At 54.4% G+C, this 141438-nt stretch overlaps 1 protein-coding gene and 2 long non-coding RNA genes across 22 annotated transcripts; 1 reads left to right on the top strand and 2 right to left on the bottom strand.

Annotated features, from left to right (window-relative positions):
* Positions 1 to 22143: 22143 nt before the first annotated feature.
* ST3GAL1 (ST3 beta-galactoside alpha-2,3-sialyltransferase 1) lies at positions 22144 to 117955 on the bottom strand. 5 transcript variants are annotated; one of them, XM_086695092.1, is made up of 9 exons: positions 117626 to 117955; positions 100555 to 100689; positions 63855 to 63910; positions 40955 to 41873; positions 32164 to 32360; positions 30932 to 31111; positions 29960 to 30005; positions 28447 to 28566; positions 22144 to 26673 (listed from the first exon to the last, which is right to left on the bottom strand). In XM_086695092.1, exons 4-9 carry the CDS (start codon positions 41264 to 41266, stop codon positions 26500 to 26502), a joined length of 1029 nt encoding a protein of 342 aa, XP_086551218.1. In that variant the 5' UTR covers positions 41267 to 41873; positions 63855 to 63910; positions 100555 to 100689; positions 117626 to 117955; the 3' UTR covers positions 22144 to 26499. The 5 variants fall into 5 exon arrangements, with proteins under 5 accessions (XP_086551218.1, XP_086551219.1, XP_086551221.1 ...); XM_086695093.1 differs by lacking the exon at positions 63855 to 63910; XM_086695095.1 differs by lacking the exon at positions 100555 to 100689.
* Positions 117956 to 117976: 21 nt separating this feature from the next.
* On the top strand, positions 117977 to 126090 carry LOC147571816 (uncharacterized). 16 transcript variants are annotated; one of them, XR_015246573.1, is made up of 6 exons: positions 118496 to 118761; positions 119558 to 119588; positions 120233 to 120305; positions 120686 to 120785; positions 121085 to 123581; positions 124154 to 126090. It is a non-coding gene; the product is annotated as an uncharacterized LOC147571816 (long non-coding RNA). The 16 variants fall into 16 exon arrangements; XR_015246562.1 differs by lacking the exon at positions 118496 to 118761 and adding an exon at positions 117977 to 118489 and having other exon boundaries at positions 120650 to 123581; XR_015246570.1 differs by lacking the exon at positions 120233 to 120305.
* LOC147571815 (uncharacterized) lies at positions 121107 to 131536 on the bottom strand. Its single transcript, XR_015246576.1, has 4 exons — positions 131270 to 131536; positions 124795 to 124930; positions 123653 to 124018; positions 121107 to 122876 (listed from the first exon to the last, which is right to left on the bottom strand). It is a non-coding gene; the product is annotated as an uncharacterized LOC147571815 (long non-coding RNA).
* Positions 131537 to 141438: the final 9902 nt, after the last annotated feature.

Below are 141438 nucleotides of genomic sequence, written 5' to 3'. Positions count from 1 at the left end.
CTGTCCCACTTCCCCCACGGCCCCGATCTTTGTGCGAACACCTACCTGTGCTTTCTTCGCTGGTTTTGGAAACTAGGCGGCCATCATACCTGGCTTTCCTTCTCCAGCCATTTCCCTGATTCCTCGGGCATTCTCCCTGTGGGTAAGCGGCCCTCCGATGCTGCCCTCATTCAAGACAGCCAACAATCGCCTTGGAGTGCTCCACAGCACAGCGGCCATCTTGCTAACAGTGACCACAAAGGCAACAATAACAACGATGGTTAGGGTTATTTCCTGAGCTTCTAACGGTTTCCCATCTCACTCAAAGGAAAACCCAAAACCCAGTGGCTACAGAGTCATGTGTGATGGGCTTTCTTCTCCTTCTGATCCTATCTAGTCTTCTCTTTCCTGGCCTCAGCAGTGAAACATGAGGTGAAACAGGGGGCAGAGAAATAAGGAAGGCACACAGAAGACAGCTAACATATCATACTTAGCGTTTCTGAGACAGAAAATGTAAAAATGGGAGAAAGATTATTCACACGTGTGTTAGAAAAATTTTCCTAAAATAAATGTGCAGGCTGAATGGGCAAAGTGTCCCATCCCACACCCCGATGCCCACAAAGCCTGCGAGATAATCCACACCAAGATATAGTTCCCGAACTTTCATGCTAAGGAAAGGAGCTTGGAGACGTTCAGGTAGAAAAAGCAATTAAGTGTAAGAGCGGACAAAGCCAGGCAAACTCTTGATTTTTCTCCAGCCGTTTTCATTGCTAGAAACAATGGCAATGACATTTTGAAGGAAGGAAGTAGGGCCCAAACATGTCAATTCCAGCCAAGTTGACTTTCAGATATGAAGGCAATAGGCAGACATTTGCAGCCAAACAAGAAATTAGGAACCAGAGTGTCCATGAGCTTTCCGTGGGGAAAGAAAATGAGAACAAGAGAAAATCCGGCTGATAGGAGTTCCTGTCATCCGAGTGATAAATCCAGACACAGGACACTGAGCGGGAACAGCATCTAGGAACAGACTGATGATGAACATGGACTCCATTTAAATGTCAAAGTGATTCAAAACACAGGCACGAATGATGGTTCTGAAACAGAATGCAAGTTGTATTAAACTTACTATTGAAAACGTCAGTACTAACAAGTGTAATCGTCGGATGGTGGAAATGGAGGAACATGAAGGACATATGTAAGGACACAGACTCCCTTTTCATCATTATTCATTTATTCGACAAACACTAGTTGAGCACTTACTATGTGTCAGACCCTGGTCTAGTTTCTAGAGAAAACGCGGAAAAAGTCAAAATTCCTGTCCTTGTGCCCCTGACATTATGTTGACCACTGGAATACTAATTCTGACTCCTTGCTGAGTTTGGGATCTTGGGTCTTGTTCCAGATCCCATGAGGAGTTTCAGAACCCACAAGGCTTGTTCATGCTTTTAACTGTCCTCTCTGCCTGGGAGGCTTCTTCTCTTTTGCTTTGTTGACACCTACTCAACTTTAAATACTCAGTTTAAGCATTGCCTCTTGCAGGAAGTCTTCCTTGATCTCTCACTCCGGCTGGATTAGGCATCCTTCTAATGTGCCTCCTTCAGTCACAACTCCTTCCATTTGAGAACTTCTCAAAGCTGAGCTATTCAAGGCAGAGACTATGTGTTTTAGGTCTTTGCATTTTGAGCATGGTGCCAGGGCAAGAAAATAGGTACTAAGTAAGTTACATAGATAGATGGATGGATAAATAATTGGATGGATGAAAGAATGGATGGATGGATGGATGGATGGATGGATGGATGGTTGGATGGATGGACAGATGGATGGATAGATGGATGGATGGGCAGATGGATGGATGGATGGACGGACAGATGGATGGACAGATGGATGGACAGATGAATGGACAGATGGATGGATGGGCAGATGGATGGATGGATGGATGGATGGACAGATGGATGGATAGATGGATGGATGGGCAGATGGATGGATGGATGGATGGATGGATGGATGGATGGACAGATGGATGGATGGACAAATGGATGGATGGATGGACTGAAGAGTGAATAGTTAGTTGAATGTATGGATAAGTGAATGGATGGAAGGATGGTGGTGTGTAAGCTGGTCCCCTTGTGTGCTATCACCCACTCCCAGTCCACACCCCATCTTATTATTGCAAACTAGAAGCCTAACCATATCCCATGCTCTTAATCTGTCATCTTCTCTCCATGGCCTACTCAATAAAATCCAAGCTCTTCACTGTGACGTGTATGTCCTCTGTGATCGAGGGTCTTTCTTCTTCTCTAGGCTCCTGTCTCAGAGATGCTTCAGCCTCTGACCCAACCGAGATTGGATCTAAGTGTCTACGTGCTCTAAGCTGGAATTAGAGCAAACCCCTTGACGTGGCCTCTTCTTCGCTTTATGCCTTTGCTTGTCCTGCTTCTTCTACGTGAGATTTCTTTCTCCCCCAGATATATTCCTCCTCATCGGGTCCTCCATTCTCTGTGTAACGTTAGATCTTTACCCCTTAAACTCTTTGGTTTGGTTATTGGTTTACTTACTTGCTACTGGCACCAGCCCGTGAGTGCCTTGAGAAAATAGTCCTAAATCTTATTCAGAGCAGAAGAAGATTCGACACCTGACAAAGAACAGGTACTCAGGAAATATGTGGGAAAATAAAATCGTGTGATGGGCAGAATGATGACCCCTAAAGATGTCCATATCTTAATCCCCGCAGCCTATGAGTATGTGACTTTACTTGGCAAAAGGGACTTTGCAGATGCAATTAAGGACGTTAAGATAAAGAGATTATCCTGGATTATCTGGGCGGGACCAAGGTAATTACAAGGGTCCTTAAAACATGGAAGAGGGAGGCCCCGGAGTCAGAAACGTGATGATGGTAGCAGAGGTCAGAGGGCTGTGGTTCCTGGCTCTGAAGGAGGAGAAGCCACCAGCAGCTTCTGGAAGGAATGTAGCTTTGCCAACACCTTGGTTTTAGTCCATCGAGTCCCATTTAGGACTTTTGACCCCCAGGACTGTAAAATCCTACGCGTTAAGGCGCTAACCTCCTGGTGGTTTGTTACAGTGGGAAAAGGGCACCAATGTAAGAGTAACGGCTGCTGCTTTGCTCCCCCTCTGTCTCCGCTGTGCCTGACACACCGTGTCTGTTGTCTCATTTAGCACCAAAGGTCTGAGAGGAGTGTGAAGTGACTGTCACGTGGGTAGTAAGTGGCAGGTGGGGATTGCAACCCCGGCAGTCTGGCTCCAGAGCCCCAGCCTGTAGCTGCTCCCCTGGATGAAAGGGCACAAGGGACCTTCATCTCTGTGACCCAGAGATGCCCTGATCGACCGTTCCAGGGTTAGTTCTCAGGGAGAATCTAAAATAATCCTAGTTCCTTCCTAAATAATGCTAAATAATGACGATCTTCATAGGATTTTAATAAGCATGAGAATTTCTTCTGATAGAGGATTATGTGGAGATAAAATACAATGAGGGTACACATGCCTGCACATTTAAAAAATTTTTTAATGTTTATTCTTGAGAGAGAGAGAGAGAGAGAGAGCATGAGCATTGGAGGGGCAGACAGAGAGGAAGACGCAGAATCGGAAGCAGGCTCCAGGCTCCGAGCTGTCAGCACAGAGCCCGACGCGGGGCTCGAACCCACAAACCTCGAGGTCGTGACCTGAGCCGAAGTCGGACGCCCGACCGACTGAGCCACCCAGGTGCCTCCCCCCCACACATATTTTTAAAAGACTGCACCAGACTGACAAGCATGGTTATGTCTACGGCTGGGTTATGGTTTTTCTTTTCTTTCTTCAAAATAAGTGTGTTTCCCAAGTTATGCTACTTTTAAATCAGAGAAAACGGGCGTTATTTACTTAACCCACATCAGAGACGCACTGTCTCGTTCCTTCACGACACCCACCAAATGCTGACTACGCGGTGAGCACGGTCAAGTCAGGAGCCAGCCAGATGGGAAGTCTTGGTGCAAACCCCTTCGGGGAGCCCTTGGGGTTTTGGAACAGGCACAGCGGCAGGCCCGAGGACACAGAACCTTCCGTGAATATCTTCTCTGATAAAAAGAAACAGGTCTGCCCACGAGCTCTGCCAACAGCGGCCCATTAAGCAGCCGTCCCTGGAGTGCCTCAGCTGACCTCCCCTTGGAATGGGCCTCAGACGTGCCTTCCCGGGAAGGACTCCGGGCCTCCCAGGTGGGCGTTTATATTTTTGGAAACGAGACCAATCAACAACAGGCCAAGAGCATCTTCTGCCTCCACTTTTCAGGGGCCTGGGCCCGACGTTCCGAAACCCAGATCCGATCTCACAGCGTGCTGTCACAGACCCCTCCCTCGCCTTCCCCGGGCAGCCCTGGGCTTCCCAGCACCGGCCTCTCTTTCCCTCCTCCTTGCTGCAGTGTAGACAGATCCCTTTGCCTGAAAGGCCTGGCCCTGCCGACCGGAGGTTGAGAGCAGAGTGTACGAGCCAGAGATCTAAGCCGGATTCTGGCTTCACCACTTGCTGTACGACCTTGAGCAAATGACTAACCCTCTGAAAGCTCGGTTTCCTCATCTGAAAAATGGGCACAATACAGTACTTGTTTCAAAGAAAGGAATTTGTGAGAGTTCATCCATCAGGGTGTTTCCCGAGTTCTTACCGGGTGGGGGGCCCTGACCCAGAGGGGTATGCCGGGAAACCACAAAATGAAGCGCCCTGATTCATGGTCCTTGCCACTTTCCGTGGGGCGAATACTCCCACAATTATGGATGCCAAGCTACCAACAGTTTAACCGGTTGGCAAGACGCCCTCCTGTTTCACAGGCGACTTTCCGGATCTTGTGAGCGCCCTCACACCGTCTGTCCCAAGAGGACAGACTTGGTCCCCGGTCTTCATGGGCTCACGGTGCCATGGGAAGAAACCAAGAGCTATTTGTGTACTTATTGAATAGACACCTGTCCTATCTCTAGACTCATGGCTTTGTCGTGACAGGAGCAACTATTTAGAGAAAATTTTTCCTTGCCGTGTTATGCCCGGTCCTGGCGGGATACGTACTAATAACTAAATACCCTACTAACGTGTGTTAGGCCAATGAATAAACGTCTTCGATAAAGAACAACACGTTTGAAAAGGAGCTAAATGAAGAGCTGGAGGGCAATAGGGAACCAGTCTTCCCAGAGGCGGACTCTCTGGGGAGGGATGTTCTGTGAACATCTGGGAGGAAGGCTAACACGTTAGAATTGGCTTGTGTGAGGTCACAGGTCTGTTTTAGGCAGAGCCCTGGTTACAAAGACCTGGCTGGGTCCATGGCTGTCGCCTTGGGGAAACCTCCACCCCTTCGGTGATTCGGTGTCCCAGTCTGTAGCTGAAAGGCCCGATAGTGTCTGTGCCTCCTTCCAGCCCTAACGTGTTGTGATGATTATATCAACTGACGCTCGAAATGTCTTCGATGTCTCCAAACCCTCTGGGCGTCAAGAACAAGCCGTACCTTGCACATGGCCACAAAGGAGCCTCTGCCGAGAAGACAGGGCCTAGACCCCCGTGTCCTAGCAGAAGACAGGCTTGAGGAATAAGGGTGTCCTCTTGACCCCATCGCCTCCCTTACTTTTTCCCCATCGCTCCCCAGCTCCCCCGTGGCCGGCCTTCCTGGAGCACACTGCCTGCTCCGGTGGCTCATGAGGGTCTCAAGCCACCTAGCATGCCCACGTGTGCCAATCTTTTCTTACGACCCCGTGGGCAGGAGTCCAGTCTCTGCTGGAAAACATCTAGCCATGGGGACCTCCCTACCTTGCAGGTTGAGGCTTTCCGTTGGCAGGGGGCTGGAAGGCAGAGAAGGGAGCCAACCTCTACTGAGCGCTTTCCGTGCGCTTAGCCACATGGACGCAGCTCTCTAGAAACCATTGCCTTGTAATCCTCCCAACTTGGGGAGGCCTGGCTGAGGAGTCTCCTTTTAGGCATGAGGACGCTGATGCTCTGGGACACTGAGCCACTTGCTGGAGGCTCAAGCTGGGACGCCCAAGCTACGCCTCACACTGCTTGGTGCCCCTGACATGCACACAGCCCCTGTGCCGTGAGCACTCTAACTGTGCCCCCTCCCATCCCCGCATGCACACACCTCCTAGAACCCCCAGGAACGTCTCTGGGCAGCCCGAAGACAAACTCACACTTTTGTTGTCCGGGGACCAAGAAGACGGGAATCTCCCGTCTCCTGGGTACTCGTGAGGCCCCCCCCCCCCGATTCTCTCAGCTCTTTCCACTGCATCACATTCCCCTCGGCACAGGCTGTAGAGTTAATGGTTAATAAACATTTGTTGAACAGACAAAGCAGGTCCCTTGCAGACGCAGATACGGAGGCTCCGAGAGGCCGGGTGACCCACAGCCGGTAAGGGGAGCTGGACCCTGAACCCAAGGCCAGCCCGCTCAGGGCTCAGGCCCATCCCCAGGGTTGGCGGGGGGGCACATGTTCTCAACCGTGTTGGATTTGTCCCCAGCCCAAAGTCCCTGGGGAGGTGGGGGCCAATCAGCTGTGTTTGGAGAAGGCAGGTGTGGAGACCTCAGGACCCTGGTTACTCATTACATTTTATTAAATGCTGATAGTGCAAACTATCATAACTAGGCCAAGGAGTGCTAAGTCACCAGAAGGCCAGGCCGGACAAACACGAGCCTTACTGATTAACCAGGCCCGCCAGCTGCTCAGCAGCCCTGGGGAGGCCACGAGTGCCACCTCTGCCAAGGTGGCCAAGGGTCAAGGCTGGGCTTGCTCTCGGGCCCAGCCGTCAGGGATCTTGAGAACCGGCAGTGGCCGGGACCCCTCGGCTTTGGTGCCAGCTCCTGGAGCCTCTAGAAGTCCCTGTCGCGGGTGTTTCCCTGTCTTAGCTGTACACGTGTCCTGTGATGAGGCTGTAACAAATTGCTACACACTCAGGGGCTCAACACAACATGAATTTGTTGCCTTAGAGCTCTGGGGGTCACGAGTCTGAAATGGGTCTCTGTGGGCTCAAGTCAAGGACCACCTTCCTGGTGGGGGCTCCAGGGGAGAATCGTTTGCTTGTTCTCTCGGATTTCCAGAGGCTGCCCACTACGGCGTGGCTCAGGGCCCCAGGCCATGATGTTGTCACGTCTCTGTCTGGGACTCTGCCTCTCCTCCTGCCCTCTTAGAAGTGCCCTTGCGACTACAGTGGGCCCAGCCACGTAATAGAAGAATACCTCCAGACCCTTAACTTAGCCGTACCTGCAGAATCCCCTTCCCAAGTAAGGTCACATGTTCCCACCGTCTGCGGATGGGGCACAGACATCTCTGGGGAGAGGCCATTCCTCAGCCGAGCGTGGTGAGTTGGCCGTCTTTGCAATGATCACTGACAGCCACTGCGTCCTAAGGTCACCGGGCTTCCTTCCCACTGGCCGAGAGAAACGGGTATTATGATCTGCTACTTCCGTGGGGCCGTCCCTCAGGGTGAAGAGGTCCACCTCCTGGCAGAGGGGCACTTCCCCACCCTTGGGCCCTGACTGAGCCTTGGCCCCTATCCTCAACCATGACTCCTCTCTTAGCCTTGGGTCCGGAACTAGAGTTGGCTATGCCAAGGTCACGAGTGACCTTGGGAAAATTATTGCTGCTTTTGACCCTCCGTTTCCCCTCACACAAAAGGGTCAACGCTGTCTCCTCCCCAAAGCTATCATGAGGATGGGTTGACACGGTAAACTGTAACTCAGATAACTCAAATACCCATAAAGGCCTCCTTGCCCTTTGGAAGGAGGATAAGATCTCTGAAAAATGCAGCCCAGATTCAGGCACTTCCCTGCTGGAAATCCCCCGGGGGCTCCTGGCGCCACTTAGAGCTGAGATCAAGCTCCCTCGAGGGCCCTGCAGGGAATGTGGGGTCTGCCGTCTCGCCACCCTCACCCCGGGTTGTCCACACTGGCCGCCCCAGCTCCTTGAACGCACCGACCTGGCCACCCTTTCGGGGACTTGTCCTTGATTTCCTTTCTGTGCGGGGCACGTGTCCCCAGCGGCGTGGACCGCCGGGCACCTGTCGCGCTTTAGATCCTAGCTCAGGTGCCATCTCTTCAGACAGGCCTGACTTGCCCGCACGGTGTGAACGGTTCCCCGCTTACCCCGGCCGCTGTCACCATACCTTGTTTTTTTCCTTCGTCCCCTTTGTCACGCTCCTCCTCCTCCTGGACACCCAGGCCACCACACCTCCCCACTTCCTTGCCGCGAGGTGTGGCCACGGGACCGTGCCCTTGGCAATGGCACCTGGGCAGGAGTGCTGTGCTCTGTTTCCAGCGCTGGTGTATGAAACTCCTCCGCACGGGCCTCCGTGCTCCCCACCCCCACCCCCGTCCCTGGCTGTGGGGCCGGTAAGTCCCAGCAGATGGGAGGCATGTCACACGATAGTGAAGCCTGCACCCCATACCAGGGAAGACCGGATAACCCCCCCACACTAATCCCTCTGCGCGCGAGACACGAGTTTCTATCGCGGGAGGTGCTGAGGTTTGGGGGTCGTTGGCCGACGCGGACATTCTTATTTTGTGTTTTATTTACTCGCTTTTTAATTTTACTTGTATTTACCTGTTCACTGCCCATCTCGCTAAAAGGTCCCCTCCGTGCGGCAGAGCCGGGCTGTCTTGTCCCTGCTGCTGCCTCAGCTCCAACCACGGTCTCTGACACACCGCAGGTGCACGACCCAAGCTTGTTGGGCAAAAGAACAGACGAGCGAATGAGTGAGTACAATCGGCCTGACTCCCCGTTCTGTACTCTAGACAAACCCAAAGCCCACCCCAAGTTTTTTGCAAATTCCCGGTGACTCGGGCTCAAGGGCTCAGAGTTACTGGCATGTCACTGTCCTTGCTGCCGGGTCATGAAGTCTGAGAGCCTTCATTCCATCCTCTTAGCATCGCGACACGTCACCCGTGGAGCCCCATCCCTTTCTGTGTGCACACGAACCAGCGTGCACAAGCACACGCCAGCCCAGGCCCTGGGTGGGCCCGGGGTACTTGACTGAGGCGCGTGGGAGGCAGAGGACGGGGACGTGACCCCGCAGCAATGCCTCCAGCTTCCAAAGGAAGTCAGCGACCCGGCTGAAATTTCTAGGGCCTCCCCGTCGACTCCTCCGCCCAAGTCTCCCCGCTCCTGTCTTTCACTTCCATTTCCGGCCACATGTTGTTCTAAACGCATGTTTCTTTCCCGGTTTCTTTTCCCCCCCTTCCTCCTCTTCTCTCCCTCCTTGTGGCAGATGGCGCTTTTTTCCATGGTTGACGAGCTCTCCCATTGTGCCTGCTCTCCTGTTATGTGACCTGACCACCCTCCCTTCCACCGGAGCCGTCCGTCTCCGCCTCCCGACTGTGGGCAGTCCCGTCCCCCAGACAGGGCAAGGAGGGAGTGGTCCTTATATCCGAGACTAGGTCAGTCTGGTCCGAGACCAGCTTCTGCCAGGCCCACCGGGACACTGGCTTTTGGACCCCTACGCTTCGTGCAAGAAGTCCTGTTCCCTTCGTGGAGAAGCCCAGACCGCACGGAATGGCCGTGATGGATGACGCTCTGGTCAGCAGTCCCAGCTGAGGGAGGCCACATCGGCCACCAAACTGGCAGGCACAGATGGCTCTCGACGTTTCCAGCTACCTCACGGGGAGACAGACGTGCCACTGAGTCGTCCCAGACACCGTGGAGCAGACACAAGCCAGCCTTCCCTGTGCTCCGTGCCAATCCCCGACAGAATTTCTGGGCGTCATAAAATTGGGGTTTTCCTTTACCAGAGAGCTCTGCCCTCCAGTCCTACGGCAACCGGGACAGCTCTGCCCTCCGCTCCCTCTGCGGCAAAAAAAGATTCCCCTGCTTTTCCGAAGCCTGGCACAGGCCGTTTCTTTGGTTGGTTTTCTTTGCCCTCAGGGTCCCCGATTCCACCCCGAGTGGCTCGTTAAGGTATTTTCCTAAACAGAACCTCTCTTTGAGAGGTGTTCTGATGCCATCGATTAAGAGAGCAAAGTGTTTCATCTCTGCCAAGGGCTCCGGTGCCTGGCACTTACGTCTGCTCAATTAACGTCCGTTTGAAATTCTGTGTTCCTTTTTGAACTCCCGGGGAGCTGGAAGGTGAATAAAAGGCTGGGGTAAGGGGGTCGCTTTCGGATTCCAGGAACACGCATTTGGCTCACGCTGGCCTCGGCATCTGATCCGGCGACAAAAGAGCCCTTATTGGGAAGTTTAACAGAGACAATTAATACGGAGAGTCAGGTGTGATGGTGTCTGAGGCATCGAGAGGACTCACGTGTGGGGCCACCAGATGCAACGCAGGAAGGCTAGTTCGATGTGCGTTTCAGATGCACAAGGATTTTCTTTTTTTTTCCACGTAAGTATGTTCCCTGCATATCTGGGGATACTTCCCCTTAAAATATGACATGTCGTCTGGCTGAAATGAAACTTCAACGGGACTTCCTGGTTTTTTTTAATTGACTAGTCCTGGCAAACTCTACTCCTGAGGCTCTTGGAGGCATCGTGGAGCTTTGCAACACAGACAGCATCTCTCCCTGGGCTGGGGGATGAGGGAGGAGGGGCTGACACTGGGGTTGGGGGTGGGGGCGCGAGAGGCTGAGGCTGCCCCCTGGGGCTCGCACCCTGTCAGGGACTGTCTCGCTGGGGCTGGGACCAGGGAAGGGATGAGGCCACCTCAAAGACGCTGCCCGAAGCAGAGGGAGAAACCCCATAGCTCCCTCTCTCCTCCTGCTCTCTCTCCCCACCCAGCCAGGGCCTCCCACCCGTGGGCCAGTGGGCCTGGAAAATGTAGTTTGCGAGAGCCAGTCCTCTGGGACAGAGTAGACGAGGGTAAAGTGTCCGCACTATGCATTTCACCAAAAATATATTCAAGGGACGCCTGGGTGGCTCAGCCGGTTAAGTGTCTGACTCTTGATTTCGGCTCAGGTCATGATCTCACTGTTTTGTGGGTTCGAGCCCCACCTCAGGCTCTGCACTGACAGCGTGGAACCCAATTGGGATCTCTCTCTCACTCCCTCTCTCTCTCTCTCTCTCTCTCTCTCTGTCTCTCAAAAATAAATAAATAAACCTATATATATTCGACCTCTTCAACCGTTTCTTGATCCCTTGCAATGTTTGTGGAACTATGTTAAGCAATTCAGAGGCATTATGTCATTCAATCCTTAACCAAACTATGGGGAAGGCGCGATTCTTGTCCACATTTTGCAGATGAGGACATTGAACCTCCGAGAGATTAAGAAATGTGCCCAAATGCCGCACAGGAAGTATGTGTCAGGGTCAGGTCTTTGCTACATCAGCAGGAGGTGCTCCGGCCCTCTGGGCAGGTAGGGAGAAGGGTGGAGGTCAGAGAACCAGGGGCGACATCAATTCACCCAGACCACTGGGTCCGGAAGGGGGGCCATCTTGATCTACACCCACAGGCTTTTGCTGATGCCTGTACCTGAAACGCCTTCTCATTCTTGCTCTTCCTAAAGGCATCACATCTTTCCTTCCGATACCCACCACACACACGTTGGCAGCCAAGCATGATAGAAAGCAGCAGAACGTAAGAGCTCAGAGCTGGAACCCTGCAACCAGATGGCCGATTCAAATCCTGGCTCTGGCATTTATTAGCTCTGTGACTTAGGGCGAGTTCCTGAAACTCTCTTATCCATCTTACCCTTCATTTATAAAACAGGGCGGAGGGGGGCGCCTGGGTGGCGCAGTCGGTTGAGCGTCCGACTTCAGCCAGGTCACGATCTCGCAGTCCGTGAGTTCGAGCCCCGCGTCAGGCTCTGGGCTGATGGCTCGGAGCCTGGAGCCTGTTTCCGATTCTGTGTCTCCCTCTCTCTCTGCCCCTCCCCCGTTCATGCTCTGTCTCGCTCTGTCCCCAAAATAAATAAAAAACGTTGAAAAAAAAATTTAAAAAAAAAAAAAAAACAGGGCGGAGGATGGTGAAGGTGGTGGTGGTGCTGCTGCTGCTGATGGTGACGTCTACAGTACAGTTGTGTGGACTGTTCACTGCTCCAGACCGCTTCTATATGTAATGGGCCAGGAGCCGCCCTGCCTGCCCATGGATGTGAAGGGCCAGTGAGTTCGTCCACATGAAGCCCTGGTTCAGTGCCTGGCCCACACTCGGCACCCGAGAAGTGCAGGCTGTTATTATATACATCACAGAACCAGCCCAAAGCAGGGCAGTGTGCTAAGCGCTCAGGGTACAAAGTTACAAGTCTCTGTGTACCGAGCGACGGGGAGGTGAGAGGGGCAGGGAACCACACCATTTCACCAAGTTGTCCTGAGCGCTGCTCAGGGTACTGTCATTAGCCCAGCGGGGACAGGAGACAGCAGGGACCGGGACTGAAGAGGAGTGGGTCTTACGGAGAACACAGGAAAGGCGTGTGAGGGGAAAAAGCAAGTGGGGATGACGGTGAGATGAGGGGGGGACAGGAGGGCATGGGGCAGAGGGAAAGAGAGAAGGGGCAATTCGAGACACAAAAGGCTGGAGAGGTTGGCAAGAGGCCAATACCCTGGGTCTCACTGGCAACTCGGGCTGCCTTCCCTGGCAGGAAAGATCTTAAGGAGGTCGCTAGTATAGAACTGATGTCAGAGCTATCACAGTAGCAGGGGCGGGGGGTGGAGGGAACGCACTGCAGAGGACCGACCTCCTTAAAGGGAACCCTGTCTTAGTCCAGAGATGAGATCCCCTTTGTTACCCCCAGGTAACAAAGACTTCCTGAGCACCCAGACCTATGGGGCTCCTTCTCCGGGGTCATTGGAACAGAGACCTTCCAAGCCTAGACAGCAATGCCATCGGTGGTGGAGCCTTGGATAAGTCACTGCGCCTTCCTAAGCACGGAGCTGGTGGCCTCAGCTCCCAGCTCTAGGCGAGAGCTGTAAACAGCAGAGAGGACCGTGGGCACTGACGCTGGAGGAGGAAGGCAGAATCGGGCAAATACCACAGTACTTCTGGGCACACCTGAACCTTAGCACGAAGTGGCCTCTCTTCTAGGCTGATCCTTCTCCGCTCCAGGCTGATCCCTCCACCTGACCTCTCCAACACTCTGTGGACCTGAGTCTTTGGCCTTGGGAGCGTCCATCCCTCCATCCCACCTGAGGCCACAGGCTCGGAGTCTCGGAGAGGATCGCTGCGGGAAAAGCCTTTGGGGATCAGGTCATCCAAGCTTCTTCTTTTATAGATGAGAAAAATGGGGTCGGAGAAGGGCCAGAGGGTCCTGTGGTTCTCCACCGAGTCGGGAATGGTGGGGAGCCTGCTCTCTGACCTTCAGACCGAGGCCCCTTTCCTTCCCATTCTGTCTCAACGCTTCTGTTCACCCGGCTGTCCGTCCATCCAGCATTTTTTTTTTTTTTTTTTGAGAGACTGTGCATGAGCCAGGCAGGGGCAGAGAGAAAGGGGGACAGAGGATCCGAAGCGGGCTCTGTGCCGACAGCAGTAAGCCCGACGTGGGGCTCGAACTCGGGAAACGCAAGATCATGACCCGAGCCGAAGTCCGACGCTCCACGGACTGAGCCACCCAGGTGCACCCCATGCCGCATTTTTTAAAGCGATGCCTTTTCCTCACTCGGCCCGCACGATCGAGCACCGGCTCACCGCCAGGCACCGCACTGGGCACGAGAGCTCACACGTGTCTGATCGAGAGCTCCCCGTGAAGCGAGGTAGACAGAAAGGCAAAGAAAGAATTCTGGTAAGATAAGCGTGGTGGCTGTCCCGGGGCTCTAGAAGCCTGATGAGGCATAGGATGGGGAGTGAGAGGAGGGAAGGGCCGATTCATCCTCCAGCCAAGGCCGAGAGGGCAGCAGCTGCCTTTCCAGGGGCCCAGAAGCCTGCTCCCTACCAGTCTGGCCAGCAGCACAAAAGCAGGAGAGGAGGCAATCCGTGTGGCCGGGCCAAGGAGCCCAGAAAAGCCAGAGGTTGGTGGGAGGGGCGGGGGGGCTGGGACCAGGTTTCCCAGGGGGTCCAGCCTGTGGAAGAATGTGACCAGAGGTATCACCCGACCAGCCCCCTGACCTCTGGCCATGGGCCCAGCAATGCAGACCTAGGGTTCTCTCTGAAGCAGGACGGTCAAGGAATCAGCTTCTGATCTTTCCATTGCTGCTAAGACCCCAGAGACTTGGGGCAAACCTTTTATTCACTCTGACCCCTAGTTTCCACATCCATAAAAAGGGGTTCTTCTTCACATGTATTTACCCTCTTATAGGTAGAGAGACGCCTAGGTCGTTTCTACCTATTGGCTCTTGTGAATAGTGCCGCTAAGAACATTCACGTCCATGTGTTGGCATGCCTATTTTCGGTTATTGGGGGCACATCCCTATGAGTAGGATTACTGGGTCATACGGTGATTCCGTGTAACGTTTTGGGGGAGCCACCAAGCCGTGTGGCACAGCGGGCGTACCATTTTGCATTCACACCAGCGGGGGCACCCGGAGTCTGATTTCTCCACGTCCTTGCCAGCGCGTGTCGCATTCTGACTTTTTGGTTCACGGCCATCCTGCCGGGTGTGCAGTCAGAATCTCATCAGAGTGACGCCTAACGATGTTGAGCATGTTTTCACGAGGGCCTTGTCCGTTTGTGTATCTTCTTTGGAGAAATATCCGTTCAAATCCTTTGACCGTTTTTAAACGGGTAATTGGGTTGCTTGCCTTTTTGTTGTTGAGTTGTGGGAATTCTTTATATATTCTGGAAATTATCAGGTATGCGATTTGGAAATAATTTCTCCCAATCTGTAGGTTTTTAAAAAGAATTTATTTTTAATACTAGTTAGAAATAATTTTTTTAAAAAGTGTCATGTGGGGCGCCTGGGGAGCTCAGTCGGTTAAGCGTCCGACTTCAGCTCAGGTCATGATCTCACGGTCCGTGAGTTCGAGCCCCGCGTCGGGCTCTGTGCTGACAGCTCGGAGCCTGGAGCCTGCTTCGGATTCTGTGTCTCCCTCTCTCTCTCTGCCCCTCCCCTGCTCATGCTCTGTCTCTCTCTGTCTCAAAAATAAATAAACATTAAAAAAAATAAAAAACAAAAAAAATAAAAAAGTGTCATGTATAGATAGATTTAGTATCACCCCATCTGCCCTTCTCCTTCCCCCCTCCTTTTTTCCTCCTTCTGTTTCTTCCTTCCTCCTCCTCCTCCTCCTCTTTCTTTCTTTCTTTTCTTTTGGACATTAACTATATTCTAGAAACTCTGCTAAGAAGTTTTCGCACATTTCAATGTGGAAATTAATGGTTGCAAAATAACAAGCCAGTAAAATGTAAAAATAGATCATCCTCTGTGATGGCAACTCTGTTAAAATACACCTGCAAGGAAGAGGGAGGGGGAGGAAGAACAAATTACTGGGTTCTTCTTTCTTTCTTGTTCCCTTCCTGCCTTCATTTCTTTCTTTCTTCCCCCTCCCCCTCCCTCCTCCTCCTCCTCCTCCTCCTCCTTCTCTTCCCCTTCCTCTTCTTCTTCTTCTTCTTCTTCTTCTTCTTCTTCTTCTTCTCTTTCTCCCTCCCCCCTACCCCGACCTCCACAGAGAAAGAGAAATGACTTTATATTTCAGTAAGAGATTCCATTCATAACTTTCAGGAGTTTTCAACTCCTTGCGGAATGCCTGGGTGGTTCACAGAAGAGCATTGCAAACTGTCCCTTTGTGGAATAACGGAGCCGGTCATCCTCAGGGTGATCCGTGTCTCCCACCCACTCGGGGGACCCTGAGGCCTGGGAGTGCCTAGAAGCCTGACCGAGTCTTGGCCGTGACAAAGCCTGAGCAATGGAAACTCGGGCCTTACCATTACCCATCCGTTCCATTCAAACCTCTCCGATCCCCTCACACGTGCATCGTGCTCCTGGACCAGGCTTTCCGCTCACTTCTGGGAATGCAGGATGGTCTCGGTCACGAGGGGCTCAGTGTCCAACTGGGGAGACGCCCCCCCCCCAGCCCTTCCCCCAGCCCTGCCAGCAGCGGGACGGTGTGCAGAGCTGGGGAGTGCAGAGCCCCCCGTCCTGAGTCCCAGCCTTGTCTGTCTCTGACTCACTGCTGTCCTGTCTCAGCCATCAGCTCGGGTCTGCTCCCCTGTTCCTGGCCGGGTGCTGCTGAATGAGAGCAAGGGCGTGGGGCACTTTGTAAAGTGCGCATGTGACGTAAATATGCGTCCAACCGCCACGCCAAGTGTTCTTCTGGAGGGGGCACTTTGGGCTTCCCCGCTTGCTCTGGGCTGCACCCTTCAGTGCCCTCTGTTTTCCTGAGAATAAAGCCCAATCCCCCCCCCCCCCAAATTCGCAAGAGACCTGGACCCCGCTGCTCCGACCCCCGTCTCTTGTTCCTGCCTCCCTGCCTCGGTGTCACGGGGCATCTGCCGCTTCGTGATTGTGCCACACCCTGTCTCGCCTCTGGGCCTTTGCACGTGCTCGTCCTTCTGCCTGGCATGCTCTCCCACCGTTGCTTGGGTGACCATCCTTACCCCTCACGGCTCAGCCTCTTCCTCCAGGAAGTCTCCCTTGATCTCCCTAGACACGCTCAGGCCCTGTGCTCCACGGAACCCTGACTTCCTGTAGCCACGTGTCACGGTGTCTTCCCATGGCTGGTTTGACCACCTCCACTGGAAACACAAGACGGTTACATCAGGACAGCACAGGAATGACTGCCCGCCCACGGCTGTCACGGAGCTCTGCACTCAACGAACGTGGACGAATGAATCGATATGGTCCGTACCCCCAGGCTGTCCTGGGGCCTCTGTATCCGCGGCCCAGATCCACGGTCATCAGCCCCAGGAGGCTGCAGCCTACACATGGGTGTGTGTGTGTTTTCTCATGTGCTTTTCAACTGCTTGCTGTCTGGCTCCCAACCAAACGCAGTGTTGAAAGGAATCCTGCCGAAGGCGGGTCCGTTGCGCCCTCTGGTGGCCACCATTGCTAGGTGGCCGGGCCAGTGCTCCTGGCGGGTCAGAAGGGGAGCCTTTGGACAGCTTGGGCTTTCCCAGGGCAGGACCCGCTCTACCACCTGGGACCAGCCCCTGGGGGCTCATCTCCAAAGTGCTTCAGTCTAGAACAAAGCTGACAGTCCCCTGGTCCCACACTCTTGTGGGGAACGGAGGTGTTTAATTCTCAGCTAGGACTCGTGAGCTCAGTACCTTGCTTTTAAAGTCCTGGGTGCACCCCTTCCTTGCTGGCAAGTTTCTTCACCTCCCGGAGACTGTCTCCTCATTAAGTTCTCCTCTCCTGGGGGGATTGTGCTTCTTGGCAGAATTGACGCAGGATTCAAGGAAATTCACGTGGGCAAAGCACTTAGCCCATGTTGACAGGGTGCAGAAGGGAACCATGGTCATTATTAAGAATCTCCCACCTCTCCTGGTGTTGCCGCTGTCTGGCTACCTGCCTGTCCCCCCACTGGACTGAGGTCTTTGGATGGCAGAGACCTCATCTTGCCCCAGCCCCAGCCCCCAGTGGCCCTAGGTGAGTACTTATCAAACGAAATGCATGTAAACCTAAAGTGTGTTAGTTTCCCCCACAATCCCCCGAGGCAGACAAGTCTGGAATCCTCATTCCCACATCACAGAGAAGCTCCACGTCTGGATCCGGGTCTTGGACCCTTGGGGCCTGTGGGGGTCTATGATCCAACCAAGCCCTCTTCTTGGGGGACCTCTGGCGGGGGGGGGGGAGACCTTCCAGCAATCTACAGATCTACACCACACAGAGCTCCCTGTTCCAGTTAAAGTTTCAGGAAAGCCAGTTCAAATGTTATAAAACACGGAGGGGAAGGAGTTCTCGGAAGTCACGGGTACCCACAGGAAGGCACCCTGGACATCTGCGGCTCTGCAGACACCCTCGGGGCGTCCAGGCCTCCGAGGCGATAGTTTTCCCAATAGGTACACACCCCTTCTGGAAGCCTTGAGAAAAGATGTTCTCGGCTGATAGCCATCGCAACCCCTGGCTTCGGTCTTCCGCGCTCCAGGAAGTGTGCCAGCCACACGCGGGGAGCGCCCTGGCCCTGCAAAGAGGCAGGCTCGCTGCCCTGACCTGTGAAGCATGCCTGAGGGTCCTGAGGACCCTGCTACCCTCCCAGGCTATGGTCACTTTCCTCTCGCTCCCAGCAGCAGCGTCTGGGGTGAGCGCTGCGTCCCTATGGGTCCACGTGGATGTTTCTGGACTTCACCCTCCCACCCGTTGTCCCCAAACTTTTTTTTTTCTGCACCTGCCCTGCGGTTACCAGCACTGTCCCTCTTCCTGACAACTGCCACCTTGCTGCCTCCTTTCCTTCATTCCTGGCAGACTTTACAGTAAGTGTGTTTCTGCCCAGTTTGTGCCCTTATCCTGCTGACCCTAGTGTCCCTGTTTACACACAGCACCTGCCCTCCTGGGCCCTGGACGTCTGCTCTCTCCCGACTTCCCCTTTCCACCTTCCGGCTCGCCATCACCTAGACCTGCTCCATCTCAAAGGCCGTTCCGACAGCTCCTGCCACATTTCTCCCTGAAGTCATCTTGTTCCTGGCCTTGGGGACACCTCACAGCCCCGTGGAGCCGTGGCCTCTCTGTCTTTCTAGCTCCCTTGTCCTGTTCCTCCTGAGACTGTCCCCACTCACCTCCTGTGGTTTCTCATCCAGACCCACAGCCTCCCTGGTCTATAACCTGGCAAGGTCCAAGTCTCCGTGTCCAAGCGGCAGGGGTCTCGGGGCCGCAGTCCCACCGTGGCACGGTGAGGCCTGAGCTAACAGAGAGACTGATCTGGGAACCTGTTGCTACTTGTACTCTGCGGTCAGGCTGAATCGGAGGACGTGGCTTAGAACCACAGCAAAAACTCCAGCTGTCTTTTGCCCATCCCCTCCCCAGATGCGGCCACCTGCCGGTTGCCAGTCTGGAGTGAGCCCCGTGGAGGCCCGGAGATGGGGAGACATCGGGGGAGGGCGCACTTCCCAGAGCCGAGCAGGACGGTGGCTTCCTGAGCTGCCTTGCGGTTTTTACCTCATCATGCCCCCCCCCGCCCCGCCCATGACCTGCTCTAAACCTGATCACCTCCCAAAGGCCCCCCCTCCAAGCAGTATCACCCTGGGGGTCAGGACTTCAACAAAGGAATGTAGGGGACATCACCCAGTCCATAGCAGTGGGTTGGGGTTGCGTACGGCCAGTGTCTGAATTATTCCATGTGCTCACGGGACGTCAGGTGGGGCGGGCGGCCAGCATCTCTGAGAAGCAGGTTACCTGGGGTTCAGCCATCCTGTGAGGACCCAGTGTTTCAGCTGAGGACGATCAGAAGGGCTTCCCCTTATTCTATGGGGCTCCAGGGCTTGGGCAGGTCTGGGAGGGGGAGCGCTTAGAGGGAGGGGAGCGACAGGGGCAGGTGAATCTATCAGCATCATCCCACAGATGGAGATCGTGAATTGGGGTGACAGAACCCGGGCCCTGGGGATGCCTCTACTTGGCAGGTGTTATTGCATCAGTGAACGAAGCAGAAGCAGAAACAGAGGCAGGTCCTTCCCCAGCAGGTGCAGAGGGACCCTGGAATCATTGGAGGACATTTCCTCACCGGGCCCCTACAGCAAAGGTGCCCTGGACCTCCCATGACCTGGACCTCACTTGGCTCTGAATACACAGAACATTTCCTTTTGTGACACGACCTGTAGTGAATCCTGGTGTAGGTAAACCAGCTTCCTAAGGTGTGGTGAGGACAGCTGAGGGGGTCCCCCGTGGGCCGGGCACCAGAGGAAGCGGGGACACCCTCCACCTTGCTGGGTGACGCTGTGTCTCACAGGACAGGCACACTTCCTAGGCACTTCCTCACGGACACGGGGGCAAAATGACTTTTGAGGCAGATTTGTCCCCCTAAACACTGCGGGACATCAACAGTAACGAAAAAGGAAGAATTTTATTTTTATTTTGTTATTATTATTTTTTAAATGTTTTTATTTATTTTTGAGACAGAGAGAGACAGAGCATGAGCAGGGGAGGGGCAGAGAGAGAGAGGGAGACACAGAATCCGAAGCAGGCTCCAGGCTCTGAGCTGTCAGCACAAAGCCCGATGTGGGGCTCAAACTCACGGACTGTGAGATCATGACCTGAGCCGAAGCCGGACGCTCAACTGACTGAGCCACCCAGGCGTCCCAAAAGGAAGAATTTTAAAAAGGGAGTGGCACGTGTGGAAAACATGATTGTTGAGGTGGGGTTCATCTCTTCTCAATCAGTGCATGTATTTAAAAGTCCTCACGTTTTAAAATCAGAAGCAGGTAGAACGCTTCTTCCCAGGAACTTCTTTTTGGTTCCAGGAGCTCTTTGCTGAGCAGCCAAGCGTGTGTTTGGGGCCGCGTGAGGGGTGTGTCTGGGGGACCTTCCCAGGGTCCCCAACACCCAATCCTGGAAGACCTACGTTTGTGGGAGGCGTGGGGGGTGCACAGCACTGGGCCTGGAGGGCTCTGGCTCTTGTCCTCTGTGTCTGGGCAGGTGCCCGAGGGTCCTGAAGAAACGTTTTCAGGTCCTCAGGGCTCCCCGTGGAGGGTCCTAGCTAATTCCTACCCCTTCCTAGGCTTTGCCCATGGGCCTGGGACTGGGTGGATGAGCGCCCACCCGGCTGAGCGTGTCGCCACCTGCTGGCCCCTTTCCCACATTGCAGCTATAATGGGAGCTCGCCCAGGTGGGAACTTGGGGGAGGCCGGGTCTCAGTGGAGGGAGCCGGCCGCATGTTAACAATACCTGAGAGAGGGGCCCTGATGGGGTGAGGTTAGCCAAGTGATGGGAACAAGGAAAGGGAATGTTAAGAGGTGAAGAAACCACTTGGAAAGAAAGCAGCACAAAAGCCCCCGGCAGGGGAAGGGCAGGAGAGGGGGCAGAAGAAATCGGACTGGGTGCCCCAGGGGGCCTCACGGTTTTGCTGGCATCTCCTTCTCTCCTCACGACTTTAATTTTTTTTTTTTTTAACGTGTATTTATTTTTGAGACAGAGAGAGACAGAGCATGAACGGGGGAGGGGCAGAGAGAGAGGGAGACACAGAATCGGAAACAGGCTCCAGGCTCTGAGCGGTCGGCACAGAGCCTGACGCGGGGCTCGAACTCACGGACCGCGAGATCATGACCTGAGCCGAAGTTGGACGCTTAACCGACCCAGCCACCCAGGAGCCCCGTCTCCTCACGACTTTAATAACAGCTGACATCTACAGGAGGCTCCCTGGGCACTAGGTTCTCTTCTTAGCCTGTGGTGTGCATTCACTCATTTAATTCTCAAGCATGTTTCTAGGGTAGGTACCCCCTCACCCAGACTTTATCCACAAGCAGCTCAGGCACAGAGAGGTTCAGGGACATGCTCAAACTCGCACAGCTAAGTAGGAACGCAGGCAGCCCGACTCCAGGACACCTGTGTTCCTCTCTGTCCCCTCCTGCCTCTGAGGGCTGCTTTCCGAAGTTCACCACAAACTTCCCAAACAACTTTGGGAAGACGTCCCTAAGGTCCCAGCCTGGGAGACGTCCCCTGGGGAGGCAGCAGAGTGACAGGGAGCCCCGGACCTTCAGAGGGAACGCTTGCTTTGAACCCCACCCCTGCCCTCGTCTGGCTTTAACTCTGCACCTGTCTGCAAACATGGAAACCCGGGAACCACGCACCAGCTCCACAGGACCGCTTTGAGAAGTCAAGTTCACGCCCAGCAGGCCGTTGTGAGAGCCGACACGAATTGGGGACTATCACCATTTACACTAATTTTACAGTATAGAACCCCAAGACTGGATTTCTGGACTATTTACAAAGTCAGAGACTTGTGCCGACTTTGGATCAAACTTGGGATTCATCCACGGATGTACCTGTTTATTGGGAGGAGATGAACCCTACCTCGCCCACCCTGGGCCCCGGCCAAGGCTATCTCATTCAGCGACTGTCTGAAGCGGCCGACTCAAATCTCCTCGGGTGGGCCTCCTGAGTGATTTTTATTCTTGACCTCACACCCCTTCTGACGGCTGGCATGGTCAAGTCCATTTGGCAGATGGGGCAGCAGAGGGTAAGAGAGGTGAGGTGGATCGCCATAGTCACACAGCAGTGAGAGTCACGGTGGCATTTGAGAGGCTAACGCTCTGCTTCCCGAACCTCTGGGCACTTGGTAGGGACGGACGCAGAACCAGGAGACCCTCAGCCAGGGAGCCACTGGGGCGTTTTTAGGCCGGAGCAGAACCCCTGACCGGAAGCTGTGGGGCGGGGGGCAACATGAAGGCATGCCCCGCCCCCGCCCAGAAACACCACAAACACACCCAAACGATAAAATAGCTTTTTTTTAAATTCACTTTGATTTGGATCATTGGAAATGTCCAACAATAAATAAAACAGAGCAAAGGCTGAGGAAGGCGGACTCTGGCTAACTTCATTCCAAATGCATCCAGATTAGCGCTCGGCTACAAAACAAACACGAGGCGAGAGGGAAAAGAAAGCAAATTTGACAACGACGACGAGGAACCAAACGAGACCGCAAGGAGTGGAAAGCGCTCGGGAAACTTTGGCTTGGACGTGAGTTCAGCGACGTGCTGACGCGGCTGGGGAGGGCGCTCGCCTCCGGGGGGGGGGGCAGGGGGCGAGGTGGCAGGTTAGAGCTGGCGTCGGGGTCACGGCCATCCGCAGGTGGACACAAATGGGAGTTCTGCCCAATGAGGGCTGCTGAGCCAGGGGGTCAAGTTCAACACCAGTGCAGGTCTCTGACGGGCTGAGAGGGAAAGTGGGGGGGGGGGGTGGGCTGGACGCTTGTGGGAAGCACATTGCCACTCGTCTAATGAGCAAGGAAGCTGCTAATGCCCGGATGCCAGCTGTGAACGCCACTTTGGGGGGGGGGTCTCCGCCCCTCCTGCCACAGCACCTTCTCCTCTCTGTGCCCCAGAGGCGGAGGTTCTTCAGGACGAGAAAGCGGAAAGCTGACTCCTTCTCCCAGACCACATGGCCTGTGGGCATGTCTGCTTCCAACCAGATGTCCGTGATGGACACGGTGATAACCCCGAGCTCTGGGGGGCGGCGGGGGGGGTGGCAGAGGGGCAGCTGCTGGCTCCCGATGGCACGTGGCCAGCGGCCGGCCATCTGTCGCTGGACAGCGGCCACTCGGGGCTTGTCCTTCCCTGGAGGAAGCATTTCTGGTGCTCCCCACGTGGGGGACGGTGAGCTCTTTTCCGTTTCCCGTTTTTGCGTTCGGGTCTGCCTTGACGAGAACACTTAAAGCAGAGGTCACGGCTCGAAATACCCTCTGGGACTCCACTCCGCCCTTGACCCAGAGGCCCCGCCCTTCTTGCCCCCAGCACTTACAAGAATCGCCCTCCCCACCTTCTTGTCTGGCTTCCCTATTTTAAGTCCTGTTTTCTTGTATCTGGCTTCTCCCACTGAGCACAGCCCGTGGGCTTTGCCCGACAACACCCGCTGAAGCCAGAGTCTCAAAAGGCATGGGTTCAAGAACTTTCTTTTCTGCTCGATGGCTCTGGGGGCCAGACGCTACAAACCTGCCCTGCTTTGTGCCCTGACGGGGGGAGGGGGTAAGGGCAGGGGCTCCAGGGGGGCCTGTGGAAGCAGGTGCTGCTTTTGCAGGAGGTGGCTCCTGGCTCACTGGGGGTTGGAGAGAGCGCCGAGATCTCTCTTCCTCCTCAGCCCCCATCTTTCTGGCTTTAGGCTCAGCACTGATGACTGCGGGCGGGGACACCTCTGCTCCATGCCTGGGGCCCGGGGCTGGCCTCCCAGGAGCCCTGTGCCTGGGGACCTGGCAGAGCCCTGGGCTGGGAGTCCAACAGCGAGCGGGGTGGACACTCGACAGCCTCCTCTGGCTGGGGGTTTCTCGTTATCCCGCCCCCAGCACGCTCAATGCTCTGTGGGAAACAGTCTTGCCCAATTCTCAGCCATCCTTACCCCGGGTAGAGACGCTAACTGGCTTAAGCCAATCAGCGCAGTCGATCCCAGTCCCAATGATTGGAGCGTGTCGGGTTTAGACCCCTTCGCCAAGCCAATGAACACAAACGTGGGCTGGGACACTGGGAGGAGCAAGCGGCAAAAGGCAGACACCAGGGCTTGCCAGGGCCACCACGGGCAGCCTGGGGACGAGCCTGGGGGAGAAGGCAGAGGCCCACCCCCCATCACAGTTCTCTGAGATGCTGGATGGAACCCAGCTGGGAAAGCCCACCTCAGGATGTTTCGAACAGGGAGCCGACGATTTCCTGGTTTTGCTCAAAATGGTTGACTCGGGCCGTCACGGTTGTTGGTTCACTTTTGCAAGTCGCTTCCCTTCCCTGGCTCCTGCTCTTCTGATCTGTTAAGTGGGAAGGCAGGCGGGCTTGAACGGGCCTAGCGGGAGGGCGAGACGGCCAGGACCGGGCAGCCGGGCCGGACAGCCTGCGCCTCCTCCCCACGGGGACCTGTTCTGACTCAGCAACGCCCAGGAGCCGACTGCGCGCCCTGAACCTGTCACCCCTGTATGGACCCAGGAAGAGCTCGGGAGTCCACCCTGCTCCCTGTCTCCGTGGCCACGGTTCTCAAGGGCTGTCCCTGGGCTCAATCAGCCAATCGACAGATGCCTGCTCTAGTCTCTGAGGGTGGATGATCAAGATGACGACCTCACAGTGACTGATGAGCCTTCACCGGTCACGAGAGTCTCATGCTTTGCAGGACTTTAAAACGGGCACACGTCATTTGTGTGTTGTTGTTTTTTTTTTATACATCACATTCTGGATTCTGAATCTCTGAGAATCTAATAAAGGCTAAGGAATCTCTCCCAGTGACGATGCTCATATGCACAGGCTTGGGGGGGGAGACAAACGCAGCATGCCATTTCTGGGGACCCCTGGGAACTGCCCAACACCACCTGTGGCCCCGCAGCTGACAACATGCCTCCCTCCTTGTTTGTAGAGGGAGAGGCTGCAGCCGGGAGAACGGGGCTTGCCAGAGAGCCGCGAGAGCGCAGGAGACAGGCCCCGTGGCTTCCGAGACTGGCATGCCTCACGCTCCCCCAGGAAGCTGTCACGCCTCCTCAAGGTGGCATGGCCTGTTAGCAAATGCTCTCAACAGGAAAAACGGTTTTTCTGATTAAGGGTCAGTAACTAGAGCCAACAATCACTGTCCTCCTATACGTGTGACCCCACTCCCCACCCGGCCCCAAGGGAGTCCCGCTCTGTTTTGGAGATTCTTAGCCCGAGACTGAATCCAACCCACAATGACGAGGAAGGAAGGTGGGGCCGAAGGGAAGGCGGTACGGAGCACCCCGCAAAGCTGCCAACCTGAAACCCTGGGATCGGCCCACCGGCAAGCCCCCAAGCCCTAGATGCCCCCCACCCCGAGTCTGAAGCTCCCCAAGAACCTAGATTCAAGCTCCCCCACTCCCCGGCTGCCAGGCAAAGCAAGAACAAGCTCAATTAAGCCGTCAGGACCAGCCACAGAGCCACAAAGTGCACACGACGTCAGCGGAGTTAAAAGAATAAATCAATAAATAATCAGGAAGGCTGAAGAGGAAAGATCAGAGCAGCCCGGGAGGGAGAGAATGAGGTATGTCTTCTCCCGCTCTGAAACTCATGTTCGTGGGATGGCCCTGCAGCCCTCAGGACACCGTGCAGGTGGCCAGCAGGGACGTGGCCCAGAGCGTGGGTTTCCTGGGGAAAGTGCCGGCTGGTGGAGGTTATACGCGTGGCCTTGGAAGGTCATGGGCGCCACATCCAACGGTCTGTGAACGTAAGCAAGAATGATGTTCCCCGGCTGATGCGCCTCTGGACAGCACTGCCCGTCATCCTAGCTCTGCTCCAACTCAGGCGCTGCCTCAGGAAACTAGAAAAGATGCCCCCGAGCTACGGGGCAAGGGGGAGGCATTGCTGGGGGTCCCCTCTCCCGAGTCAAGGCTTTTGCCTTGTTTTGGCCAATGCGCGTGTTTCTCCCCAGACACAAAGGCACGCGGAAGTGGTCAGATCTGCTCTCAGCCACGGTTACAGCCACAAAGATCCATCGCTCCAGGGACATCGGCTGGGGAAGAAGACATCTGCCGGGGCCTGAAACGCTCTGCCACGAGTCTGTGAAGACCTTCGGGGCGGGGAGCCTCTCCGGCCACCGTAAATGAGCTTTGGGACGACAGCGGGGCGGCGGGGGGCGGGGGGTTGTCGAGCCAAGTGAGGGAGGGGCCGGGCATCGTGCAAAGAAAGGCGCCATCTTGCCCCCAGTGTCCACATGGTCCAACACGGCTCTGTCCTGAGGTCTTCCCTGGGTCCCCGGGCAGAGGAAAAGTCTCCGCCCATCCGTCCCGGAAAACTGTCCTTTCCTTTAGAACACAGAGTCCCAAGTATCTGCCCCCTCCCCAGAAGCCAAAGGGACCTCGGTGTTTGGAGACTGGACCCTCCCCCGCATCTCCCCACCTCCCTCCAGCTCCGGGACAGCAGTGAGGGGCCCTCTCCATCTAAGACCAGTTCTGAGACTTCCTTCGCAGACCCGGCGGGGCTCGGGGACCTTGCTGAGCAGACGCTGCCAAATGTTGGCTCGCGGGAGGCCGCGAGGGGCACCTGAACGCCCCCACCCCCGAGGCTGGCCCTCAAAGCTCCCAGGACAGAACGGCCCCAGCGAGAGGCTGGGGCTGGACACAGAGAGGCGTGCCTCAGTTCTCCTTTGCAGCGTCATCTCCCCTTGAATATCCGGATTTTATTGATGGACGCCAAGGTGGCCGTCACGTTGGACTCAAAGTCTCCATCGTGCACCCCGGTCTTGCGAAAAGCCCCCGCCGATGGGTTGTTCTCCCAGTAGTGATGCCAATTCCCCTTGCTGTCTGCCCCGAAGCCGTACAAGTCTACCTGCGGGGGCAAAGCAAAGGTCAGAACCAGACGGCAGGGCCACAGGTAAAACCTCTAAGAAGGGGAGCCTGCAGGCATCTCCCGAGTCTGTAAGCAATGCTTCCCAAGACTCCTAGAAACCCTTCTCCGTAGAACCCGTCCGGTTCCTTACTGGAACTCCCAGGGGCTCAGGGAAGCAAAAGCAAGTTCCATAAAAGTCAAGTGTAATGCCAGAAGGCACGACGGGAGGCCAGCGCGTGGGTGGCCCCGAGGGTGCGGGGGCAGGACAGCCTCTTCTCAGAGGGAGGCTCCTGGGACTGGGGAGGGGGAGTGGAGTTGCCTGCAGGGCTCCCAGCTCTGCCTGGTGGAGCCAGCGAGCGCCAAACCGCTATTCTGAGCCTCGCGTCCCTCATCCGGAAAACGGGCCAAGAAGAATGACCGCATTGAGGCAGGTGGCAGGTGCTGAACTCTTTCTTCCCTGAGGCTAATATCCATGCGGTTCGGGAGCCCTCACTGGCCAGTGGCCAGGGGGGCCTTTCCCACACGTGACCAGCATTTACTGAGCACTTACTCTGTGCCAAGCACTGCGATAAATACGTCAGAGTTCATCACCGGGGCCACCTGGGTGGGTGCTGGGGAAATCAGGGACTCAGGAGTCAGGTCTCAGACCTTGGAGCCTGTGACTTACCACAAGCACCAGTGAGGACGGGGGCTAACGTCAGGGCTCCCGCAGCACAGAGGACAGCAGGGCCAAGGACGCAAGGGATCTGAGATAGCAGGTGACACTTGAATTGGGTCTCGGGGGAGGCGTTGAAGATGTCCAGGAAGGAACATGCCCCCCAGGGAGAGGAAATGCTGTCCGGGCTGCGGCAGCGGGGAGGGCAGATTTGGGGGGTGGGGCCCCACCGGGGGCAGGAGACACCTCGGTGGCCAGCTGGCCAGCACAGCTTTCTTGTGAAGGCCAGCAGGGCCACAGCGGCCCCGGGGCAGGAGGGGAGAGAAGGGCGTAGCCGGGTGGAGGTGAGGACGAGAGGTGGCTCCTGGGAGAGACAGCCCAGGCTTCTGGCGACGGTGCGGGTTCACGGGAAGGGTGGTGACAGAACAACCTCTCCCCCCTCCATGGATGTCCCCCAGGATCCAGGTGGGGCAGGGGCGGGGATGGCTGCACGTGACATCTGATTGCCCCGCCTGACACAGGGCCAGGGAGGAAGAAGGGTGTAGGTGTCGTGGCCCCCCTGCTCCTCTGCCCAGGGTGGCAGTGAGCACCCCAAACCAACATGGCTTGGCGGACGGTCAGGCAGACCCACGAAGGGAAACACAACACGCACTTGGCAAGATCACTGGTTCTCAGTGTCGGTGAAGAGTGGAAGCCCTGGGTGCCTGGTTTGCACCTTCAGAAATTCTGGCGAACACGGGCCTGGGCGTGGTCCGGGTGCTGGGATTTAGCTCTTGGGGACGATTCTAAGAGCGGCCGGGATCGAGACCCCAGCTCTCCCCCGTTACGACCTGCTCCGTTATTCTGCCCCCAGATCCGAGCCTCCACACGCCAGCTGCGACTCGGCCTCTGGAGCCTGCACAGAGCGAGCCAGAACCCTTGCCCCTGCCAACGTTCTCGGGAATGCCCAGAGCGTAGAGATAAGGAACCGGAGCTTCTGGGAGAAGAGCTACGTCGGGGCCCGGGTGAGGCCGGGGGTCAGCCTGACTGCAGACGCACTCCCGGACGCTCAGAGAAACGCGGAATGAGGGGCTCCCCCCGGGGCGGAGCGGCCTGGCAGGCACAGGGGGCGGGTGTACCTCATCGCAGATGTGCAGCGAGAAGATGACGGACAGAATGCCGGTGGATGGGTATCGCCCGTGGCCCTGCAGCCAGTTGTCAAAGACGTATTTGATGAAGGCCGGATGATAGATCAGGATCTGCGGGGAGAGGACAGGGCCCCTCGTGAGCACCTGCTGGGTGCCCCACACGGCCGTGGCCGTGGGGGACAGAGCAGCGAACAGAGCCAGCAGCCCTGCCCTCGTGGGCCTTCCCTCCTAGTGGGAAGGACCGGCGGTGGCCTAACCACGGAGGCAGAGAGTGCTAGATAGAACACAACTATGGAGCCGTGGAGGGAAATGAAGCAGAAAGGCAATAAAGTACGGGGGTGGGGGTGGGGAGAAGGCTGGCTGAGAAAAGGGCTTCCGGTAACATTCACATCAGGCCAGGGAGGTTCCAGGGAACAGCATGCGGCGGGGTCAGGGACGCCTCTGTCACGAGGCAGGAAAACGCAGGGGCTGAGCCGCCCACCCGTCGAATGATCTCTGTGCCACGACATGACCCCACGCGCTAGCTTTCCCTCTCCTCGTGTTATAGATGAGGAAACCGCGCTCAGAGAGCCTAGGTGTTGTGCCCGGTGTCACACAGCCAGGGTGGCCAAGCTGGGAGGTGCCTGGAATCAGACCTGCCCTTGACTCCACCTCCACGGCTGCTTCGAGGACAGCGAAGGGGACGAGACGGTAGAGGGAATGCATGTCCAGGAAGCCTAAGGCCAACCCCCAGGAATGGACTGGAACAGAGGACCATGCAGGTCTCCGGTCATCACTCAGCCAGGCCTCAAGGGACTGCCATCTCTGGGAGGCTTTCCCATGTACCCACTGGGCCCACATAGGGCTCCCCCCGTTCCCTGGGCGGTGCACCCGTGCAAATGGCAGGGGCTGGAGGCCCGGGTCCAGCCATACCACAAACTGGCTGTGTGTTCCTGAGCAAGTTACTCGACCTCTCTGATCTTGACCTCACCATCTGAAGAGGACAGCATATGCAAAGGACCAGTGGGGTGGACACTTCACTTTTTCCATCCTTCCGCCCTTTGCCCACGTCTTGGCCAACCCCCCTACCAGGGGCCCCCTGGGGACAATGAAGCTATGGAGGCAGGAGGGGAGGTCTGGCTTTGAGAAGCTCACGCCACACAGCGCTGGGTCTCAAAGAGCAGCCGGCATCAGCATCCCTGGAGGGCTGGTAAAAGCCCGGATCGCTGCCCCCTCCCCTCCTCTTAGAGTGTCTGATTCAGCAGGTCTGGGGTGGGTCTGAGTCTCTGCATCTGTGACAGGACCCCAGTGATGCTGCTGGTCCGGGACCCCCACTCGGGGACACTTTGCCGGTGTTTGTGGAGCAGGGAAGCTGAGTGGGGGCTATGGCCTCCGCGGGCACGGGGGGCCCAAGGGCTCTCTGCAGCCAGGCGCCAGCAGAGGGGGGAGGTGGTGCTCTCCAGCCTCGTACAGCTCCTTCCAAACGAGCCTGAGCTCAGAGGAGAAGGGGCCGAGTTCGACTCACCTTATTCTTTTTCACTTTGATCTTCGCGGGGACAGGGACGTAGGTGCTGCAAGGGGAGAAAGAGCGGATAATGCGGGGGCGGGGGGGTGGGCAGGCTGCCTGCACGCAGATCTGGCTGGGGGACACTGGAGAGGGAGGGAGGGATGCGGCCTCCCCGCCACAGCCCCGTCCCCCTGCAGCAGTGGCCCACTGTAGACACCAGAGGGCGCTCGTGGCTAATTCAGGAACTTTCAAACCGCCTTTCCCCCAGAAAGGTGGGGGGCGGGGGGCGACTTTTTCCAAGTCCCCACACCACAGAGCGCAGCAGAGGCCAGAGCGCACATTGCCACGGCTAGGGCGCTGGCCGATGAGCCCCACGAACGCCCCCTTTCCATCTGCAAGGTTACGTGTGCCCCAAGGTGAAGGTGTAAACGCCCGACCACCGGCTTCACGTTCCATCTAATGGGGACAAGGTGGGAAGGCAGCCGAGCCCAGGCCTGGCCCCCTCGCTCCTGCCCTGCTTGAGTCCGCTTCCCTCGGGGCCCTCCTGGGAGGGCGGCCCCTGGCTTCCTGCACCCCAATCCGTCAGGCTTGCTGGCTGGTCCTCAGACAAGGAGGCTTCTGGCCTTGAGGACAGTGAAGCCACTTCCTTTCAGGAAGAGGGAGGGAGCTAGGAACCCGAGACTGGCTCTCAAGCTAGGAGGGCATGCTCAGGGCGGGCCTCTGATCCCTCTTTGGGGGAGGGGAGGGGAGGGGAGGGGAGGGGAAGGGAGAGGAGGGAGGGGAGGGGAGGGGAGAGGAGGGAGGGGAGGGGAGGGGGGTGGAGGGGAGGGGAGGGGGTTGGGGGGGAGGGGAGGGGAGGGGAGGGGAGGGGACCGGAGGGGAGGGGAGGGGAGGGGAGGGAGGGGAGGGGAGGGGAGGGGACAGGAGGGGAGGGGAGGGGAGGGAGGGGAGGGGAGGGGCCTCTCCATCCCAGCCCCCCAGGGGACTCACTGAGAGATGGTGCCCGTGGTGGTGGCACTGACCACCCACTCCAGGTCGGTGGTCTTGAAGGGGACGAGGACCATGCTGACGTTCTCCCCCAGCTCCCTGAAGCTCTCGGGGTACACCAGATGGTGCGTGGTCTTGCTCCCAACGTCGGCCTCAAAGCCCGCTGTGGGGGCCTTGTTCATCCTGGGGGACAAGGGACAGAAGGTCGCGCGTCGCATCCCACGGGCATGGGTCAGCCTTAGCTCCACAAGCCTGTGATGTCACCTCTGGTGCCTCACCCTCCGTGGCTGGGCCCCAGCTTCCCGAGCTGGAAAAGGGACTCAAGTCGTTAAGACGCAGCGCAAAAGCTTGCGTTGTTTGTTTTTTCTCGGTTTCTCTTTTACAACCTCACGCGAGCCTGACTATCGTCTCTGCTGATGACCTAGGAAGCACAAGGCACCACCCTGGCTCCTCAAGGCACCTCGTTAACACCTTAATGGTAATGACAACCACACCTGGGAGGCATCCTGTGGCCCTATTTTCCGGTGGAAGAAACCCGAAGGCAAAGAATTTGTCTCAGGACACACAGCTTCCGGGTGGCAGGCTCCAAGTCAGGTTTGTCTGACCCGCTCCCCCTCACCACGAATATTCCTGCTGCACACCGGGCACACTGAGGCTCCCAGAAGCCAGGCGAGGGGTCTAAGGGCATAAACGCAGAGACCTCGGAAACGGGAGACTGTTCTAGAAGGCCCCTGGGGAGCAGCAGCCCCCTGCTGCCTGTCCTCGCGCTGAGGCGCTCGTGACCCCGGGGGCCGAGCGCACAGTGTGGTGGAGATTATGACAAGAAACCCAGGATACACGTCTTCCTGGAGGATCTGTTTTTACTCGGTGACGGGGAAACGAATTTACATTAAAGACATGCGGTTTTATTACGGCCTCGACTGCAAAACGGGACTGAGTTTTCAAGATTAAACGGGAGTCTTCAAATAAACCTTGCCCTCTCGCCAGGCGTCTCCGTGCCAAGCTCCCGGCCCCGCTGGCTTCCTCCCGCGAGTCGTTTCCCATCTGGGTCCAGAGAGGTGCTGCTCGGCCGCTTCCCTCCCACGATGCACGGCTGGGGAAACTGAGGTCCTCGGGGGGCGGGGGGGGGGGGGGCTGGGGTCCGCAGGGGAGCCCGGCCTTGCCAGGACTGGGGTGTCTCGACCTCCTGACCCTGGGCCGAGGCGCCTCTTGTAGCTAAGGGGACAGGCGCTCACCTCAGCACGAAGTCGTGGCCGTCTATCTGAGCCCCGTACCAGGACTCCCTCAGGTTCCCGGAGTTGCCCACCACGGCACAGCGCCGGCAGCCCCCCGACTTCTTCTCCAGCAGGGGGTCCACGTTCCCAGGCACCACCTGGAACAGCTCCTTGATGGTATCGTTCAGGTTATTGGGTTGCTTCTCCCGCTGGAGCCTCTGCGGGCCGAGGACGGAAGGAGACAGGTCAGCCCAGCTGTGCTGCCTCTGGCCGCTGCTCAGCCAGCCGGCTGCTGGGCCCCCAGCGCCCCACATGTGCTCGCTGGGCCCCGAGCCCCTCCCCGCTGTGCTCACTGGGCCCCAAGCTGCCCCCTGTGCTCACTGGGCCCCTAGCTCCCCCCCTGTGCTCACTGGGCCCAGAGCTCCTCCCTGTGCTTACTGGGCCCAGAGCTCCCCCACTGTGCTCACTGGGCCTCAAGCCCCTCCCCGCTGTGCTCACTGGGCCCCAAGCCCCTCCCCGCTGTGCTCACTGGGCCCGGAGCTCCCCCACTGTGCTCACTGGGTCCCTCCCTGGCACCTTCCTTTTTGCTGGGCACCTGGAGACTGAGGAGGCTCAGACAGCTCTCTCTGGAAGCCCAGGAACCCCTCAGGGAGGTGGGAAAGATCACTCACTCATATTCCACAAATGTTTATTGAGCACCCACTGTGTGCGAGCTACTCTGCCAGCCACTGAGGCATCGAGACCCGGTAATATGAGAAAGCCACACGAGAGAAAGGTCAGGTGACCCTCCGTGCCCACCACCCCCGCCTCTGCTCCCTTCCTCCTCCTGACCACCCCCCACCCCCCACCCCCCAGGGACCAGTGGGCTCCAGCAAGACTGAGAAACTAGCCTTTTGCTGGATGCGTCAAGGCCTCCGATGTCTGCCTGGCAAATCGCTTTCACCCTTTAAGACCAAGCTCGAGACTTCTGACTTCCTCACCCCTGGTAGAACCTGGAGACATTTCCTAAGGAGCATCCCATCGGACTCTGTCACCATGTCGCTGTGTATATATCACACCACACTGGAACGTAGGTGAGAAGGATGTTCTGGGGCCCAGCCTGGTGGAACCACATGTCCCAAATCCAAACCAGGATTTGAACCCAGGCTTTTAGAAACCGAACGTAAAGTCTCTCCCACAACACGGCCCCTGTCTCAGACCCTTGGAACCCAGACCTCGGGAAAGCCCAGCCCCTGGGCTTGGGGGAGGTGGCTGTGGGGTGAGTCCCACCAGCCTCTCCCGGCTCCAGGCCCAGGGCAGTGACTGGGAAAGAAAGGAGAGGTTAGAGATTGCTTTGGCCGTTGTCCAGGACATTAGTGATGGGGCACATAGGGAGATCCAGAGGCACACAGGCCCCCACCGCCCTGTGACGGAAGGAATCAGATCTCCAAAGGAGAGGCCCATCGGTAAGCCCAGATGACTCCTTTAGTTAAAACCCCCAGCCCGTCCTCCGCACCTGCCATGGGCGATAAGACCGGGGCCGCTCAGCACACACACCCCCTAGGAGGGTTATAATACATAAAACACAGAGAAAGAAAATAACAACTGTTGGTGAGGATATGGAGAAACTGGAACCCACATACGCCGTTGGCGGGGAATGCAAAATGGGGTGGCCACCGCGCATAACAAACACAGAACTACCACGTAAGTCGGCAATCCCATCCCAAAGCACGTCCTCAAAAGAACAGAGAGCAGGGTCACGAGCAGACACCCTGCTGTTCACAGCAGCACGATTCACAGCAGCTGTAAAGCGGACGCAAGCCGAATGTCCACTGACAGGTGAATGGATAGGGCAGGTGTGGAACATCACTCGGGTCACAAAAAAGAAGGAAATTTTGGTAGACGCTACAGCATGGGGGGGCCTTGGAAACCCATGCTTGGTGAAGTAAGCCGGACACAAGAAGACAAATACTGAGGGGTCAGATCCATAGCGACAGAAGGCAGAATGGTGGTTGCCCGGGGCCGGGGGAGGAGGAAGAGGAGTTAGGGTTTAACAGGTGCAGGGTTCGGGGGACACGGTGAAAAAATGCTGGCTGTAGGTGGTGGTGAGGGTTACACAACAGTGGGAATGTGCTTAAAGCCACTGAATTGTATGCTTACCTTATGGTTAAGGTAGTAAATACTGTTAGGCACATTTTAACACAGTAAAACAGAATAATCTCCAGGTTAACACCTGCTTCTGATAAGATCTCCTGGGAAGCTCCCGAATCAAGGAGCCCGACACAGTAGGGCTGGGCTGGGCCCAAGAACCTGCATTTCCAACCGCTCCTGGGCAATGCTGGGACAGACAGAGGGCCCCAGCCAAGCTCTCCTTCAGGAGCCTCCATAAACGGCCCCACCCAGGAAGGGCCCCTTTGTGCCCAGCACTGCGAAGACACGCTCAGGACCAGCGTCCTCACATTGTGTCATTACCTCGGGGGAGTCTGGCACAGTCTGTGGGATTCAGGGGTGACGTGGCATTCTTCAATCCAGCGCTCAGCAGTATTTACTGAGCACCTAGTATATCACATGTGTGCGTGCTTTGCCTCGGAGGCCCCGGGGCTTGAAGCCGGCAGGGGACATGACTCGGGAGCACAGCACAGCATCCTCTTGAGCCCGGCTATTACTGACTTACTCATCATTCATGACTCATTGCAGAAAAAAAAAAAAAAAGTTCATTTTAAAAGGAACTCTCACATCCCCACCACAAAGGGACAGCAAGGATTACTTGGCCGGAGAAGAAGGAGAAGAAGGAGGAGGAGGAGGGGGAGGAGGAGAAGGAGAAGGAGAAGGAGAAGAAGGAGGAGGAGAAGAAGAAGAAGAAGAAGAAGAAGAAGAAGAAGAAGAAGAAAGTAATTGCAGAAAACAATGAAAACAAAATAACGTTATTTCATTTGGGCTCATTCAGTTGCTTGCCCCGGGCAAGATGCCCACCCTCCGTTAGAAGGAAAGCCGGCAGGGGTTGAAGTGCAAAAGGAAACATCGGGTCAGGTTCAAGTCCTCGCGACTGCAGACCCAGCGAGAGAATGACAGCGGACTCCCTTCCTCGCTCTGAGATGCGCGATTCTGGAACCCTCGCGTCTGACGCCCTCGCATCACCTAGAATCACGCCGCTGGCCACGCACAGGCGGCACATGGCCCCACGTCAGCAATTCGGGGTCCGCTGCAGGGCTTTCCTGGCAGCGCTGGAGACCCCGAGGCCCCGAGAGGGGAAGGGGCCAGGCCCTTGGGCGCGTCAGCCGCACAGCCGGGAAGAACTTGGGGGAGGAAAGCCGGGCTGTGTTTCTGCAGATTAGAATCCGAAATCACCCACCCGCCAGCTGGGTCAGTCGGGGCAGGGCACTCAATGCTGCGTCCCTGCTCCTGTCCTCCTTGGGAAGGAACAGTCTGTCGCGTCTCCCTGCCTTTTGTAAGTAACAGGAAGGGTGCTACCAGGTGCTGACTTGCGCATCGGAGAGAATGTTGCATTCAAAGTTCACCCTCCCCTTCTCGCTCGTCCTGAGGAGTTTCCCAGTATCCTTGTCTGCATCCAGTCCGTGCTCCGGAGGCACCTGCCAAGTGTGGACGGGGAACCTCGAGAACGCCTGCGACTCAGGGCGGGGCCGGGAAGCAGAGGCCAAGTCCGGGATGCGTCCGCGAGGGGCGGGCGCTGTCCGCAGCGAGGGAGGGCCGGGCACGCCGGCTCCACTGCGGGACCCACCTCGGCGGGCTGGGACAGGGAGGCGCACATCCTGGGCACACTCACGCTCGGAGCACAGTCTGGGAGAGCCTCCCTCACTGCACGTGCCCTTGCACGTGATCCCACGGGGATCCTGGGGGCGTGAACCACAGCACAGATAGCCCAGCCTGGAGGCGTGATGTCTGGCCTTCTGTGCCCCCTGTCGCAAGCCCCCGTGTGTGCTGCAAAGACGTACCCTCTCCTCCCATCCCTCCTTCCTTCTCCGTCCAGTGAACACTGCTCCTCCTTCCTGGTCCAGCCTGCCCTGCGGCACCTGGGAGGCCTCCCACAACCCCCCACGATATTGGTCCTGGCCCTTATGCGTGTGCTGGGAACCTCGGGTCCCTCAGCACAGGCGTCGTGTGACCCGCAGCTGTTGTGGGCTTGTCTGTCCGGCCCCCTCGGCATCCGAGCCACAAGCACAGGCGTGACATTCGGTAGCCTGCTCCGTGTGCCTTTGCTGTGCTTGCTGAGTACGTGAATGTCCTCGACCAGGGTCGACACACATTCACACACCCATGGGACCCATCGCTGCTGAGCCCCCATCACGCGCTCGATGCCGTGTGGCGTGGGCAGGTTAGAGCAGGGACTTTTGCCGGACTTTGAAAGCCCATCATAGGTGGGGGCGTGCATTGTTTTTTTGTTTTTTTCTTAAGTTTGTGTATTTATTTATTTATTTAGAGGGAGAGGCAGAGAGAGAGCAAGCGAGACAAAGAATCCCAAGCAGATTCTGCACCTGACACAGGGCCTGAACTCTCGAACTGCAAGATCGCGACCTGAACCGCGAAACCAAGAGTCAGAAAGCTTAACCGACTGAGCCACCCAGCCGCCCCCCACACATTCTGTGGCTCCTCTTACACGCCGGGCCCTGCGCTGAGATCTTCATAGGCGTTTCCTCATTTATTTCCCATAACCATCCTACGAGAAAGGTGATACGAGGCACCCATTTTACAGATGAGAAAACTGAGGTGCAGTGAGGTGGAGTGGGTTCCCCAGGGCCTCCCAAGAGATGAGTACCTGGGCCTGGCTCCAGGGCTTAGGCACTAGAATGTGATCCCACTGTGCCCCTCACCAGTGAGAAACAGAGGTTAAGATGACCTCCCAGGCTGTGGTGAAGTCGGGGGGCTGGAGGGCAGTGCCTGGAAAGCTTGGCCAGAGTGGCTCTTGGCATTGGATGGGGGCTGCGATTATCAAGTGCACTGAGCACAATGATCGGGGCAGAAAAGACGTGTCCTGTGGTTGGGGCAGGACCCCGGGCCCCACGGAGTGGGAGGGCCCAACACCGTGTGGCCTGTCTCAGGAGTGGAAATGTGGCCGGGACACAGGGTGCCTGGGACAGAGGCCGGAGGAGAAGGTCACCGGGCAGGCAGATGGGGGGCGGGCACCAAGCCCGAGGGGGACCCTGTGCGATCGCCCCGGTCTTCCTGCTCCTGTCAGAGCTACACCTGCCTTGTGTTTTTCACCTGCCGGGAGGCCCCTGAGACCCACGGGGACCTTGAAGCTCAGTTCTGGCCTCAGAGTCCCCCCGGCTCGGCTGGTCGGCCCCAGGCCCCGACATCACATCCTCCGCACTTTCCCAAAACCCCAGGGAAGGAGGGACGAAGGGTCTGTGGGCCCGGCTCCCCCACTGGTGGCTGAGTGGCCTCGCCTGGCTGGGTGCTCCCTGGGTACGGACTGAGCTGGAAGTGTCGACTCCAGCCGTCGGCTCCATGCCGGGCTCCGAGGGGTCTGGGACGCGGCGAGTGTGGGAGTCACACGGTGTGAGCCACCTTCCGCTGGCTCCCTGCCAGCCGAGCGCCCCGCAGCTGGGCTCTGACCGGGCTCACGACATTTTAAAGGCACGGGCTCTGTGGTTGGAGCCCTGGGTCTGGATCCATCAGGGACATTTATGCCCCGGCTGTCTGGGGGCCCACAAGCCCAGCCCTGACGCATCTTGGAATCCCTAAGCTGCTTTTGATTGCAAATATTCGGGGCCTCCACCCACAGAACAGGGGTGCCTGTCAGACGTGGTGTCCTGCTTCTTCACTCCAGACATGTGGCCCGCATCCCGTCAAGGAACCCGGAAGCTCTAACGCCCGGCTCATTGCTATCGATTTCTGTTCACCCGGGGCTCCCTCTTCCCAGCGCCCATCTCTTCCAAGTGGCCACCAGGGGCTGAGCTGCAGAAAAAGAAGGGCTGTAGATAAGAGCTGGGGGTGGGGACGTGGGAGGACAATTTGATAAAATGCCAACAGTCACTTGGAAAAATGTTCAGCCTTGATAAGCGCAGGGGTGGGGGCGGAAAGCAAATTCATTAGTACTTGCCCATTCAGCCAGCAAAAAATAAATAAATAAATAAATAAATAAATAAATAAATAAATAAATAGAAATGTTAGCAGCTAGGGGCACCTGGGCGGCTCAGTCGGTTGGGCGTCCGACTTCGGCTCAGGTCACGATCTCACGGTCCGTGAGTTCGAGCCCCGCGTCGGGCTCTGTGCTGACGGCTCAGAGCCTGGAGCCTGCTTCCGATTCTGTGTCTCCCTCTCTCTCTGCCCCTCTCCCGTTCATGCTCTGTCTCTCTCTGTCTCAAAAATCAATAAACATTAAAAAAAATTTTTTTAAAAGAAACGTTAGCAGCTAATGTTTGCCGTGTCGTAGAGAACGTGGGCAAGGCGGCCGGTATGACCTCAGTCTGAGACTCGGCAAGATGAAGAGGTTCACTCAAAAGCGCTCTTGGTAAGACCTAGAACGTCGGGAGCAAAACCCAGCGACCATGACGCTAACGCCCTGATTTCTAAGTCTAGAAGGCACAGAGCATGTTCTGTGAAGATACCTAGGGTATAGCGAGAAACCGATGTGCTTTTCTTACACCTGTTTGTACATTCTGGGCTCGGCCCAGCCTGCGAATTTTAGAAACTGCCCTCCCTGAGGGCCTTAGGGAAGGAGGTCGATGAAGACCGTCCTGGCTGTCCACTCTAGAAGTTCCCTGCCAGGGTCATCTGGTAACATCTGGAGACGTTTTGGTTCTCACAGCTGGGGGACGGGTGAGGCCGGCATTTAGTGGGTAGAGGCCAGGGATACTTGTGCCAAACGTCTTACGATGCGCATGACAGTCCCAGAAACAAAGAGGTATCCAGGCCCAAGTGTCAAGAGTGTGAGGGCGAAACCCTGCCTGGCCAAGCTTTGGTCCACTGCCCCCTTTAGCAGACTCTGGAATCTTCGAGGGGGTGTAGACCCCGCCAGCTCTGTTCTGTCACCTCCCCGGAACGCACCCCAGGACCTGCACACTGACGTGATCAACACAGCTCAGTGAGTGAACCAAGGCTTGGCCCAGGCATTCCGATTCACTTCTTCTGAGTCATTTCAGCCTCTTCTCAGCTGTCCAAATGGACCACAAGCTCCCGGAGTGCAAGAGGTGCTTAAAGAGGGGCGCCTGGGTGGCTCAGTCGGTTAAGCATCTGATTTTGGCTCAGGTCATGATCTCACAGCTTGTGAGCTCGAGCCCCATGTCGGGCTTTATGCTGTCAGCACAGACCCTGCTTCGGATCCTCTGTCTCCCTCTCTCTCTGCCTCTCCCCTGCCCCATGCGCTCTCTCCCAAAAATAGACAAAAAACAAAAAACAAAAAACAAAAAAGAAAGAAGAAAGAAAAAAAAAAAAGAGTTGCTGAAAGGGAAAGTCGGCTTCTTACAGGAAGCCCCCCCTGGTTTTCTCAGCCTTCACTCAACTCCACTTCATAACAGGATACATGAAGGCCTTCATGAGCTAACGTCAATGGCCTCATGGCTCACACCCCACACCCCCCATTCGCATTCGGATTTTAGCCAGGAAGCCCTACACCTCCAGCAACCCCACCGGTCTTTCTCACGCCTCTAGGCCGATGCACCAAGCGGTCCCTCTGCCTGGAGAGCCCTTCCTCCGGTCCCCACCCGGACAACCTCTCTGAATCTTTTATGATGAGCGTGGCCACGGGCTCCTCCGACAGCCCCAGACCCAGGGTGGGGTTTGACGCCCCTCCTCTGCACTTGCGCATCTCCTGTGCTCCCTCCCAAGTACCGCTCTATCGCCCTGGCGTGCGGCTGTCCGTCTCCTCCCTCGCCACCCCTGCAACCCAAGAAAGGGAAGACTTTTCCATCTCCGTATGCTGGCGCTTGGCATACAGGAAGTGCCCAAGGAATCTCCAAGGGAGGAATTATTTCTTACTCCCCTTCAATCCACTTTGGGGCTCAACACCCGGAATAACCTTTCAGACCACTAGACCGGATCGCGGACGCCCCTGGCTAAGATCCACGGAGGCTCCCTGGTGTACACAGAACAAACCCGACGCCTCACCGTGGTGCCACCCACCTCCAGGCCAGCACACCCAGCGGGCCCCACCCCAGGGCCCCTATGCTCGCTGCTGCCGTGACTCCGGTACGTTCTCCAGACCCTTCCGTGGCCGGCGCCTCCTCTACCTCTGGGGCTTAGCTCAAGTCCTGCCTCCTCAGAGACCTTCCCCGACAGCCCCATGACGGAGCCCCCTGGCCCCTGGCTTCTCTCACAAACCTCCTCTGGTCTTCCTCAGGGCACTTCCCCCTGAGCTTGGCTTCTCCGTCTCGGATCTGTCTCTCTCGGCCAGAACAGAGTTCCAGGAGAGTAGGGACCGTGTCTCTTTTTTGCATCTCGATGTCTAGCGGGCGGAGCGGTGGCCCTGCACAAACGTTATGACCACGTCCCAGCTCCCGAACTTGTGAAGGGGCCCTTGTGGAAAAGGGTCATGAGTGAGCATCCTGGATTTAGAGGCCCCTGAACCAAGTAACAGGTGGCCTTAGAGAGAAAGGCAGAGAGAGAGAGACCAGAGACCCAGAGAGACCCAGAGGGGAGGGTCGCGTGAAGATGGCAGCTGAGCCTGGCGTGACGTGTCTGCTGTTTCAAACCACCCAGTTTGGGGCAGCCGTCTACGCAGACACAGGAAGCGAACGCAGAACGCTCTGCTCTGATCTACGCGTCGTGGGTCCCCGACCAATAGTTGTTGGGTGAATGAATGGGAGCCTGGCGGGGCCCCCCGGGGGCCCAGCCCCCACCCAGTCCGGACCCACAGCCAGTCCCCGGCTCTCACCAGCCACCAGCCGTAGGTGTCCTCCTCCAGGAGCGCGTTCTGGGCCGTGAGCAGCGGCTGCATGGACCGGTTGAACCTCTCGTCGAACCAGGGCGAGACCTTCTGCTGCCCGATGCAGCGGGCGCACGTGCAGGGCCTGTGCGCGTACTTCATGAACTTCTTGAAGTTCTCGGACAGCTCGACGACCATCTGCTTGGGGAACCAGGTGGTGGCCACCGTGGTGTGGGAGTAGTTCAGGAAGAAGGAGGTGAGGAAGATGAAGAGGACGAGGAGGGTAAGCACTTTGAGAGTCCTTTTCCTCACGGTCACCATTTCTGCTCTGTCCGGAAGGACGCCTCCCAGGGACGGGCTGGAGGAAATCACGCCCGGGAGCGGGGGGGGGGGGGGGGGGCGGGGGACGTGGAAGAAAAATCCCAGAGACGGAGGCTCGGTCACAAGGCAAGGCGGGGACTCCCAGGGGGACTGCGGCCGACTTCGCTCCCGCGGGCCAGCGGCCACCCCAGTGTGCCGGACATCACCCTGTGATGGCCGGCGGCTAAGTGACCACTCAGGGTGAGGTTGATTCCCCTTGCATATAATCTGTCTTTCCAGGAGATAAGCAGGCGGCTTGGTCAGCAGTCCTTAAACAGCCAATAGTGTCTCTCGAAGCTTTAATCAAACTTAATAATATGATTTCCGTTCCCATCCAAAGGGGTTGAGGGGCAATTAATCTTTGTGACAGATGCAGGGACTCTCGGGGGTGGGGGGGGGTGGTGAGGACCTCAAAGGAAGGGTCACGGTGCAGGAGAGAGGGAAGCTGTCTTTGCCACCGTCCTCCGGAAGGGATGATGTGTGCTGATACTTAATTACAACCCGGTCTTTCCCACGCTGTCACCATTAAGCAGCCTGCTTGACGAAGGCACTGAGGGCCGTCTGTCACCTGCACGGAAAAGGAGGAAGAAAACAGGGTGAAATCGCATTAGCTTGTTATAAAAACCCATCTCTCTCTCCTCACCTCCTCCAGGATGAGCTCCGTGATCTCCCACTCTGTTGTCAAGCCAACGAGATGGGAGGCTATGGACGATTTACTCCCCGTCTTGAGCCTCGGGGTGTGCCTGTGGCTAATGGGATGTTGGCGCCTATTCCGCCAAGTTGCTAAGGGACACAGAAGTTGCCCCCCCCCCCATCTCTCCGCAGCCAGAGCCTTGTACATGTAAGCGTTCAGCCGAAGTTTGTGAAATGAGTCAACGATGCACGAACAGCGCCAGGCACCCAGAGACTGCTACGTACATCCTCCTTTCTCGCTCCTTCACTCTCCTTTGGATTCTGAATTCAACAACAGTTCTACGCTTCTGCGCACCCCGGCATGCACCCTCTGCCGGTCAGCCTCAGCCCTATGAAGCAGGCTTTCGATGGCCCAGGTTCAAGTTCTGGTTTACCAGCCCCGTGGTCTTGGGAAGTCCGTCAGTCTTCCCGGCCCCCAGTTTCCTCTTCTGTGAAATGGGAAAACAACACCTCCACTCAGAAGTGGTTAGAAAGGTAAGGTAAAATGCGACAGGCTGAGCTTCTGGGATCTGTTAGGTGATTGTTCAGCTTTCCTTTTCCTCTTTCCACGCATGATTGAATGAGGATTCTTGGATGATCCACTAAAAGCCGGACACGATGGTCGATCATTCTTGTGTACCTATCTCGTCCAAGAGTCCTCAAAGTGTACTGCCAGACAAACAGGGGTTCCCCATTTTGTCCTCAGAATAAACGGGCTCAAGGAGACCACATGGCCCTCCCCAGGTCATGGGGAAAAGAGGAAGCAGGTCCTGAATCCAAATCCACACCCCTCTGCTTCCACACGTGGGGAGGGGAGTTCCAGGATCAAGGACTCTGCTCGGGAAGCGATACGTTATCTGGCAACTGGTCTTCGGCTGGAAGGGTGTAACCGAAAGGGGGAGCAGATCTCATCAAAGGAAGCCAACAGGCACTCCTCGGATATGCATAGCACAAGTCCCCAGATGTCCCTGACCTTATGGCGGTCACACCTCTTCACTTGAGCTTGCTGACTCTGGTCTTTGCTTAGCATGTGTCCCCTGCCCCAGCCCCAATCTCCGTCGGGTCAATTCCTCCCCATCCTCAATGTGTAGATGCCACAGGTACATTTTTTTTCTAGGAAAGTAACGGTTGGAGGGCTATTGATTACTATAGAAAAAAAGGGGGGGGGCAAAAATCAGATTAAATCCATAGCGCATTCCTGGAGACATCCAGGGCTCCAATGTGCTACCGCCCTCTACGACCTTCCCGATCTTCAGCCCAGCGGGCAAGGGGACATCTTGATTTGCCCAGTGCACCACTTGTCACTGTTCAAAACAACCCCACTTGTCCTGGTGACCTACGGGTGTCCAGAGTTGTCCCTTCCGGCCCCCCCCTCCCCACCCCGGCCGGCTCTTCCAGGAAGAAGCAGCTCTGTCGCTTGAGTTAGATTAACCTGCTTACCGTCAAGGGCGGGCTCGGATTTGACTTGGCTGGCAGGGGATTCCCGGCCCTCTCGGTCCAGGGATGGATGGGTATGTGTGCTAAGTCCTCCAGTCAGACTGAAACCCCCTGACTTGCAGGAGGTGAAGAAACTTGATTTTGCTCTGGCTGTTTGATTTTTGGACATAAAAGTCAAGGTCGTGCTGGCCGGTTTAATGGCTCAAGTGGACGAAGCGAGGGCTGAGCAGGACCGGGGCAGGTGGTGCTGAACCTGGTCCTTACCTGCAGTCCACCCTCCGCCTTAACATCTGCGTGACATGAGACAGGTAACAAAGCCCCTTTATTTTGTAAAGCAGATTGCTTCTAGCTTGAAGCAGTGCGACTGATCCACAGGTCAGAGCTGTCCCTGCCTTTGGGCTCCTGCCCACACTGACCCCACTGTGTGCAAAGACCATCCCGCCCTGTTTGACTCCCACTCGTTCTTCAGGGATCAGCTGGTGCTGACTCCTAGAAGAAGGCCCGCCTCCTCCTGGCAGGAGCAGCCTCCTCTCTGGCTTCCACAGCATCTGGCTCCACGCCGGGGGTCCTGTTTACTCATCTGTCTCCTCCCTGGGCCGGGAGCCCCACAAGGACGGGAACTCAGTCTCACTCACTGTTGGGTCCCCGTCACCTGGCACACACACACGGCACAAAAGGAATGCCAAAGCGGATGCCGGGAAAGACAAGGGCCAACCATCCAGAGGGGAGAGCTGGGCAGAAAAGCACAGACGGAGAATCAGAAGATGCTGATTCTCAACGACGCTGTACCGCCCGTTTGCTGTGTGGCCGTGAACGAGTCACTTGCCCTCCCTGAACCGTTTCTTCAACTGGAAAATGGGGCTGGTATCACAGATTCTTTCCACTTTGCTGGGCTGTCACCCAGGCAAGGCTGGTCCAGTCATCTGATCCACGCACTGCATATTTTCTAGGGCTCTGCGATGCTCCAGGCTCTGGGATAGGTGGTTGGGACACATCGAGAAAGAGTCTAAGGTGGGAGGTTCCCAGGCAGATGCAAGGCCCTGGTGCCTTTGGGAGAAAGGAGGGCTGGTCCACCCGGATCGATGTGGAGGAGAGGAACAGGCATGTGTGAGGGTGGGGTGGAGAGCACGGGGCTGTGGAAGCCACTAGAAAGGCTAAGTTTGCTCAGAGTGACATGGGGACCCGCCGACACCAAGGGCAGAGACAAGGTCACTCAAACAGAGGACTGTTGGACCGCACAGATCAAATAAAGTTCTGAATGAGCTGTCAGGGTCCCTACAAGGTCCTGGCTCCATGGGACAGATATTCATGCTCTGAGCTGATGCTGGGCTGGAGTGAGGGGGGGAACAGAGGGCAAGGCTGGGCTGCAGAAGCAGGGGAACCACAACACCCTCCTCCCGTCCACTCAGCACGTCCCGGTAGCCACATCTCCAAGGCCAGAGCGCTCGCCCGGATCCCATCCCAGCAGAGACCTTCTGTGCCAGCATCAGTGAGTGCTTTCCAAAGCCCTCGCGTGCACAGCAATGGAAAAGCGAGAACACCCTTCCACCCCTTCCCCGGCCCCGGGGAAGAAACAAGGAAAGCGTGACTGCCCTGTACCCCAGTAAGTGACGCAGCCTGTGACACACGGGCGAAAGCCAGCCCTGCTCCTGGGAGCGGAACCCGGACCAAGATGCCACGGGCCTGAGACCTCCGCGCGCACCAAGCGTGTGGCGAGGGAGGCCGGCCACACCTCCCCCGGGGACACGGCCCCCTGGCCCGCCTGCAGAGTGACGGGCACCTCTCAGCCACGTGCTGGAGGACAAGCCAGCTCCCTTTAGTCGCACTTTGCAGATACTGCGTCTCTTACAAATTGGACAGCGGCATCCCTATGCCTCGCCAGCCTATCGGTGCCGTTTCCCAACAGTGTTCGCTCACGTCGCATCTCTGCGTGACATTTTGGCCATCCTCACGATATTTCAACCTTTTTCACTATTAGATTTGTTAAGATGGCCCGTGATCAGTGATTACGGCGGGCTGAAAGTTCAAATGAGGGTTAGCACTTTTTAACAGAAAAGGATTTCTACGTTAAGGTATGCACCTTGTTTTTTTAAGGCATAATGCTACTGCACACATAACAGACTCCCCCCGTGGAAGTATAACTTCTGTATGCTCCAGAAAACTCATTTGACTCACTTTGTTTACAATATCCGCTGGATCGCGCTGAACTGAACTCTCAAGATCCCCACGGTATGCCTGTACTGGAGGAGGCACGGAGAACGTGTATGTGACAGTCTAAAGGGGTCACTGGCACAATGGTGACACACGTTAGCACCTTTTCAAGGATCCAGAAAGTCACGATTTCCCTCAAGAGGGTGCTGAGCAAGGATAAACCTCTCTGGCAACAGGGAGAGGCTGGCAATGACCAGCCACTGACAGATGAGCTGTTTTAAATGCTTGGAAAGCCTGGGGAACGAACCGCACGGGTTTCTGTTCCGTTCACGCCTGCCGCGGTGCACAGATCCCCCAAGGCTGGGATGCCCCCTAGCTCTCCGCAACGCCCCTGCAGGAGAGTTGCCAGTGAAATGACCAAGGGGGCGAGTCGATGGGTGGGTACATCAGCACGTCGCGTGAAGAAGTGCAGTGCTGCCCTCCGTGTGGACCCCCCTCCGTGTGGACCCCCCTCCGTGTGGACCCCCACACAACCGGGCCAAATGGATAATCATGCTTATTTTCCTGACATGGGAAACTGAGGCTCAGAGAAGGCAAGCGACTCGTCTAAGGTCACACAGAGAGATGGTGGCAGAGCCAGCACTCCGCCCCCGCCTTCTGCTGCTCCTTCTAGATCTTTCTCTACAGCCACAGCTACTCCTCTATTTCATCAACACCTGCTCTCATCTTCGTTACTTCCTTTCTTGTCATTTCTTTGGGCCTGAAATCTGTTGTCTTTCCAATTTCTTAAGACGCATACTACCTTGCCATGCCCTCTCCCTCTGCATCTAATGTCTTTGAATTAGGTATTGCATTCATTTCGGTTATTGTATTTTTCAGTTCTAGAATTTCCATCTGAGCCAAACTTTTATGGGTTCTTGTTTTCTTCAGGTGAGATTCCCCCTCTTGTCTACCGTCCTGCAATTATTCACCACAGTTATTTTAAAGACCATCATGTCTGTCCCTTGTGACATTTGGAGAACATGTGGGTCTACTTCTATTGTCTGTTTTCTCTCTTTATTTCTCTTCCATCATTTGGTTCTGTCTCCCGGCATGCCTGGTAACTGTGCATACTGTATGTGCCAAAAGCACAGAGGCCCTGGAACAGGCCGTCCTCATTCGGAGAGGAACGTGAGCAGGGACTTTGTTCCAGTTGGTGACTGGGATGAGTGGGGCCACACTCTAGTTTTCAGAGTGACTGGTCATTTCTGGTTTGCCCTCACTCAGAGGCCCTTCTCAAAGGATAGCGGGGATGTCTACCGAGGCCCCTCCTCCTTGCCTGCCTCACCTCCGATTTCTGTCTCCCCTGCACTGTGAGGTTATCAAAAGCGGGGTCCAGTCTTTTAACCTCTCGGCTGCTGTTTTCGGCTTGGTTTCTCGGGGTCTGGTCCCGTGCAACTGAAATACTGGTAAATGCCTTGGAAGGAAGAAAAGGTGCAGGACAATCCCTCTTTTCTCTCTGGTTCCTTTTGCTCTAGGTTCTTGGTCACTTAGGGTTGGGCTGACCTGGTGGTCCCGAGTTCCATTTTTAATTTAATTAGTTTTACTCCCAGCCTTGTGAGACGGCCCAACACAGAGCTGTTGTTCTCTGCTTGTCTCTGGAGCCTCCTACGAGCCAGCACGTCCCTCAGGCAGGAAGGCCGCAGGATGTAAGACTCAAGCCCTTCTTCTCCCTTCTCTCTCGATCTTCCTCTCTCAAGTCCCGGCTGCCTTGGCTGCTCTCTTAACACCTTCAAAGAGCTGGATTTCTTTTTTTTTTTTTTTTTAATGTTCATTTATATTTGGCAGGGGGAGCACAGAATCTGAAGCAGGCTCCAGGCTCCGAGCTGTCAGCACAGAACCCGATGCGGGGCTCAAACTCACGAGCTGTGAGATCACGACCTGAGCCGAAGTCAGACGCTTAACCGACCGAGCCACCCAGGTGCCCCTCAAAGAGCTGGATTTCTGTCTCATCCGGCTTTGATAGTCCTCGGTGGGAGAAATGGTCTACAAGCTTCCTCCACAGCTGCAAGTGGAGGCCACAGTCTTTCCTCTGCTTCTCTGATGCCTGGTGCCTGGCACAGCTTCCTGGGTGCATCAGGTGCTTGGCAAACCTGGAGGAGGGGGTGGGGCCCAAAGAAGCCCCAGGGGTGCCACACAGATTGCATCGCCTCATACCAGTGGGGTGGGCAGATGGACAGGTGGAGGGCCACGGCTGCCTCTCTCATCTGCCACCCCCTTCCCCGGCTCCGTCTGCTTTCACTTGGCCTCCGCACACACCAGCTTCAGGAGGCACGGCGAGGAGGACTTCCCAGCTCAACCCATCCCGAAAGCATGACGAGCGGTTACGGGGACTTAGCGTCCACGAGGCTTTGGGTCATTGGAAACTGGCTTCCACTAACGTCCTGGCCTTTGGGGGTCCCGGCGGCTTCGCCTGGGGGCCCAGGGTGGCATGAAACAGGAACTAGCTGGTGAAGGGTCCCATCACTTCTAGCAAAGAAGATCCCTTCTCCCCTGAACTGCTACCCAGCCCCGGCCTGTTCACTGGACACTTGGAATCCACCTCGTCTGGTTCTGTGAGGCACCTGCTAGTGACTCATGGTCAACAGCTGTCAGAGGAACGACACAGACAGACCTGGGTTCGAATCCCGATTCCTTCCATTCCTGCTCGTGTGCTCTTGAGAATTCCTCCTATTCCTGGTCGTGTGCTCATGGGAAAGGCACTTCGTTGCTCTGATACTGGTTTCTGCATCCAAGAAGCAGGACTAATAGTGCCCACACAGGAGGGCTGTGGTAGATTTAAAAGGACGCGCACAGAAGCGACCAGCCGGTCTCGCACAGAGGCGGTGCATTATAAACATCAATTCTCTGCCCTCCCTAAGGTTCAGGTCTTCGTTTATTAAAAAAAAAAAAATCCGACAGAACCCCTGGTTTGCCCTCCTGGCAGGCTTATTTAAAAGAACAAATGAGGGGCGCCTGGGTGGCGCAGTCGGTTAAGCATCCGACTTCAGCCAGGTCACGATCTCGCAGTCCGGGAGTTCGAGCCCCGCGTCAGGCTCTGGGCTGATGGCTCAGAGCCTGGAGCCTGTTTCCGATTCTGTGTCTCCCTCTCTCTCTGCCCCTCCCCCGTTCATGCTCTGTCTATCTCTGTCCCAAAAATAAATAAAAAACGTTGAAAAAAAATTAAAAAAAAATAAAATAAAATAAAAGAACAAATGAAATCGGGCATGAACAACCCCAGGGGCATCATGAAAATGATGCTTCCAGCTTGCTGCATTCGTGATGCCCATTCCTTAAAGGGCTGCTCCCTATTCTAGTGGCCACGACCCCCGAGGACCTGCAGGGAAGGGGTCCCAAAGCCACAAAGGGGCTAGCAGCCGGCAAAGTATATGGAGTCCACACAGCCCCAACTCTCTGTGCAAAGGTTAATCTGTAGAGCATCAACCTTGTCCACACGTGAGGGCATCCTGCTGTTTGCACGGCCCTCTAGGCTGGGTCCAGTCCACTGGAGTGAGGACTCTTTCCTCCCTCCTCAGTGGCCCCCCAGGGCCTGAAAGTTTGGGAACCACATTTCCCAGCTTCCCCTGCCTGTAGGGCTCCGGATGCGGTTGAGATTCGGGCCAGTAGTAGTTGGACGGGCAAAAGGGAGGCAGGACCATCCTCCTTCCCACAGGGATGGGTGCTGCTTCGCGGTCTGAACCTTGGGCCCAGAACCACCTGCCTCCCTCACTTCTGGGCTGCAGATTTTGCCTGACTTCCTGTAGTTTCCTGGCCTCTGGACCTCGGCCTGGAGGAGAAGGGCCAAAATACCCAAGGACTGCGCTCCTGTCACCTTTCCAACAACTTTGCAAGCACCAGATCCCGCGAATCCAACCCGCCTGCTTAAAACTTCTGTCTGTCTTCCCCTATAGTGTGGGGATAAGCATGGAACCTACCTCTCAGGGCTGGACCGAGAAAAACAGGAGTCAATGCAGGTCAATGGCTTAGAGCGGCGCCCAAGCACATCCCGAGTGCTCTCTGGGCTTTAGGGTTTATTATTTCAGTGGGTTCTGTTTTCTTGCACGGACTACACCCCACCTTACATCTCTGCCCCACTTCTTCTGACAGATGTAGAGGCTGAGCTCGCAGAGGGGAAATGACTCGTCCAATGACACAGGGCAATGGCACCAGAGCTCAGAGGAGAGCCAGGCCCCAGATTCCCAGACGTGCCTGGTTCCGGAGACAGAAGTGCTCTGTTCATGCAGCTGCGCTGGCGAAAGGAGCTCGGAAGGCGTTGTTGCGGGTTGAGCCCAAGCAGGGAAAGAGCCAGCAGAGGCCCAGGTGGTCCAGCTGCTGCAACCAGGGGCGAGGCCCTGCAGGAAAATCCGAACCTGAGCCCCTGGGACGGTGACCCCAGGGACATCACGTGGGCTGCCTGAGCTTCCAGTCTGCCGTCTGTAAATGGGGGGTAAAATCCAGCCCTGCCTCTGAGGTGGTTTAACAGGAAGGAGGCAGAGTTCTCTCTGCCGGACCCTATTCTAAGCAGGACGGCAGGTCAAACTGCCCGAGCCCACGACACTCCTGCTGCCGGGACGGAGTATCATCTCCATCTTTCCGAGGCGGGAACAGGCTCGCAGCAGACAGGTCACCTGCCCCAGACCGTCCACTGGCGGGTGGTGAAGGGGCAGGCAGAGCCCGGCGGGTGGCGCCCAGGGGTCTGCCCTGCCCTGAGCCTGGTGTGGGGGGTGCAGGGGAGGGTGAGAGGCCCCGCCGGGCAGGGGAGAGAGCGAGACCTCCCTGCTTGTTTGGTTCTCTCCCTGGGGGGCTCGCTCCAGCTCCTCTCCACCCACTCTGAGTCACCAACAAAGCTGGCAGCTGTATCCCCACAGTCCAGCCGGGCCTGGACTGGCCCCAAGCCTCTCCCCTCCCCTGGGGCAGGAAGGACCGACCAGCCAAGCTACAACCGTTCCCTGCACAAACTATCAGCCGGGAGGAACCGGGCCACGACGAGCGGAGGCCTGAGTGGTGGCCCCGGGCACGCAGAGGCAAATGGGGGTCATGACAGGCTCCCTGACACGCAGGGTAGGGTGTGGCTATTTCTCTCTTTACGGAGTAAAAACCAGGCCCGACGAACCCGGCCAGCAACTGTGCTCACCTTGAGGCCTCTCTCCCCGCTCTGGGCTTCCCAGAGGACAGAGGACAACAGAGACGCCCCCCCCACCGCCCCACACTCTGGGGCAGGAGCCCTGCAGTCCGACAGTGACACTGAGTCACCTCAGGACTTCAGGCGAGTCCACATCCCTGGGCCTCAGTGCCCCGTCTGTACGATGGGACAATGATGCAGCCCCTGCACACCCCAGACTCAGTGAAGAGAGAAAAAAAATAACGCACACGAGGTTAGCGTGGACAGCCACTTCCCAAAGGGACGGGTCGCCCCCACGTTACGAAAATGTTACCCAGAACGCTGAATATGTACCAGGGATCAGAATCGGTGCTAAGGGTTTAAGGATATAGAAAGCGTCCAGAATGATCCTGACCCTCAGTAAATGCCAGTCGTTACCAACATTAACATCAGGGAGATTTCACCCCGCCCTGGTGTCATCACACGTTTGAGAAACCAAACAAGCATGCGTTGTGGGGGGCGGGGTGGGGTTCAGATGGAGGGAGCGCCTTGTGCGAAGCGGACGCCTCACTCCGATTTGCACCCTGCCACCTGCCGTGCAGATCCTGTCTCCCCCTCGGATTCTCTTATGCAACAATAACTGGGCACAGGCCATGTGGCCGCAGCTCTGTTACGTGCCGGTCAAACCAACGGTTCGGGAAAGCCAATGACCTTCATCCTCGCCCTCCTGGAACTTAACATCACAGAGTGGGGTGGAGGCTGCCCGGAGAAGGAATTTTGTCTCAAAGCTGTGCCAGGGAGAGGCGCCTGGGTGGCTCAGTCAGTTGAGCGTGCAGCTCTTGAGTTTCGGCTCAGGTCACGATCCCAGGGTCGTGGGACTGAGCCCTGCATAGGGGCTCAGTGCAGAGCGTGCTTGAGATTCTCTCTCTCTCTCCCTCTGCCCTTCTCCCCCACTCTTGCTCTAGACAAACAGACACACAAATAAAGGAAGCCTGAGGCTTCCATGACAGATGGGTAACTAGGCAGAGAAGACAAGAGCCTCTGGACTGGGGAAGCTGCAGGTGCGAAAGGTGTCTCGGGGAGAGCAGGTGAGTCTGAAGGAACTGAAAGAGAGAAGGCCACGCAGAACAGAAACCCAGAGCGCAAGATGCAAAACGGAGCTGGAGGGCGGGCGTGGGCCGGGCCCAAGGGCTGGGGCGACATCCCGGGAGTCGCAGGAAGCCCCTGCAGGGTTTGACACAGTGAGGCTTCCAGACCAGGCTCAGGGAAGTCCAGGCTTGCCTAAGTCCCGCTGCAAGGAGGCCAAATCGGGGCTGACGGAACGGCCATCCCCTCTTGGCCCTGCAGGCCAGGGAGCACAGAACGCGTGCCCCCAGGCCTTCTGGGGGTTCAGGCACAGAGCTGGGCATCTGGGCTTTCCCTCCAGATGTTTCTTCCACCTTCCCCACGTGCTTTGCGCCGGGGGGGGGGCGGGCCTTAGGGTCCGCATCTATGGGCTCCCACTCCGGCTGGCTTCCTGTGGGTTTGGCCCAGGGGAACGAACACAGGCAGGAGACTGGAGGGACAGGGGGCAGAGATTCGGGGCTCTGGCCCCTCGATGCGTCCACCAGCTCTGTCTTGGGATCTCGGCAACACCTCCGTCCTTAACCTCTCACCCCCTCAGCCCTAGAGCTGGAAACCCCCCACTGTTTCCATCCCTGGGGACAGCACCGCCCTGCGGTCCCTCTACCCCAGACCACATCCTGGTAAATAACCCTTCCCTCAAGCCGCCCTCAGTGGCCCACGTGGAGTGCAATGCGTCCTGCTGGCAGGTGCAGCCCCCCCCACCCCGGCCGGTCCTGTACCAACAGCCCCAGGAGGTGCCCCACGGGCGGCCCTGCCCCCCACTTCTAGGAACAGCCCTGGCAACCTCAGAGGATTCGCGTGAAGGGCTGGTTGGGGCCAGCTGGATGCCCAGAGCCTTGGCAACCCTCCTACCTTGGGTAGCTGATCTTTCTGGAACCTTCCCAACCCCGTTCCCACTGCTGCCCAGGAAACTCACCCATTGGGAGGTCTTCTGCGGAGATGGCCTATGGCCAGGACAGAGCCAGAGCCCCCCCGGGCTCCCCTCAGGCTCCAGGCTCCCCACATTCCAGGTCCCATTAGGGGGCACTCTAACACACCCAGGGCCCCAGCGGGCTCCCCAGCACTGCCTCCTCTAGGAAAATGCGGCTGCTGCAGGCCAGCCACAGGGCCAGGCCCCTCCAGCCCCAGGCTGTTCTAGGTGGTGACTGCAGCTTGCCCCCCGCCCATTCCGGAGCCCTTCTCTGCCAACGGTTCACCTGCCTCTCCCATCCGCCGGCCCCCCGACTTCTGTCACACCCCAACATCAAACTTTCGGAGAGAATCCTCATTGTTTTGCCGCGGCCCCCGGGGGTGTCTCCTCCGTATCTCGGGATTGGCTTGGCTGCCTCAGCTGCCTCCCCATCTTATCCACACACAGTCGGCCCAGCCCGCAGCGTCAGTATCTGACACGTTTTCCTGCTGGACCCCTGGCAAGGTGCCCAGCGGCTCTCTGGGGGCAGGTACCCTCCACTCCGCTTTGCAGGGGTGGGGGTAGTTAGGCTCTGAGATGGTAAGCTTTCCCAAGGCTGCACGGCTTCTTAGGGAAGCCAGGGTGTGAGAGAGTCAGTTCCAGGCCCTTTGGGGAAGGTACGACTATCAATACCATTTTGCAGACGGGACAGCTGAGGCCCTCGGCCTTAGGATACTGTCTCAAGGTCACAGGGCTAGGAAGGGCGGGGCTGACGCCCGAGGCCGCTCTTCTCTTCAGTGCTGCTCTGCCCAGCCTCTCACGGGGCCTCTTGCCTGTGGGGACACCTGTACTTTACTGCCCACACCAGAGGGCCTGTCTCTCTTCACCTCCAGACGGCGAGGCCAGACTGGGATCCCGCACGTGGCAGTTCATACGTGTAACTCTCTGCTCCGCACGCCCAAGGGCCCCGGTGACTCGGAAGTGCTGGGCTGATGACAACCGGAGAAAGAAGGGAGGCTCCATGGAGGAGGTGTCCGTGGAGACCGAGGAGGGTGGAGAGGGTGGGGTCCCAAAAAGTGCACGGCGGCTGGAGCGGCGGCGGTGGTGATGATGGGGGCATCTCGCGCAGTTACGGAAATCAGGGTGGCCTCCTGAGTGGCTGCGGTGGGCGGGCGGGGTGGGGAGGTGAGTCTTTTGGAATGTAGACTTGAGATAAAGGCATTGGGAGCCACCGATGGTTGGTGAGCAGCACACAGCAGTGATGCGACTGGCATATGGAAACGAGACTGGATGGGGTGCACACGGCGTCCCCTGGAGACTGAAGACGAGCCCTGTCTCTATCTTGGTGGCTTCGGAAGCTCATCTCCTTTGGGGCCTGAGTCTCCCCGCTCCTTCCCGCGCTGACTCGACGGTTCCCCCGGGTCCCCCACACCCAGGCGGTGCTGACAGGTCGAGAGAGCCCCCTTCTTGCGGTTGGAAATCCTCCTCTCCTTACCCTGGTACCTCTTGCCTGCTCCTTCGCTGGGGGGTGGCTGGAGGGGAAAACACAGATTCCTTGGAGCACAAACAGTGGTTCAGAATGGGACGTTTGGAGACGTGCCCGTGAGAAACACGATTAAGCGGGATTAGGGTCAGACGAGAAGGAGTGGATATATTTTCATATTTTCAGCCGCACAAAAGGAATGCAAATCCGCAAATCTTCTTATGCGTGTAGACTGAGCCGTGCTCAATTCAGAGTCTGAAGACAGCCACGCAACGTGCAGAGCATGTAACACGGTTGGGGCTGCATGTCGAGGCTCACCCCTGCCCCCAGAAAGAAAGAGATCTCCCGATCTAGGTGGTGCAGAAGTCCCGACAAAGGAAAGACTATTCAGGACTCTGAGACCCCCGCCCCAGCCCCGCCTTGGGGGTCTGTCGCTGGTTCTAAAGGGCTCCTGGGTACCTGACAGGTGGAGTCCTGGCGGGTTTGGCGGGAAGGTTTAGACAGCTGACAGGTAGGTACCTTGAAGAGATAACGTTCCTCCTGGGCTCCGACTTCCAAGGAGAGATTTTTTTAACTCTTAATGTGCAGGGGCATCACGAAGGCTCCTGAAAGAGTTAAGGTGACGATCTCCAGTGACATCCAGAATGGGGATTCAGACTACAGGATAAACCCAGCGGCCAGTATGGTGAGAGGAGCCCAGCATCCACCGGGGTTCGGAGACGGGCAGGAGCCCTAGGCAAGCACGAGGCTGGCACAAACCACCCCCAGAAAACAAGGGTTGAGGGGTTTCAGGGTGGCCAGTGGGGTCACTGGGATACAGCTGTCCTGTCTTAACCCCCCAGAGCCCCACCGGGGAGGAGAGGAAGGGCAGCTGTCATCAGGAAGGGCCACCCATTCAATTCCACAGCACGCTGGGCCCAAGTCATCTGTACGGGTCCCCCTACCCCGAGCCCGCACTGGGGGTTGGGGGGACATCTTGCCCCGTTGACAAAGGACTTCGGAGCAGCTCACGGGGAGGACTGGGAACACGGGTGCCTGGAGCAGGTGGGCGAGGATCACATCGTGGGCTGGAGGGCCTTTGGCGCAGCTGAAACCAGGCAGCACCGGTGAGGCTCAACGCAAGAATCCAACGGCACTGGGCAGCCGGGGGCAGCAGAGGTCCAGAGAGTAGGGCACAGAGGCCGGGGGTGACCCGGCACACAGTGGGAAGGTGGGGGAGGCGTCCCCAGAGCCGGGAGCAGCCAGGGCAGGGGATGAGATACTAGCCTTGGCGTCCCGGAGCTGGTGAGTCATGGAGAAATCCACGCGAATGCAGGTTGGGAAGGAGGCCCGGACACCTGCTGCTGACGTCCGCGACGTGTGCCGATAGCCGGTTGCATGTCTCTGCTGGGGCTCATTCAATCTTCGCAACAGCCCGGCAGAGCGATGGTGTTTCACCTTGAAGGCTGAGGGCACGTGCTCAAGGGCAGCCAGCAAAGGCTGGGCTCCAGACTCAAAGCCTGTGCTGTGTGTCCTGTGCCTGCCGCGATGCCACACCCTGTGGTGTTCGTATTTGAAACCGCGTAGGGAGATGCTGGGGACAGGGAACACCCAGCCGGCTCTCTCCTCTTGTCATCGCTTCCCGCCTCGCGTCATCGGCCATCATGAAGACGCCTCATCCTGCGGCACCTGTGGGCCACACGGGCGCACACAGGTCAGGGGACCTACTCGGGGCCACTCGCGTGGCCAACAGTGGGTGGAGCCAGAGACCTCAGGTCTAGATGCCACGTGGGAAGCAGCTCCAAAGCCTGCTCAGCCGTGCGACCTCAGACAAGCCACTTGGCCGCGCTCAGCCAGGCCCTGCCCTTGTGTGCAGAACCAAAACAGCAACAGCACATGCCTCACAGCTTCTCAGGGAGCGACACGGGACGGTGAGGGGACGGCGGCCCCCACGGGGGCCGTTAGCCCATGTGGTCGCTGCTCTGTATTGACCCTCTAGAGAGCAGGCACCAACTTGGTGCCAAGGACAGCTCGACAAGCTGGTCTGAGAGTTCTTTTCCTGTTAACTCAGTGAATCCGTTCAGATGTCCATTTTGCGGATGAGAAAACAGAGGACCAGGGAGGTTAAGCCACTTGGCCCAGAGTCATACATTTCAGAAACGTGAAGCCCAAAGGTGACCCAAGCAAGCGTAGCCACAAACCCGGAGCTTTTCGAGCTAAGTATCTGCCCTTCAGGTGACAGAGCTCATCACCTCCCCTGAGGGTGCGTCCACACAAGCGGGGGGACTGTCTCCACTCCGCCCTACTCCCCCTGACCCCCCACAAGGTGCACACAGCTGCCACTCACCCTCTATCCGTGGAGGAGGCAGGCAGTGCAGGAGAGAGGGGACGAGGGAGCCTCACTGACCCACAGGACAGAGAACGCCCTTGCGGCCGGGGCGCCAGGTGGGCATTCAACACTGGGAGTCCCCCACCCACCCCCCATCTATGTCTCTGCTGAGTCCTGGGGGCGGGAGACTGCACGGCTCGTCCCCGGCTGCCCGTCAAAGGGCTTCCCACTCAGGGAACACAGCACCTTTCACAGCACTTTCTTGTTCTGCCCAATTTGCTTTCAAACAGGTGTCCTTTCATCTCCTCCAGGGCAGCGGTGACAGACGGACTTTGAAAAGGCTGGCGGCCATCCCGGGGTCTCAGGAAGACCAAGGCTGGACGGGGGGGGTGGGGGGGGGGGTGGGGGGGGGCCTGGCACGATTCTGGGCGTAGCGGAACATACACAGCACAGGGCAGGAATGGCGACCCAAAGTGCCAGCCCGCAAATTCTGCCAGCTGGGGGACCTCGGGAAGCCTTCCTTGCCTTGGTGTGTCTGGAGAGGGGCTGTCCCACAGGCTTCCGTTCATACTTGTCTTTGGCCTTCTGGGGTCCTGACCCTTTACACCTTCTCCTTCCCCGTCCCAGTGAGTGACCAACACTGTCCTTTACTGGGGAAGACACTACCGGGTGGATTTTGCATCTGTGTGTGTGTGTGTGTGTGTGTGTGTATGTTGTGGACCACAGCTTCATAGCAAACATTTCTATGATCCGCAGAGAAAAGGAATAATCATCAAAAACCTGGAAAGAGGAGCTACCAGGATGGGTTTGCTTCCTCTTTGCTGTGTATCGGCATGTTATGGTTTCAAACCGACCTCCTTATGATTTCAGCAAAGCTCTTTTGACCTCAGGGTGGGTTGCCTTCCACCGAGAAAGCCGTGTCAGGACGCTGTCATTCACATCTGCTGGCCATAAGCACGCGGGAGCTCACGCAGTGCCCAAGTTGCTGGGGGCTTGGCGATAAAAGCATAACGGAGCGGCGGCTATGACATGATGGGCATTTAAACTTCAAATACCTAAGGGACGTCTGGGTGGCTCAGTCGGTGAAGCGTCCGACTTCGGCTCAGGTCATGATCTCGCGGTTCATGAGTTCGAGCCCCGCGTCAGGCTCTGTGCTGACAGCTCGGAGCCTGGAGCCTGATTCGGATTCCGTGTCTCCCTCTCTCTCTGCCCCTCCCCGGCTCGCGCTCTCTCTGTCTCTTAAAAATAAACATTAAGGGGCGCCTGGGTGGCGCAGTCGGTTAAGCGTCCGACTTCAGCCAGGTCACGATCTCGCGGTCCGTGAGTTCGAGCCCCGCGTCAGTCTCTGGGCTGATGGCTCAGAGCCTGGAGCCTGTTTCCGATTCTGTGTCTCCTTCTCTCTCTGCCCCTCCCCCGTTCATGCTCTGTCTCTCTCTGTCCCAAAAATAAATAAACGTTGAAAAAAAAAATTAAAAAAAAAATAAACATTAAAAAAAAGAAGTATTAAACGTTAAATATCAAGAATTGTGAGGACTCACTGAGTGTTTGGTCCGGGCAAGGCTCCTCTTTGCTGACCTAAGGAACTCTCCGGAAATCTTGAGACACTTGCTCCTGCCTTGGCCGGGCCATTCCCAGTTGGCAGTGGCATTAACCCGGCAGCCGTCTCAGGAGGAGAAGGGACATCTGTTTCTGCCTTGGCGAGGCTTCTCCTCGTGGGCAGGGGTGCGAGCCACAGAGTTGTCCCTGGGCCACTACGGAGCAGCCCCTGGACCAGCTGTCCCTGGACCTTTGGAGGAGCCCACCTCGCCTGTCAACACCGGTGCCCTCACCGCGAGCTACGTGCCCCGGCATCGAGGGACCCAAGCCGGCAGCTGGTGCTTGGAAGGCCTGACTCCACAGACAACCAGCTCCTAGCAAGGTGCACCTCAACTGAATTTGGACTCTGTTCCTCCCATCGCCTCTGTGCCTGGAACAACAGTGTAATCCATCACTGGTTTGGAGTATGTTATTTCTTTAATGGCTTATTAAGAGACATCATCCTCTATCCTACTGGCTTGTGAAATATTACTATTATAAATTAGAACTCCCTCAGTGAAGCCGTGTTAAATTATTGGCAGAGACAGTCTCAGTCTCTGAGCAGAACTTGCCTCGAATACAATATTCTTGCTAATGCAGATAATAAGCACATGGCCTTTAGGTTCAACTTCTATTTACGAGGCTCTCACAATGTGCCCGGCTGCTAATCTTCTCCCTCTTTTCCAGATAGGTAGCCAGGCCTGGCGAGATAAGGGACTTCTGGTAAGCTTTGGCCTGGACCCGGCCCCAAGAACCTTCACTCCCTCCTGTTTTGGGAGCTCAGCATCTGTGAGCATTGACCGAGCTATCATCCTGCCCCCAAATTCAGAAGGGGAAACTCTGGGCCCGGGCTCTGGGCAGAAGAGGTGTGAGATCTCTCCCATTCATAACAGGCCCTCGTCCACACCCAGGAGCCTCGCGGCACCTGCCGCGATCCAAGCAACGGTAACAGGCTAGCTGCTCAGTTAACAGGCGGGGATAAAAAGCAAACCCCGGACCGAACATGCTCTCCTGCTCCCCCAAGCCCCTCGATGCCTGCGAGATCCTCCTAGAACTGGTCCTTGCCTACTTTCCGACCCCACTCTCCACGCCTTCCCTTTGCCCACTGTGCTCCCCAGCCCCGTGCCCCCTTGCAAGATGACAAGCCCAGGACCCGTGCACAGCCTGTGCGCCCTGCCCGGATGCTCCTCCCACAGACAGGACGACACCCACCACTTAACTCAGGATGCTGGGTCCCGTGTCAGCTCGTCAGAGAGACTCTCTCTGAACCTTCTGCACCCCTGAATCACGCCGTCTACCACCCTCTGCACCTCGCCCACCTCTGTTTTCCAACGTTACATGCTTATGGATAGCTGAAAAGGTTCTCCATGCAATTAGGGTCCTTGAGCTCAGACTCCATTTTGTTCCCCGTCATGTTCCTACAACAGCGATCTTACATCATCGTGAACGATCACCTGAAAGGTAGGTATTATCCCATTTTACAGATAATAAACCTGGGGCTAAAAGACACTGAACAGTTGCAATTTGCACAATCTCACAGTTAGTAGGTGTTAGACCTCGGGATCAAATCCAGACTTTTTCTGTGCCAACCTATTGTCAAGAGACACTCCTCCAAGGGTCTCGTGCATTCCCACACGTCTTACTGGGTGGGCTCAGAATGCAAAGCCCTGACCAGTCCTTTATCTGGATTGCTTTTCAGGGTTATGTTTGCAGCAACCAATTGCACGACCTGAGGTAGTCTGGGACCAAAAGAGGGCTTGCTTACCGTTTGCTACAAAATCCTGAACTTTATAACCAGTAAAATGCCCTTGTTAAGTGCCTCGTTGCCCATGAGCAACTTTCTGGCCACTTCCCTTCCCTCCAAATTCACGTGAGACAAGGATGTGTTGGAAGGAAGGAACCAAAAGAAAATTGATTTGACTGAAGAAGGCTAAGCCAATGAATTTGGCGCAGGCATTGTGGAAAACAGATAACACTGACAGGTGAAAGTTGCTCAAATGTTTACATCTTTGTGACCTTCAGAGTCAGCTCAGCCATGAAGTGTCTGGAGTTCGACCGAACGAGGAAAGTGGTCAGGCTGAGCCCGAACGGTCACTGAGAGCACAGACCGTGTCTCATTTACTTCTGTATCTCTGGCACTGTACCCGTACGGGGGCCTGTTTCATGGGCAGATGGGCCTGTTTCATGGGCCGAACGATAACAGCCTTGCTGGTCGACTCCCACACTGACTGCTCGTCGGGGAGGAAGCAGGAAGGGCTGGGTTCTCTTACATACGGGAGTTTTTACTTTTATTTTTAAGTTTATTCATTCATCTAGAGGGGGAGAGAGAGAGCGAGCGTGGGGGAGGCGCAGAGAGGGAAAGGGAGAGGGAAAATCCCAAGCAGGCTCCGGACTGTCAACACACAGCACAAGGTGGGACTCGATCCCACAAACTGTGAGACCATGATCTGAGCTGAAATCGAGAGTCAGATGCTTCACCGACTGAGCCACCCAGGCGCCCCCATACGGGGGCTTGTTGAGCGTTCCTTCTGGGAAACTTTCAAGGAGTTCACAGGCCAGTAACCAGGCAGAACTGCTGTCTGATTATTCTTTTTCCAGCTGAATGAGCTTCAGTTAATGGAACACTTTAATAAGTCCTTCTGGGTCCCAGGGAAAGAGAGACGTTCCTCTGCTCCTAGAAATGAATTTCTGGTTCCACAGCCACAGGCCCCACACCAGAGAGAGGCGAGGACTGCTTGAGGCTCTTATCTGAATGCCCGAGGCAGGATCACCGAGGTCGTGCCCCCTGCACTGGGCATCCCTCTGCTGAGAGTTCCAGGCTCACAAAATCAAAAGGGAGCTGCTGGAAGGCTCTGTCCCGATGCCTGACTGCCGCCTGCCTCGGAGGCAAAGGCTTGTGGCATTTCAGGATCACAGAGGAACGGAGGGAGGGCCCTACCTCTCTGCTTCCTTTTCCAGGTAGGGAAAGCAAGGCTCAGGGACGTGACTTGTCCGAGGCTGTATAGGCGTCTGTGGTGGCAGCAAGACTTGAACTCGTGGTCCCTAACTTTCCAAACACGTCCCTTCCAGCACACCCCGCCCGTGAGCTGCTTCAGCAGGTGCCAGACAGGTGTCATTACCAACCAAGATGGCGGAGGAAGGGACCTCCGGGCGGGACTGGAAGGTGCCCAAGATTACAGCCTGCTGATGGCCGTGCCGGGCCACAGGTGGGTCTGCTTCTGCCCCCCCCCCCCCATACCGAATATGAAGCTACTTCAAATGTCAACCAAGAATGAACTGTACAAAATGGGTTAAGGAATCAGATGAGTCATTTCCTATTAGATATACACTTTTCTTCTGCTCCACTCAATCCTGTTTGATTTCTTCTTCTTGTCTTTTTTCTTCTCTCTTTTTTTTTTTTTTTTTTTTTTTTGCTACATAGCCATGACCCCCTACCTCACCCCTGCAGACACTTGGAGGTGACAGATGGAGGAGACAACAGAGACTAGTAGCTGTGTTGGTGGGAGAGTGGGGAGGCAAACATACAGAGGGTCGAAGAGTGTTCTGGTACAATAGTCACATTCCCTGCCCCAGGGCCTTTGCACCTGCCACCCTTCCTGCCCCGCCTAGAAGATTCTTAGCCTAGAATCCACACAGCTTTCTCTATGGCTGCATTCATGGTTCTGCCCACATGCCCTCCCTGGAGGGGCCTTCCCTGATCCCCCTAAAATCGCATCGCTGTCAGTGTTCCCTTGCTCAGCTACATTTCCCTTTGCAGACCCAGTCACAAAATGACACTTCACTGTACACGGTATTCCTTCTCTATTTGTCTCTCTTCCCCCACTAGGGGAGGGCAGGGACCTCACCTGGGTCCTTTACTGCTGTGTCCCCCATACTGAGAACAGCGGTGGGCTCTCAATATGTGTGGGCTGCACACAGGATGCAAAGTGCTCAGAGCTCAGCGAGCAGAGGTCCCTTTGGGTTTGTGTAGAGTGGGAGGTGGTGGGGGAGGGGGAGTTCTGGGTCATTTCTGGGCCTCAGTGTCCTCATATGGAAAATGGGATGGTGACAGTGACATCCTCAAGGCAGGGTGGCCCACGGATGGCCCAGGGCAAGTGTCTGGCTCAGGGCGGGTGCCTCTCCCCTCGGGAGGTTTCCCCCTCTGACCTGAGCTCTGTTGGCCCCGGACCAAGCAGATCAGTCACCTTCGGGGACGGGAGGCAGAGCTCCACCCACAGACTTCCTCTGGTTTTTGCAAAAACAATAAAGCCAAAAATATTACAAAACCGCACTCTACATCTGTGCAGGCAGCGAGAGCTGTGGCGAGCAAGTGTGCATCCTGCCTCCTGGGGTCCTCTGTGGCGAGGCAGGATGTGGGGCTCACGGCATGGGAGGGGCACCCGGCCCTACCAGGGGGCCCACGGGTCTGGTTCCCAGAGAGCCCGCGGCCTCAGAGTGACTTCCATGGAATACTGGGATGTCAGATGGAGGGGGGTTCGTTCCCCCCGGGAGTGCGTGTGACTCTGGATTTGTCCCAACCAGGGTACCCGTGGAGGGTGGGGCTGTTTTCATCAAGTATCACCCCTTTCTCAGTCAGTCCCCTGCCCTGATGGGCTTTTCCTTGTCAACTCAGGAGCATAAGCGGCTACATGAGCATCATCAAAGACTCATTGCCGCTCTGGCCAGAAACCACAAGGATCCCACTGTACGGATGGACAAACTGAGGCCCAGTGAAGGTAAAGGACTTGGTGAAATTCACCCAGTGCAACGTGGCGGAACCGGACCTAGAACCAGCTTTCCGGACTTCTGGACGAGGACGTTAGTGAGGTCGCGGTACCCGGGCAGAAACTAACTACTGAAGCAGATTTTCCAGTTGAGGGGGGCGGGGCCCAGCCCGGACGCTGGGGCCTCCCCACCACCCCGAAGATGGCTTGAAAACCAACATCACGCCCACCTCTACCCCTACTCTAGAGTTTTCTCTGAGGACTTAGGAGACCAAATCAGGCGGTTCATCTGCGGTCACGTTACTAAGTGGGGCTTGTTCATTCTCAAAGATTTTTCAGAAGCAGGTTCTAGGAAACCTTCTGAAAACAAGAGAGTGGGCCTCAAGGATGGAAACGAAGACGGGCACTCTTGGTGACGGGAGAGGGGGGGAGCGTGAGAGGTAGCAGGACCGGAAAGCGGAGATGGTCAGAATCACACTGAGGGTGCAGAAAAGGCTGGGGGAGGTTAGCCCTTGGCAAGGCACCTGCTTGGGTGTGGGATGAGGGCACTGGGGGCCTCGGCTGGTGTCAGCCCGGTGCTGGACCCCACTTCCGCCACCTGTCCTGCCCTCCTTCCCACCGCGAAGTCAAGGATCGTACTTTCTGAATCACAAAGACACCTCCACGGTCAAAATGGTCTATAGGCACAGTCTGCACACGAAATGTAAGACATGCTTTAGGACGGGGCGCAGAATGCATTTCTCACGCCGCACGCGTTGGTGACTTGGGGCATTTAAACGTAGCGAAAAGGGGAAGCCCTTGATTAAGCAGAACTTTCCAGTGATTCGATGAGCGTCCGGTTCCCTGAACACTGCCCCACCGCGCGGGATTAGAAAGGATCCCCTTCAAAATATCCTGTATGTCTGGAGGGCCTACTGTGCTCTGTAGGAGGCACCGGGAGAGTTACGACACTAACCGGGTCACAGGTCTCCCACCCTTGGCTGCCGGGGGACAACCGTTTCAACGCAGTTTAAGACAGAGAAAGCAAGCAATTAACAGCACAGGCTCTGGAGTCACCGAGAGCTGGGCTCAAGTTCCAGCCACTCACCAGCTGTGCGATCTCGGGGGGAGTGCCTCAACCTCTCGGAGCCTCGGCTTCTTCATCTGAAAAACAGAAAAAAAAAGTACTCAGACTTACCGCAGGGAGAAGGCGGGAAGATCTCTCCAGACTGTGCCAGCAACAAGCTAAGCTCACACACCCAGAGTAAACAGGGAGTGCTATTCTGATGGCAGAGCCCCGTCAGGCCCACTGGTGGCGAAAGAGAAGAGTCACCAGCAGAGCGTGGGGTCAGAGCCAGGAGCACTGAGTGGGGAGGCTCTGTGCTCCAAAATGTAAACGAACGCTGTGCACTGCGCGATCTCTGAGGCCGCTTCCTGCCCCAGATCGGAGACCAGGGGCCGGGGTGTGCCTAATTTGGAGATGTCCTGTGCACCCGGCAGGGTCAGCCACTCCACACAACCTGTGCAACCTCACGGTTGCACGCACAGTCCCCGAGGCAGCTCCGGCCTCCCGTCGGACCTGGGAGGAAACTGAGGCTCAGACACGCGGAGTGGCTTGGTGGGGCCACAGGAGCGGGGAGGGGCAGCGTGGGACTGGAAGCTATTGTTCCCCCATGACGGGAAGAGAGAGGCCCGTGCAGGTGGCACCTGCAACCGGGCTGGTGGCAAGTCCCGGCTCACGTGGGGGGCGGGGGGAGGAGGGTCTGACTCTGGAATGTTCTAACTGGCAGGAATCAGACAGCTGGGCATTTTCTAAAGGGAGAGGTTACTTGAATCTGAGACTCAGGAAGTATTATTGTTGTTCTGGCTTTTTTCCTAAGTGCTGGGGGGGGGGGGGGAGGCTCCCAAAACAGTAATAAGGACAGATGAAAATCCCGCCCCAGCTCTCCCCATGGTATTAATAATAAGCCCTCAGCTTGCAGTAGCTTCAGCCGCTCGCTGTCGCGGCTCTCGTCACCTGTGAGGCATGCAAAATGCTTTCCCTCTGGGAGTGGGGATGAAGAGAACTTTCTATAGCATTCCAATTTTAGTACGTGTGCCTGCCAAGGCAAGCAAGAAAAGAACTTTCGGGATAGTCAAGACCACCTGGGCTTGTTTCTCTCCCTCTCACCTGAATGCACCTGCGCCCGTGGATCTGAGCTCACTGACCTCTGCAGGTCAACAGTGGATGACCCAGAGGCCCATGGATGTTAATATTACAGAGCAGCCGCTCCGGCCAGCGGGAGTCAGTGCCCAGGATGGGCTGTCCTGCCTCTGTCTGACTCTCCATGGAAACAACATGAAAGGAAAATTTTTAGAAAGTACACAGTAGTTTAATTCGAAGTAATTACTTTCTAGAATAAGCAGCGTGTGTTGTTTGCACCCTTTTTTCTGCCACAGATCGGGGAGCATTGGGCGGGGGACATAGTCTTGCATAACTAACACTGGATGAGCTTCAAGGCCATCAGGGCAGCGGCTAGCTGTGTATCTTTCAGTGAGTCACTTTTCCACCATGCCTCAGTTTCCTGATCTGTAAAGTAGGGAGAATGACAGTGTCTAGCTCCCGGCTTGCTTAAAAGATTAAGAAGGCCAACATATATGAAGTGTTTAAACTATGCCTGGCATACAGTAAGTCCTCTCTATGGGAAAAGCTGCCATCATCATAATCACCATCACTACCACCACCAACATCACCATCGCCATCATCACCACCATCAATATCATCTCCATCATCATCGTCATATCTTCAACATCATCTTCACCATCACCATCATCATATCTTCATCACCATCATATCAACAGCAGTGGCATCACCATTATATCTTTATCATTATCATATCATTACCATCATCATATCACCATTACCATCACCATCACCATCATTACCACCATCACCTCCATCAACATCACCATCACCATCTCCATCAACATCATCATCAACATCAACATCATCATCAACATCAACATCAACATCACCATCAACATCATCATCACCATCACCATCTCCATCATCATCAACATCACCATCATCACCACCACCATCTCCATCAACATCATCACCACTATCACCTCCATCAACATCACCATCACCATCTCCATCAACATCACCATCAACATCAACATCATCATCACCATCACCATCACCATCTCCATCAACATCAACATCATCACCATCAACATCATCATCAACATCAACATCAACAACATCACTATCCACATCATCGTCACCATCACCATCTCCATCACCATCAACATCACCATCATCACCACCACCATCTCCATCAACATCATCACCACTATCACCTCCATCAACATCACCATCACCATCTCCATCAACATCATCATCAACATCAACATCATCACCATCAACATCATCATCACCATCACCATCTCCATCAACATCACCATCAACATCACCATCTCCATCACCATCAACATCACCATCATCACCACCACCATCTCCATCAACATCATCACCACTATCACCTCCATCAACATCACCATCACCATCTCCATCAACATCATCATCAACATCAACATCATCGCCATCACCATCACCATCACCATCTCCATCAACATCAACATCACCATCTCCATCAACATCATCATCACCATCATCACCACCATCACCTCCTTCAACATCATCACCACTATTACCTCCATCAACATCATCATCACCATCTCTATCAACAACATCATCACCGTCTCCACCAACATCATCACCATCAGCATCATCATCGCCAACACTATCACCATCATCATCATCACTGCTCTCATCTCCATCACCATTCACCGTCACCATCTACTCTGGGCCAGATGCGACACATCTTATGGGAAGTGTCATTGATCCCGTTTCCGAGATGAGGAAATTGAGCCTGCAAGAGTCAACACGCACAGACTTATTTGTTGTGCCAATAATTAATTAGCAGTGAGCTGGGAGGAGGCACATGGCACCATCTGCCCCAACACTGCTGAGCTGAGCTGAGCCACATCAAGCAGAGGACTTGGAAAGGCAGGCTGTCCCCATGTCCTTTGATCATTTTCTCCTTAGCTGGTGGATCCCTCTGTTAAACACACAGCCTCAGACACATGCCTCCCTAAGCAAGGCCACATATGTATTAGGAATAAGAGACAAACACGGAGTTTGGAGTGTTGCCACTGAATCCCAAGAGGAGACTCTGAGCCTGGTGGTTGTACGAATGGCTACTCAAGACAAATACCCAAACTCATAAATGAGACCCAGAAACTTCCCTGGACACAAAGCCGTGCGAGTGAGTTCTCCTGATGCCCATCCACATCCATCCCTGTTGTGCAGGGTCATTACGGTGCTTTCTTGGTGGGGGACAGTATCTGTGGCAGGGGGCTTGGAGAATTACTGCCACTTGGGGGTTTACAACAGGATCTTTGTAAAAAGAATCTCTCGGAGTCAATTCTGGTTCTGAACATTGCCCAATTACCTTAGTGTAGGCACCAAAGGCCACAAGAAAATGAAAATCTACTGAGATTTTGCTGGCGAGAACTTGGGCCATTTTCTTATTTTTTGTTTGTTTGTTTAAATTCCAGTAGAGTTAGCATACAGCGTTATGTTGGTTCCAGGCATACAATACAGCGATTCAACAGTCCTATATATTACCCAGCACAGTATTATCTACAGTAGCTAAGTTATGGAGGCAGCCTTAGTGTCCATCAACAGATGAACGGGTAAAGAAGACATGGTGTATCTATGCAATGGAATACTATTCGGCCATAAAAAGGGAGTGAAGTCTTGCCATTTGCAAAACATCCGTCTTGATGTGGTAGGTCCCGGTTGGCATAAGGAAAGGACGTGCCTCAAGCCACAGCAGGTGAGCAACACCCAGGGCTCCCCCAAACCTGGGGGGCTCCCATTAACTGCTTCCTGCTTCACCACAGGATGACAAAAAATGTCTTCTCTGAGCACCTAGTTTGTGCCAGGGAATTGGGACAGGTGACAAGGACATAAAGACGAATGGAATGAAGAGTCACCACGGCAGAGAAATGCCCCATCAGTACAGTTCGGGCCAAGTGACAACCAAGCACGAATAGCAACCCGACTCCTATTCAGTGCTTTCTTGTGAAGCCCTACCCGCCCCCTCAGCCCCCGCCCCTGCCAACGGGGCTGTTATTTGGAGACAAGGCCTATAGGGAGGTAATTAAGGGGAGATGCGGTCATATGATTGGGGCCCTAGTCCCACAGACCAGCATCCTTGTAAGAAAAAGAAGAGACTAGGGGTGCCTGGGTGGCTCAGCCGGTTAAGCATCCGACTTCGGCTCAGGTCATGATCTCGCGGTCGGTGAGTTTGAGCCCCGCGTCAGGCTCTGTGCTGACAGCTCAGAGCCTGGAGCCTGTTTCACATTCTGTGTCTCCCTTTCTCTCTGACTCTCCCCCATTCAAGCTCTGTCTCTCCCTGTCTCAAAAATAAATAAACGTTAAAAATTTAAAAAAAAAAAGAAAGAAAGAAAAAGAAGAGACCCTGAAATGCACTCACAGTGCACACGTAAAGAAAGACCAGCAAGGACACAGCAGAAAGATGGCCGTCTACAAGCTGGGAAGAGAAGTCTCATGGGACACCACCTTTGACGGCAACTCGATCTTGGACTTCTAGCCCAAGTGAGAAAGAGAAAATAAGTTTTCGTTGTTTACGACACCCAGCTGTAGAACTCTGTTATGGCAGCCCCAGGAGACTCACGCAGGGCTGTGATTGTCATGCCCATTTTACAGATGAGGAAGCTGGGGCATGAGGAGGAGAAGTACCTTCCAGAAGGCCACCCAGCTACTAAATGGTAGAGCCAGGGGTCAGACCTACGCGTCTGGCTGCAGAGCCCAGCAGTTTACGGCCAACTGCGTTACACAAATACGTATTTCCTGCCTCCTCGGTCCCTACTTTCACTGTGAAAAGACTATACCTCCCCCCTGCTTTGATGTTCGGTTTGGTCAGCTCTCTTGCTTTGGCCACTGGGATGTCAACAGATAGGAAGTGTGCCATCTCTTGGCAGAAGGCTTAAGTTTGATTATGCGGGGGCACCTGGGTGGCGCAGTCGGTTGAGCGTCGGACTCTTGGTTTCAGCTCAGGTCACGGTCCCAGGGTCATGGGACCAAACCCCATGTTGGGCTCTGCACTGAGCATAAAAAATGCTTGAGATTCTCTCTCCTTCTGCCCCTCTTCCCCACTTGTACTCTCTCTCTCTCTCTAATAATAATAATAAATTTGATTATCTGTTTTTTTTTTTTTTTCAGTTCTAGCATGAGTGTGGCACACCCTAGATAATGACTACCTTTGGCCCAGGCCTTAGAGAAAACTCAAGGAACATTGTTGAGCCACAGCCGGCCTGCAACGGACCCACAGTCTACTTGCAATGTGAACAAGAAATAAGCATTTGTTGAAAGGAGATTTAGGGATTGTTTGTTATGCAGCAAAACTGACACATGTAGGGCTCGGTTTGCAATTATTCTATCTGCAACCGACCAACATCCAATGTGTAAGAATGGAGTAGGAGCTCAGGAGATCTGACTTCCAGCACAGGCTCTGCCATTCACCAGCTCTTTGGCATTCACTTCTCTGTGCCTCGGTTTCCTCAGTGGCAAAACGGGGATAATAATAGTACCTACATCCTGAGGTTGACGCAAAGAGTCTGCGAGCGAGGATATCAAGTCCTCAGCGTAGTGCCTGACCTAGGAAGGGCTCACTATGGTTGTCAAGGAGGATGCATGTGATGTGTTAAAGCTAAAGAAATATGGCTGGGTTCAGATCGAGTGCTCCTTTTTCAGTGCATCCTTTAGCGCCCCCTTGGCCAGCCAGTGTGGAGGTCTACGTTCTACCAGAGGACACCCAGAGCCCGGTCCTCCTCAGGGAGGGAGCAGGAGGGTGGATAAGGAAGGAGCAGGGAGGCCCCTGGGTCTTGTGAAGGGGAAGCTGGGCTCTCTCCCAGGCCCAGAGTTGTTGGGGAAGCATGGGTTGGAAAGAAGGGTAGAAAGGTACCTTGAAGGGCTGGCTCCTTTTCTCTCACTCACAGATGAAAAACTAAGGCCCAGAAAGGGGAGTGTCTTCCCCAAGGTCATACAGCTGGTTAGCATCAGAACTTGGACCAGAACCTTGGTCTCCCGAGAGCAGCTCAGGCATCATTCCACCGCCTCCTGCTCATTTAGGAAGAAATGAGACTCATTCCTCATGACGGCTTGGAAGGCAAATGTCAAGTGTCTCTATCCTCGTGGGTGGATTTACCAAAACTCAACACTGATTCAACAAGCTTTCCTTTGAGTCACTTCAAAACACCCCCTTCTCTTTCTGGGAAAGTCAATCCTGTTCACAGATCCCGGATCCTGGAACAGGTGGTGAGGCCGTCAGCTGTGAATACATGGCAGGCCATACAACAGGAGTCGGTGCTTGCTAGAGTTGTCCTTTTGAGGGTCCCTGTTCACTGGTCTGTGTTCCCCCAAGCCTCCCAATAGGCAACAGACAACCGCCTGTCAAGAGCATGGGACCGGGTGCTCTATGTTAGAGAAGACACAGACTGTGCTGGGCAGGGAGGGCTTCAGGGAGGAGGCAGCCCTGGCCCCGGATCTAGAGAGATGGGAAGAATGTGACAAGGCACAAGAGGAAAGGAATTCCAGAGTCCTGTAGGGTCAAGTTTTGAAAGGGAGCAAGGAGAACAAACGTTTCACGTTTTTGCTTTTGTTTTTGTTTTTGTTTTGCGGGGGGCGGCGGGGGGGAGGGCGGAAGGGCAGAGCTGACAATGAGTAAGAGTAGAAGAGGCCGTAATTGGAATTTTCAGGGAGGACAACTCAAGTGAGCTTCAGTTGATTCGTCTGAAAAATGGGGAAACTGAGGCCAACGGCATAGGCTCCTGAAAGGTAGCAAATGATGGAACACACGTGGAGTATCTCAGCGTAGTCACACAGGCGGTTTAGAGCTGCACCCCCAACACAGCAGCTCCTGTTGAGAGACAGTCCCTCATGGTCTCTTGTGCATCTATGTCTCTTAGAAGCAGAATTACTGGCAGCTTCTGTTCTGGGCTAGCTTTTCAAGGATGTATAGGGAATGGAAGGTAGGGGGAGGGTGTCCGTCTGGAGCAGTATCATAATGTCCCTCCCCCAGGGGAAAAGTCGGGGAGGTCTGCTTGCAGCCCGTTCTAAAAGATCATGGTTCCTCATCCACGAAGCAAAGCCAGGGGAAATGAGGCCAACGGGAAGCTCAGGCTGTGGGCTGTGCTGTGAGTAACAAAGTCCTTTGTCTCTGATCCAGGAAACTCGTGTCTTCCGCCGGCATCTGGCATCCAGCTAAGGTCTTAGCTAGCAAGCCGAGTAACGCCTCCGGATCTCCTCAGTTCTTTACAGCCGCTGGCCACACGTGGCTACTTCTCATTAAAACCAAATGAAATGTAAAATTTAGCTCCTCAGTTGTATTAGCCAAATATCCAGGACTCCACGGCCCCATGTGGTGGGTGGCTACTAGACTGGACAGTACAGATCTGGACCATTTCCATTGCCCGGAAAGTTCTCTTGCGGGCCCTGGTCTAGTAGATAAGAGCACAGGGTTTGGGGTTCAATCCCTGATTCTACTACTTACTGGCCAGGAGCATTTGAGCAAGTTACTTCACCTCTTTGGGCCCCTCTTCCTCATCTGTAAGGCCAGAGACACAGGGCTGAGTTCACGGATTCTCGCAAGGATTTCACAAGATAACCCATACAAAGTATACCCAGCCTGGGCCTACGGTGAGGGCTCCCTAACCAAGAGCTAACGTTTTCAGGTAGTGAGCGAATGCCAGTTCCCCCCCCCCCCCCACACCACAGTTGAGGGTGGTGGCAGGCAACATGAGGGAGGCGACGGAATAGGTGGGAAGGTGGCAAAACCCAGAGGGGTCTGGGAAGCCGGGCCCAGAGGCCTTGCCTTACGCCAGAGGCGAGTGGGAGCCTTAGAAGATTGTAGACAGAGGGATGCCTCTTCTCCCCCAACCCAAGCTCACGGAGGCAGCGCAGAGAGAAGAGAGATCACAGGCTCTGGCCCAGAAGACGGAGGTGACATTCTGCACCACTAGCTGCAAGGCCTCGGGCCAGATGTTTTACTTCAAGAGCCAAGGCTTAGGCCGTGCAGACACCGGCATTATAAGACCCACGTCGCAGGGTTATCGAGAGAGTTAAGTGCGACGACCCGTGCAAAGCTCCCGGTTTCTGGCACACAGTAGGGACACGAGGAAAAGAAAATCTTCTTCTCTGGGCTGGCCTAGAGGACGAGCAGGAAACCTGAGTGGCACCGAGGGGCAGGAGCTGGTAACCAAGAGATGCTGGGCTTTCCTTAGGTTGCAGATTACTCCCAGTGACCTCCGGAGTCCCTTCAGCTGGAAAGGCAGGTTTCAGGTTTGCATTTCTCAGCCAGGGTCGGGCTACTTGTCCCCGTAGAGCAGACGGTATTGGCACCAGCCTGAATGGCCATTCCCCCCTCAGCTGCTGTGACCGTTGGCTCCGGGGGATCAGCCCGGTTGGACGGGAGCTGCCCTCCCTGGGAGGCGACCACACCCTGGACCCCTCCCCACCGGGCAGCCCCCGGACAATGACGGATTGTTACATAATCCCGGGGTTACAGGATCCTTTGGCTCAGTGTGGAACCCACCCTATTGTGGGCGCATTTTGTGCTCAGGGGTCACATGGAGTCAGCTAAGGGTTGACTACAGCTGGAGGCACAGCCCTGCTCAGCTTCTCTCCCCCACCCTGCTCTGTCCTGTCCCCCTCACCGCCCCCCCTTCTCCTGGAGCACCTCCTTGGTAATCCACACACAGCCGAACGCCTGCCTCAGGCTCTGCTGGGAGGGAACGGAGATCCCTGCATAAAGCTGGCCTGAGCCACAACCGTCAGTAAGAGGAAGCTGCATGAGTGAAATGTTTTCAAGTTCAGAGAACTCTGCAAGAGCGAGGGCTCACTTCGGCAACCGCCTGGTCCAAACCCTTGGCTTCATAATGAGCAACCAGACGCCCTCGGTCATTTAGCGAAGACTCATCGGGGCCCAGAATGTGCCAGGCTCTGTTTTGGATGCTGGGGACTCAAGGGCGAACGAGGCAGCACCCCCCCCCTCTTCTTGAAGCTTCCGGATCACATCAAACAGCAGGCCACAACGAACACCACCGGGGCCCCCAGGCCAACGCCACCTTTCACGCCGGATTATTTCGACAAGTGCCAGCTCCACTTCCCACGCGGCTTCTCTGGGCTTTCATGTGAAGGCGCCCATCAGACACGAGGCCGATAAATATTTCATTGTCCTTCCATCTCATCCCACATCAAACGAAACGCGGCTGCGGGAGGCGTGGGGGAAGATCTGCTCAACTCGGAGACGAGTCGAGGCAAGAGGGTGGGTTTTTGAAGGGGCTCGCTGCTCTCTGAAGCGGGTTCTGCTGCTTGCCTGCCAGCCAGCCTGAAACCAGTACTGAAAGCCTCTGGGGCCTCAGTCTCTTCGTCCAGAAAATGGGCACGCCGGTAGCCTTGACACAGGGGAGTGAAGGCGGCTCGCAGTCTCGGCACCCTGGGCACGGGTATCTTGTCTCATCACCACCGACAGTGTGTGTGCTTGGGCTTGGGGGGGGGGGGTTCTCCTCTGCCCAAGGTGGGGGGCGGGATGGAGTAGGAGTCTGAGGAGGCCAGCCCCCAGTTCCTTCTTCCGAAGTCCTCACACTGTGCAATTCTCCGTAACAACCATTGACTTTTCCACTAGGAATCTAAGTGATCGGCCACAGCGGACACAGGGCAGAGGAGCGAAACCCTCGCCACTCTCCCTCTTTGAGTCTCCAGCGTTCTTACCCAGTGCCCGAATTAAATCCCTTCGATGTACTTGCACATTTTGGCAGTAAATACTCATCTCAGGGGTTTTGAAAAGAGCAGCAAACACCTTCTGAAAATTCTCATCAAGCCGAGGCCCGCGAAGGATGGAGAGGCAAGGTTATCCGGGTGTGGGGCTTTCATTAGCGGTGTAGGGGGAGGGAGACGTGCAGGGAACCTCTAAGTCCCTGGGGAAATAGTGCAAAAGAATATAATGGAAACACAGAAGGGCGACTGTGAACCACCTACTAGGTACCTAGCAGGTAAGGTTTACCAACTACTCACATGTGCACAGTTTCAAACGCTTTATGTGGATGAAGCCATTTCATCTTCCAAACAACCTAGTATTAGGGGCCTCGTGTCACTTCCTCTTTGGGCAAGCACAGAGAGGTGAAGTCACTCGTCCAAGGTCACATGGCCAGTAGATGGCAATGTCAGTACCTGAATCCAGATTGCCAGGCTCCGGGGCTGACGCTGATGGTGACACAGGACTTAAAAGTCGTCTCCCTTCCCCTGGGCTACAGACCACAGACCTTGTTACATGTAATCACGCCATTTTTTTTTTTTTTTTTTTTTTAGCTTTGAGAAAAACGTTTATTTATTTTGAGAGAGAGGGAGATGGAGCATGAGTAGGGGAGGGGCAGAGAGAGAGAGAGAGAGAGAGAGAATCCCAAACAGGCTCTGGACCATCAGCACAGAGCCCGAGGCAGAGCTCAGTCTCACGAACCGTGAGATCATGACCCGAGCCGAAATCAAGAGACTGACGCTTAACCGACTGAGCCACCGGGGCGCCCCGATCACTTGCATTCTTAAGGAGCATCCGTCAAGGTGCAGACAGGTAAAGGTCCCTGTGAGCGCACTTGGAGACTCAAACCCAAGCGTCCTGTCCTCAGGGTGCCCTGAGGCCACCCAAGCCAAGGGTGGGCAGGGGAGGGAGCTGGGAGGGAAGGAGGATAAAAGTCACTGGACCCCACAAATCCGGACAAGCAAATGCATCTCTCCACTGGCCCTTTGCAGAACCTGCTGGGGCTTTTGAGTTTTTAATTAAAATTTTTGACAGGCAAGCTGTCTCCTGCAGGCAGCGCTGGGTAGAAGAACCCCTGCAAGAAAGGATCCGAAGACAAGTCTAGAGCGGTCTCCTCTGGCGTGGCGTAAAACCCACGTGTGATTCTTTACCACCAGGCTGACAACTCAGTCCGTAGGAGGGTCCAGATCTGGGGGGGGAGGAGAGGGAGCAAAGGGGACTCGTCGCTTCTGGGGAAGTTGGGGACCCTCGCTTGGGGTCCCATGGGGGCTACCCAGGACTAACTGGCTGAATGGACAGGAGTGTCCCCTGAGAACACGCTTGAAAATCAAGGTCGGTGGTGAGAACAAAGGTCAGAGAGGAGGGCACAGGGCACACAGGGCACAGGAAACCCCTCGGGAGCCATCCTCCACTCTGGCCCACCCTGCTCGCGTCTCGATGCCTCTGGCCTTGACCCCGCCCTGTGCCTCGTCTATAGCGGGGGCCTCCCTCACTTCCCCCGGGGACTTGGGATGTCCAACGTGCAGATTCGGGCCAGGACGTCCAGGATGCCTTGTCTTGAACCATCTGCCAGAACGAATCACTCATGGGGCATTTTGCTCTTAACCACTTGTGAGTACTTTTTTCTTCTTCTAGTTTCCCCCCCCTTCACTTAACCTTGAAGTGGGGAAGTTCTCTGTTCCGCATAAAATTCCGTATTTACACAAAGGAAAAGAGGGAGCATATTAGAAATGGAAACTTCCGTAAGGCAGCCGTTGGTGAACTACAGCCTGGCCCTCTATTCGTGTAAATAAAGTTTTATCGGGACACAGCCGTGCACGTTTATTTCCATATTGCGTGTGATGGCTTTTGTGCTACAATGACAGGTAAGGAGCAGTGACCGAACGGCTATGGCTCTCAAAGCCTAGAGTACCTACTGCCCGGCCCTTGAAAGAAAAAGCTGTCTATGGGATTAAATGCCCTGAACAACAGAGAAAAATAAAGGCAAAGCAGGAAACAGATTTGTGGCACCTGGCTGATCATAATATATAAAGAGCTCTTACAAACTAAGAACACACACACACACACACACGCACGCACGCCTATTTTTTAAAATGGGGGAAGGACGAGAAAGGCAAAACAGCTCAGGAGAAATGCAAGTGACCCGTCAGCTACAAAGAGTAGCGAGCTCTAGTGCACGAACAATCAAAGCGACACAAGTAACAGAGAGATGCCATTTCTTACGGTATTGGAATCTCAGGACTCAGGAACAAAGAACACGCCTGACCAAGCCCTAGTTCATTCTTCGTGTGACCCCCTCCTGCTCCCGGGCAACAGGGAATGTGTGTGTTTCGTTGTGGTTTCGGGGGTCACCGACTAGCTCAGGGCGCCCCCCAGAGCCACATCCGCCGGCCCTCTATTGTGACCCCCGCAGAGGCGCACAGGGCGGACGCGTGCTGTGGAAGAGAAGCGAATGGCCGGGGGTCAAGAAAGGAGGGACCACCTGTGGCTGCCCTTCTTCCTTCTAACAGCTGCCCAGTCTCCTTCTGGGGGGTCCCTGCCTTCCCCCCTCTGCCAGCTCCGTGGGACTGGAACCACACTGCCTTCTCACGGCAGAAGTGGAGGGATCCTGGGAGGCTCCTCAGACTCCTGGATTCTCAGGCAGTGAGATTCTCTCCCGCGGCAGGGACCTCTGGGCAAATGAATGAGGCTGGAAGGAATGGCGGGGGGCGGGGGGCCATGTGGTCCTGCGATCTCAGGGCACAGGTGGACACACAGGGTCCAGACATGACACGGGTCTGTCTTGCTAAGACCCTCAAGGTCCGCCGGGTTCCTGGCCTTGCCAGTTCGGGGCTGTGGGCCTTGTCTTCAGTCCAAGCCCTACTCACACTTCACAGACCAGAGGATCCACCCCACTTCCTTGATGTCTTTGGGGTGATCCTTCTCCCCAGCCCTACTGTGTTTTCTCCAGTTTCTGGACCTCTCTGTTCTCCTGCCCAGGCCTCAGTAGAAAGCTGTGCTTCAGAGGGTGGTGAGGAGCTCACCTTCCTGTGAGATGCCAGCCGGATGGATCCTCCCTCCAGAGACCTCCCCTTGTTCCTGACAGTCCGTGGGTCACCTCTCTCTGCTTTGCCTTACACGTTCTCCCCTGATCTCTCTGTTCCAGTCCTGCCAACTCCATATCTGCTCTTGAAGTCCCCAAGTTCATTCCTGCCTCAGGGCCTTTGTACCTGCCGGATGCTCTGACTCCTCCCTAGCATTCCCACCCCAGCTCAAAAGGAATTTGAGGCCGAAAATAATTTACGTTTCTCTAGCATTTTCTTTGGCAATCTGGACCTATCGGCTGGACTACACTCTCACAATAAATCGCTCTGGGACGTCAGGAGGGCAACAATTATTAAAATGGCCAGCCAGTGTCACAGTCGGGATGCAGTGAGCTAGAACTGGCTCATTACTCTCATAACTGCAAGCCCAGGTTCATTCTCCTAGGCCATGGGGCTGGCCACAGAGGAGAATAGACATCTCCCACTCCGTCCGAAACTTCACATCTGAGGATGCCAGTTCAGGGAAAGGACATGTCCTTCGATCAGACTCCAGGCACTTGGTTGGAGAGACGCTTCAGGAGAGGCCAGAGACGTTCTCTGCACTCTCGGGGTTGAGTCCATTAGCTCAGCAAGCCTACAAACTACCCACAAACTGCCCTCTGCTCCAGGCAAGGTGGTACCTTACCGTTACTGCTCATTGGCGGGCCAGCCGCTGACCACTGACTGGCCCCCGCTCAGAACGAGCCCCGTGCCAAGCTCCAGGCCAAGTTTTTTTGCCAACACCGTTCCAGGATCGTCTCTGGCCGCACAGTGGCTGGACAGGTCCCTGCAGGCTCAGAAGGCCCAGGCCTACTCCAGACTCTGCCATCACAAAGCTGTGTGACTTAGAGAAAGTCCCTTTGCTTCTCTGGGCTTCAGTGCCTGCCCGGGGGAAAGGGTGGTGGGCATCAGGGTGGTGGGCAACATGCCAGCACTAAGCCGCAAAGGACCGTGCTTTACGTCCCTCGGGGTCACCACTCGAGGGGACCTTTGGCAAGTTCCCGAATTCTGAGCCTCAGTTTCCCAATCTGTCAAATCTTGTGTTAAATCACAGGGCATGGAAAGTGCTGCCTCCTGGCATGTTTTGTCTGTGCCTTACAGCAATCGACAAGACGTTGAATGAACTGTCATTTATTTTTTAAGTTTACTCATTTATTGTGGGGACGGGAAGGAGCAGGGAGAGAGGGAGAGAGAATCCCAAGCAGGCTCTGCACAGCTAGCACAGAGCCCGACATGGGGCTCAAGGCCACATCCCATACCGGGAGATCACGACCTGAGCTGAAGTCGATTCGGACGCTCGACAAACTAAGCCACTAGGGGTGCCCCTGAATTAGGTGTAACTTTAAAACAAAAATTTTTTAATGTTTATTTTTGAGAGAGAGAGAGACACACAGAGCACAAGCGGGGAGGAGCAGAGACAGAGGGAGATTCAGAATCCGAAGCAGGCTCCAGGCTCCGAGCTGTCGGCACAGAGCCCGACGCGGGGCTCGAACGCACAAACCGCGAGATCATGACCCGAGTCGAAGTCGGACACTCAACCGACTGAGCCACCTAGGCACCCCTCGCTATAACTTTTAAAAATCAGAAAACTGTCCATAAAAATCTGGACCTCTGGCTTCCTCGGCAAGAGGACAAAAGATCCAGGATGCTGGCACTCCCGTTTCCCCGGGGCTAAGCAGTGGCCATCTCCTTTGGTCAGAACCTGGTCAGTGTGCCAGTTTGCCACAGACCCCACTACTCCCTACCGCTTACCCGGGCCTCTTTATCCATCGGTATTATCCATGTGGCCCCTGTGGACCTGGGAGACCGTGCCCCCAGGACCGGAGGTTCCAAAGGCCTCCTCGGCTCCTGCTTTCCATGACTTTCCTGATATTCACACGCCACCAGATGCCGCCCTGCCAGCCCCCGGGGAAGGGAGTGGAGGACTGCCAGCTTGAGGCTGGGTCCTCCGGGGCCGCCTCTCACGGCCCTGTGAAGGGAGAGGCCCTTGCCTTTGCCAGGATTCCAGTCCCCCGGTCAGTGGAAAGATGATAGCCCTTGAAATGCACCGGGCAGCCTTCAGGCCACGCAGAGCTCCTGCCACGGCCTCTATAATTACCTGCGGCGTGTAATAAAGCCCCGTTGAGAAACCTTAGGAAGGAAGGCTTTTTCCCGGGTAATTTTCTGATCATAGAATTTCAGGGTTGGAAGGGACTTTAAAATGACATCTTGACCAACCCATCATTACTGTCTTGCTGTTTGCCCAGCACTGTCGGGAGCTGAAAATATAAGATGCAGTGACAGCAGCCCCACCCTGGAGTCCTCTCAAGCTGTGGAGGCCAGTCGCGTCAACAGGTAATGACAATGCACGATCGCCAGGACTCTGACACCCAACAGCTACCAAGGACTCGGCTGTGTGAGGTGCTAAACTGCGTGCAAATAATATCTCCGACTTCTCAAAAAAAAAAACAAAAAACAAAACTCTCCCGGGAGGTGCTGTTTTTAATACTTGGTTTGCAAGGGAGGACTCCGAGGCTCAGAGAGGCTAAGGCCCTCGGTGCAGGTTGCACAGCCTGTATAATGTTAGCACAGACCTTGATCCCAGCGGTGTGAGAGCCCCGAACTGGATTTGTAAACATGATCTCATCCTGCTTTTCGGGAAGCGTGAGGAGCAGAGAGAGGGGAGGCCGGAGACCAGAGCCTGCGGAAGGGGCAAGTGTCTATCTTTACTTTGAAGGACAAGCAGAAGAGAGAGTGATCCTGCGGGCCGGGGGGGTGGTGAGGGGTCGGGTCAAGGGCAAGGCAGGGACAGAAGTCAGGGTCCTCATTAGCGATCCAAGAAATGCAAACGCAGACAGGACAAGGCAGCACTTGATGCCTCTGAGCCTAGCAAAAAATTAGCAGGCGCTGTGATGCCGAGCATCTCTGGTGCGTGCAGACACAGAGCCTCATGCCCAGTGAATGGGAAAGTGGGCGGGTCGGCCATTCTAGGGACCATCCACAGTCCTGGGGCAAGTCTCACGTAGGCACGCTCTCGGCCCCAGTCACTGCACTCCAGGGTGGGATTAGAGAGCTAGCCAAAGTATGGAGGAAACCATTAAGCACATTCCAGAATGTTCTCACATGTGTCACAGGGAGAAAACTTCCTGTTCATAGAAAAAACAAAAATGAGGAAAAAGTTTTTGTGATAGCGTCAAGGTGTCAGGAGTCAGGAAACACACGGGACGTTGACAGAAACAGCTCGTCGGGCGACCTGGGGCATGTCCGGGATTGGAGGCCGGGCACATATTTAAGATTCCAAGAAGTGCGGGCGCCTGGGTGGCTCAGTCGGTTCAGCACCCAACTTCTGTCCAGGTTATGATCTCATGGTTCAGGAGTTTGAGCCCCGCGTCGGGCTCCGTGCTGACGGCTCAGAGCCCGGAGCCTGCTTCGGACTCTCTCTCTCAAAAATAAATACACATTGAAAAAAAAGGATCCAGCAAATGAATGTGGTCAAGTATTGTTGCTTCGGGACCTCTGAGAAGGTCTTTATACTCTCCCCCACTCACCATTGACTCATTCAGTACCTGGGTACTGAGCACCTGCTGTGTGCCACATAATGTAATGTTCCACGCGGTGGGACCACAGCAGGGAAGGCTTGTGCACGAAGCAGCTTAGATCCCAGGTGCTCCAGAGAATCAGCAAAGAAGGAAAGGCATTCCGGGTCAGAAGTGCAGAGGCCGGTGGCGAAGATGGAAGACAGGGGCCCCGCAAGGAGCACGCACCATGGGGGTGGGTGTGCTGTTCACGTTCTATGCTGAGCTCTGTCTTCCTGGGGGCAAACCTATTCCAGCATCACAGAATCTTCTGTGCATGGACACTTCTGCCTTCCAAGTGCTGCTAGTCATTAGAGCTTTAAGGAACTTAACCTGGATCATCACAGCTCCTAGAGCCTCTTCAAGAAAAGGTGTTGAGCCTGGCCCACCGGGTACCTTCCCCGGCAGTGGGGAGCGCATGGGTTCTGAACCCCCTTCCGGGGCAACGCGAGCCCCCTGCAGAGGCGGCTGTGTTCCCGTTAGCTCTGCCAGACGTCAGCCTTCTGTCTGTGACAAAAGGCCATTCGTGTGGGGCATCAGAGGCCCCAAAAGCGTTCTTGCTTCCACTCTGTAATTCCCCTCCAGGAAACGGCTTGATGTGCACAAGTTTGTGCCCAAGAGGCTTATCCCCATGTTATTTTTTTTTTAAAAATGTTAATGCTTATTCATTTTTGGGAGACAGAGAGAGACAGAGCATGAGTGGTGAAGGGGCAAAGAAAGGGAGACACAGAATCCGAAGCAGGCTCCAGGCTCCGAGCTGTCGGCACAGAGCCCGACGCGGGGCTCGAACTCACGAACCGTGAGATCGTGACCTGAGCCGAAGTCGGATGCTTAACGGACTGAGCCACCCAGGCGCCCCACCAGGTTATTTTTAATAGCAAGATGCCAGAGAGTGCCAACGTGCTCCACATTAAAGAAACTATTAAGGGCAACCTCATATGTTCAAATACCCATTATATGACGGAAAAGTCTGCATCATTAATAATGTTCAAGAAGAATTCAAAATAACACAGGAAAACATCTGCCATGCTGTTAAATCGGAAAAAATAAACAAACAAAAGAAAGGATATCAGAATCAGAATTATAGTCTCAATAATACAGGAGCCAAAAATACAGAGAAAGGAAATACAATGCTAACGTAGGTATTTTCTGGAAAGAGGGCTCCATGAGTTATCTGCCCCCTTCCCTACCCTCGGGGCCATTACACTTTTCCCTATTTTCAGGATTTTCTTCCGTGGTCATGGCTACTTTAATAAGAGTACCAAAAACAAAACAAAACAAAATAAAACAAACCCTAAAAAATAATGGCACCTTTAAAACCTTCTCTAGCAGCCCAATGCTGGGCTGGAGTCTCCCCAGAACCTTGACCTAGAGCTCTCCCAAGGGCTCGATTTAACAAGAAAGCCTCCCAGGGATTTGGGATTTCATTTCCAGAGGCTTAGGCCCAAAGCAAAGAAGGAAAAAAAAGAAGCAATAAAGAACGCCGGCAAGGGATGGAAGGTAATGGGCGTGTGACAATGCAGACCCAGCAAAATTTTTTAAAATTAGAAAAGAATAAAAATAACACAAATGGCTCCCAGGATTGAGGGCACGGGGAGACTGTCCCCGACTCCCACGCTCCCCAGGGCTCCGTTCAGCCTCACACCGCCCAGCTGAAAAGCCTGTGGATTAGTGGCACTAATCACTGAGTGCTCATCACTGAGGCATGCAGACAGGTCCCTCCTGGAGTCTGAAAGCTCTGACACAGGCTCACTGTGGCTGGATCTCCTTGTACCCTGCGGGAATGTATCACATCACGTACGGTATGTCATAGCCGAAGGTCTGGCTCAGAGAGGTCGTCCCACTTGCATGAGGCCACACAGCTGGTCGGGGGACAGAACAGGAAATGGGACTCGCGCCTTCCGACCTGAAGCGCTCTACCCCACAGCACAGCTGACCCCGGATCCAAGCACCGGCATCCACAAGCCTGGGTTCAAGTCCTCGCCAGGAAGGCATTCAATGGCCACGCGCCTTGCTAGGCGGCCCCCGCTAGGAAACCAGGCTTCGTGTGCGAACCGGAGGTCCCCGGGTTCCAGCGTGGACACTGCTGGGAAATGAGCGTTACAGCAAAGAGACCAAGAGACCAGGAGGGCGCCACTCGGGAGAGCTGGCTCTGCTTCGAGATTTGGCAGAATGTTTCCACGCTGCTTTCTGGCCAAATAGAACCGGTTTCTGGCCAACTGTGCTCAGTGCCCGTCTGATTCCAAACAGATGGGTCTGTGCTGTGCCCCCCCTGCTCCATGGTCTCCCCCACTCCCATCTTCCCCCCTTCTCCCCCCGACTCTGGGGCCTTCTGCTTCCGGCCAGACTAAAGGGGGGCTGCACAGAGCGGGAGGATGGGGGGGCACAGCCCTTCCTGGGGGATCCTTGGCTCCTCCTAACACCACAGAGGAGGAGCCTGGAATCTAGACCTGCGTTAGCCAAAAGACTAACAGAGCCCGTCCCCCAGGCACGCCTCTGTCATAGCACGCGTCGGGTCACAACAACCCATACTGGTGCAAGACTGCTTCTCCCCACACACCAAGAGGCAGCAAGGCCTGGTGGGTGAGCGCGTGGAGTCAGGGCCAAGTCGCCGGAAGCTGAATCTGGCTCTGACAAATCTTTGCCGGGACCCCTGGGCAAGGATCTCAGCATCTCTGTGCCCTTTCCCTCCTCTAAAGCAGGGATGGTGATGCTGAAACTGACGCCTGCCTCCAAGCCGCATCTGGAGGGGCCAAGAGTTCACGCAGAGCACTTAGAAGAGACGGGCCATCGACAGAGATCCGCACGGCCAGACCCCCTCCCTGCTCCGTGTCAAATGCACAGTCTACTCTCGTGGGATTCCCGGGACCTCCCGAAGGCCTGCGGTGGGGCCAGAGCTGTCCCCAGGTAAGGCATCGTTGACCACTCATAAAAATACCTCTCTTGAATGAGAGTTGAACACGTTTTACTCATCCCAATTTTTCAGATGCAAATCTGAAGCACAGAGAGCTTAAGAACTTGTCCAAGGTCACCCAGCCTGGAAGTGGCACAGCCGGGACGCAAACCCCGGGCCTGGGCTCCTTAGCTGACAGCTCTGTCCAGCCCTGGAGTCCCCTGGACACCAGACACCCCCACCCGTGCTGTTCACTCTGCCATCATTCGTTCCCCAGCCAGCACCCAGGGTCCGGGTTCCTGTAGATTGTTCTAGAAGACTTGGTTGATGAAGACGTTAAGCCTCCCCACATCCAGAGCCAGCAAATCCCGGTGGAGGTCTCATTAAAGGGTCTGTCTAAGCATATAGTTGGCTTCAGCCAGCTAATGTCTTCCTTTCTACTTTATTTACTTTTAATTTTTTTAACATTGATTTATTACTCAGACACAGAGAGAGAGAGAGAGCATGAGCAGGGGAGGGGCAGAGAGAGGGGGAGACACAGAATCGGAAGCGGGCTGCAGGCTCCAAGCTGTCAGCACAGAACCCGACGCGGGGCTCGAACTCACGGACCGTGAGATCACGGCCTGAGCCGGGGTCGGACTCGGCCGACTGAGCCACCCGGGCGCCCCTAATGTCTTCCTTTTTACCCAGACATCCGTGTCCAGAGAAAAAGGCATCCACTGAGGGGCCAGGAGCCTAATCGCTGTGGGTTGCTGATATATAATTGCACGTCAGGGAGAAACAGAGAGAACACTGGGACTTCCGGGCACAGAGAAACCACTATAAAAGCCTGCGGTGACAGGGCAAGAGCGAAAAAGGGAGCTGCCATGGCCCCCGGGGTGGAAACAGCCCGGCGCGGTTTCCTGAACTTGCAGCACTGCCCGGGATGAGGTCAGAGGTCAGAGGTCAGAGTGGTCACTCACAGGCGGTCGTGGGCTGAAGTTTGGCAGCTGAATGCCGTGGGCAGGCTGTGCTGCAGTTCCCCGGTGCAGACGGGCTGAAGGAGCTTCAGGAATAAGTGAGGAAGCGGAGACAGGAGGCCACATCTCCCAGGAACGGAGGCGCGGTGACGGGGCCGGGGGGGGGGCGGGGAGGGGGGACACATCACCACGCTCAGTTCTCAGAGCACCTCGGCCAACGTGGGCCATGCAGCCCCCGGTGCCAGATGAGAAAACAGAAGGTCAGAGAGGCCAGCCGACTTGGCCAAGGCCCCCTGAGTACTGATTCTTGAACCCAGATCCGGCTGATCCCAGGCCCGGGACACGCATCCTGGCCAACTCAGGTGTGTGTTTGCACGGTCAGCCCCAGGAGAAGGGGCGGCTTCTTAGCAAAGGATGCGGTGAGAGGTTGTTTTACTCTAGGGGGAGGGAGGCACCTTGGCTCTGTTGACTTGCAGGTCAAAAGCCAAAGAAGGGGTTCGGACTTGTGGATAAAGCACCGGACTAGAAATCGAATCACCCAGCTTTCAATCTTGCCTCTACTACAAATGCTGTGTGATGGTGGGCAGATCGCTTCAGTTCTCTGTGCGGTGGTGTCGGCAGCTGGAGCGGCAGCTTGTTTGATCCACGTGGTTCCCTCTGCCCCTGGATTATGGGACCTCGGGCAAGTTACTTCTCCGTGACTCGGTCTGCCCCGAATAAAATGAGGATGATACTACCCAGGGCATAGGCTGGTATGACGATTAAATGAGATAGTTGGGGGGGGGGCACACGGGGCTCTGCCTCAGTGTATGTGGGGACTCAAGGCCCACGCAGAGCCCGGGACAATCGCGGTGCAGCAAGGAAACAGCTCGCCCGCTGGTGGGTCTCACAGCTCGGTGCCTCCTTTCCAGGGACTAACAGCACATAGGAAGCTCTACCTGCCCGAACCCCCATCTCAGCTCTGCGGATAGGTCAATCCAGGGGGGCCCTGGTCAAGGCTGGACAGATCTGTGGGTTTGTCCACTGGCTTCCAGAAGAGAGGCATTCCCAGATGTCAGGGTCTAGAGGGCTGAGTAGAATCCTCCTAGGGAGACCTCCAGAGGACTGTGCCCATCCCCACCCGGAGCTCAATAAAATCATTCCAGAAATGGTGCCCCGGGAGGAGGGGATTTAGTTGAGTGCCCGGGGCAGGGGAGGGGGGGCGGCTTAGACGCCTGGAGGGAAGGCGCAGGTCTAGCCCAGAGGACTAGACTCAGTACCTGTGACACAGTCATCCCCTAGCTCACCGACCCACTCGCGTATCCCAGCTGCCTGCCCTGTGCCAGGCACCGTGCTGGCCACTGAGGGTGCAAAGCTCCGTTCAACCCAACCTGCATTCCCAAAGAGCCCAGATCCAGCGGTGGGGGGGGGGGGGGGGGGGGAGACACAAAAATCAGCATACGGTGCATCATACAGGCTAATCCAGCTGTTTCCCTCTACAGCTTAGATGGAGTCGAGACCGAGGGTCAGTAAACCACAATCCCCGGGTCAAGCCTGGCTTCTGTTTTTGTAAACGAAGTCTTACTGGAACAGAACGATACCCCCCTTCACCTTACGCACTGCCTGCGGCTGCTTTTGCTCTGCGATGGCAGAATGTGAACAGTCACACCGGAGACCATCTGGCCCACAAAGCCGAAAATATTTACTCTCTGGCCCTTTAAAGCTCAAATCTGCTGGCCCTGCAAGCGTGGGGCCGCATGAATCCTTCTGGCACGTTAGCACTCAGCCACCATGGTAAGAGGACGGTGTGCCGCTGGGAACAGAGGGGCAGGGGCCAGCACTAAAGCAGATGGGGCATCAGTGAGTTTTCCAGGGATGGCAGGAGCTGGGCAGACACACTTGCTGGGTGAAGAAATGGTGGGGGGCGGTGGGTGGCTCTTGGCAGAGGAACGGCTCACGTGAGGACAGATGGACCCTGCAGGTGCTGAGCTGGACGTACGTACGGGGCAGGTGGAGGGGGCAACAGGTGTTCGGGAACCAGGCACCAAAGCCTCTGGGGCAGACCCTGAGCAGCCAGTCCCCATCCTGACGGACCAGAGCAGGCAGTGAAGGACTTCCCGGCTCTCCAGCCGCAGGGCAGGCAACACACATGGAGTGCAGGCCACCCTTTCAGACATGGACCCCATCCTGCCCCGTAGAATTTAGCATCTCGCAGGGGAATCCGACAGGCAAATGCCAGGCAGCACGGGCTGAGCGCCCGGGAGGGGTCCGGGGAGAACATGAGCAGGGTTCTGAAGCAGCTCCATTTGAAGACAGGATGAGAAGGGTCCAGGGGACCCTAGTGGGTCCGATGTTAGAGGGTCGGTGGTGGTGCTCCTCAACAGAGGCAGGAGGTCATGAAATTCAGGACCACTTGGCCAGCAAACAACCGAAGGACCCAGCTGATGGGAAGACCAACGGGCAGGCAGATTAACTTGCGTCTGAAGTTGGGGGACAGGAGGCTAGAGGCCCGCGTGGGATGTCATGGGCGCCCAGAGGAGGGGTCCGGGCCCCGAGATGGGTACAGGAGTGGTTTCCCAGAGGAGGCAAGGTTGTGATCTGAATAGCTTAGGGAATTAGCCATAGGAGGTCACTGCAGTCCATTGAGAAGCACGGTGTCACAGTTGGAGATGTTGGTCACCCGAAGGCCAGGGAGGCCACTACGACGGGCCTTCCCGCTTCCTCCCTGACCATCTGCCAGCCCCTAGACTCGCTCTGCAGGGGCTCTCCAGGGTGTCTGCCACTCAGATTCCCCAGGTATGCTCCTGCCCCCTTAGGGTTTGACAATGGCTGTCCCCCATGGGGACACATGGTGTCCCATGGGGACACATGGACAAGGCTCTCCCCTCCTCCAAGCCTCTGGAGCGTGGCCAGCCCCAGCCACCCTCTACCGGCAGCGTTCTGATGACTCCCTCTGAGCACTTCTCACCCTCCTGCGAACATGAGACTCCATTTCCCAACTTTGGAGTTTTATCAGAAGTCCCCTCCGCCATAAGGGATTGCTTGTTGACGGAGGCATTCCCAGCTCTCTGAAGCCCACCTGGCACGGGGAAGCATTCGGTGGATGCTTGTTAATTGAGATAATGAATGAGCTAGAGTGGGGAGCAGCAGTCTGCACAGAAGCAGGTGGAAAAGGCTTCAGGGAGAAACCTCCCTGATGCCTTCACATAGCTGCGATGCAATGGGGACATAATCCAAGGCAACCTTTTATCTTTTCATTTTTTTGAACCTACGCGCGTATTTCCAAAGGCTAACGGGATGCATATGCCTTTGTAAGGCTCACACCGTGAACTTCCAGAGAAAAGTATTTTGGGACAAGGCTCCCAGCATGCGAGGCACCCCCGACTGAGCACGGTGCTATCCATCAGGTACAGGCGGGGGGGGGGGGGGGGTTCAGGAAATCCCTGGGCCGGGAACTTCAGTCGCTTGCTTTGATTTCTGTCCTGCCCAGTGGCCAGATGTTTTCAATTGGGCGGCCAAATGAAGACGTTTGCGTCACCAGCAAACAGATGAAGAGAAAAGGAGGCGTAAAGTCAGAAGTCACCAAGCCCTCGCTCTGGTTTCCAGGCAAGCAAAGCAGAGGGGAGCAGCAGTCTGCCGGCCTTAGGGCTGCACAGCTGACCTCTCATCTGGGTCCTGCACTTACGGTTCTGCTCCGTGGGGCGCTCCCTGTGCCCAACCATGGCTGTGCCCAAAGGGTCCCTCACCCCGGTAAGGGGACCGAAATACCGCCTTAAGAAATGGCTGTGTTTAAAATTCCGATTCTTAGAAATGATGTGAAATGGGCGACTTTGGGGGCGCTTGGGTGGCTTGGTCAGTTATGCGTCGGACTTCGGCTCAGGTCACGATCTCACACTTTGTGAGTTCGAGCCCCGTATCACGCTCTGTGCTGACAGCTCAGGGCCTGGAACCTGCGTCGGATTCTGTGTCTTCCTCTCTCTCTGCCCCTCCCCCACTTGGGCTCTGTCTCTCTCTCTCTCTCAAAAATAAATCAACACTAAAGAAAAATTTGAAGTGTGTGACTTTTGTTGTAGTATCTTTAAAAATATTTTATTGGCTTCCGTATGTATATGATACGTGTTATATATAGTATACACACAAATGTATGCATGTTCATGTACAGTATATACATATATACACACATATAGCATGTATATGTATATGTGCACCAAGTTATATAGCACACGAAGCATTTAATATGTGCCTGGCACTGCTTAATTTCCATATCGATCCTATGAAATGGGTCCTATTGTCCTATTTTATAGAGGATGGAAGTGAGGCACAGAAAAGTCAAGTATCTTCTCTAAGGTCACTCAGCTGGTTCCAAGTGGACCTGGGATGTGAGAGCCCCCCCTCCCATGGCAGCCTGCTTGAAAAGCTACACTCTTAACCTCTGCACCCACACTTCTCATACTATGTTCCCGGGACCGCTGGGGGTCACCGAGGCCCTTCCAGGGAGTTCGTGATGCCAAACCATTTTCATAATAATATTAAGATGTCATTTCCTTTTCCCTCTCTCACAAAGGTACAGGGGAGTTTCCCAGAGGTGAGTGACAGGGATTTTACCACAGATCAAATGCAGAAGCAGAGAGGAGAACCCAGCTGCTTTCGTTTAAGACACTGAAGAGATTTGTAAAACCATAACAGTCTTCTCACTACTTTTCTGTTTTGGAAAGTAGTTGTTTTTCATATTTGTGTTACCATGCGATTAATTTATTATTGTTATTTTTTATTTTATCTATGTATTTTTCTTTCTTTGAGAGAGAGAGAGAGAGAGAGAGGGAGAGAGAGAGAGAGACGGAGCGCAAGCAGGGGAGGGGCAGAGAGAGAGGGAGGCACAGAATCTGAAGGCAGCTCCAGGCTCTGAGCTGTCAGCACAGAGCCTGACGTGGGGCCCAAACTCATGCACCATGAGATCATGACCTGAGCCGAAGTTGGATGCTTCACCCACAGAGCGACCCAGGCGCCCCTATTATTGTTATTTTTAAATGAAGGAATACGTATGAAAAGCACAGCTCAATTTTAATAACCAACCTGGAACATATTAACAGACATCGGCCATGTTGGGACGCCTGGGTGGCTCAGTCGGTTAAGTGTCTGACTCTTGATCTTGGCTCAGGTCTCGATCTCATGGTTCACGGAATCGAGCCCCGCATCGGGCTTCCGTGCTGCCAGCTCAGGGCCTGCTTGGGATTCTCTCCCTCTCTCTCTGCCCCTCCCCTGCTTGTGAGCTCTCTCAAAATAAATAAATAAAGACTTAAAAAAAAAACAAACAAACAGATATAAGCCACGTAAACAAATGCTCTTTGGGACCATCAGTAGTGTTTAAGGAGTCCTTAATGAAAAGGAGTCTGAACACAGGCAGCTTATGAACCATGGACCATGCCACGCTGCCCCACGCCAGCATCCGGCAGGGTCCTGGGGAGGCTGCACTTGGCAGTTGGGACAGGCCGACCCTTCCTGGCCATGAAGGACTGTCCGTGCAGGATGTAGACACCCCAGGCCCCTATGTGCAAAATTCCTGAAGGCTCCCCAGATGCTGTGACAGCCAATATGCCTCTTCCTGCTGTGGGTGCCTTCCGGTGCATTCTTTGTCTTTCTTGACTGTTGTTATTTCAGAGGGATGACTTTGGAGCCAGAGCTCTCTGGATTCCCAGGGGATTCTGGAATTCTGCACCCCCCCCCCCAGGTTTCCACGGTATGTGGGCATGCTGTGCCCCTCCCAGGCCAATGGCACTCTGAGCTTCAAGACCTGTGGAACCTTCAAACCCCGGAGTTCCACAAATGTCCTGAAGCCCACGGTGCCCAGAAACCAGAGCAAAGGGTTTGCAGATGTTGCAGGCGCCCAGAATGTCAGGATCTCTGTTTGTGCAGCAGAAATACATTTCTCCCTGTGAATTACCGACACCCCAGTTTTACAAATGAACCAGGCACCTCACAGGCTCCAGTCCCACCTGCACATGGCCCAGAGCGCCCTCCCTTCCCCCATCATGGGGCACACTGCTCCCAAGAAAGGAGGGGCCCCAGGACCCCCTCTCTCTCCTACCAGAAGCAGGTTTCTCTGTCTGGACTTCCTGTCTCCTCATTTGCATCTCTTCCCCTCCCCCCTTCCTCCAGGACCTGGAGGCAGAGCCCAGCCAAAAGGAGACCCCCTTGCCAACCCCAGACCCCATTCCTGCTGCCTCCAGGCCCTGGTTTTCCCTAGCCCCAGCAGGGATGGGCTTTCAGCTCTTGTCCCCCAGTCTGCCTTCCTCTCTTTGTTCCAAAACAAAGTCACAGCTGGTAACAGGTGGCAAACACATTTTCAGGATCTTTGTCCTGGGAACTTATCTGAAGAGCATAGTTCAAATGAAGGAAAATGCTAAAAGCATAAAGACGCTCACCAAAATATTATTTATAACCATGATGATGATAATGATATATTACATATTATATATATATATATATACACGTATATTATATGCATGTATTCTACAGAAATATGCAGTAACAGAAATGCTTGGGGCACCTGGGTGGCTTCCTCGGTTAAATGTCCAAATCTTGATTTCGGCACAGGTCATGATCTCACGGTTCTTGAGATCAGCACGGAGCCTGCTTGGGATTCTGCCCCCCTCTGCCTCTCCCCCACTTGCACTCATGTGCACTCTCTCTCTAAATATAGATAAATAAACATTAAAACAAAAGAAATGGTGAAGCCATACAGTACTACCACTTGATGAAACACTACACAACCATACAATGCGACAATTGTTCGTGTCAACTCCAGAAGCGCCCCCTGAGAGACCCTCAACCCCATCCAATTACGGACGACGCAACAGGAAAGGACATGGCCCCTGCCCTCGAGGAGGTTCCAGTTAAGTGACTGCACATCTGCTGTGCTTTTGAAGTGCAGAGAGCCAATTCCATTCTATTCAACCAACAGAATGAACACCTCCATCCCTCCTGCCCCAAAGCCTCCCCTTCCTTCTCTTTTCCTGATGGCCAATCTCCCAACACAGAGGATATTTTCAGTGCCCGTGAGGAAGTGCCTACGTGAAGACTGTTGAGCAACACGGTGGCATAGCCCTGGGACTTACACGGTCCGCAAGACGGTGCCTGCCAAATGGATTTCGGACGGGCTGGCTTTGGTTCCTTCCCATGTCCTTCTTCCTCCTCCCCATTACGCAGATCAGAAAGTACACTTGGCTATTGCGGCAGGTGTGTTTCCTTAACTTAACCTGAGGCATGCACATCTATAATCAGCAGCTCTTCGTGCTGGCACACAGGCTGAGCTGTAGGCAGCACAGAAATAGCGGCTAATCCCAAAGTTAAAGGACCACTGAGCCCCCAGATGTGGGATCCCTCATTTCCAGGACTCCGAAAGCTGGAAGCAGAAGTCACAAGAAGTGTGGAGGGCTGGTTGATCCCCGGGGGGTATTGAAGAAGAGAGAAATAATCCCCAAGGGCACCCAAGCCTGTGAGTAGCCCAGAGGGTGGTCACCTAGCTGTACCACATGTTTTTCAAACCGGCAGCCGGGGCTGGTTCTGTGCGCCCGGCACAAGTGGTCGCCTTCACGTATCCATTCTCGGCCCTGCAGACACAGAGACGTGCCCGGCATGGGTGGGTTTTCAGTTAAGTCCCCATGAAGAGCGAATCACAGTTCTGTTCCCCAAGGAGCTGCCAATCTAACGGGGAAAACACGCACAGGCCATGCAGGGCAGGCAATGTGGTCAAGACACATACAGGGGTATTCCTGGGGATCCAGGGGGAGGATGTGGGACAGGCTGGGGGAAGGATTTCCAGAAGGGGTGACCCTTGAGTCCTGAAGAGGGAGGATTTAAACAAGAAGGTACAAAGAGGGGGCGCCTGGGTGGCTCCGTCAATTAAGCATCCGACTTCGGCTCAGGTCATGATCTCACAGTCTGTGAGTTTGAGCCCCGCGTCAGGCTCTACGCTGCCAGTTCAGAGCCTGGAGCCTGCTTCGGATTCTGTTATCTCCCTCTCTCCCTCTCTCTCTCTCTCTCTGCCCCTCGCCCATTCACACTCTGTCTCTCTCTGTCTCGCAAAAAAAAATAAAATAAAAAAAAATAAATAAAAAAAAATGAATAAACGTTAAAAAAAAAAAAAAAAAAAAGAAGGTACAAAGAGAAGGGTGTTCTAGGTGGAGAGATATGCATATTCAAACCGCGAGTTCCAAGTCCCGGAGGCTGCATGTAGAGTGAATTTATTTAGGATAAACATAGAATATATCTATATCTGCATATGTGTATCCATAGCCATAGCCCCATCTGTGTCTACCATCTGTAGTTCAAGTACCTGACAACTAGCTTTTTCGATTGTGATGGCACCTGTTGTTAAGCTTTGATTGCCTAAACGCTTTAAAGACATCTGTCTCAAAGAAATGCAAGGCCAGCTACAGAACCTGATAAACATCAGGCCGCCCCACCCATCAAGTTCCGCTTTTAGAAAGCCTTGGGTGCCTATGTAACTGAAGGCTCGAGCGACCCCACTTTTCCCCTCCCATGCCCTAAGTCCTGCTTCTACGTTTTAAACTCATCAATAGGGGCGCCTGGGTGGCTCAGTCGGTTCAGCGACCGACTTCGGCTCAGGTCATGATCTCATGATCCGTGAGTTCGAGCCCCGCGTCGGGCTCTGTGCTGACAGCTCAGAGCCTGGAGCCCGTTTCAGATTCTGTGTCTCCCTCTCTCTCTGCCCCTCCCCTGTTCATGCTCTATCTTTCTCTGTCTCAAAAATAAATAAACGTTAAAAAAAAATTAAAAAATAAATAAATAAATAAACTCATCAATAAAGAGGAAAGCTGCACCAACGTAGCGCCCCACCCTCAACCCCAATAAAGGCAGAACTCCTTCTCTGTCCCTCTCTCTCCTGGTGACCTGGCCATGTGGCCCCGGGCGGTGCTGTGTACCCTCAAGCATCGGTAAATAATAAACCCTATTGTTTCCCAAGGTTTCCCCATAGTTGCTGCTGAGAGGTATTTGCAATCCTAATGAGAAGAGGGCTGCCCCCAGCCACAACACTGACTCTGGTCAGGGGCAATGTCCCCGGGGGCTCACTATGAGCAGCAGGGCCCAGGGGAGCGCCCCAGGCAGTCTGAAGGCTAAGACTGACACAGAATGGTACTTGACACACAGCACAGGCAGTTAGGACTGCTGTGTGTCCAGAAGGGTCCTAAGCGTTTTTACATATATTAACATATTTAGTGCTCGCATCACTGACATCTACTGCGTCCATTCTGCAGATGAGGAAATGCAGATCAAGACAGGTTAAGTGGCCTGCCCAATATGGTACAGTACCCAAGTCAAGTGTGACTTAGACTCAGACTATCTGTCTTACCAGTCTACACTCACGGGTGCCTGGGTGGCTCGGTAGGCCGAGCGTCCGACTTGGGCTCAGGTCATGATGTCAGGGTTCGTGAGTTCGAGCCCCGCGTCGGGCTCTGTGCGGACAGCTCAGAGCCTGGAGCCTCCTTCGGATTCTGTGTCCGCCTCTCTCTCTGCCCCTCACCTGCTTGTATTCTGCCTCTCTCAAAAATAAATAAACATTGAAAAAAAAACATTCTAATACTCTCAATAGTATTCTTGAAATTACTCTGTGGTTCACAGAAGGTGGGGTGGGGCAGTGATAAGGCCGGGGTCCCAGGTGGGGCCCGGGTCATGGTGAGCTGTGTCCTGCTGTGGAATTTGGACTCTGTCCCAGGGCCATTAGGGACGTGGACACTGAAAACAGGGAGGACATGACTGAATGCCCTTTAGGAACAAAGGTTATTGGTGAATGCCCAAGTGTTTACCATCCGGGCACGAGTGGAATAAACATCAGTCATTTGAGGCCAACTCAGTCTGGGGGCTTGGCTTCCAGAATCACATAGAAAACTTCCACGCATCTGGTGGCCCCCCTTCTTGGGGCACGGATACTATCAAGGCCACGGGGCCTGGCCACAATGGTTACCCCAGAACGTCCACCCTCCCGTGGAAGAAATTCTGCTACAGCCTCACGGCTCACCCCGCTCTGGCTCAGCTATGAATAACCACAGACGCGAGGGGTCAGCACCGGTCACGGGCCAGGCACCGCGCCCCGCTCTGTGCGCACCCTCTTACCCCGATAGGCCCTCGCAGGTGGGTGCTCCACTGTCTTCCTTACAAACGGGCATCCAGGTCACAGAGCCGGAGAGAGACAGACGGAGGAGGCGCCAGGCCCAGTCCACCCTGAGATCTATTCCAGTGAACCCTCGGAGCTTTCATATCCCTGGGGGGTCCACCTCGCCTGCCGGGCGGGACCAGCCGCATCTTCTCAAGGGAACGACGAGGCTCAGCAGGTTAAGGACCCGCGGCTGGCAGGTGCGGGGTCGCAGCGAGCTTGGGGTGAGGCTTGTGGCTTGTTGCTTCCCCCCTTCCAGCCTGGCTGTCGACCAGAACTGGATCTTTGAGCACCCAGGGAGGCCCATGCGCTGCTGCAACTGCCCCGGTCTCAGCTGTGGGTGCCTGACCTTTCTAGAAGATACTAATGATGCCTGCAAAGTGCGCCTCCCTCAACAACTGTAAGGACTGTGCGCTCCCAAGGCCAGAGGGTGTGTGGGTCCCCAGCTCCGTTTTACAAACGAGGTAACAGGTGCAGGGAGACACTGGTACCAAGGGCACCAGGACCAGTGAGGGATCTATGGAGGCCGCGGGAAGATACGCCATGCAATGTGCTGGGAACAAGTGCGAGCAGAGGGAGAGAGCAGAAGCCTGCCCTGTAAGCGGCATGAGAGCAGAAACCAGGTCTCAGCTCCTTACCGCTGCGTCTCCAGTGTCGGGCACTCAGAAACTACCTGCGAATGAGCCTGTCCAGGAAGGGCGGGGGGTGACGGGAGGGAAGCTGAGAGGCAGTTTCAAGCACTGTTAACACGCAGTTAACGTCTACTCTCGTTTTCTCTGTGTCCCACCTCTGCACCTGCAATCAAGCCCTGGGACGTGTCTGTCGCTAAAGCTCCTTGCGTGCATCAATCCACAATCCACGAGTTCTGGGACCGTACTTTGGCCCTTCTCCTAACCTTGGCCACTCGGGCTGTCTCTGATGCGCTGCTATAAAGGAATCAGGCAGCGAGGATCATGGATGGACGGGCACCACAGCAAGCGGACTGGGCTCCAGAGGCCGACCACGTGGCTTGAAAGCCCAGCTCCCGCACCTGCTGGCAGCTGTGCATCCGCGGTTAAGTTACCCAGCCACTCTGTGCCTCGATCTGGTCCCATCTCTGGTGAAACAGAGCAGGGAGCCCCCAGGGTGGCTGTGGGGGGGTTAAACGTGTCAATGCGCAGGGCTCTTAGAAGAGCACGTGACCCGCAGTCAGACCTTCTGGCAAACAGTCTGTCAGCACTTATACTCGCGAAGTTCAGGTGATTCCTTAGAACACAATCCTGGAAGTGGGATCGTAAGGTAGACAGATCCCTTGTAGATGGCAAGGAAATTGCCTTCGAAAGTCTAAGAAGAGAAAGGTCTTTAGTCCTAACGGATTAGCCCAAGAACAAGGGCTTGGGGGACCTAAGGAGCCAGCCTTTCTGCCGAGCTCTGTCCAGCCTCCTGCTGTGAGGCACCCCCTGTGCTCCGGGTACCCCGGGAGACAGAGCACTCTCACCCACGCCGCAGGAGGTCCCGGCCCCGGGAAGCTTAAGCCCCAGCCCCTGGCAGCACCCCACTTAGCTGGGGCTTGTCTTTCACTTGAAACTCATAATTCGTATCGTTATTTCTCAAAGAGAACTCCAAAATTGTCTTAGCTTCAGGCGAACTGAAAGTGCGCACACTCTTGACTTGTTCATTTGTCTGCTTCTCCCATGAAAGTATTAATATCTCAAGGCACAGAGCTCTTGTCTTCCCCTTTTGTCCTCCCTCCCCACCCGTCAGCCCGGCTGGGTGCTTGGCATAGTGCCAGGGACCCAGAGCCCCTGCTGCATGAATGAATGAATGAATGAATGAATGCATGCATGAACGAACGAATGCATGGATGAGAAGGAAGGAAAAACACAGCCTGAACCGAAACCTCTCTGCTAATTCTACTCACTCTGCTAGGACGCCCTCCTTAAAATCGTCGGGTACAAGGTGCTGGCCAGTCATCAGAGGCTCAAAGCCGGGGCCCCCGGGTCTCCTCTCTTCCAGGGGAACAGCCCCTGCTCCCCAACCCTTGCTCTTCTCTTAAAGGTTATCAGCAATAGAAATTCCATCTGGGTCTCACTGCTGTCCGTATCTCTGACCACCAACACTGCCTCTTATCTAGTGAGGCTGCCTTCGCCTCCAGTCCGCCTCTGGGCCCGCTGGTAACATTTATGTTTTTGGAGGAAATGCTTGAGTCCTGAGGGATAATGCCCACTTACATGGCTCTTCGAGCCTGAAAAGATACACTGGAGCAAACGGGCCTGGCTTTCCAGAGCGAACGCCAGGGAGGAGTCCCCGTGGGTCCTCTGATCGGGGGCCTCCTCACCTTCACTGTTGTGCTCTCCTCTGGGCGGTGTCACTGGGTTCCACTGACAGCTCCTCCTGGACCAGCATCCTACACCCGTCCCCACCTGTCCCCCCGCCCTGCCGCCCGCATGGTTAGGTGCCTGCTTACTGCCAGTCTCTTCCTCTTCCCCACTCTCTGCTAGGACGTGAGTTCCCTTTGTCTGCCCAGGACAGTGCCTGGCACATAGAAAGAGCTCAGGAATCGTTGTTAACGCACACGCTATTCACACTAGCATTCGTCAAATTCACAACCTACAATCGTTCTGCTGGGAGCTAGGGATACAAAAGCCTCTGAGCTTAAGCAACTGAGCCAGGAATACCCCTACTGCAAGACAGGAAATGCCCTCTCCCCGGGAGACGCCCACTTCCGCATTCACACCCTCAACCTGATCAAGGTCTTTGCAAGCCCAGGAGAGCAGCCACACAACACCCCTCCCCCCACGAAAACGCTCGTGCGCACATACACACAGTCCCCCACGGCTGCATGCTCCTGCGCCCCATGTGCATCTCTGCACACCCTGTTGTGTGTTTCGCGACTCTGTCAGGGACGCAGCCTGTAAACATTTCCTGGGGAGTGAAGGAAGTGACCACCACCGTGCCGTGGCCTTCCTACTGCTCTGGGCGTCAGTGGTCTTGGATCCACGGGGACGAACACTTGCCCCGCCTTTGGCTCGGCTTTTTATCCGAGGCAGCGGGGTCTCCCCCGGCCATCTGGTCCAGTGCCAACAGGCAAACAGGCACCCGCTGTAAACTTGCCACATTTACCAGCCGTGCCGCTTTGCGTAAGTTAATTCTCCTTTCTCGTTTCCTCATCCGTACGTGGGCCACTGGGCTGTTATGAGCGGTCACGGTAAGGGAAGAGTTTGGAACAGGGCCTGATCTATAGTTTAATAAATGGGATGGTCTGTGGTATTGGCACTGGGCCTGGGTGACTGTTCAGCGTCAGGAAGACAGATGTGGATATCAAGAACGTTGTAGCCAGCATCTCCCGTGTGTGCTCGTGGTGTTTTTAATACATCAGTTGATTTAGAAAAGATCTCGATGATGTACCTATGTATGGATATTCACATACATATGACGTATATGGGTGTATATACAGATGTGTATACACATGTCTGTAAATACGGATATGTGTATATGTATGACAAATCTATATGTATACACATGCACACACACACACACACACACACACACACACACACACACACTGCCCATTTCTCAGCTCTGCCTGCTCAGAGGGCCTAGAGGCAATGCTCCCTCAGTAGCAATGGACACATCTTGTGACCAGAGGATATTTCTAGATGCCATTCTCCACCGAAAGGATCCCAGGCTCCTTGACCAACTGCTGATTCCATCCTTAACCAACTGATAAAGCCAACAATGCAGGAATGGGACAGCCCAGCATCAGCCTTCCAATGTGAGGCCTTCAGGACACCCCACGAGCTCTGTGGGATGCCTGGCAAAAGCATACAATCTAAATCGGATCATGAGGGAGCATCAAACACTGAGGGAGAGTCTGAAAAATAATTGGCTTGAACATGTCAAAAATGTCACGAAATGTAAGACTAAGGAAGTTTTCCAAGAAGGGCACATACCAAATGGGCTTTCTTTTGCTATGAAGGACCTCGCAGAGGGCAACTGCTGAAATCTGAATAAGGCCTAAGGATCAGATAATAGTAGCAAGTCAATGTTAAGTTTCGGCCTCAGTTGTATGGTCATTGTAAGAATTTTCTGATTTTAGGAAAAAATGGAGAGAGGAAAGGATAGAACAAAAATAATAAAATGTTAACACTTAAGGAATCCGAGTGAATGGTACCCGGGAATCTTTGGGGGCTGTTTTTTGCAACTTATCTGTAAATTTGCAATTATATCAAGACAAAGTCATTGGAAAAAAAAAAAATCAATTGAAAAGAATACCCTGGGTTCACATACTGAGAAAAAGTGAATATAGTGCTTAGCACAATAATCTGAAGCTCTTATAATATTATTGTTACCAGAACAGTGTACCCAGCACGTAATAAGCTGAAAATGGATAGATGATATTATCACTGTCAATATCATCACCATCACCCCTGTTATCCCTGATGTGCTTGATACTAACTACACAAAACTCAATACCTTTTCTTACTGTGACTTCTAATTACTTCATATCTGCATTCAACTCCATCGTCTGAAGGTCCGTTATGGAAACACCCGTTTCAGGTGCCTCCAGCCCTCACCTGCAATGGTGCTGAGTTTGAAGACCAACCAAGAGAAGAGAGGTAGGGCCCATTCAGATCTACACGTATGGACACATATCAATTCAATCTTTTGCCATCGTCCGAATCTCTGCTTTGTTCTTGCTAGTTCCTGGGCAACCCAAGGTCGACTAAGCCCAGCTCCTAAAGACACAACCTAGGGCCTTTGCCTATAGACCTCCGGGATACCTAGAGTTTCTTTTCTGTTCCCTCTTCAGACCCATCCGTAAACACTGGGCATCTCAGTGACTGGGCCTCTTATTCTGCACTGCACTGCCTTATTCGATAAGAGGAACCTCCTATTATACCCCCAGTCCTGACCCATCCAAGATGGCGGGACTATTGCCAAGTCCAAGCTTCTCCCCAAGGGTCTTCTGTGCTCAGACCATTTCTGGGATGTGATAAGGTCCCAATCATCATTAATGTGTGTAACATGTTCTTTAAAAGTAAACCCACAGTCCTTTCCCTATCATCTTTTGTCCCCATCACTCCTCATTTTCTCAAGACTCACAGAAATCATACCTTTAGCTCATTTTCCTCCTCTCTTCGTTTCTCACCTCCTTTGCCCCTATCTTCAGCCTACGGAGACACTATGGCCATTGCCTCTTCCCCTTTTCAGGAGACCCCATACTGTGTCTGACCTTCCTATGACCACAGAAAGGCTCATATTTGTATCAACCTATTTGTATATATAAAACCGATAAATCCTAAGGTCCAAGTGGCTTAGTTTTTACATGGAGTTATATACAGCAACCACAGGTTGGCTCTCCAAAGAAATTTTAAAAGCAATTCCACTTTTATAGACAGGCAGGTAGACACAGATATAGATGTCCTCACCAATAATCATATAGAACAGCCACACACACACACATACATGCACCAACCTTCCTTCTTCCACAGTGGTTGCCATGATATCCAAGCTGAGTTAAACGCTGGCAGATCGAAGAGAGACAGCCCAGGGCAGGGCGATCAAAGTTTCCCCAAGCCCGCCTTCCTCACTGATGGAAACGTTCTCAATGTGCACGGTCCAAAATGGTAGCCATGGGTCACATGTGGCTACTGGGCACTTGAAATGTGGTGAGTGTTGAGTGAGGGCTGAATTTTTAATTTTGTTTAATTTTAATGAATGGACACTTAAATAGCTGTATATGGAGTGGCTACCTGCGGACAGCTTAACTCTAGTCCAGGGCCTGGCACGCTTTTTCCATTAAGGACCAGACTAAATAATTCAGGCTCTCAGGCCACACAGCCTCTGTCACCACTGCTGGTGTGCTGTGACAGCAACCACAGACATACTTGAACAGAGGAGTGTGGCTGGGTACCCATAAAACTTTATTTATAAAAAATGGCCAGGCCGGTTTTGTCCTGTGGGTCATAGTTGTTTGCTGATGCCCACTCCAGCACAGCGTCATTCCAGACCTTCTTTGAGATGGCAGGCATTGGCCATACGAGGCTGTTCCCAACCCAGTTTTTAAGTACTTGCTTAATGAAAACACAGAAGGCTTTCCTTTCAAGAAAAAGAGGTCACTTGACATCCTAATGGTCCTACATTTTTCCCTTTAGGAGAAAGCCTTCCCTCTTAACGGAATGTCCCCGGGGAGGGCAGGCCAAATTATAAAGAGATCAAGACAAGACATCTCTCCTCCGCGACTCAAGATTATTCTACGGAAGAAACCAGAAAAGACAATACCTCTCACTCGTGCAAGGGGAAGAGGGCAGTCATTTACCTAAGTATGCCCAGGGAATGTCCACTTCCGGTCCTGGCCAGAAAGCTCAAAACGTTTGCTCGCCACAGCCCCTGGCGATGATGATCACTTCTGGCATTTCCAGGTCAGAAAGGTGGAGTCTGAAAACGGTCCCAACTGGAAGGGAAGAGGAAGAGGAGAAAAGCTGAAGTCATTTTTGACATTTTGCTCATTCGTGGTCTTTTGAAAATGACTCAGGACGATTAAAAGCCACTCGCCCAATGCCCCACACACCCACCCAGTGATTTATACATCAAGTATTTTTTTGAAAGAAACACCTATCCCGTTCAGTGCACACAGCCAAGCACCAGAGACAGAAAGTTGAGTAAACCATAGTCCACACCTTTAAGAAGCTCAGGCTGGTGGAGAGGACAGAAAAATAAATAAGCATCTCATGGCAACACGATACAAGGACGTGAATGATATTTGGCAGAGCGAAGGGAGAAATGACCAACCCAGTAGGAGGCCAGATGGATCGTTTCAGCTGCTCCTTGCTCAAGTGAAACGCCTTTTGGCAAAAAGAAAAGGGTTGGGGAAAGGGTCTCTGAGGAAGACGATAAAAGAAAAATGTATGTGAGATCAGGGCTAGGATGCACCAGGGAGGCCAGGTGGGAGATGGTTTGGGAAGGCCTCACCCTTGAGTAAGAACAGAGACCCTCAGTTGAGTTCCTACTTTCCCCCAAGCACTGAGAGATGTACCGACCACGCGTTGTCTCACGAAATCCCTGGGGTGGTCTCCAGGATCATTCCCATTCAATGGATGGGCAGCTGGAGCTGGGAGAGCTCCTGGGAGCAACCCTGAGCAAGATGACAAAGGCAGTAAGGGGTAGAGAGCGGCCCCCAAGGGGACACCCCCATTCTGTCTGGTTCTACTGTCCTCGTCTTAGCCGCCAGGACAGGTGTGTACGGTAACGGCCCCTCCCATTTGCTCTGGCCACCGTGTACGCACGCTCCTTTGCAGAGTGGTTTTGCTCCCTCTCCCCACGTGAATTGAGGTCCACTTCTCCACCCTCTGAATCCGAACTTGGCCATGTCACTTGCTTTAGCCAGTGAGCCAATAACAAAAGACGAAAAGCTTCAAAGGCGCTTGTGCCCAAAACTTCCCCTTCCTCGCTGCTAGGAATCACTCTGGGGCCACACTGGCCCCTGAGCTGGTCCCCTGGAGGAGGACAAACACCATGGGAGAGGCCCCAGGCATGCCAGCCAGCCCAGCTCCCCCCCCCCCCCCAGTGCGTGGACCACGTCACTGAGTCCCAGCCAAGCTGCTAGGACCACAAGGAACATCCAATCAACCCACAGATTCAGGAGAGATAACAAGTGTTTGCTGTTTAAGGCACTAAGGTTTGGAGCTGCTTGTTACGCAGGGAAAGCTCACCGATGCAATCACTAAGTAAGCTTTACACTGCCGGCAACGGTCATAAAACACGATCAACTTGCAACTTACAAAGACAGGTTAATGGGGGATGGGCATTGGGGAGGGCACTTGTTGGGATGAACACTGGGGTGGCTATATGTGAGAGACGAATCACTGAACTCTACTCCTGAAATCACTATTACACTATATGTTAACTAACTTGGGTTTCATTTTTTTTTTTTTTTAACCATCACGATAATAAAACGAAAGATCGGCCTGTGTGGGTGATTGCCCAGAGAGGAGGAGGGCCAGAACTAAGGCAGGGCTGTGGGATAAAGGAGATATGGGAGGTTCAAGAGCTATTTTAGATGTAAGGTCAACAGGATTTAGTTACAGACCGACCCACGATTTGTCTAAAGGCGCCTGGTGTTGACAATAAATAGATTCTATTTGGAGCTCGCTGAGGGGGCGGGATGTGGCCACAGACGACACGCGAAGTGGCCCGAGCCACAGCAGTTGGGGCTCAGTGTCACAGCAAATGCAAGCGCCCGGGATGGAACTTTCTTTTCAGCCCCTGTTGTCTGAAAGAAGAATTAAGGTGAGCTGCTCACTGCCCCAGCCTCCTGACTGGACCTGCCTTTCCCACCTCCTCTGATGCCTTTCCCTGCTCTTGGCAGCCCCCGGAGGGATCCGTGTAAATTGCAACCCCGACCTTCCTCCCTCCCATCACCAGCTGGCACTGTCCTCTTTCCCTCTGTGCTGTCCACACGCTCTTTGGATTTCAGTATCGACGGCCTTTCCCAGGGACAGCTTTGCCGGGTGCCTCGAAGAGGCCAGTCCCCGCCACTGCCCAGAATTCCCTGCGCTCCCAAACAGCATGCGCCACTGGCCTGATAACTCCCTGGGGTCACAGGTGTGCCCGTGCTACATGTCATTCCGCCACCACCACCTGGCACGCGGCTTACCGCGTGGGACAAAGTCAGTTCCTGTTTCCTGAGTGAGAGAACGAACAGAAACATTCACGTGTCACCCGTCCGAGATGTTTTCTTTAACGTACTCGCTTCCACACTCCAAGCTGGGTTAGCCACCTTGCCGTCGGGCACCCGCGGCTTGCTGTGCTTACCTTCATTCGTTTGCGCCGGATTCCTGGCCCCGACCTGGCGAGCTTGCAACTGCGGGGCTTTTCCAAACTACAGCTATCCCCCAGGTGTCGCCCACCTTCCGTGGCCTCCGTTTCTCAGCTCCTGACACACAACTGGGGCGCTAAGCGCGCAGAGAAGGTAACTACCCCACTCTGCACCTGTTGGTCCCAGGGAGCAGCCTAGCTATTATGCACGGAGATTCTCCTGGCCTTTGCTTTTCAACACGCACCCCGAAAACCTCTTCCGAGGTGGCTCTCTTCCCACAGCACCCTGCCCTCCTGCATCTCCCTACGTTCCACGTGCTTCCCTACTTTTCCTCTCCCGGGCCTTCGCCCTTTCATTTCTATCCATCCAACTGGTAGCCGCTCCCGGCCCAGGCCCTCAGAAGCCAACTGCTGGGTTTAAACCAGATCTGGAAGCAAAAAACACGTCCACCAACTCTATCTGCTACGTGGGAGATGAGGGCCCATAAGTCATTCCTTCTTTACCCCTAACAGCATCACCATCGGCGAGCCCCCTGACGTTCTTTTTGACGTTCCTTCCCATCATGCAATAGAACACGATACATCTCGTCAGGGGGTTTTGTTCTCTGATTTTGTTTCTTTTGGGAGCAGAGGAGGGGGCTGGAGGCAAAACTCTGCATCACCCCTGGAGGAGTGCGGCCGGTTCGCTTAATAAATCATGGCTTTCTCCTCCATGCGAGAAGTGATGATCCGGATAACTGTGAACGCTGGGCCCCGCTGAGTAATATCGCTGCCCTTTGAAGGTACAGGAGTCTGTTCCCAGAGGCCGGTGGCCATGTCATACTCCAAAATAATGTGCCTGGCTGCCGGAGGTGCGACAGATCAGGAGAGGCGGGTCAAGCCAGGCTGCGTGACTGTAGACAAACGGCCTTTCTCTGAGCCTTAGTTTGCTCCTTAGTAAAACGGACACCGCACCTGCTTCCACTACTTTGCAAGGCTCTACTGCGAAACAGCGGATAAAAACCAACATGAAATCGCTTTAACAACAACGGCAATGAAGTAAAACTCGCAGTAGCGAGAGCCTCCGAGACCACTTGTAACGGCTCACGGGCACTTTCCCAAACTAAGCCCTGTGTTCTCCAACGCTCTGCTAATCTTCACAAGGATGTCATGTGAACTATTATTTGCATCATTTTGCAGATGAGTACCTGGCGGCTTGAAGAGGCTAAGCAACTCGTTCAAGGCCACAGTCAAGACTGGAGGCCGAGTGATAAACCAATTCCTACCCTGCCTAGCACGGCGTGGTTCACGATGGCGCTCACTGAGCCTCGGGTGCGCCCGTCGAGCTCGCTGCTCGGCCCTGGCAGGGACCACAGCACACTCTTGGGTTCTGCCCGTGAGGAGCCCGCCCAGTGGGGAGGGGTGTGGGCACACAGCCGGCAGCTGCGCCACCCTGCACCCCAGGGGGAGCCTGTCAGTGCACAAGTGGGTGGTTTCTTAATCCGAGCTCCTGTCCGGAACACGATGATCACGACCGTGGAGAGTGAAATGAACACAGAGACGGGCAGATCTGTCTGCCACGGGGACCGGCGACCCAGATGTAGGCAGGTGCAGGGACGGATCAGAAGCTGGGCAGCGAGATGAACCAGAAACGCCTGGAGTAGGAGCCGGGTACCCAGAGCAGGGCTGCTGGCCAGCTGGGAGCAGGGTGCAGGGCAGGGGAGCCACGGGTGCCTGGGCCGGCTCCAGGGTAGAGGAGTTGAGCGGCCCCTCCCTGAGGCAGCCGTGTCCCCCCTCTCACGGCCCAGGGGCTGAGGAAGCCGGCCCCGGCCTGGCGGGCTGGCAGGAAGGGCACTGTACCCGGCAGGAAGTACACACGCTTGTCCTGGGAGGGCTGTTCTCTCATGCGTCCCCTCTCCCTCTGACAGAGCTTCAGCTGGGGGCGGTTTCTCCGACCCAGTGGATTTCTGAATTCGGAGGCCAGGCGCTGGTCTGGCAGCTTCGGGGAGACGTTATGATTACCGACAGCGAATGGATGGATGTGGACGACGAGGCCAGCAGCGGGCTAAGCAGCCTGTGCGCATGATTTCATTCGGTCTGCGCAGCAGTCCTCTGGTGGCCGGGGGCAGGCTGACCCCCATTTCAAAGATGTGGAAACTGACGCTCTGAAAGCATTAGGTCGTTTGCCCAAGGCCGCAGGTTCGGCAAGGGGCAGAGGTGCAATTCAAAGTCAGGGTCGCCTCGTACACAGACCCGTCTCCTCACCTTCTGGCCCGGCTGGGCTCTAGAAGGTCGTCTCCCCACCTCACACCCCACAGATGTGTAAGTTGGCGGTGGGGGGGGGGGGCTGGGGCGGCTCACTGGCCTGCACCTCCGCTCTGGGCTCCCTAACATCCTCGGTGGCTCCCAGCTCTGCAGCGGCTTCAGCTTCTGGTTCCCAGCACCGAGTTCAGTCTGTTCTCCAAGCCCAGAGAAATAAAGACGTGGGAACTTCTCACCTGAGGCAAACACCCCAAACACGGCTGGCCGTCACTCCCGCGAGCACCGGGCCGCTCCCTCCCATCCGCCGCCAGCCTTAGTCTCTTGGTTTTCCAACAACGCAGGTCTGGCTGCGCCTCTTTCTAGAAGCAGGTAAAGAAACCTCGGTCGTACCTCACTATGAAAACCTGAAGGTTGCTCAGAACCCCCAAACCGCAATCTCACCATTTTCCTCTCTTACAACCCGCTTCCTCCAAGCACACGAAGCGGGGGGGGGGGGGTGCCCTGCTTCCATCTCGGGGTTCCTCCATGAGGTCCCCTGGGCGCTGGCTCTCTCCCCCCTCGTTGCCACTGTCGCCAGATCCCACCGTCTTCCAGCTTCAAGACTGTCTGTTCTCTGGGGCTTTCCCCCATGCCCCGTCCTCTCCTGTTCTGTTGAGCCCAACTCCCAGCCAGGAAGATGGGCGGTGCGGCCACAGAGCACCAGGGGGAAGACCGAGGCTCGGACATGGAAGTCACCTGCCCCAGTCTCAGAGACGACAAACGGTGGCCCCCACACTCTGCCCCGGAGCCCGTGTTCTCCTGGCCCTCGCCGCCCCCTCCGGCCCCAGGCCTTCCCGGAGGTGTCCCCTCGGCCTTCCTCGCTGGGGAACCTGAATTCGCCTTCAGAGCAGGGAGACAGACGCTGGAGGCCTAGCAGCCTCCTCTGGGCCTCCCGGCTTCTCTGTACTGCCCAGAATCGCGCTCAGATCTAGGAGGGATTGTGAAATAAGACGCCTGGGTCTGTTTTCCCAGCAACCGCGGCCTAATTAGGGAGGCACAACTATGTACTTTTGAACAACAGTTTGTGGACGAGGGGAAAGAAGGAGGGCGGGGGTGGGGGGGGGGAGAAAGAAAAAGGGAAGGAAGTGAAGAAAGCAAAGTTGTGCCGACCATGGAAACCTTGAGCCAGAGGACAGGGCTGGCGTCACTCAGAGTCTGTCCGTGCTGAATGTGACCTGGAGTGCCACCATTAACCGTCCTATTTATAGCCCTTTGAAATATGGCTTGGTGAAGTGGGGGGGAGGGGGGACTTCTTTCTTTTGGCCTCTTATCTGATTCTTCAGAACAAAGGGAAGGGAAGGGAGGTGGGGGGCAGGTTGGCAGGGGTGTGTGAGTGCGGGCGGTCAGACCAGACACACTGGACCCAGGAAACGTCTGCCACGTGGGTGTGTCACAGCAGGATCTGGTGACGCGAGATGGGGGGGGGTGTAACAGCCCCCCCCAACCCCCGCTCGACTCAACCTGGGGGACCTTAGGCCCAATGGCCAACTTTAATGAACCTCAGCTTTCCCAACTGTCAAAACACTGATAACAATAATGACTGCAGAGCCCTGGTTAGAACATTAAATGAGCCCGAGATGTCCAGCACACGGTATTTCCTGAGCAGAAACTCCGGAGGGATAAAAGGGCAGACGGCCGCCAGAATTCACAAAACGCAAGCCAGCCTTGCTCACAGGGAGGTCTACAGGAGCCCGTGGGCAGGGGTGGTCTGGGAGGCTGTGGTGTAAGCACTGTGCCAACAGAGCAGCGGAGAGGGCTTGGCGCAGGGGGTCACGTAGGAGACCCGGCCGCTGGGGTCCCTGGCTGCTGGCCTGTGGAGGACAAGGGAGGCTCGCTCTCTAGGACACCCCGAGCTTCCCAAGTCGGGCAGAAACCCAGCGGTAAAGGCAGGACTTGGCAGCTGTGAACTGCGGGCTGGCTTCTCGCCCCGGCTTTGCCCGCTAACGGGCTGAGGAATCACACAGGTTGGCCCTCTGTCTGCTTAGCTGTGAAGTAGGGGGCAGGGAATATCTAAAATGTCATGTCAAAGTCTTAGGTGCCTCCAGGGTCCAGTGCCACCCCCAAGCTTCATAAGCCCAGACCACTTCTCAGCCTTAAATTCGGACAGCCCCAGAGCTGCACCCTGTCACCTCCTCCAGGAAGCCCTCCACGGCTGGAAGGTCTGTGTGGCAAAGAGCTTCCTAATCCACAGAGGTGACCAGAGAGCAAAGGGTCACTGCGTGGGGCATGGATCTCGCCTATCGCTAGCAGTGTTCAAGCAGACGCAGAACAACCACAGGGGAGGGTGGAAGGGAGGAAACAATTCCCGGGACACCGTGCAAGGGGTTTCTACACTTGAACAAGGATCATGACGACCAAAGCAAGCACTTCGAGTGGGCACTCTGCAGGGCACCGTTCTAAACACTAAGTACCAACTCATTTAGTGCTCGTTTAGTACCTACTGGGAGGTGGGTACTATTACCCGTATTTTATTGATGAGGAATGGAGGCACAGAGAGGTTAGGCAACTCGCTCAAGGTCACACAGCTAAGACGCGGCAGAGCCAGTACCTTTATTGAGCGAATCAATGAATGACTCAGTAGATGAATAATTGCAATCTTGGAACAGGGGAAGGTTAAACAAGGGCACTGCTAAGCCTCTTTGCGAATGCTGGGATTTTACAATTCCTTCTTGTTTCATGCTCTATAACGTGCAACGTCTGTAATGTGTTATCATTCAATCTACTCAAACACACCTTCCTCCCCCCCCACCCCACCCCCCCAGCTCCGGAACCCGTCACAGCTTCTGACACTGTGGCTCCTGCTCAGAGAAAAGGAGAAACCTCCTTTACTTCACCCCAAGGGCAGATTCCCAACGATGCGGAGATATTCTGCTCTTCAAAGCTATGTCCGGGGCCAGTAAATTTTTTCACCTTGTTCGGACGTTTGGCCTGGTAGAGACATCAGTTTAATTTTTATGATCCTAGAGTTCACAGAGCGTTTTGGCTTAGTTCAGTTTGTTCCCTGTCATAGGTAGAGACAGAAAAACTAGCAGGAGACAGAAAAACTACGTCGGAACCAATTCTTCAAACCACTTCGAAAGGCGTGATTTTCATTGGAAATTTCTGGTAGGTGGGGGAGCACGACCTCGCTGGCTTCTAATCTCCCTTTTTCATTTTACTTTCCTTTTTTTGCCGGAAGACTGAGGTCTCAAATCTAAGATTTTGCTTTAGCAACAACCAGGAATACCCCCCACAAGGACATTCTTGTTTGTGGCCGCTCGTACGTTTCCCAAGCAAAGGGATTCTACTAATCATTTTACTTGGAGCAGGTCGCTCAAAGACACCTGCCTGGGGAGCTGGATGGGTCTGCATGCCTGGTGACAAGCTTCATATTAAGCCTTCCTGCTGCTCACCGCCCTGTCTCCGACCCCCGCGGGCTCCCAGACCTTCCTCGATCCCCAGGCACCATGGGGATCTCAGGATTCAATGTATGAATACAACCCAACGGAAGGGTGCTTGCCATCAGCAACACAGGGTCCGACACGGAGGCAGAAAAATACGGCAAGTCTATCAAGGTTAGCTCAATAAACCCATCCAGCCGGCACCAAATGGTGAAGCAGGGAAAAAGCCTTGGAGCCCCACCCGTTGGGACACAGCGTGCAGAGGACAATCAGGACCGCCCTCCCGCCAAAGAAGAGGCTACAGAACCTGGGTCCCTTTGCCGTGGCCATTGGGTGGGATGGCACGCAGCTTGGGTGGGCTTGGGGACAGATGTCCGTGCGATGTGCTCTATATCTGCACCTCTGAGGGAGTCTATTTCTACCCTTGCCGGCCCCCCGATGTAGAGACACCAGATGATCCTGGGAATTACACAACATGAGGCCTGAGATTTTGGGCTTCGGGCAGAAACGGAGCAGTTAGGAATTGCCACTTTTCTAGCTGTGGGACTTCGGGCAAGCGGCTTCACTTCCCGGAGTCTCAGTTTCCACATCTGTAAAACGGGAGTAGGGGGGGGAAATACAAGCAGTGACTTTACGGGGCTGCTATAAAGAGTAGGAAAGCAGTATCGAAGGGTCAAGTCGCTGATGACAAGTTTGCATCTTGGCCCCGCCAATGTGGAGGAGCTGATGGCAGACCCCGGGCACGTGGGAACCCGAGGGATCTGCCTTTGCTCACATGCCCTTGTGTCGACCAGGTCACCCAACTCATCTGAACCATTCAAGGTGGGAGGGGCGGGGGTGGGGGCTGTGAGCGATGGGCTGAGTTAGATGAGTGAGGGGGCAGCCAGGCCACTGTCCGGTGCTGTTGTGTGTCGGAGGCGTGGGCTTGTGCCTTCCCAGGAGCGACCCACTTTGCACGTCGGTAACTGCGGGCACATGGGAGATCTGCCTGCAGAGACCGTGTGACCTTGGGTAAGTCACTTCCTCTGCAACCTGGGCAGGACCCTAATCCCAGGGTAGCAGCTAGAGGAGCTGCAGTGGAGTCCAAATAAGGTCAGGGCTGCAGATGCCAATGGCTGTGAACACAGAGGTCAGGGGTTTCAAGAGGTATTTCAGCTCCCACACCGCTAGCAGCTCTCTTAGCCCGTTACCGCAATAGCACAATAAAGAAAGGGAGGGGGAACGAGGCCCCGCATCACTGGGCCAAGCGATTCGAGGGATTTATTTTGGGCTCCAGTCTAGTCTTCCAAGGAAAGAGGTTTTCTTTTCTTCTTTCCTTTTCTTTTCTTTCCACTGAGCCTTTTATTTCTGAAAAGGTAAATGCCCAATTAGATGGATTTTCGTCTTTCATGTGGAGTTGTTGTAGGCTTTTTGAGCATGAAACAATATTTTGGAGTCATTCCACCCTCTCAGTTAGAGAAGAAGCTGGGTTTGCTTTGGGTTTTTTTTTCGTTTTTTTTTTTTTTTTTTTTTTTTTTCGGTTCTCAAGAGCCCTCTGCTAAGTAAATATTCATGAAGGGAATTTTTAGCCACTCTGGTCTGTTAGTTCAATGTGGACTCAAACGGATTTTTTTTTTTTTTTAATGTAGCAAAATCTATCACAATGATATCCATTTGGGTTTGATTTCTTTTTTGAAGGTCGCTGGTGGAATTAAAAAAAAAAAGATTTTTTTTTTTTTTTTTGCATACCCAAATGCGGACCTACCAAAAGTCATTAGCAATCTCTTTTTTAATTCCACCAGATAATTTGGAACGAATGTCCTTTCCTGCTCACCTCTGAATGACTGAGGCTGTTTAACTTGTTATTTTTTATTCTCTTAAGGGCTCCAGAATCAGACTTGGTTAGAGAACTTCTAAATATTTTACAGGAGAAAAAAATATGTACACACATACACATACACAGAGTCAGAAGAACATCCCCGGATGTTTTTGGAAGGAAAAAACTTTTAAGATAAAAACATGCAAACAGTATTATCTGAATATCACATAGGCTTAAAAGGACAGGAGGAATCACCACCAACCCCAAAACCACACGTCTGAACCCTGACCCTTGTGCACAAAAGCTAACATTTGTTGAGTGACTCTTTGATTTTTCGCATCAACTCTAAGGAGTATCATCCCCATGACAGAAGAGGAAACTGAGACCCAGACAAGGTAAGTAACATGATCCTTGAGAAGTAAGTGATAAGCCTCAGACCAAAACCTTAATTCCGAGGCTACTCTGCTTCTTTCAAAGATGCTACGGAAGTCCCAAAGGTCTTCATAATAATATCTTGCACTTTAAAAAAAAAAAAAAGTGTATTTCTTCTTGAGAGAGAGAGAAAGAGAACAGGAAACAGAGAGAAGGAGACACAGACTCTGAAGCGGGGTCTGGGACACGGGGCTCGAACTCACGAACCTTGGGATCGTGATAAGCCAAAGTCGGGTGCTTAACCCACTAAGCCACCCAGGTGCCCCAATAGTATCTTACACTTGATTCTTTTATCTCACTAGGGGAATAGAGAACGAGGGTTAAAAGTCCGGCTTGCCCCAGAGGTAGGGCCTGGAGTAAGGGAGTTCCCCTCCTGCCTCCGGCTTCTGTCCTTTGGGAATCCTGTGACCACCCCCGCCCGCAGCTGCTGCAGAATCAGATGAGAAGGCAGGTGAGTGCAAGATCACCCTCCGGGGCGGTCCTGCTCCTGAGAGGCCCCAGTAAGGAACTCTCTGGCCTCTGGCTGCTGGCTGGGCTCAGCTCCTGGTGCCCCAAGGATTGTGGAAGGCAGGCAGGACTCGGCAAGATGGCAGTGTTATCTCCCAGGCTCTTCCCTGCCAGGTTGAGGAGACAGGCTTTCTTCAGAGGCTTCTAGCAGCTCCTATGCCACACTCCCAGGGCCCCTCACCCATCCCTCCGTCTGCCTCTTGGGGGGCGAGGGGGGTGGGTAGGAGACGGTGGGGGGGTGGTAACTCGGCTCAGGTAAACCCTCCACTCAGTTTATGAGTGCGTGTTTGCTACTGGGACCCAGAATGCTTCTCTGTTCAAAATACCTGCCGCTGTACTGGGCACACCCTAAGTGCTTACTAAAAAGCAGATGTGACTCTATTTATTATCAATAAGGCAAGCTCACGGCCTCCTGCTGGGGGCACCTCCCAATTGTCCCACGCAGGGTGGGAATTCTAGACGGCCATCTACCAGTTGAGGAAACGGGAGACTCCGAGAGGTCCGGTGATGGACCTAAGTCCTCGGCCGGGAGCCGGTGGTATGGGATAAGGCCCAGGAGCTAGGAGTCCCGAGTCCTAGGCCAGGGGTTGCCCTGCCTGGATCCACTTGACTCTGTAAGAAATATCCTGACACCAAAGTCCTGTCTCCAACACTCGTCCCAGCGTTCACCCCGACAGACCGAGGCGTGTGTTCAACTTTGACACAGGTCGCACCTGTCGCCGAGCCTGTCAGGCCACGCAGGAAGGGCTCAGGGCATGGCGCACCCCCACCCGTGCATTTCCCCACCGCCCTCCCCCCACCCCACCCCATATTCCAGCTCCTGGTAATTCCCCGTGTCAAGCCCTAGGGATAAAAAAACTTTCAAAGTTTTTTTTGTTTTTTTTTTTATTTTCACAACCCACAGGAACGAGAAAAGCACGCTGTTCCCGTAACCTCATCGTCTGGCCTTGCTTCTTCCAGTGGGGGCTATTAACACACCGTTTAACATCAACACCGGCCTTGTACGTCAAGTGTTTTTCCATGAGCTTTCCAGAACTTTCTGCCTTCAGTCAACTCCTTTATTTCCCAAGTGCTCTGTTTGAATTCGGTGCCTCCAGAAAGCAGCACCTCCTGTGCTCACCCGCCCGCACAGGCTCTTAGCTGGGGCATCAGGCACTCTTCCATGCAGGATCTTTAATCCTCACCGTGCGTCCTGAGATAACCCACCTGCACTTGAACCCTAGCCCCCGAGGTGCAGGGCCTGCCTGAGCTCACACAATTAGATGTGGTCATGTGCCTGAAAACCTGGGCACCGTCCCCCACCTGCCTGCCATGCCTTTTAAAACCCCCTCTCTCGACGCAGCCATGTAATTCTGACATCAAGTTTAAGGACAAGGATGAAAAATAAAGCACAGAATTGTATTTTCTTGAAGCGAAAGCAAAGCAGCTACTTTCTATTTGACAGGCCATCACTGCAGTGCCCGTAACCCTTGGAAGATCTCAATTCAGGGACCTGCATTCTGGCTGAGCGGCAATGATGAATCCCACCCAAGCAAACCAGAAATCGACACCTACTGCAGGAACGGGGCCCAATCACTGAAGCCCTGAAATCCCAGCTCCCTCACCTCTGCAGAACCACGCAGAACAGACCTACATCCGGCTTGTTATTTTATTTTACTTCACTTTTCTTGGGCTCACTAGGCGCACACCATGTTAATTAGATACCAGTTCTAGGCAGGCAAGAAACTACCTTCGCTCTCCTGCGGTGTGACTTCCCTAGTTATTCGGGCTTTGGCTCCCCAGTGAATTCTTCCCTGTGGGTCCCGCAAGGCACAGGAATTCACTCCCTTCTCTGTCCCAGCCCTCCCTCGGCACATGCGTGCTCCCGCCCCGTGCAAACCATACTGCCACAAACTCTTCAAGTGCACCCGTGCGCCTCCCCGCCATGCGGTGACCTCTGGGGGATGGTAACAAGGGTCGATCAGAGTTCTTACAACTCTCTATTTCCAGCATCTTGCATGGTGAGTAGAACACAGTTAAGTTCCTAATAAATGTTGGATCAACGGAAATCAAAACAATCCACCCAACAAGACCCAAGAAACAGTCAAACCTCAGGCTTCCCAAGGAATGTTGGGTTTCCAAGAGGGAAACAAGGACTTCAGTGCAGGGAAAAGAATGGGGGTAGGGGGAAGGGAAAACACAGGGCACTCACCTATTTGGAGTTTATGAGACCAACTGGTGTTCTAGATCAGCTCTGTCACTCAGGGTCCCCTGATTTCCCCTCTGGGCTTCAGTATTTTTGAATTAATATGAAAATATTGAACAAAATGACTTCTATGAACATTTTCAGCTCGAGTGGGAACCCTATTGGTCCTGGTGAAGTCACCAAGGTCCCTGTTTGCAATACACATCATCGGGGCTCCCTCAAAATGCCACCTCGGCTCTGCCCAGTTTCAGACCCCAGAGTCTGAAACTTCTGGGGCGTCTCTCAATGTCCGGTGCTGAGAATTGCTGACGAATGACTTCACCAAGCGGGCGTGGGCTCTGGGAGTCTGGAGCACTCGCAGTGAGTAAGGAGGCGTCATTGCACGGGGTGGCCCTGTTGTCTGTGATGCCAGGAATGCCCGGAAAGTTCTGAGGACGGTGCTGGAGCAAAAAACAAGCAGGGCACAGGCTGTCTTCATGAAGAAAGACTTTAACGGCCCCAAGGCCATGTCAGCAGAACTCCAAGCCTCTCATTTTGCAGAGAGTGAAACTGAGACCAGAGCCTGGAACAGACGGGTGCCAAATTACAAAGCAATTGCGCACTGGCTCTGGGACTTCCTCTGGGGCCCAAGGTTGGGCTCCTGTGCCCAAATTAGAGAAGAGCGCTCTCAGAGCCTTGGGTCTGCAAGGGGGGAGCGAAGGTTACACGTGTGGTCCACAACTTAACAAAGGGCATGTGAGCCTTATTCTAGAATTCTCTGTGACCAGGCCAGCTCTTCCACGGGAGGGTGGTGCTTGTCCTTTGTGTATATAGGATTTATTGGGAAGCGGGATAAGGAGATCACTGGTGGATTTGTTTTACTTTACTTTGGTTGCTTTTCATGGTGTGGGAGGGAGCCTGGGGAGAGGGTTAAAGTCTAGATCCCGTAAGGCAAAGCCCTGTCCAAATATAACTCCTCTGAGTCAGCAGCTTGCCACACACAGCAAGGGACTCAAGCTAGGTGAGCTGACCAGGAGGTTCAAAGGTACCCCTTCCTGGGGGCGGAGGGTGCGGCTGAGAACTTGCCCCCAGGAGATATCCTGGCCTAGGGGTTGCTTGGTGCAGAGGGGAGACAGAGCCCCTCACATCCCTGAGGCTCCAGGATCTGCAAGGACCCCTCGCTGCCAGGCCCAAAGATGGACCCACCCCACCATACCTAGGGGACCAAAGGCTCCAGACAGCCGATTCTGTGGAAGTCCCTGACGTCAGAGGGTTGCTGGTATGTCCAGCTGGGGGAATGCCTAGTCTGCCCCCAGAAAGGGAACACAGGCCTGAGGTCAGCAAGCGGGCTACTCAGAGCCACACTGAGCAGAATCCACACCCCCTAAGAAAAAAACAAAAAACAAAAAAAACAACCCTCTGCCATTCTCCGACAGCCAAGGGCTCAAGAGGCCTCCGCAGGCCTGCCCACCCAGTGAGGTGAGGGGAAGATCCTGCTCCGGCCCAGGCCCTCGCCTTGCCCCAGTGGTAAAGGCTGGACTGGCAAAATGCAGGGACAGTACATTGCCAGGCTTGTGGAGGTTTTCAAAGGCAGAGGAAGGGGCCCCCTACTCATTCTGTTATTTATTTGTTCAGCAAAACTAAATATTTTGGAAGATGGGATTCCTCTCCCCAGACTTTGAGTCACTGTATGTGGATATGCATATGTAGTGTGAATGCGTGAATGCGTATATCCACACGTGCACACGTATTCGCACAATTTTATGTAACTCTGTGCAACACATTTGTAAAGTAATAGTGATGACCCCATTTTACAGATATGAAAACTGAGATTCTGGGAGCTCCAAGTCTCAGGCTCAAAGGTCAGAGACGGAGATGATGAAAAGACCTGGGATCTACGGGGAGGGTGGGAGTGTGCAGGAATGGTGAACTCTGGTCGATCTTTCCAGCCAACTGCGGGATTTTAGAAAACAGCCAGGCCATGGCTTTGGGGGAAGGAAGAAGAGGTGCAGGAAGGTACCTCCAAGGAGCTCAGGCAAGGTGCGGTCACTGGCGCCCCTTCCCCACCTCGGCCACAAGCAGCAGTCTCCGTAGCAGCCTGCAGGGGGCAGTGCGCCTTGCCTTTTGCGAACCGCCTGGGCGCCCTTACGCAGCTCCAGGGAAGGAACACCAGGCGGCTCCGCCCTCAGCTTCTAAACAGCCCAGTTTTGAACCCCGCGCGTAGTAGGTGCTCAAGGCACGCCTAGAGGCCGAAAGGCCTTGGTTAGGGGGATGAACGTAAATTCGGTGGTAGAAATGGGGAGGGGAAGGCGAGAAGGGGACATTCCGGCCCCTGCCCGCGCATTTCCATCTAGAGGCCTTTTCAAACAGCCTTAGTCCCTACTGTGTGTCAGGCGCGGTGGCTACCGCTCCTGGACAACCTCGTTCTCTGCTAATCTCCTTCTCCCCCCACTCCTCCACCCCTCCCCCTCCCTCCAGCCAAACACACACGCTCAGCCTTAGCGGCGGTGGGCGCTCGCTGTCTCCCTAGGGGACATCTCGGCCCAAATCCTCGTGGCGAGGGGACCCGCGAGGGTGGTGAGCCAGAAGGAGCCAGGAGTCCCTAGAGGTGGGACACGTGAGAGCCAGGCGGATGCCTGATGCGGCCCCTCGGCAAAGTGGTCGCTGCCCTCAGGGACGAAGCCGGTTCCCTCTGCGGGACACACAGAGCCCGTGAGACGCAGTGACCCGCCCAGCCCCCACCACTCGCGCACTTCTGGGCGCGCACGTGTCCGCCCGCCGAGCGCCCCCACCGAGCCCTGCGAGTGGCAGGCGCTGGCCGAGACCTTCGGGTAGCAGGCTGGAAGGACTCCGGGCTCCAGCCGCCGATCGGAACCCAGACGCTGCAGCCGCCAGTCCCCAGAGACCGGGCCGCGGGGCACGTTGAAGGCAGCCCGGGCGCAGCCTCAACCCCCATCTCAAGTTCAGCCGCGCTTCCTCCCGCAAGGTCACGCTCAAACACACTCAGGCTCAGCGAAAAGGAGGAGCTCAAAGTTGCGCCACGGTCCGGATTCCGAATCTAGCCGTAGCCCCATCCGGGCGCTCCGCCCCAGGGTCACCGCTGCCCTGGCCCTGCGCTCTCCCAAACAGCGGCCCCTGCCCCGCGCAGGTCACACACCCACGAGACGCAGACAAGTTGCTAACTTTTGTCAGATTTTTTCGCTGCAGCTGCGGCGCCTAACGGGGTTGGGGCGGACTCCGGAGTTTCGAGTTGCCACCCGCACCACCCCCGCCACGCTCCCCTGCGCCCACCCAATACCTCCCTGCCCACCACGCCACGTCCAGCTGCCGCGTCCCAGGCGCCAACTTCTCGGTCGTCTCCGGAGTAACGTGGGCCGGCGGCGTCCCCGGGGGCGACGGCCAACTCCCGGATGTGCTCCTGCTCGCAGCGGATTTGGACGCTCGATCCGTACACTGTCCCGCCGCAGCTCGACCGGATCACCGGCGGCCTCCGCGGGCCCCCGCGGCCCTCGCTCCACTCGAAAGCCCCGGAGCCAGCCACCCCGAGGGGACTCATCCCACTGGCGGCCCCGCTGGCCGCTTCGCCCTCTGGCGGCCCGGACCAGGGAGATTCCAGCCTGGCGCCGGTGCAATGTCACTGGGGCCACCCCGGGGACCGCTGCCCCAGACCTGGCGCAGGCTCCCCGCTGAGGTCCCAGCAGCTCTCCCAATAACGGCAAAAGATCCCGGAGCCCCGGCCTCCTCCCGGACCTCCTCCCTCTCCCGAAGACCCCGGTGTCGCCGTGGCTAAGGAAGGGGGGGGGGGTCTCCCTACGCGTGTCTTCCCCTGGGCGCCCGGGGTCTACAGTCCCACTTCCACTGTCAAGCCCTCCTAGACCCCTCCCGACCACTTCTGTTCCCGGCTCCGGGCAACCGCCCCTCCACTTGGAGAACACACTCGAAACTGCCCCAACTCCGGCGGACGCAGCCCCCCGCTCACCCCGGCCGCGCTGGGCTCGGCGCGCTCACTCACCGCAGCCGGAGACACGCTGGAGTTTCCGCGGCTTTGGAGATGAGGGGCTCCGGGGAGACTAAAGGGGGGGTTGTCCCGAGCACTGGCCCCCTTCCCGGCTCACATCGCGCCGTCCTCCTCTCCCTCCTCCTCCTCGCCCTCCCTGTCCTCCTCTTCCTCCTCCCTCTGGTCTTTGTCTTTGCAAAGTGTCGAAACTGTCTGGCATAGTGGAGCTCCGCCGGCGGAGGCTGGAGCCGGCGAAGCGGGGAGGCGGGGTGAGGATGGGAGCGGTCTCGGGAACACCTTCCCCCGGGTGTAACGGGAGGGGCCGGCGGGCGGCCGGGGAGGGGCCGCTTCCCTGGCCGGCCGGGGCCGGGAGCGGGGCGCGCCGGAGCGGGGCGGGCGCCTGGGCTGCGCGCGGCCCTCCCCTTCCTCCGCCCAGTGCCCGCCCCCCGGGCCCGCTCCCCCCCCCCCCCTCCCGCGCCCCCTCCGCCCGCTCTCGGCTCGGCTTTCGGCTCGCTCGGGGCTTCCTGCGATCTCCGGAGCCACGTGGACCGCAGCCGGCTCGGCGGAGGCCAGGCTGGGGAGACGCCGGAGGCGGCGCGGGGACCGGATCGCCGCCCCGGGAGGGCTCTGCGGGGACAGCTCCGCGACACTCCGCGCCGCCGCCGCCGCCGCCGCCCACGGGCTGGAAAGACTAGGGAAGAATCGCCCGGAGACCCGTGGGGTCAACCCCGGGGAGGAGGCGACGGGCGCCCACCCAGAGGACGTGGCGGTGTCCTGAAGAGCCCAAGTCGGCCGCACCGTAGCACAGAAGGGGCCGGCCGACACCCTGTTGGTGACCGGGCAAAGCCATGGACTTCCTTTAAGGGCGCGGGACTCGAGGTGGGATTGAGGGAGGGGGAGGGGAGGGGCGCGGCGGGGCTGGGGCCCTGGTAAGGCCCGAGCCTGGGCCCCGTTCCGAGCCGCAGAGCGGCCACCGCGGCGCGGTCCCCGCCCCGGCTCGCCTGCCCGCCGCAGTTTTTTCCTCCCAGATGCGGAGGCTGCACCGCGGTCCAGGGCAGGGTGAGCGCCAGGCAGCGGGACGCCAGGCAGGGGCAGGTCCCACGGCGACCTGGGACTGGGGCTTCTGGGACCGGACCCCCTGTGGGACTCAGGTTTGTGGGGGGGTTTGCCGTTTCTCCTTTATAGGGAAGTGAGGGCAGTGGAGACTTCTTGCTCAGTGACGGACTTGACAGTCTTAGAGACTAAATGCTGGACGTCAGGTTTAAGAGGCATTAAAAACGTGTGATTGTACAGCTTTTATCCCCTTACGGGGATTTTACCTCTTTTGTAACTTCTCTGAGCAATGCTCAGAGGACAGAGGCGCAGCGTGGCCTAAGGGGCGCTTAATTCTTCCGGCTTCCATTTCTTCCCTTGGAGAGGTCAGCCTTTTGCAGTGGAGATAGCTCCCTAGCACGTCATTCATCAGCGTGTGCTTCAGACCAGGGGCTGGATGGGACTTAATGCTTCCAGTCTTGTCTTGCACCTACTGGATGTGTGATCTTAGGCTGGTTACAGAATCTAAGCTTAGGCAGCCCTGTGCCTCAGTTTCCTCTTCTGTGAAAATGGGACTGATTGCTGTCTATCCCATAAGGTTGTTCTAATAAACGAGTGAATCCATCCATGTTGAACAGTTACAACTAAGCTTATCATATAGTAAGTACCCAGTGAAAGTTGGCTTTCATGGATGCAGGGCCCTCTGGCGTGGGCCCCTACTCACAATGGGGGGGGGGGGGATGGGTAAAGGGTGGTCCAGGAGACTTTTCAGCCTTGGAGGAAGAAAAGGGAGCTGTTCAGAGCATAGAGAAGTAGAAAAGGAGCAGGTTGAAAAACAGGAGGAGGAGAGAGTGCGAAAATTCACCACTAGAAAATTAAAGAATTAGTAATTAAGACTGCGCCATTTTATCCTAGGTGAATCTGGAGAGACGACCAGATTGAGCAAGTAAGTGGCCCCCAAACATCCAGCTGCTGGTTCTCCTTTGCAGCCAAGAACCAAAGACAGCTCTTCATTTCAGCCCTAGGTCCTTGGCAGTTCCCGCCGGTGACTCCACAGTAAAATGGAAATTCCTAATTAAGTGACTCTCTGGTGAAGCATGCATATATCATCACCTTATCTAGAAAAAGATTTCCATCAGCTGCACCTTTTCCCGGTCTCCGTCTCGGAGGGGTTAACCCGGCCAGGCTTTTTCTCGCCCGCCTCAGTTGTGTTGCAATGTTATTTCTTACCAGGTGACAGACAGGGCCTCTCCCCGTCTCGGGTTTGTCCTCTATTCCATGGAGGCAGCGCTTGCGAGGCCCTCGGGCCTTTCGGGGAGCCCACATCCTCCGGGGCTATGTGTCAGGGGTGTGTGTGAGGGCATTCCTCGTTGTCATCCCGAGTGTCTCCTAACATGCCCTGCCTAGTACAGCCGCCATAGTCATTACAGGGAGTGTCTGCACAGTGAGTCCCCCCAGGGAGCCCTGACATTGATGTAATGCTCACCCCCCTCCCGCCCCCGTGTGTTCAGAGCAACTGCAAAGCTCTCGGTAATAATGGTGAAGGAAATTGATTTCATCCTCTCCCCGCCCCCTTTCTTCACACATCAGAAAGGAGGGATCCTAATGGGCCCTGATGCTATCTGGGTGATTGGGCAGAAAAGGGCAGCCCGGCTTGTCAGCGGTGAGTTCAGAGCTGCTGGGCACGTGGCCGTTTGTTTTGGGCAGGGTTTTACTTACCACGGTTTTGGGGCCCCAACTTCCCTTAAGATAAAAAGAGGTAATAGGGGGATGTACTGACAGAAGCCGGAAGGAGAGACACAGCCAGGCTTCCTGGCTCTGGCTCTGTCCCTCTTTCCCTCCCTCCGCTTTCTCTCCCTGCTCTTGCCCCCTCTCTGCTCTGTTCCATCCTTGCCCATGGTCTCCTTCTGCTAAGTCCTAGGGTCTGCCCTGAAATGTTCCTGGTGTCTGCGGCCCCAGCCCCTGTACGGCGGGGCAGCTGTCAAAACAGTCCTTCTTGTTTCACAGTTTCACTTTCCACTGTTCATCTATTCCGGATTTTAGTTTTTCCAGAAGAGGAATCTGACTGGCAGGCTTCACCGGGTCCTGGGTCAACAACCCAGCGGTGAATGGGCTGCCCAGGCAGCAAGTGCCCACCTGAAGAGTAAGCACGTGGAAGGAGAGCTACACGTTTTGCATTACGGGGACTGCAGGACTCATAACGCTTAAGCCCCCTTCCAGTTCTGAGAATCTTGGGGGCATTTGAGTCAGAGGAACTATTCCACAGAATCACACGCTTTACACTATTCACACATGTTAGACCCAACATCCATGCTAAGGCAGCTGATTAATCTTGTCCAATCACGACCGCACTAATCTCTTTGCCAGAATTTGGCTCAGGAATACGTAGATTTACTCCCTGTTTGGATCAAGAAGACAAAGAAATATATTTGTGTTTTCTAGGAAAAGAGTCCTTAAGACTAAGGCCTGGGAAGCTTCTCTTTATTTCCGACTGGACATGAACACGAAGGTATTTTTAGCTCAAGTTTCTCTGGATGACATCTTGTACCCATGAGGGGAGACAAACTGAAGCTAAGTAGATCCAGAGCCCTGATCACACCGTTCCTGAAGCCTACCTCTAGACTTTCTGTTGTATTAGGACAATTATTTTGTTTAAGCCACTTTAGCTCATGGTTCTGTTACTTGCTGCCAGATGCTTGAGAACCATACGCAGCTACAGCCAGGTTCCTTTCTCCCCCAAAGTCCCTTCACTGCCCCCAAGGCATTCCCAAGCTCAGAACTCTTAAATCTTCAATGGCTGCCATTGTCTAAGGATGCCAATCCAAACTTCTGAGCCTAGAGATCCAGAGCTCTAATGCAAGGCCTGGGATGAGGGAACTCTGCTTCTTAGCACTGATCACTGTATCCTCAGAGCTTTTGCTGTTCTGGGCTGCAGGACCCTTAAAGAACCATGCCTCCTCCACATCGTAGACACTGGGTCCAGCCCTCCTGGATGCTACCATAACAAATTACCGCGAGCCGGGGGCCCCACACAGCAGACGTGTATTTTCTCACAGCTCAGGAGGCCAGAAGTCTGAAATCAAAGTTTCCGCTGGATGGGCTCCTGTTGGGAGCTCTGAGCGAGAATCTGGCCTGTGCCTTTCTCCCAGCTTCTGGTGGCTCCTGGCAATCTTCGGCCTTCCTTGGCTTGTAGATGATCCCTTCACATGGCTGTGTGTGTGTGTGTGTGTGTGCGCGCGCGTGTGTGAGTGTGTGACTGTGTGAGTGCCTGCCTCCTCCTTTTGTAAGGACAGCAGTCACTGGGCACTTGGGGCCCACCTTAATTCACCACATACTGTGCTAAATGCTGGGGACGTGGAGGTGGGCACAACACGGTCCCCGCCCACCAGGAGCCCACAGTTTGGCAGGGGACTGACCATGCTTGGGATTTCACCACGTTGGGGCAGCGCTGTGACAGGCTAACAGGTGGGTGTAGTGAGGTCACTTAGAGGATGTTGGTTCACAAACCCGGGAGCATTTGGAGTGTAGTCTGAAACTGACCGCACGCACAGAAGACAGGGAGAGACCGAAGACAGAGGCGGGTCACCCCACGTTGGTAAGTGGAAGGTTGAATAAGCAAGAGAACTTACTTTGTAAGCCTGATCTTGAGTGCCTCAAGATGAATAGATACCTGAACCCACCTTCTAGAATCTTAAAAAGTTTAGAGAGAGGCCTTTGTGAGGTTCGGTCATATACGCCGTCGAGGCGGTCTCCACAACACCTGTCCCTGAAGACGGCTCCCTCTGTGGGAACAGGGTGTGGGAGAGACTGCATGTACATTCCCAGGACAGGGGAGGGGGAGAAGGCCCTCCACTTCCCCGGGGTCAGCTCTCGGGTCAGCCGGCGGTCACGTCTTCCTGATGACCTCCTCCACCAGAGGGCAGCTCCTGGGGGACAGGTGTCCTGGGATCTCAGGGAGAACTAGGTGAGAGCAGGGGGGTGGGTGCGGTGTGCAGGAGGCGTGAGCCCATCCGGTTCACGTACCACCTGCTAAGCCGGGTGGAGCAGACTGTGGTCTTCGCTCTGGTTGCTGGCAGAGGCTCCGAGACTTCACACACCAGGCAGAGGCAACGGGGATGCGGCGACATTTGCATGCTGGCCAGACCACTCCGGCAGCCTCGGGAGGCCGGCGCTGGGGTGTCCAGACTGGAGGCCATGTTCGTTCCGGGAATCCAGCAGAGGCCAGGGGTCTGACCTAAGGAAGGAGCAGAAGTGAGACATCTGGGCAGGCATCACCCATCTTTCATGGCGAGGCCAGCAGAAGCATGATAGGTTGACAGAAAAACCTTTGATCCCCGAAAGCCTCACAACGGGTTCAGGGTTGGTAACATCTTCCCTCAGATCCCTTGTTTTGTGAGGGAGAACGTTTAACCATGCTCAGCCCGGTTTCTCGAAGGTACCATAGTGAGATTGTTTTTATTAAAAAAAAAAAAAAAGTGACTAACGTTTGTTTATTTTTGAGAGCAAGCGAGACAGAGTGCCAGTGGGGGAGGGGCAGACGGAGAGGGAGACACAGAGTCCGAAGCAGGCTCCAGGTCCTGAGCTGTCAGCACAGAGCCGGACACGGGGCTCGAACTCACGAACCGTGAGATCATGACCTGAGCTGAAGTTGGACGCTTAACCGACTGAGCCACCCAGGCGCCCTGAGATTTTTTTTTATTATTATTTGTAACCCAACTGCAAAAATAATTGACACTCAGTGGATGGTGGCCATCTCTAAACTATGGCACCTCCGACTGCGGAAGGAGAAAGGAACCGTTTTCACATGTCCCATTTCGGTTTTTTGCGGGACTTTTCATTTGCCGCTGACTCTGGTTACCAACCCTGCGTAACACAACATCCCCAAAACTAGAGGCATGAGACGGCCGTTCCTGCCTGCATTTGATCATGGGTTCTGGGGGTGAGGAATTTGGATGGAACCCCGCAGGGTGGGCTTATCTCTGCCCCACGTGTCTGGGAAGCTGAGAGTACCTTGAATGGCTGAGGCTGGAGTCCGGAGGCTTCTTCACTCGTGGGTCTGGGATCGGGGATGAGTTGACTTGAAGACGAAACTCAGTCCGCCAGAGCACCTCCACGTGGCCATAGAGGCTAGATGTTGAGACAGAGCATCCCAGGGGAACCGGGTGGAAGCCATATGCCCTTTATGACCTCGCTTCCGAAGTAACATAGCCTCATCTTTGTGCTCTGCGCTCCCCATCACGAGCCCGTGCAGACACAAGGGAGGGGATGGGGTGCAGGCGTTGGCAGGCTGCAGGCTGTAGTATGTTCGGGACTGGGTTGCAGGACTAGATTCACAGACAACGGGTGGTGGTGGGGACCTGGTGTGGATGAGGTCACCTGGGGATGTTGTAGAAAATGAAGAGGGACAAGGTCAGAGCCCTGAGGACGTGGTGATGGTCAATAAATGGTTATGGAATAAATCAATCGGTCAAGAACGTAACTATAGGTAACTCCCCCCCCCCCCCCCCCCAGGTCAGCGGCTCTTCATTCTGGCCTCAAGCAGGAGAAGGATCATGGCTACGTCTCCAATTACCTCCTGGAGCCCGACAAGGAACCCGTAAGGTCTATTTCTCCAAGTTCACTGCCTACAGGGATGACTCCAGGAGGCTTATTCTAAGCTCAGATTCCTGGGTCCTACTCCCAGAGACTCGAAATTCACTTGCCTTGCAGTAGGGTCCAGGAATCTGCCTTTTGAAACAGCTTCCTTCCGTAATACAGCTACAAGGACCGCGTGGACAGCACCCCGCTCAGCCGCTCAACCATAAATTCCAAAGGGACCAGGGACAAAGTCTTCCTGATAGGATGTTCTGGCCCCGAGTCCCGGCTTTTGCGACTTTGCAGCCACCTGACTTTGGACAGTTTCCTTTCTGTGGCCTCAACTTTCTTGTCTGTACGCTCAGGAGGTTGAGTTAGAGCAATGTTTTCAAACTGGGCTCTGTCATACCTCAGGGGATTGCACCTTGGCTACCCACCTCCATTAATCCATTTAGCAAATATTCATGGCACGGGTGGATACCGGGGGTGTTACAGGATCAGTGATTAATTATCATGATGGGCGTTCTTTCCAAAGAAGTGCAACAAAGGGTAAGAGGGCGCTCACAAAGGTGGCTTACGTTGTGCGTGTCCTTCCGCTTGAATTGCCGTTTGGACAAACTGTTCCCGGGATTGAAACTGCTGGCTTAGATCATCTTAAGGGTCCTTGCGGCAGGAAACCTTTTGTTCCGTGATGTTTCTTCGATGATTTTATTTCTGAGCAACGTCAAAACAAGCAGAATGCAATTACTGGGTGTGAAATCCGTCAGGGCCCCCCAGGTTAACCCTTTCGTTCTGGAAAAGAAACTTCAGGCTCTTTAGAAGGTTTTCTGACAGTAAAGAACCAGCACCTTAACCTGGGAAACTGAGTGAAAGGCAGACTGGGAAGCTGCAAAGCAGCTGTGCCTGCTTTTGGGGGGAAACAGCAGGCGGGGCGGGGGCGGGGGGCTCTGGACCCACGAGCCTTCCGGTTTTTGTCTGCAGAATGGGCAGATGGTACCTGGCCCCCAGAGTTGTTTTAAGGAGACAGATTATATATACAAAATTAGCAGCTCAGTGCCAGATACTTAGTAAGCATTCAATAAATGATGGCCATTATTAATTTAAGTATCTTTCTTATGCATATTATACTTGTCAACATTCCTGCAAATGTTTTATAGATGAGAATGGAAAAGTACTCAGGACGGGAGCTGCCAAATATCAGGGTTCTGCCAGGCCAACTGCATCTCTGGGGGAAGAAAGCCCTGTAATTCCCTCTTCTTGAAACTACATGCCCATGGTGGCGGCCTTGAAATTCTGAGTGTCCCTCTGCCCCATGCCCTCCCCACAGCGTCCCCCCCCCCACCTCCCGGCCAAAGGAGAGCAAGTTACTTTTCTCAGTAGAAAGCAAGCCAATACCCAAATTTGGGATAGGTTTCCACATTGAGGTAGAATAAAGATGACAGCCGTAAATGTTGCGGAGAAATTACAAAGAAGCCCTGAAATCATTCCTTTGTATTTTTTGTAGTTGAACGCCCTAACTTTCCTTGAGACCAAACATGCGTGCATCTTTTATTCTCTCTCTGGCTGGATCCTTAAAACAGTACAGAGACTGAACACAGTTGGGAACACCTCTATCACTTAGTTTATGGGGTGCGACTCCACGGCTGAGCTTGGGGAAAACATGTGGCCACAGCTTCCTTATGTCTAAACTGAGGATAACGATAGACTTCACCCTCTAGGATAAATAGGGTGGTTATTAGCCATGCACACAGTAAGTGCACAGTACGTTAACTATTGTTATTTTCGCGTCTATTGATTTACTCGGTATTTTGGTGCTCACTTATGTATTTTCAACTACAGACTCATAAAATATAAATTAACGTTAGCTGCTTGCATTTAACGATCTGCATTTAATGATTCTGGGGGCAGCCCAATCTACCGTGGCGTTGGGTTGGGAGCTATAGCCTCAGCTTTAAGAGATATGACACCTGCTACCGATTTGGGGCATCCATTTGGTAAAATCATGTAAATCACTTGGGGTGCCCTAGGACTGTGGTCTACAACCGGACACGGGAGAAGGCAGAATTCCATCGGGCAGTCAAATAGCTGACTGGTGAAGAATCCCCTCCAGGGGGGGAAGGATCCAGAATTTCACCTACGCAAATCAGGCAGTAGTATCTAGCAGTTAGGATTAAGTTCGACAGCGGAAAACCCCCAATCACAGTGGCTTCACTGGGTAGAAGTTAGTTTTTCCCTTTCCTAAGTCCTGGCACACAAGGTTGGTGTAGCATTGTACAGGGTCAGCGACGCAGGCTCAGCCAGCTCGTTGCTTCACTGTAGAGCACACCATCCTCCCCAACTTGATTTCCTGGTCCAAGCTGGCTGCCCCAGCTCCAGACATCAAATCTTTATTCCAGGCATCCAGAAGGAGATAAGAACATGCCCTTTCCCTTTAAGTTCACTCTACAGATTGTCCCCAGGACTTCCACTTCCGTCTCCCAGCTGCCTAGCTGCAGGGGACACTGGTAAACGTAGTCCTTATATTGGGACACACACTGTGTGACACACGTATTTGGGGACAATTAGCAGTCTGTGCTGCCAGGTTAGAAGAGGTTAGATCATTCAACTTAGATCCAGGGGCAAGAGCGCAGAAACTAATCTCAGGTGCACAGTGTGGGCTTGGAGTTGCTTGTTGCCATAGCGACTAGAAAAGCCTGAACCTGCCAACTGTCGTGAAGAAGAAGAAAAAAAAAAATCGTCCTTGCCCCTCAGCCCCTGTGTTCTGGCCAGAAATCTCTGGTCGATAATTTCATAAGTTTAGGTCGGGACTTGCTTGTGATGTTAAAACAACTTGTTTCTTCTCCTGGTGCCGAACACTTCTGCCCTGGCAAAGTTCAGAATGTATTCTGTGGAGTGAAGAGAAAGGAAGTCCCAGAAGTCCAGTCTGGGGGGAAATCAGCATATGGCGGGTATTTGAAGTATGTGGTATAATTAAAAAAAAGAAAAAGGTTTTGATACATTAGAGTCAGATTAGTCTGATCATGCCAATTAAAATGTAACTGAGCAGTGAGGTAATTTAGACTTGTAAATTTTCGTTGGGAAAGTTTTTTGTTTTGTTTTGTTTTTTAATTAGAAAGCGTGCCAAGTTTGACTGTTCGGAAGAATCCGAGAGTCTCACCCTTGGTTATACGTTGAATTACTGCTTCACTAGATGTTTGAAATACTTAGGCAGGCTTTTGTCACATCGGTTGAAGCAATGGAGAGGACTTGACGAACCCAGTTGTTATCTGGGCCTATTGTGTGAAGTTATTTAGGGTTCTCTAAACAAGAGACTCCTTGAAAGTAGCTGTTAAAATATAGTCTATGTTAAAAGAGACTTAGAAGTCGAATTGAAAGATCTAAGGAAAAATGGGTTTTTTACTGATTTTCATATTAAAACATTTTTAAAAACTCCAATAGTTTTCAATTGTGCAAACGTTGTCTCGTAACAATAATAGAATAATAATAATAATCAAAACCTCAAAATACAACTTCCACTTTTTCCCATTTTTATTAATTTGTGTACAAAATAGAAGGGCTCTGGGGAGCCTGGGTGGCCCAGTTGGTTAAACCTCCGCCTCTTCGTTTCAGCTCAGGTCACGATCTCACTACTTGTGGGTTCGAGTTCCACGTTGGGCTCTGTGCTGGCAGTGTGGAGCCTGCTTGGGATTCTCTCTTTGCCCTTCCCCTGCTCACTCTCTCTCTCTCTCTCTCTTTCTCAAAAATAAATAAACTTAATTTTTTAAAAACTTTTTGGTATTAAAAAATTTTTTTTTTTATGTTTTTATTTTTGAGACAGAAGGAGACAGAACATAAGCAGGGGAGGGGCAGAGAGGGGGAGACACAGAATCGGAAGCAGGCTCCAGGCTCCGAGCCGTCAGCACAAATCCTGACGTGGGTCTCAAACTCAAGAACCGTAAGATCATGACTGGAGCCGAAGTCGGCCGTCTAACCGACTGAGCCACCAAGGCGCCCCCTCTTTAAGAAAAATTTTAAACCCAAATCAAAGATGCCTCTGTCCAAAACTTCTGGGAAAGAAGTAGCCACTCACAAACCAGGCCTGGGCACCCACCACGTGCAAGGTGCACGTGGCCTGGCGGAGGGAGAGACACACGCGTGAGTTCTGATCCCAACGTGTTCCTTTCCTTACCTAGACCCTGCGTCAGAGCGCGCCCACCAATCCACCCCTCACACCTCTGTCCCAGACCCCTGGGAGGCTGTCACCCTTTCAACCATGAGCCGTCGAGCACGCGGAAAGACGCCCATTCAATCATCCGTTTCCAGGAAGGCATCCAGCCCTTCAGCCACATCTTGAACAGCCAAGCTTTGATCTCTACAGTCCCACTTTTTCCCTAGACCCGGACCTTGTGGTGGGGCTTCCAGACAACCCAAGTTTGTGTACTGACAGTCACTCCGTCACTGTGCACAAGTCACTTAGCCTCTCTGAGCCTTCTCTTTCTCGTCGGTAAATACAGGGAACTCACCATAACTTCACAGACCTCTTGTGAGGCTTAATTACGGCATGATTTATATAAATCTGAAGACCATTTATATGTAAGATCTTAAGACCTTCCCTGACCCACAACCGATGCTGGATTCACATTAGTGCCCGGGGTCTCTTTAGAAAATGGAGGTCCAGAACTGGCCAAGCCCTTTATTAATTCAAACCGTTCATTTTATTTTCTCTGTGGTTCAGAGAAACTCCCTGACTTCCTCAGAGTCCTGCAGGCAAAGTCAAGGGAGAGTCGTTCATTGACTGGTATGTTTAATAAATGCGTAAATGATACTTACAACATATCAGACGCTGCTCTAAGGTGGTTGGCAAATATCAGTACTCTTTTTTTAAGTTTATTTATTTATTTTGAGAAAGAGAGAGAGAGAGATGGGGGGAGGGGGGCAGGCTGAGAGGGAGAGAGACAGAGAGAGAAAGAATCCCAAGAAGGCTCCACACTGTCAGCACAAAGCCCAACCTGGGGGTCGATCTCATGAACCATGAGATCATGACCTGAGCCGAAATCAGGAGTCAGACACTTAAGCCACTGAGCCAGCCACCCAGGCACCCCATTGGCAAATATCAGTACTCTTAATATTTGCAGACCCCTGTGACATCAGAATTATTTTCACCTGCAGTTTCCAGATGGGGAAACTGAAGGTTCGGAGGCTTGTAACTGACGAGAGAGGTGCGCAAACCCAGGGCGGCCGGCTGCAAAGTCTGTGCAAGGAAGCACTGTGTCCGCTCCTGGAATGTGCATGATCCTTAACACCCACCCACTGCCAAGGGCACCCCTTCTCCCCCTCTCTCTGTCACACTCTGCCTCCTCCTGCCTTTTAGCTATCCTAATTAATAATAATGAGAGCGAAATCACTTTCTCTTCGAATCCCACCGAGCAAAGGCTGAGGAAAAGCTTGCTCGTTATTACGTTACTCTAGGAGAGAGATTTCCAAAGAAGCTGGAGAGAGAAAAGGGGAGGCGAGTTGGGAGGGAGTGGAACACAGTGGGGGGGTATGTGATGGGGAGGGGGGCACCACTTGGTATTGTTTTATCGCCAGGACCCTCTCTAAGAGGCTCGGAACTGCTGCACCAGGAAGCAGACTGGGGGGTGGGGGGCGGGGGAGGGAGGGGAGCGAGTTCACTGGCTTCCTCCCACTTCTCATCCATCGCAGGTCTGGCCTCATGGGTCATCCACTCACCAGCACTTCCTGGGCCAAGGATGCTGGTCATGCCCGGGCTCTAGGAATCCCACCTCGGAAGCAGCAGAGACCCCGGGAGAAACTTGTCATGGTGGGAGGGGCTGAGCTGGCGTGGGAACGCATGGAGGGTTCCAGGGTGTGGAGAGGGAGGCTCTGAGGAGCTGGGCTGTGTGCTGGGGGGGGGGGGGGGGGGGGAGGAGGGTGTCTGATACACCTGCCCAGCAGGTGTCAAATCCTCTTGACCGTCCAGATCCGGCCAGGACTTCCCCGTCTGTCGTATTTTCCTCATTCCTATTTATCCTTAAGCTAATTGTCTCTGTAATTTGGGGCAGGTCTCTTAATTTCTATTGCTTTTCCATTTATTAAATGGGATATTATGAATATCAGATCAACTAATGAACAGACAGGGCACGCATCCAAGATTACACAATGGCTGATGGGAGAGCAAAAAGAAATATCTAGCTTTTGCAGCGACGTCGGGGTGCTTTTCAAACAACACTGGAGAGGAAGAAACTTTTAACCATCTGGAAGCCAGCCACGGAGAAAAAGCCCCGTGCAGACTTCATGGGAGCCATCTGTAAATGGCTGACATCAGGGCCACACCGCTGGAAATGTAAACTCATGGAGGGTCAAGAAAGTGAGTTCTCCTCATTCCCTGACTTCTGAGTGGTCAAAGAAGGTTTCGTGCTCAATTTATAAACAATGCCCCTGCCTCAAGATGGCATCCGTAGCTGACAAATACTTCCCTTCTTTACCCGATGGCGACACAGATCAACGAAGCATTGAAGGCATTTGATCATTTTGAAAAAGCACAAGATACAAATAATGAACATGTATTAAGCCACTCTCAGGTACCAGAAACTGTGCTAGGTGCCGCATCTCCAGTAGAATTGTTAACATAAATTATGCGTTTCTGCCATTCAGGGCACAGCTCAATGCAGGGTAACCTGTGCAGCTCCCTGGGTCCCTCCAGCAGCCCTGGGAGATAGGAACTGGTATGAAATGGACACTGGTTTTGTCTATTTCACAGACGAGAAAAACGAGGCTCAGGGAAGTTAAGTAACTCGCCCCATGTCACACAGGCCTGTGGCTGTACAGGTGATACTGTGCACTTCTCTCTCCTCGATGCTAGGCGATGCTCAGCTTGACCCGCATTTGGCCCCCCGGGGTCTGCCAAGCTGCCAAGCTGGGATCTTGCCTGGAAGATAAAGTGCAAACTCTGTGCGGAATGTTCTACCCAGCCGACCTCCCCACCCCTTCTGACCCCTTCCCACCCTATGCCCTTCTGCTGGTGCCAGGGAAAATGCACTGCAAACCCGATCTGCTACATTCTAGTTCTCTGACCTTGAACGAGTTACCGTCACCTCTGGGCCTCTGTGTCCTTATCTGCAGGCTTAGGGGAAGAAACTCTTCCTTCACAAGGGTCTTAGGAGGGACGCTGCACATTGTGTGGGAAACGTGTCAATGCCAGGAACATAGACAAGTTCAGTTAATGCTCATTTTCTTCCCTTCCGCCTTCTGAACTTCTGAACTTCAGCTGAGATCAGTTTGCAACATGAACCAGGCGCCGCCCAGCAGATACCTCCTGTCCCTCCCTCACTTTGCAAGAGCCTGGGGAGGGAGCACGCTGTGTTATATTTATCACAGTATGTGTCTCTCCTCCCACTGGGTTATGCGAGGGGGGAGCTTTTGGGTCCACCTGTTCCTAAGTGCCCTGGGCGCTGCTCAGGGTCTCAGACAAGGGCAGGGGCTTCGCCGGATAAATGCCTGTTGCATAAACAAGGGAACAACTCAATCCTGTCTTTTCGGGTGCATAGCAGGAGCGCAGTACTGACTTGGCAACTTGGGATTTGACTCGGTTAGACCTGTGTGTGCCTGTTTGGATCTCCAGGGGAACACAGCGGAGAGGGATTATCTTCTAGCCTTTCTGCACGCCGCTCAATTCAGCCAGCATTTTCCCCCGCAATAAACACAGAAGTGGGGAAAAGGCAAAGAAAGACCGGCCGCTAGCAAAGAGCGCAGGACTCTGCCCTCATTTCTGGGCTCATCATGCCGGTTCTTCCAAATCCCTGCACAAATTAGCCACTCGAGAGGCATTTTTTAATGAATACACATTTGTCTGTGTCCTTTGCCCAGACTCACAAGGCAGCAGAAAAAGGAGGCAGGCAGGCTCCAAGATCAAATAAATTTCGGGTGCTTGCCTTCTACATTCTCCCTCCACCGCCGCCCCCCCCCCCCCCCCAGTCTTACATAGACGTAAACACACAGGTACCCGCACACACGCTGTATTTTCCAGGTTTAAGAGGCAGCAATCTCAAGTAACTAGCATGGAAATAGTAGGCCTGCCCCTCCTTCTCGCTGGGGTTTAAAATAGTTTCATGACTGCTTCGCCGGGTCTGCAGTGGAACATTTCACACCACCAGGAGGGACCCGCCCAAGCTCCCCCGCCCCCCAGCATAGAGGCCTGCCAGCCCCACTGGAGACAAGTGGGGCCCGGGAGGTCTCCAGACGCAGTCCACGCTGTTGCACCTGCAGCCGGCCAATTGTTCAGGTCATCAGCACACAAAGGCACCCGCTGCAATTAGTGTCACACGCAGGCTAAGCAGGGCTGGGAGTGGAGGGGCGGGGGGCGGGGCAAGGGGCAGACAGGACGGGAGGTGGATTCGCAGCCTCCGTGGTGACCAAGGGTTTGCAGAGCATCGCGTCTAATCTGCGCTACCAACCCGTTAATCATCCCTCAGGAGTAGCCTGAGGGTGAAATCCGCCGAGGCCTCTGGAAGGCCCATGGCGGAAAGACACAGAAGGAACGTTTGCCCTTATATAGGGCACGACTTCTGCAAAGTGCACCGACCTTCCGCGTAAAGCTCAGTGACCTTGTACACGCAGTGCAGCTCCGTCCAGAAGGGGCCGCACCCAGGCACATCCCGGTCTCCGCGTGCTTGATGTAAATATCTATTCCCTTGCCCCCAAAATACACTGCCCCCAGCTCGAAACGTACAGGGATTGAAAAAAGACCTTTGAAATGTAGCACTCTGTTGGAAAATAGATGTTGACTAGAAAATTGCCCCAATTTATTGCTGCTTTTGCCGCTATTTTTTTCCACCAGGTACCTACTGGATATCATCATCAATAATATGATGACCATTTGTAAAGAATTTGAGAAACTCCTACCACAGGGAACTGTGTTTCCAAGAAGTTATGAAGACATGGGCCCATCCTGCAGCCCCCCCTTCGATGCCCCTCGGTCTAATTTCTGCATTTCGAGATATGCCCTCAGAGACTGCAGGCCTCAGAGGAAAGACTGCCAAACCCGAGGGTCAGTCCTACTCCAGACTTTACCAGCACCGAGTCACCTGGCCCGCCTCGAGCCTTGGGACCCCCGTCTGTAAAACCCCAGGAATGGTATTTGCTTTCTCTTTCTCTGTGCTTTAAAGGTAAAGATGGCTCTCTCTTCAAGACCACTCAGACCTGGGTCCCTCCAAATCCTCAGACACAGTCGGGACGTTGCTAGCTTACATGGAGTCTCTATGCAATTAGAGACTGATGGGTGAGTACAACCCCACCCCTCAGGGAAATGGGTGATCCCTTTTCGAGAAGGAAATTCCCCCTTGATTTTGACAGGTCTAGTCTTGCCGCAGAGAACACATTTGGCCAGAAGAGGGTGATTTGGATTTCAGCCTCTGCTCATCTTTTTTTGTGCAGTGCACAACCTATAGAACCGTATGTTCTGGCAGCCTAACAGATCTCTCCTTGGTTGACCCAGACCTTTTGCACTCCTGGCTTAGCTGACTTCAGCCCTCCTTGCCAGGGCCTCAAGCCTGGATCTCCCCAACTCCTTCGGGCTGTTGAGTGGATCCTTGGCATTTGAGGATTTTCCTTTCTTGGTTTTGACTCTTGTCAAATCAATGCAGAAGGTTCACAGTAAAGAGATCGGTTTAGAGAAGCGGGGCGTTTAGTGCAGGAATAGCCTCTCATTAGCTTTGTGATCCTGGTCTGATTGTTAAAGCTTTCCAAGCCCCCATTTGCTCATCAGTAAAACAGGACGATGATGGGTGTCTCGCTGGGTCTGTTGACTGGGAAGATTAAGCAAGACCATCTGGGAAGGCCACTGGACACATAGGACACACTTGATAAGGCGGATGTTCCCAGGACTGTTCTCTGATCCAGGTCAGCAAACTTTTCTCAAATTCTCTAAAAAAAAAAATTTTTTTTAATGTTTATTTATTTTTGAGAGAGAGCACAAACAGGGGACGAGCAGAGAGAAAGGGGGACAGAGGATCCGAAGCGGGCCTCCACCCTGTCAGCACAGAGCCCAATGTGGGCCTCGAACTCCTGAACCGTGAGATCATGACCTGAGCCAAAGCTGGACACTTAACCACTGAGCCACCCAGGCACCCCTGCTTTTTAAGTTTTCAGTTAACCTTTCTCGAATTTTACACAGGAAAACATGATTGTGTATGTGATTGTTTGTGTTTTAAATACTGGAAGATTCGTGACATTTGTCGGCTCTGTCCCTCGATGACGTACTCTGGACTCAAAATACAGCTCCCTTTTATTGAGTGTACATGACAGGCCTGGGATCCAGTATTCTACTTACATTTAATTTAACTCCTAGAAGTCGGATCATCCCCACTTTATGGATGAGGTCAGGGGAACTCAGAGGGGTAAGTAAATTTACCCAACGTCACCCAGCAAATAAGAGGCAGAACAGGATCCTGTCTCAGTTCTGACTGACCCTAGAGCCCTGGGTTTTTAGTGCCGTTCTCTTCTGACCTCCACCTTCCCTCGTTGACTCCTTGGGTCCCATCCTGGGTCCTGAGCTTCCAGCTCTCCCCAGCCCCACCCCCACCATGGAGAGGGGAGGAAGAGTCTGCTTAGTATTAGCTGCGTATGTTCTGAGCCGGGTGCCTCCTTTCTGCCAGCATTCTTTAAACGCAGTGAGGTTGGGAAAGAAGGTCTGGAAAGGACCAGTCAAGTCCAGAAAAGCCTCAAAGAACAGAAGGCAGTAAGGACTCAGCCAGTGCTGGATCCCATAATTGCTTACTAGGGTATCGGGGCGGGACACAGCTCTGTTATCTCTTGAGATGAGGGCAGGAGCCAAGGCCGCCGTGGGGCCACCAGAGACACGGAGGGAGACTCATCTGAGTTGTTGCGTAAGCGTCCATGTAGTCTAGGATCAAGGTAAGTCAGAAATTCAAATAAACCAACGAAAGCAGAAACAAGAGGGGCGGTTTTACATAATATATGTCAGAAATGGTAACAAGATAAATACATCACCAGAAATGCAATATTGATCTCATTGAGAGAGCGGAACATTTTGTCTTGCCAAAGGTTCTGAGGTCAGCCGTTGGCTGATAAAGCAGTTATAAGCTTTTCCGGCCACATGATATTTTGAAAACTCTGGACCTGTCTGTGGCTGGACCAGGAAGCCGAGCCTAATTACGACAACTCGAGCTATTATCCTGATTTCTAATAGTAAAACTTCTTCTTGGAAGTCTGAAACGATAGCCCTAGACAGATGTTTCCCAAACTGTTATGTACAGACAGATCACCCGGGGGTCTGGTGAAAAACGCGGCTGCTCAGCCAGCAGGTCTGGGGCAGGGTCTGAGACGCCGCGTTTCTGACCAGCTCCCAGGGGGTGCCGATGCGGCCGGACCTCTGGACTCTGGACCTCGCTCCAAGTAGCGAGGCTCTCTGTGCCACATCCCACGTACACAGCTGGCCCTGACTTAAAGTGACCTCTAGGCTTCACGTAGGGTCACTCTGTGACTGTGTTCATAGCTGAGTCACAGCAGAAAAAGCCCCACGCTAGGGAGCAGGACGTGAGAGTCCACATGTAGTCTGTTTCTTGTCTGTAACGGGGTCTTTGGCAAATTGTCTTCACTCTGAGAGTCTCCGTTTCCTCATGTATGAAGGAGAAAAAAATAAACCTTCCACAGAAAGGCTGGAAGGAGTAAATGAGGTCACGTGTGTAAAGACACTCAGCACATGCATACATGTACCTGAGCCTGAAACTATTCTCACAGGCCAGCCCTCACTCCAGGTACCCTCAGGGTGCCCCCCGCCCAGAGTGCCCACGGTGGAGCGTGGGCTCCATGCTTGAGAGTTTGGAAAGCAGGTTTTTTTTCTTTTCTCTTTTCTTTTTTCTTTTCTTTTCTTTTCTCTTTCCTTTCATTTCTTTTTTCTTTTTCTTTTCCTTTTCTTTTCTTCTTCTTTCCTTTCCTTTTCTTTTATATTTCCTTTTCTTTTTTCTTTTTCTTTTCTTTCCTTTTCTTCTCTTTTCTTTCATTTTCTTTTCTTCTTTTTCTTTTCCTTTTCTTTTCTTCTTTTCTTTTCTTTCCTTTTCTTTTTTCTTTTCTTTTCTCTTTTTTATTTTTCTTTTCTTTCCTTTCCTTTTCTTTTTTCTTTTTCTTTTCCTTTCTTTTCCTTTTCTTTTCTTCTTTTCTTTCCTTTTCTTTTTCTTTTCTTTTCTTTTCTTTTCTTTTCTCTTCTCTTCTCTTCTCTTCTCTTTTCTTTTTCTTTTCTTTTCTTTTCTTTTCTTTTCCTTTTCTTTTCTTTTCCTTTTCTTTTCTTTGTTTTCTTTTTTCTCTCCTCTCCTCTCCTCTCTGTTCTTTTCATTCCTTCTTCCTTTCTTTCCTCCTTTCCTTCCTCCTTTCTTTCTCTCTCTCTTTCTTTGTTTCTTTCAAGTGTATTTATTTATTTTGAGGGGGAGAGCACAGGAGCAGGGGAGGGACAGAGAATCCCAAGCAGGCTCCCCACTGTGAGAAATGAGATGACCCATTTTCAGAAATACCAAATAAAAGCTGTGCTGTCTAGTTAACAATAGGTTCACAACCTGAATGGAAATATGTAAGACCCCACCCCCACCTCCCCCCACCCCTCCCCCCACCACCAATGGAGTCCCAAACCCTTAGACACTTCGCTTCTTGGTTCTTCTTCCCCTTTCTGTTTCTCAGGCTGATTTTTGCAGGCTTTGCAATGAGCATGGGCCAAAGAACTGAAGTCTCTGTGTCACCACAAGAAACGTACATTTGTTCCAGTCAGACTGCTTTTTGCCTTATGTAAGCGTAGGTGACTTTCGGGTCAGGCTGTAACCTCTGTAGTACTCAGCCAATGAGAAATCGGGGGAGGGACTTACCTCTGTAGTACTCAGCCAGTGAGGAACCAGGGGAGGGACGTCCGGCTACAGTACTCAGCCAATGAGAAATCGGGGGAGGGACTTGCCTGCTAGAAGACAAATTGCCTGCTGTAACTGCCCAGGGTGAGCCTGTCAGTCAGACACCCACTCGCTCTTGCAAGATGTTGATTAAAGCCTCTCTTCGCTCTGCCCCGAGTCTCTGCGTCCCTCCTTTGATTGTGTCAGTGGGCGTATTCTCACACCACTGACAGTGCTTAGCCCAATTCGGGCCTCGAACTCACTAACCGTGAGGTCATGACCTAAGCCTACATCAAGTCTCCCTGAGTTGGAGCCCCGTGTGGAGGTCAAAATTTGGACACCTAACTGACCAAGCCACCCAGGCACCCCTGGAAAAGCAACTTCTTTTCCAACATCTGTTCTCACTCTGGCCCCCGCTTGGATGTCTCTCTCTCCCCTTCTTCCTCTCCTGCCCCTCCCCTCCCTTGCTGTCACCATCTCCCCAGTTGGTTGCCCCAGTTCCTTGCTCTGTTTGAAGGTCCCCTCGTGTCGGGGTGGGGCCTTTCCAAGCCCCTCTTGTGGCACAGGCCTTTAGGCAGCTACAGCTAAGCCCCACGTGGCCATTCCAGCTGTGCAGAGAGGAAGGAGACTACCACAGGGCCTCCACCCCTGACCTTGCACTGCCCTTCACAGGCCTTGCTCATTGGTGGCGTCCTACTGCCTCCTGACCTGGTTCATTTCACCTCAAGTGCAAGCATCTCTCACTGCCCCTGGGAAAGCTGCCAGAGTGCAGCGGGAAGACCCTCGATGCCCTGCTAGAGGACCAGGGCTTCACATCACCCCTGGGGACGTCACAAGCACCAGCAACAAAAGAAAGCATTGAATGCACTTCTTCCAATGCAAAACTGTGCATGAAAGGACATGATCAACAAAGCCAAAAGACAACGCACAGAATGGGGCAAATATCTGCAAACCGTCTATCTGATGAGGGTCTGGTCTCCAAAAGAGAGGGAGGATTTTTGCAACGTAACACATGAGAAAAGACAAACAGCACAATTAGAAAGTGGGGAAAGCATATGAATCGCTGTTTCTTTAAAAAAAAAAAAAAGGGTACACAAATGGCGAATGCGCACATGAACAGGTGCTCAGTGGCATCAGGTGTTTGGGAAATGCAATTAAAAATCCCTATGAAATACCACTTTACACCCATTAGGATGATGATAAAAATTAAAAAAAAAAAAAAAAAAAAAAAAAAGGAAAGTGGCAAGTGTTGATATGCATATGGAGAAACCGGAACCCTTTGGACCTTGCTGGTGGGAATGCAAAAAGGTACACATGGCATTGGTACATGACCCAGCAATTCAGCTCTTAGGTAGAGGTTCAAAAGCAAGGATTCAAACCAATGCTTATACATGAATATTTGTAGCAGCATTATGTTATTTAAGTTTATTTATTTATTTTTTTGAGAGAGGGAGAATGAGCAGGGGAAGGGCGGAGAGAGGGACTCCCGAGCAGGCTCTGCACTCTCAGTGCAGAGCCGGACGCGGGGCTCGATCCCATGAACTGTGAGATCGTGACCCGAGCTGAAATCAAGAGTCGGAGGCTTCATCGACTGAGCCACCCAGGCGCCCCTATAACAGCATTACCCACAATGACCAAAAGACGGACACAACCAGACCCGTGTCAGTAGATGAGCGGCTGAACAAATCGTGGCGTGCGCACACAGCGGAGTATCGGTCGGCCACAGAGAGGTTCTGACACCTGTTACCACATGGATAAGTCTGGAAAACAATACGTGAAGTGAAAGTTTGATTCCATTTATATGAAACTATCTGGAGCAGGTAAATGCATTCGTAGGGAACCCAGATGGGAAGTTGCCAGGAATGAGGGGAGGAAGAAGTAAGGAATAACTGTTTAGTGGGTAAGAGATTTTAGTTTGTGTGGGAAAGATGTTTTGGAACCAGACAGAGGTGGTGACGGCACAAGGTTGTGAATGCAGTAAACATCACCGAATTGTACATTTTAAACAACACGGTTACTTGTGTAGTATGTGACTTTCACTTCCATGGAAAAAAAATGTATCGGAAAAACTAAAAGGTAGCAATAAATGTTCCTTTTTCACTAAAAACAAAACAAAACAACACACAAAAAGCCCTAACAGTGTGGCTCTGGGTAAGTCCCTTCGCTTCTCTGCGCCCGTATTCTCTCTCTAGTCTGTAAAATGGGAAGGACATCCACCTCCCAAGGGAACTACTTTGAAATGTATCTGATATCGGATACCGTGCATTTTTTTTTAAGTAAGAAAATAAAATGTCACATGCACATTTCATTTCCGTCGGAGGCCAACCCTATCTATGCTTCTCTTCATTTTCCTGTCTTGTAAACTCTCTCCTGCTCCCTATCTCATACAAAGTCACTTCGTCACCCTCTCCCTGACATTTGTTCTTTGAGTTCTCCCCAACGTGACATCTTAGCCTGTTATCGTAAATCCCCAGAAGGAGGAGACCATGCCCATGTTTAACCCCTCCCAGCACCTCGGTGCCTGGCCCGGCCCCAACCACATGATAACCCCACCAGCGTCTATCACGTGGTACTTCCGGTAGTAAGCTGGGTTCTAGGCTAAGGCCTTTATCCACGCGGTATTTTAGTAAATGCTTGCAACAGTTTTGTGAGGTAATTTATTGCCGTGCCCATTTTGCAGAGGGGAAGGAAGGCAGGTGGAGGAGGTGGGTGGCTTCTTCAAGGCCACCGAGCTGACGGGTGACAGCCTGGGATGTGTGTGAAGATCCGTTCCGATTAGACCGGAATCCTCAGTCCCTAGACGACATCATAGGACTTTCAAAACACTTGCTGGGCTGGGTTTGATTTGCTGCCCGACTGGGTGTGAGCTTTGAGAGCACATTGGCAGGAAGGGAAGACGGTGAGGTGACACGAAAAGGCATTCCCCTGACAGTCGAGAGACGTGTACCTTCGTCCAAGCTTTGCTATTTTTCTCCCTGGACCTCAGTTTTCCTGTCTGTTCAATGGGAGACCTGGATTGGCCCTTCAGTCACTGTAATGCTGTGAGTGCCCACAGGAGACTCATTATGGAAGAACGAGAGCTTCAAGCTGCCCTCGTTGCTCTCGGAGCGCCTCGTATTTTTGTCCCCCAAGGGAAAGCTGTAGAGAGTCGTTTCACTCTCTGAAAAGCGGCCCCACTTCCGTGAGGTCACCTCACAGGTTGTCAGACAAGACAAGGGGAAGCCCCTGGCGTTCCCTGAGCACCTGCCCCTGTGGCACGTGAACTCCACGATAGTCCCGGGTGGCAGGAACTGTGCGTTCACGTGACAGGCGAGACAGCTGTGGCTCGGAGCGGGGTGGTGACTGTCTTCTGAGAAGACCCAGCTTTGCTGGAATCCCAGACTCTACTTTTTACTCTGTGGCAGCTTGTGGTGGGGCGGGCTCAGCTCCACGGTGGTGCCGGGGGTGGGGAAGGGGCAGCATGCGGGGAAACGGTTCTAGAATGGATTGTCGGGGAGGACGGGGGCGGGGGGGGGGGGCGGGGGGGGCTTTTGCCTGCCGGCTGTAACGACACCCCTCCTCCTCGGCTCCTCGCCGACTGCCCTCGGCTTTGACCAAGGGGACAGGGCCAGTCACCGCTCAGCTCACTGATATTTCGGCTGAGACACAAGCATATTTGCGGACAGAGCGATGGGGGACGTGGGGCACCCAGGCAATCCCACCAGGAGAAGAGGAGGAGATCCAGAAGCCAGCTCGACCCCGCAGGGGCCGATACCCTGGCCCTTCCCCGGACCAATTGGGCCTGAATCTGAGCACGGGCATCTTGGTTTACTCTCCACGCGTGAGGGTGCCGCGCGGCCGATCTTTGAGAACCACTGGTTTCGTACCAGTTGACCTTCGCAGAGACCTTCCAAGGACAAGGTTTCTTCTTCTCATTTTGAGAGGTCTGCCTGCGACAAGCACCGATGCTCTTGCCCTGTGGGGGCGGGTTTAGGGCCTGATGAGGACGCTGGGAGACACGGTGGCCAAGTGGCGGGAGAGGCGATTTGCCACCGGGGCGGGCACGGAGCTGGGCTCGGTCACAGTACGCGAGAGGTGGCCCCAGAGCTCCTGCTCGGACAGGCGGGCGTCGTGCCAGCTGCAGGCGAATGGAGAGGGATGGAAGCTTCGCTTCTGCAGGATTCCCTCACTTCAGGGGCGCCCGGGGGGCTCAGTCGGTCAAGCGTCCGACTTCAGCTCGGGTCACGGTCTCACGGTTCGTGGGTTCGAGCCCCGCGTCGGGTTCCGTGCTGACAGCTCGGAGCCTGGAGCCTGCTTCGGATTCTGTGTCTCCCTCTCTGTCTCCGCCCCTGTCCCACTCTCTCTCAAAAATAAAAA

This window comes from Puma concolor, chromosome F2 (genome assembly GCF_028749965.1).
Source record: "Puma concolor isolate L17-30 chromosome F2, mPumCon1.1.hap2, whole genome shotgun sequence".
NCBI classification, from domain to species: domain Eukaryota; kingdom Metazoa; phylum Chordata; class Mammalia; order Carnivora; family Felidae; genus Puma; species Puma concolor.
The sequence above is the reverse complement of the archived record's forward strand: the minus strand, read 5'-3'. Positions and strand labels throughout refer to the sequence as shown.

What these genes read in the sequence shown, in the direction of transcription:
- ST3GAL1 (XM_086695092.1), bottom strand. Translation starts at nt 41,266, where the DNA reads ATGGTGACCGTGAGGAAAAGGACTCTCAAAGTGCTTACCCTCCTCGTC. An exon ending in GGCCACGACTTCGTGCTGAG is followed by an intron (nt 31,112 to 32,163) that starts GTGAGCGCCTGT and finishes CTTGTCCCCCAG; the next exon opens with GATGAACAAGGCCCCCACAG. An exon ending in ACCACGGGCACCATCTCTCA is followed by an intron (nt 30,006 to 30,931) that starts GTGAGTCCCCTG and finishes CTCCCCTTGCAG; the next exon opens with CACCTACGTCCCTGTCCCCG.